At 50.2% G+C, this 144179-nt stretch overlaps 1 protein-coding gene across 1 annotated transcript; it reads left to right on the forward strand.

Annotated features, from left to right (window-relative positions):
- The first annotated feature begins 54203 nt into the window (after nt 1-54203).
- LOC139276982 (RNA-binding protein 38-like) lies at nt 54204-120413 on the forward strand. Its single transcript, XM_070894977.1, has 4 exons — nt 54204-54576; nt 65339-65462; nt 67248-67302; nt 118424-120413. The coding sequence occupies exons 1-4, from the start codon at nt 54349-54351 to the stop codon at nt 118701-118703; spliced, it is 687 nt and encodes a 228-aa protein (XP_070751078.1). The 5' UTR covers nt 54204-54348; the 3' UTR covers nt 118704-120413.
- Nucleotides 120414-144179: the final 23766 nt, after the last annotated feature.

Raw genomic sequence — 144179 nt, forward strand, 5'->3', positions numbered from 1 at the left:
CGCTGTGGAGTTCCCTGATGAATGCTTCCCTGCCCCTCTGGGGAATAACTACCCAGCTGCCCCATAGTAGGCAGTCAGCTTGGATGGAGAGCTCATCCATCTGTCTGTGAAATGGTCTGACCTCCTCAGGGCATGCTCCGTGTGCGGGCACCCAATCCCCAGTCAGGACATATTTCTTAATCAAGGATAGGAGGGGATCTCTGTTGGTCCATATTTTGATCTGGCGGGCTGTGATGGGGGAGCCTGCGCTGTCAAAGGCATCGACAGCCATGACCATCTCAGCGCTTTGCTCCGCTGCCCCCTCGGTGGTGGCCAGTGGAAGCCTGCTGAGCGCGTCAGCGCAATTTTCGGTGCCGGGCCGGTGTCGGATGGTGTAGTCATATGCAGCGAGCGTGAGAGCCCATCGCTGTATGCGAGCTGACGCATTGGCATTGACAGCCTTGCTGTCTGACAACAGGGATGGTAACGGCTTGTGGTCCATTTCTAATTCGAGCCTCCTGCCAAAAAGGTACTGATGCATCTTTTTCACCCCATAGACACATGCAAGCGCTTCCTTCTCAACCATCCCATATCCCGTTCAGCTTGAGAGAGCGACCTGGAGGCATAAGCCACAGGTTGTAGTTGGCCCTCAGCATTACCCTGCTGCAACACGCACCCAACCCCATAGGACGATGCATCACATGTCAGAACCAATTTCTTGCGGGGGTCGTACAGAGTCAACAACTTATTCGAACAAAGTAGGTTCCGCGCCCGATTGAAAGCCCGTTCCTGACAGTCCCCTCAAAACCAATCACAACCCTTACACAGGAGCACGTGTAGTGGCTCCAACAATGTGCTTAAGTTCGGCAGAAAGTTCCCGAAATAGTTCAAGAGTCCCAGAAATGAACACAACTCTGATGTGTTGCAGGGCCTGGGCGCTCGTCGAATCGCCTCCGTTTTGGATTCAGTGGGCCGAATCCCATCTGCAGCAACCCTCCTGCCCAGAAACTCGACCTCGGGAGCCAAAAACACACACTTAGAGCAGGCTTTCCATGTTTCTTTGAAAAATCGCGGCCGCTGATCGAATGCCGAACGGACACCTGTTGTAAACAAACAGTCCCTTGTTGATGGTGGCCAGTAGTTTAGATTCATCGGCCAATTTTTGGGTCATATAGGCTGAAGTGAGGTCCAACATGGTGAACAGCTTGCCACCTGCCAACGTGGCAAAAAGATCCTCCGCTCTCGGAAGCGGGTATTGGTCTTGTAGGGACACCCGGTTGATAGTGGCCTTGTAGTCGCCACAGATCCTGACCAAACCATCTGCTTTTAGGACAGGAACGATGGGGCTTGCCCAGTCGCTGAATTCAACGGGCGACATGATGCCCTCTCTCAGCAACTGGTCCAACTCGCTCTCAATTTTCTCCCTCATCACATACGGCACAGCTCTGGCTTTGTGGTGCACTGGTCTGGCGTCCGGGGTGATGGGTATCAATACTTTGGTACCTTTGAACGTCCCGACGCCAGGTTAAAATAGTGACTCAAATTGCTGTAGGACTTGTGAGCATGAACTTCGCTCCACAGATGACACTGCGTGAACATCCCCCCATTTCCAATTCATCTCAGCTAACTAGCTCCTCCCAACAGTGCTGGACCATTGCCCGGGACAATCCGGAGCGGCAGCCGGTTCACCGATCCATTGTGTGTGACCGCCAACATTGCACTGCCCAGCACTGGAATGATTTCTTTGGTGTACGTCCATAATTGCAGCTCAATGCGTTCTAGTTTGGGTCTGCTGGCTTTGAGTGGCCACAGCTTTTCGAATTGTTGAACACTCATGAGTGACTGGCTGGCCCCCGTGTCCAGCTCCATGTGTACAGGGTTGCTGTTTAATAGGACTTTCATCATCATAGGTGGCGTTTTGGTATATGAGCTGTGAATGTTTGACACATGAACCCGCTGAACTTCAGCGTCCATTGATTTGCCCCAAGCGTCATCCTGCCTTGCAGACCCCTCTTCTGGTTCATCCGCCTCATATATTAGACTGATTACAGGCTTTCTGCACATTCTGGCTAAATGGCCACTGAGGCTACAATTTCTGCAGACGAACTGTTGAACCCTACAAGTCCTGGCAGCATGTCTGCCCCCACATCTCCAGCATGAACTGAGATTCCCATTGTTGTGAACAAAAGAGCTGTTGCAAGGCATTCCTCACTGATTGTCCCTTTGACTGCTCTTGAGCACCCTGTTAGTGGGTGACAATGGCCCCATCCCAGGCCGCATTGTCCACTGGGGGGGGGGGGTGTAAATGTCCGTCCAGCCTGCCATTGTCTCTGTTGGAGACTTACTCTTGGGTCTATTGCTGCCTGGGGTGTGTCGAACTGCCCTTGCCTGCCTGCGGGGCTCTGTGTCACGTTTATGATATTGACTCCCTGATTGGAGGCAGAATTGCTCGCGTATATTATCTTGGTTTCCTCCTCCCCCGCCATAAAAGTCTGAGCCATCAACGCCACCGCTTCCAAGGTCAAGTCCTTGGTCTCAATTAGCTTTCTGAAAATCCCAGCATGACCGATGCCCTCAATAAAGAAATCCCTTGGCATCTCCCCCTGCAGGCATCTGTGAACTTACAGAGGCTGGCCAAGCGCCGGAGGTCCGCAACGAAGTCCGGTATGCTCTGTCCTTCCCGACGTCGGTGTGTATAGAATCTGTGTCGGGCCATGTGTACGCTGCTCGCCGGTTTGAGATGCTCACCGATTAGTTTGCTGAGCTCTTCGAAGGTTTTGTCCGCTGGCTTCTCGGCTGCTAGCAGGTCTTTCATGAGCGCATAAGTCTTAGGTCCACAGCTGGTCAGCAGATGAGCCCTTCGCTTGTCAGCCGCTGCATCTCCCAGCCAGTCCTTCATGACAAAACTCTGCTGGAGCCTCTCAATGAAATCATCCCAGTCCTCACCAACACAGTACTGTTCATCTGTGCTGCCGGTGGCCATTCTCGTGGATCGTTGATTCCTGTTTCTCATCGCCAATGTAAAGTCCTTACTCAATGGCACAAAACCCATACGAGGCACATTCTATGGACAAGGTCACTCTATGACCTGAACCTTTATTCACAGGACCAAGAAGTGATGACCCTGCGTGGGACTTCCCTTTATGTACCTGGGTGACCAGGTGAGGAGTGTCTCCCACAAGTTCAGCCCTGTGGTCAAGGTGTGCATTTCTTACGTATATACAGTATTGCAGTGTTGTTACATAAAGGTTTCATACATGACACACTTTATCAAATCCGTTCATGATCTTAACCTTTTCTGCTCTAAGGAGAACAGCCCCAACTTCAGATTCTCCACAGAAGTGAAGTTACTAATCTAGTAAATCTCTTCTGCACCCTCTCTAAGGTTTTGACTCCTTCCCAAAATGTGGTGCCTAGAATGAAGACAATGGTCCAAGGTTTGCGTTGAGAATAGCAGTGAGGATAACGGCGCTCCCTGTTATTGTGGATTAAATTGGACTGCAGCCTCCTGAGTCTGAGTTACCCTGATCCACCACAAGCTGCACTACACCGGCCCAAAGGTCTATCGATGTCAGCCTCCAATATACCCAATGACTCAGCAGCCCTCTGGGGTAGAGATTTGCAAAAATTCACAACCCTCTGAGTGAAGAAATGTCTCCTCATCTCAGTCCTAAATGGCCGACCCCCTTAACCGGAGACTGTGTCCCCTGGTTCTAGACTCCCCAGCCCAGGGAAACAACCTCTCAGAACCTAGTCTGCTGCTCCTACGAGATGCCAACCCAACATCAGGAGCGAATGTAGAGACTGTTCTCTGATGGACACAGCTCTCTACTTCTTTATCCTGCTTCATGAGACCCTTGCAACTGCCGGCAGCGAGCCTGATACTGTGATGACACAAGCACCCATCCACTAACTAACCCATCGTTAGTCCTTTGAGTGGGCCCGGTGCTCTTCCATGCTCTGGCCACTGAGCAGCTCCTTCTTGATCGATGTGTTTCCAGCCCAACGAGGAAGGCAGGAGTGCTGGATCTAGTTCTGGGGCATGAAATGGGGCAAGTGGAGTGTTATGTCCTTGGATGCCCTAATAATGACTTCACGAGGCAATGTGTTGTACTTGAACTGTAGTGACCTTAGCCCTTTATTTGTTAACTCCAGAGTGAGGATCACACCTGGTGGCCTGCCTTTTATACTAGGCCAAGCACACCTATACAGGTAACCTACAAGTCTCCCAGTGCTGTGCCCTCTGGTGGCACACCTTGTTATAGTACCAACAGTAGCCATGTAGGATACATGACATGGAGCATGTTTCAGTGGGGAGCATTTGGGGAATAGTGATCACAATATCATTCGGTTCAGAGTAGTTATGGAAAATGGACAAGGAAAAATCAAATGTGCAAATACTCAACTGGCGATGGGCGGGTAAAATAGTGGCCAGGAATAGTTTGCGAGTGATAAACCAGGATCTGGCCCAGGTGGATTGGAATCACAGATTGGCAGGTAAAGCAGTTAAAAAGCAATGGAAAGCTTTCAAAAAGGAGATAGTTCAGATTCAGACGAGGCACATTGCCATGAGGGGGAGAGAAAGGCCATCCAAAGATAGAGCTCCCTGAATGGTTAAAGATACAGGGCTGGATTTTCTGGCCCTTTGCGCTCAGGGTTGTGCCCTGGAGCGGTGTGAAAGGCGGCGGTGAGGCCTCCAGCGACTTGCCGTGATCCTCAGGTCGGGTTTAGTGGCGGCGCTGAGCGGGACCGTCGGGAAGAGCTGCGCCCGGTGTGCAACGCCTCTGGTTGCGACACCGGCGCGAGTTTGAGATCCTGCCCGACCCGTCTGCCCCAAAGTGCGTCCGCAATGGCAGCCTGGGAAATCAGAGCAGTCCCACAATCCCAGCGGCGGAGGGGAAGGTAATGTACTGAAAAAATAAGTGCCAGTGTTTTTTGTTTTAATTTTTTGTGAGATTTGTGTTGCAGTGCCGTGGGCAATGTTTTTGTGATTTGTTTTTTAGGTTTCCGCCCCCAGGCCTCTCTCTCTCTCACTCCCTGGCCGGTTCTGTAGCTCAGGAGTTTCCCATCCTAGCGCCACGAGGGGTGTACAACGCCTTCCTTAGCACTGTGCCCCCTGATGCACAGCCCAGAGGCCCAAAGATAATTACTGAGGCACAAACTATTCCCGGCCGCTAACTTTCCCGCCCCGCCGCCATTGTCGCCCCGAACACATAAAAGCCGAAAATCCAGCCTACAGAGATTAAAATGAAACAGGAAAAGGAGGCGTATGATAAACGTCAGGTTTATAATTAATCAGAGAACCAAGCTGAATACAGAAAGTACAGAGGGGAACTGAGAAAGGCAATAAGAGCGGCAAAGGGAGTGTATGAGTAGATTGGTGAATAACATAAAAGAGAACTCAAAAGTATTTTATAAACATATAAATAGTAAAAGTCCAGTGAAAGGAAGGGTGGGGCCGATTAGGGACCAAAAGGAGATCTTCCTGTGGAGGCAGAGGGCATGGCTGAGGTACTAAATGAGTACTTTGCATCTGTTTCCACTAGAGAGGATGCTACCAATGTCACAGTAAAAGGCGAGGTATTAGAGAAATTGGATATTTTAAAAATAAAGGTTGGCAACGCTCAAAGTAGACAAGGAAGATCTACCTCAATCCCACCCTCCACCTCACCACCAAGGCTCCTAATGCCTCATCAGTCCGTCTCCCCTCACAGCCTCCTGGCACTGTAAGTGAAATAGGGGTTGGGGCTGAAAGGGGGGAACAATAGCACGTGGCGAGGGGAGTACCTGTACAGCGCTCCTAAACTGTAGCAAGCTTTAACTCTCCTGTGACGCACTTTGTTAAAGACGCTATATAAATGCAAATTCCAGAAGATGGGTTCAAATCTCACCATCGCAGTTTGAGAATATGAGTTCAGTTAAAAAAATCTGGAAATTAAAAAGCTGGAATTTTCTCTCTTGCCTCGAGCCTCTCCCTCCCCTCCTCCCCCTCCCCATTCCCTCCCCCCTTCCCCCACCACCCCCTCACCCCCCCCACCTACAGCTCCCACCACCTTGATGGGCAAGAGCAGCAGGTGCAACTGGAACACCACCACCTCAGCAAAAGCACACTCAGTAAAAGTGACGATGAAGCTGTCGGATATATTGGAAAATTCCAACTGGTTCACTAATGTTCCTCTAGGGTAGGAAACTTGCTGTCCTTACCCGATGTGACCTATACGTGACTCTGTAATGTTTGCACCCACGAGCGTGCTCACAGCTGTTGAGTTGGGAGTGGCTTAGCCAGTCATGTGATGTTCACAAGATTCAATAAAACCCCAGCCAGTTGGGTTCGGGGGATCCACAGTCATCGGTGCAGGTGACTGTGAGCCTGGTGGATGAACTGGTATTGTGTGGTATGATTGTTAAACTTTACTAATAAACCAACTAGTTCTTAATAGCAATGTGTTGCTATGAATTCTTAAGCAAAGAACTCATGAAGCAAATACATTACAGACGCCAACTGGTTGACTCTTAACTTGCCTTCTGAAGTTGCACAGCTAGCCACTCTAGGACAGCTAGAGATGGGTAACTAATGCCAGCCTTGCCAGCGACACCCACACCCTGAGATTGTAATTTTAAAGAATCAGTGAGGTTGAAATGGGGAATGGGCGGAGAATGGAGCTGCTCCATTGTAACTGCTGGCCCCGCTCCTTACCTTGCGATCGGGGAGAGTTAAACCCCCCACACAAGGGTATTGGTGAAGCGTCCGCTCGTGGGATAATGGAGACTCACCAGGGTGATGCCAGGAGATGAGGAGAAACTTGGGATACAAGTTGTAGGAGCGTGGAATGCTTTGTGACGGGGAGTGGTTGAGGCAGTGATTATGCATCATTTAAGAGAAGATTACCGGCCTAGTAAACCGGAGGCCTGGACTAATAATCAAAAGAATGTGAGTTCAAATCCCACTGTGGCAGTTTGAGAATTTGAACTTAGTTAAAAATCTATAAGTAAAATGCTGGTATCAGTAAAAGCTGTCAGATTGTCGTAAAAACCCACCTGGCTCACTAATGTCCTTCAGGGAAGGAAATCTGCTGCCCTTACCCAGTCTGGCCGATATGTGACTCCAGTCCAACACCAACGTGGTTGGCTACTCCGGATCTTTTCTCCTCTCCATTCTCATAGATTGGGGAGGCCTAAGGAAGACCCCAACATTTTCCCCCAGTGCCCAAACTCCAAGATTAAAACATGGTAAACTTTAAAACCATTTAAAGAAACTTTAAAAAGGCTTGGGGGTGGGTGGGGGCGGCTGAAATGTCCCCTTTTTATAGGGGCCCATGACAGTTTTTGTCCGGGGGAGGAGGGCACTACTACCTCCTGGGGAATTTGGCATGAGGTTTTGGAGACGATAACTCGGCAGCACCGCGCCATACGGTTCGCACCCCGTACCGCCACGCTACCGCCGGTAACCTCATCGCCGTGCGCACCGACCCCCTTAAAGCCCCGCAGATATCCGCTCTCGAGGCACTGTTTAAAGGGGAAGCCTGCAGTGCCTCGGGCCGCCACCTTTGTTGGTCGGCCAACTCTCGGGTCGGCTCAACCGTGGCGGCCCGAGCGTGGTCCAGGCTGCCATGGAGCAGCCCGGCACTCCGCCTTGAGTGCTGGGCTTCTGGCTGCCAACAAAGGGCCATGGAGGGTGTGCAGCGGCCCCTCCCCTTTAATCAAAGGGGGTGGGGGGCATTGTAGTGTGCCAGTGCTACGCGGAGCATCCACTGTAGCGCAGGCCTCAGTGCCGCAGTCGTGCCCCGGGACCCGCCCCCAAAGGAAGCGGACACCGGAGATGCTGCGCCTCCTTTGAGTGGCGGTCGGCCCAATTCAGCGTCGGGAGCAGGGCTTCCACACCGGGCGCTAAAAGTCCCGGCCCCGGAAGGTTACCCCCTGGTAATCGGGGCATGGGGCAATTTCGGCCCCTTAGACAACTGTTTAAAACCATACCTGTGGGTCTTGAGCTCTATGCCTGAGATCTCCCGGCATGCTCTACTCCTTCCAGATAAGAGAGGTGGACTTAACCTTGATAAAGCGCACCATCCCCACCAACACTTGGGAGTCCCTGGCTAAAGACCGCCCTAAGTGGAGGAAGTGCATCCGGGAGGGTGATGAGCACGTTGCCGAGAGCATGTTGAAACCAAGTGCAGACAGTGGAAAGAGCGTGCGGCAAACCTGTCCCACCCACCCTTACCCTCAACCACTGTCTGTCCCATCTGTGACAGAGACTGTAATTCCCGTATTGGACTGTTCAGTCACCTGAGAACTCACTTTTAGAGTAGAAGCAAGTCTTCCTCGATTCCGAGGGACTGCCTATGATGATGATGAGGTGGTCTGGTTCAGTAACGTACATTAGGGAGGGAAGCCCGCCGTCCTTGTCTGCTCTCGTATAAATGTGACTCCAGGCCCACACCAACCTGGTTAACTCTTAACTGCCCTCTGAGTTGGTCTAACAAGCCACTGAGGTGTACCAAAAGCATTCATCATCATCATCATCATCATCATAGGCGGTCCCTCGAACAAGGATGACTTGCTTCCACATGAGTTCACAGATGTTTCAATGAAGGACCCGATGTTCCAGGTGCTGAACTACATGTTGAAGGGTGGAAGATGCCTGTGTGTGGATTTTTTTAACATGTGGTGACCGTTGCACATCAGCCACCACACAGGCTTGACAGAGCGAGGTCTTGGTCCAATGGCAAGGGTTAACCAGGACGACTGGAGACCTGCTCTGCTGCACGGACCTATTGCGCACCAAAAGCATTACAGTGGTTCCAGAAGAAACATAGAAAGGCTCACCACCTGCTTCTCAGGCCACTAGGGATGGTCAATAAATGCCAGCCTTGCCAGGATTTGAGTATGGGGGCAGGGAGGTCTTACTGCAGTTGTACAGGGCATTGGTGAGGCCTCACCTGGAATATTGTGTTCAGTTTTGGTCTCCTAATCTGAGGAAGGACATTCTTGCTATTGAGGGAATGCAGCGAAGGTTCACCAGACTGATTCCCGGGATGGCAGGACTGACATATGAAGAAAGACTGGATAGACTAGGCTTATATTCACTGGAATTTAGAAGAATGAGAGAGGATCTCATAGAAACATATAAAATTCTGTTGGGACTGGACAGGTTAGATGCAGGAAGAATGTTCCCAATGCTGGGGAAGTCCAGAACCAGGGGTCACACTCTAAGGGTAAGGGGTAAGCCATTTAGGACCGAGATGAGGAGAAACTTCTTCACTCAGAGAGTTGTGAACCTGTGGAATTCTCTACCACAGAAAGTTGTTGATGCCAGTTCTTTAGATATATTCAAAAGGGAATTAGATGTGGCCCTTACGGCTAAAGGGATCAAGGAGTATGGAGAGAAAGCAGGAATGGGGTACTGAAGTTGCATGATCAACCATGATCATATTGAATGGTGGTGCAGGCTCGAAGGGCTGAATGGCCTACTCCTGCATCTATTTTCTATGTTTCTATGTGACACCCACATCACAAGAATATTTGTTTTGAAATTAGCTGATGCTGTCTGTCGTTTCCATGTGGGGGGTGAGGGGTGAGCAGGCCAGCAGCAACTACAATAGCCCTCCCACAGTGGGCGGTGCAGAGGATTACAGTAAAGGTAAGTGTTTGGGGTGAGCATCCCATCAACCCCACCTGCTCCCCTGTTACCCCTCGGTACTCTGCGACCAGCTGTAAAGGTGTGGATTCCCAGAGGATAATCCAGTCCAGGAATTCACAACATACGTTGTTCATTAAAAAGCTGTTTCAAACACAAGGAACCAGAGCTGAGGTAAATCTGATTGAGAAGGCTATAAATCCTGCAGTTTGACAATTGCTAGTTGCTGCACGCTCTTTTAACAAGGTAATTATCTTGTTTTTCTTGGTAAACAGACACTTTAATTAGTACACAATGTACATGAGGCACTGCACTCAGTGACTGCTATTTAGTTCCAGTTGACCGAGCATTGAACAAGGGTCTTTAAGTGAACAGAGAATACCTGCCTCAGCTTTTGAGAGTACCTCTTAGCTGAATTGCCACACCCACCAAAGCTTGTGTGAAGCCAGCATTGTTTTTGCTGAGGTTACAAGGACAAGCTGGGCAGATTTTGGATTGGCCCAATAGCCTGTCACTCTACCTGCGGACATTGAGCGCATAGGTGCAGAGAGGCCAGGAAGAAAAAAAAGTCGCTTTTCATGACCTCAGGACATCGCAAAGCGCCTCACAGCCAATTAAGTACTTTTGGAGTGTAGTCACTGCTGTATTGTGGGAAACGCAGCAGCCAATTTGCACACTGCAAGCTCCCACAAACAGCACTGTGATAATGACCGGATCATCTGTTTTTTGTGATGTTGATTGAGGGATAACTATTGGCCCCAGGACACCGGGGATAACTGCCTGCTCTACTTTTAAGCAGCACCGTGGGATCTTTTACATCCACCTGTGAGGGCAGCCGGGGCCTCGACTTAAAGTTTGATCAAAAGTTTAAAATTAAATCCGCAACATCCTGCAAATTTCCTGGGAGGACAGATCCACCAGCATTAGCATCCTCGATCAGACCAACATCGAAGCACTGACCACACTTGATCAGCTCCGTTGGGTGGGCCACATTGTTCGTATACCTGACACAAGACTCCCAAAGCAAGTGCTCTACTCGGAACTCCTTCACGGCAAGCGAGCCCCAGGTGAGCAGAGGAAACGTTTCAAGGACACCCTCAAAGCCTCCCTGATAAAGTGCAACATCCCCACTGACACCTGGGAGTCCCTGGCCAAAGACCGCCTAAATGGAGGAAGTGTATCCGGGAGGGCGCTGAGCATCCTGAGTCTCATCACCGAGAGCATGCAGAAACCAAGCGCAGGCAGCGGAAGGAGTATGTGGCAAACCAGTCCCACCCTCCCTTACCCTCAACGACTATCTGTCCCACCTGTGACAGAAACTGTGTCTCTCGTATTGGACTGTTCAGCCACCTGAGAACTCACTTTTAAAGCGAAAGCAAGTCTTCCTCGATTTCGAGGGACTGCCTATGATGATGAAAATTAAATTAAATTTAGTTTTAAATTAAACTGAAATGAATGAGAAAATATAACTGAACTGCAGCACCACATCAAGCAGGGGTCTGGGAGACGGATTTGGCCAACCAGCAGTGCCACCTAGTGGTGGGAGGGTCGAAAGATAAGTGCACTGGTGAGTTACCTACCCAAAAATTAAAGGTGATGCCCGGGTGAAACATAATCATAACACGGGAAGTAACAATTTAGAATAAGGGGTCACCCATTTATAACGGAAATGAGGAGGAATTTCTTCTCTCAGAGGATCGTGAATTTTTGGAATTCTCTGCCCCAGAGAGCTGTGGAGGCTGGGTCATTGAATATATTTAAGGTGGAGACAGACAGATTTTTGAGCGATAAGGGAGTCAAGGGTTATGGGGAGTGGGCAGGGAAGTGGAGCTGAGACCATGATCAGATCAGCCATGATCTTATTGAATGGCGGAGCAGGCTCGAGGGGCCAAATGGCTGACTCCTGCTCCTATTTCTTATGTTCAAGGAGGTTTGAGGCAGATACAAGGCCTTGTCTGTAGTGCGGTCGAGTAAATTCAGAGTATGAGGCGGACGAGCACAACCTATGTCGTGTCACTGGGCACTGCTGAACTGCTGGTCTCCATCAGGCTGGAAGTATGGATTCAACAATTAGCCTCAGTATACCGAGTTGGAGAGATTTTGGCCCAGAAATCCCGGTTGGCTGCTTCCTGCGGGCGATTGGGTAAAAAACACTTTGAAAAATGCGCACTTACCTGTTCCTGCTGTGCCCACGCGAGTTCCCGGTCCTGAGGCCTTCACTGACTGCGCGTCGCAGCGCGTGCACGTCAGGACGTGCGCAGGGCGGGAGATGCAGTCACATGGCTTTGGGCAGCCAATCAGGTAAAGTATGTTCTCATTCATTATAATGGGGACTCCGTGAATTGGAATTCCCATTGCCCCCCCCAAACACACATAACCAATAATAAAAAATAGAAAAAATACATCTCATATTTTTATTAATTTAAATTCGTTATTTATGTATTTAAAAAATATATATTCTTCCGATTAAAAAAAAAGTTTTTAAAATTATGGTTTAAAATAAACTTACCGTATTGGGGAGGGTTTTTAACAATAAAATGTATTTTTATAATTTTATTTTACAATGTTTTTGTGTGTTTTTAAACTCTTACGCCTGGAATAGTGGGCTATGCGCCTGCTTTTATCAGGTGCAAGGATTTTGAGGACATTTGCCGGGCAAGATATGGGTAAATCCCGCAATCTTTCCCGTGCAAATGTCCTCGCTCCCGAGATGCGGAGGATCTGTCGAGCTCCAGCTTGACAGATCGGAAAGGCCGGTTTTCAGCACATGCACATTATACGCTGAAAACCAGCTTTTGCGATGCCTTCCCGGGTCCGTACACACCCCGTACACACTCCGTACACACCCCGTACACACCCCGTACACACTCCATACACACCCCCCGTACACACCCCGTACACACCCCGTACACACCCCGTACACACTCCGTACACACCCCGTACACACTCAGTACACACTCCGTACACACCCTGTACACACCCGTACACACCCCGTACACACTCCGTACACACCCCGTACACACCCCATACATGCTTCGTATGGACCCGGGGAGGCCGGGATTTCTGGGCTATTAAAAGTAGCTGAATTCTTGCTGCTATTATCTAACCCCATGGCCTTTGGACACACAAGGGCTGGAGTTTCTTCTGTCTCCGCCCTCCAAACACCGCCATGACTCCAGTCTGCTTTCCTGGGTTGGGAACTATTGTTCACGACAGGCTCTGGACAGGAGTCCCAATTGCCCCCAGCAAGATGCAGGTGGTGCTCGATGGACCACTGCAGCATCAGCAGAAGAGGGTCGAGAAAAAGGGACCACAAGGCTTCCAGAACAGCAGCGTGGAGGCCCCGACCTGTGTGAGAACACCAGCGGCAGGTCGGGGCCATAAAAGGAGTGGAGGTGCAGCGGCCCTGGAGCAGCATGGAGGCATACTACTCCAGGGAGCAGCACGAGCTGGTGCAGGAGGCCAACGGCAATGAAGAGTGACGTCATCAAGGTCCAGGTCGGTGATTGGAGCGTGGCAGGTACAGCAGTGTAAGGGGTTTTCACAGGGTTGTTGTTGTGCCTTGGGTGTCTCTCTCTGGGCTTCTGCCCTCACAGCTTATGCCTGGCCTGTGAGGTACCCTGAGTGCTGCAAGAGCACCCCTGGAGAGTCTGTGTCCACAGCTTATGAAGGGGTTTTGAGACTCGTGCGTCCCCACAGCTTATGCCTAGCCTGTGAGGCACCTGTGAGTGTCAAACACACCTAACCCCTTCTTCCCTAGCCTGTGACACACAGTTCAGTGTTTTCGAGGCGCTCCTAGCTTCCCTTACACGGTTCTGACATAAGACTCACGATCAGGAGATGTAATACAATAGAACTGAGACAAGGTGATTCCAAGAGGAACTTTAGGCTTCCAATTTATTTGGCAAGGTGTAACTCAACAAACAGCAATACACCAACAAAACAATCCCCCTAAATCCCACTAAAACGGACCCAACGAAAATCTTTACACCAGTTTAGCAGTACAATGCCCAACCTCCCACCTTTCCTGGCCTAACTGAGTTGGGAGTTCTGGGGACCAGAGGTTATACTCACTACTGTGCCTTCCGCAGTCTGGTGGTTTGTTTCTTCTATCTTTGGTGTCTTCGGACGCTGGTTTTCCTTCAGTGTCGAGAGGCCTGTGGTTGTGGTTGTTGAATCACCAGGGCAGGGAAAATCATCACTCCTCTATCTCACTACGTCAGAAACCTCTTTTTTATAGCCAGATTATCCAGTCCGCCTCTCCTGCTGAAGTCGATTCTTCTCATTGGTGGACTTTTGATTTTGAAAAATGCAACAGTTTGAGGTTTTTAGGTTTTTTTCCCCACTGATCTTAACCTACTCAAGGTTTGAGTGGGTGTTGATTGCATTGGCCTCCTGTAGCCATTGTGCTAGTCTGGCCTGAGCCAGATATTTCTATGCCTGATGAAAAAGGTGTTGGAATATGTATGTGGCATTGTTTAAATGCTTAATGTTTTCAAGGGGCAAGTTTCGAGGGTATACAGTTCCCAGACAATTTGATTAGTTCCAATGTCCAAACTTTTGATATTGACTCCACCCCTTTTCTTGCAGACCTTTAAAAAAATCCCAAATTCGATTAAAGTTCGTAGTTTCTTCCATGTGCACTTTAGGATTTCAAACTTTCTGGTAGATAGTTCCAAATTAAATTCCCTTTCCTATGAGTCCAAACACTGGGGGGGGGGGGGCGGGGTCTCCATTTGTGTCCCAAAGTTTTCCTTCCATCGGTTTCAATTCACAGCACAGACTGATCCCACAGCCCTTTTCCTTCTGGGTAAAATGAGGGGGTTTTCGTCCTCCCCTACATAATCCCCCATCTGACACAGTCAGACACCACTCGAGTGTGTCAAAGTTCAGGGTGGTGAGAAAACCCTAGGTCTCCCAAATTGCCCAACTTTCCCCAGTTTAACTCTAAACTGATCCCGTCGATATATATCGTAATTCCTTTTAACGCGGTACTAAACACAGAAATCCAACAGGTTACAATACACGACAGCAACATACATATATGTACTTAAGGTTACAGCAGTAATTGTACATTGAGTCTCATTTCGGTCTCAAACATAAAAAAAAAACCTGCCCTGCAAACTCCCCAGGAGCCATGTATGAAAACGCAGTCATCCCTGGAAATAACAAAACCGCCTAAGTGTCGCGGTCACTTTGTTTACACACCTTGAGTGTTTAGCAACGGCTCTCCTGGCTGTGTAGTAGCCTGAGGAACTGCGTTCTTTTTCTTTTTCTCCTGAGCTTACAGCTTGTAACTAGCAGATAAGCTACAATCAGGAGTTGGCCGATTACTAAGGCATGCGATCCCACCCGGATCCATGCAGGTATGTCTGCCCGTATTCCCAAATCCCACCATGCTGGGGGTTTAATCTGGGCAATCTCCCCTGCTAAAATTTCAGTTTTCTGCTCCATGGTGTAAAAATGTTTTTGAGACAAATCCACTGCCTGGAGGAGGGCTGTAAGTTTCTCAGGTAGTGGGGCAATGGGATAGCCAAACTGGGCGACATATTGTTGTAGATGGCTGAGGTTGTTTTGTACCGTGAGGTGAATCGTGGAAGGTTCAGGGATGGGTGTGATTCTGGTGTGTGCCACTTGAACCTCTGCCCTGGGTTTAAAGCAAAAGCTGCTGTACGGAATTGGACACCACCTTCCCGGTCCGTGTTCATACCGTTGGGCACTTGTGGTGACACAATATGTCCCACCGCCTACATACGCTACCTGTGGAGGCATGTGGTTAGGGGCCATTACCTCCATTGTGCAATTGATAGGCTCTGCCCCAGCAGTGCTGAACCCGCAGTGTGGCCTTACAAAAGCGTTCAAGTGCTGGGGGCACAGGATTACCTGTGCTCCCCTGCTCCGACAACCCGAGAGGTCTGTACCTGTCACAGTGTGCTCCCACATTGTGACATAAGGTGGGACCTCTTGGAATCGAACATGCACCCCTCCACGAATGACTCCCACATTCTCCACTCGGTACAGGGGTGCTGGTCGTGGGGACGCCCCCATCACGGGCATCCTGACCACCACACCCATGATGGTATGATTTGATTTTCCACAGTCCACCGGTACCGGGTAGGCTTCCGATGCTACACGAAGTTGGCAAGGACTCAAAACATTATTGTAAGGGTGCAGTGCTGCTAAGTGCTGGTTGCTGATCCAGGAGGGGACCTGTCCCTGTCTCAGATCCTCGAGGTTACTCCGTCCCTCTCCCAGCAACCAGGCCCCATAGAGCACGCACACCTCATTTTGGGCGGCTTGATCGGAGGCGTTTCTATCCTCCCGAATCAAGGCGTTTACAGCCCTGGCCTGCGCCTCCAATTGAGAGATAATCTCCTTTAAGTGAACTGTCATTGCCACCTCTTCGTGGAGCGCGGATCCCACTACGGTATTCTCGTCCCCCAGGACTTTGCGCAGCTGATTCTTTAACCCAGTTATCTGGAGGGCCAGCTGCATGTTATCCAAACTGTTTATGGCAGACGCCCCGGTGTTAAACCCCGTAAGAATGTCATTTAAAGTGCCACGCCTCTGCCTGCCCGGTTCGGCCCTATCCCACTGTTTATACAAGTCTGTCACTTTGACATCCCCGAAGTCCAGTTCATAGAACTTCTGGAACATCTCCCGCAGCAGAGCCTGCTATAACAGCTCGGTTTCCCGGGGACACCACGTAGGTAGGCGGACTTCTGTCAGATTTAGCACCACTGATGCCACTGCGTAGTGTACCCCCTGATAAAATAGTTTCTCGGTAGGGACCAACACTAAACCATTCCCCGGCCCCCTGGTTGTTGTCGGGCACTCGTGTGGGACGGTGGGCTTGGCCGTGGGTGGGGGCTTCCTTTCCCGAACTACAAGTTCAGTGGCATTTACTGGTACCCGGGGATTAGGGATCACACACGCCTCCCCGCTGAGATCCCATAGCACCCCATCCCCGACATCCTGCCACCACCTATAGAAAGCAATGGAGACCCCCTCTGAACACACGCGAGTGGATCCCCACATACACAAATAAATTCCTTGGTCGTACGCCCACCATTTCTCCCAGCACACCGTTACCCCGCCGGATGACCCCATGATGGTTCGGTAGGTATCATTATCCAGACGTTCCCAGTCCGAGTGTCGGTCTCTCATTTCCCTCTTGAGCTTTCTGAGCCACCACCACCGTCCCAGAGGTATGTCCCCTTGGCAAGTTAGGCATACCTTCCTGCCTTCTGTCACTCTCACTCTGGAAGTGGCCAGTGATCTCCGGGCAGGGGATGGAGGCCTCTCCGTAGGTAAAGTCCTTATGGTTGGAGTACTTGGTGGAGTTCAATCCCAACCACCCAGGCCATCTCCCCTCGTGGGAGTAGGTGACCCGGCCATCCGCCACCGGAGTCCCTTCTCCTGTGGTCACTGTCGGCGCTCTGCCCCTGGAGCATCCGAAAACTAGGGAGTCCTCGGTGTCTCCTCGGTGCCCGGTGCAGATCCTTAGCGATACCAGCATCACTAATGTCCAGTCGGAAGGTGTTGACATCTGAAAGGCAAGAAGAACATGGCCTTGCCTTGAGAGACCTCTCCAGGCTCGGCCCACTTAACATGTTCCAAACACAAAAATGCTGTACCCAACCGTCACTGACTTACCTAAACACATATACTCACAACACAAAGTAACAAAACAGGAAGGGAAAATATACACACCGCCACCCGTCCCTGGGTGGCCAGGCTATATCCTGTCACTGTACAGGCGTCGTCGACCACTTGGCTGACCGTACCCTGGGGACCAGGATGTCCTCCGCTGAGGGGCTCGTATGGTCCCCCTTAATGAGTCTCGATTGCACCAGACAGCCCGCACAGAAGTTGCGGACGTCTTCCCGGAGGTCTGGCCACCACCCTGCCTTTTCTACCCGTTGCCAGGTAGATTCTGGCCCAGGGTGTCCCGCACCTGGACCCTCATGGGCCAGCTGAAGGAATTCCCTCCGGTGTTGTGGCGGCACTACCCATTTGTCCCCTTTAAACAACATGCCTTCCCGCACAGCAATATCTACAGCACTGTATGGGCCCTCTGCCTTTTCCCCCCTTTTGATAGCAGCCAAGGCAGCCTTCAGGACCGGATCCTGCATCTGGACTACTTTAAGGTCCGGGGCCGCAGCCGCCCCTACGCTCCCTTGTGTCCCTGGCTTGCTTCTTGCTGCTGCTATCCTGCCTGCCTCATATGGGTCCCATGGGCGACCTGTGCGAGCACCTTCCCTTACCAGCAGGTCTGCCTGCTGGTTACCTTCCCCCCGTGGCTCAGTTTTGGAGTGGGCCTTTACCTTATGGATATATACATCCCCGGTTTCTCCCACTGCAGCCACGATCTTTTCTAGCAGGGGTTTGGTCACAAGGGGCTTCCCATCTGCAGAGGTGTACCCCCAGCGTGACCAAATCGCCAGATACTCTGTACATGAATTGCAAGTGAACATGCTGTCTGAGCAAATCGTGTATGGGGTAGGGAATTCCTCGGGGTGTGTGACCACATACATCACCGCCGAGAGTTCCGCCTGCTGGGCGCTCAGGGTGCATGGGAGTTTAAGAGCCAAGGCAATTCCTGCCTTGGGATCCCAAACTCCGCAGCCCGTGAGTCTTGTACCCGCGGACACTGAACTGGAGCCATCAACGTAGATCTCGCGGCCTGTGGGGTGTATCCCTGCCCGAAATCCAAAGTTAATGTCCCATACTCCCTCCACAGAGCATCTATGCGGCTGCCCTGGATAGATTAAATTTGCTGCGAGCCTGGGCTCGCAGAGGCCCTTGACCTTTAAAGTCATTTAGGAGAGGAGGAGGGTCCAGCGAGTGATTCTATCACTGCTCACCGTCCCGTCCTTAATCCTCCCGTCCAACAGCATCTGCGTCGGGGTATGATGGGTGAGGAGTGTAATGGGGGATATTCCGGTAAAGATCTGAGCTCTCTTTACTGCCCAGTGGGTGGCAAGCAAGTGCCTCTCACAATTGGAGTATCCCTTTTCTACCTCCGTGAGGACCCTGGAGGAGTACACCACTGGTCTCAGCTGACCGTTTCGCTCCTGGAGCAACACTGCACTTAAGCTGTCACCACTGGCTCCAGGAAGAATTCCTCCCCCCCATCAATTGCCCCGAGGGCTGGTGCTACCTGCAGGTCTCTCTTAAGACGGACAAATGCTGCCTCACAGCCCTCGTCCCATTCCCACTCGACCCCCTTATGTAGGAGTCTGAGCAGAGGGGCGGCAGTGGCTGCATAGTCCTCGATGAAGTCCCTACAGTAGCCGGTGATTCCCAGGAAAGACCTTACCCCCGACACATCCCTAGGGACAGGGAGTTCCTGCACTGCCTTTCTTCTAGCCTCATCAATGGCCCTTTCTCCTGCCCTTATCGTCAGGCCCAGGAATTTTACCTCTCCTAGACCTATCTGGGCTTTCTTGGGGTTAACTTTAAAACCCCCTTCCTTCAGTAAGACCAGCAGTTCGGCCAGCAGTGGACCGTGTTCCTCACTGCTGTCCGTGAACAACAACAGGTCGTCCACATACTGGACCAGCTGGTGTGATTGGCTGAAGCCTTTTAAGCAGTTCGCCATGCATTGGTGAAAGATGCTGGGACTATTATGAAAGCCCTGTGGGAGGCAACTCCATGTATACTGCTTTTCCCGGAAGGTGAAGGAAAACTTGTACTGGTCTTCCCTCCGTACAGGGATAGACCAGAACCCGTTGGATATGTCCAACACTGTGAACGTGGTTGCGGATGCAGGGATTTCCCCGATCAGATCCGCAACCGCCGCTACTGTGGGGGCACAAGCTGGGATGTTTTTATTGAGCACCCTATAATCCACCGTAGCCCTCCAAGAATTGTCCGGTTTCCTAACCGGCCAAAGTGGGGAGTTGACATGGGTGGCTATGGGTCTCAAAACACCCTGCTCGACAAGCGAGCTTAAAGCTGTCTCCAAGTCTGCTTCTGCCTCTCGGGGAAAGCCATATTGCTTTTGCGGGCGCGACATGGGATCCCCATCTATTCGAACCTCCACTCCTGTGACTCTCCCACAGTCGTGTTTATGGGTGGCAAATGCTGCAAGATTTGCTTGCACATAGGCCCGGTACTCGGCCAGGGTGTTACAGACCAGAACCTCCAGGTCGTAACCCCCTTTTGGCTTCATTGTACACAGAGTCCCTTTTCCCTGTTTCTTATCAATAACCATGACTTCTCCCTCTGCTCCTGTGCCCACTGTGCCCCATAGACAGTGATTCCTCAAGTCTACTAGGATCTGGCGAGCGATGATAAAATCAGCCCCCAAAATCCCTTTTCCCACCTGCTCCCAGTTCATCAGGACGCACTTCCATTGTGTTTGGAATGCTCCTAAACGAACAGCAAGCGGGACTGAGAAAAACCCAGCCTTCTCATTACCTGTGAACCCAACTAGTTGATACGGCACCCCGTTTGATAGAGGTGAGGTTGCGGGGTCCTCCGAATGGACTATCGTGCTGGAAGCACCAGTGTCCAAAAGGTAGGTACCCAATACACCCTCAACCTCCATCTTGACCCAGGGTCGTCCCCAGGGGTCATATTCTAGTGGGCACAGGTATGCAGGCTAGTCACGGCCTCTGTACTGGCAGGGTTGCTGGTGCTTCCCTGCCTGTTGCCGTGGCTACCTTCCCAGTCCCCTCCAGCGCTGTCCTCACTGCAGCTACTATCTGGTCAAGGGCTAGTGAGGAGCTCACTCCACTTCCCCCACTCTGGGCGGCTCCTGAAGGACTTCTCCCCCCATATCTCTTTACTGGGCTCCTGCAATCCCTTTTAAAATGCCCAGCTTTCCCGCACCCGTAGCACACACCCTCCTTATCAATCGAGCGGCCACCCTCCTGGTGCCATTCCCTTTTGGGAATCGAGTTGGGCTTTACTTCATTTACCCGACCTTTGGAGGTTTTCTCCTCCTCCCCTCCTCCATTCCGTTGGACCAGTGCCAGTTGCCTGACCACTGCTTCCTCGGTGAGGTTGGGGTCCCGGGAATCGAACCACAGTTCTGCCCTGGCCTTGAGCCGGGGCAAGCAGTTTGCCACCAGCATCCTCAGCCAGCGGCCAGTCTGTACCGCGGAAAGATTCGCCCGGTCGAGGAGCTCCCCACAGGCTGCGTGGTATACCACCCACAGCCTGTCCGCAAACGCCTGCAGGGTTTCCCCTGCGAGCTGCCTTGTCCTTTCGACCCGTTCGAAAGGACTGCCGTCATCGAAGCCCATAACCTCAAGGACGGCCCTCTGGACCTCAGTAAATGTGCGCTGCCCCCTCTGGCATTCTGCCGGTAGGGCCTGGTACAATTTGCTGTCCAGAGAGAAGAGCAGCAGCTTGGCTGTCTCTTCCTCGTCGCACCCATTAATTTCCCCTGCCTGCATCACCTCCATGAAGTGGATAGACGGGTCCCCGCTGCGAGTGAGTTTGGCCAAATGGGCCACCATGGCCCTGAGTGATTGAACTCCATGGGGAATAATAAAGTCGCTCTCCAGCGCTCCCCGACCTTGGCCATCTCCCTGTGGAGGACCGTACTTGCGCTGCCTGACCGGGCACATCCGCCCTGGTTCAGGATCTTTCTGCGCTGGTCCCTCTACCTCCGGCTGTCCCACCATACCCGGTGCAGCAGACAGTGCCTGGTCGCCTGATCCAGCCCTTAACTGACCCTCGGCTGGAGCCTCACATCCCTGCTGCCAAACGGGACACATTGGTCCTGCCCCCAGCCCTAGGAATGCTACTACCTGCATGCCCCGCCCCTCCTGGTACCCCACCGGACAAACCACCGGTGCCTCAGGAGGTGGTCGGGCGCCTCTTGCCTTTGGATTCTCCTCTACCCCCCAATACTCTCCTTTGTCCCCTGTGGACTCTCCAGGTCCTATCAGGGCGACCATCCCCTTTGCCTGGGATAGAGCGTGGGTGAGAGTTTTAATCCTCTCCTGGCAGGGACCGTGATCTGCGAACTCACTGCTACTGGCCACTTTATAGGCTGCCTGTACGTCTTTTAATTTATTCTCCAGTTCCCAAATTTTCTGGGTGTACCGAGAGTTCTGTTCCCGGAGGGACCCCTCACTACCCTTGGCCTCAGTGACCTGACACTGAAGATAGTCCCGGCTATTTCGGAAAGTCTCCTCCAACTGTCGGTTCCTTTGCTGCTCCCCAGCTAATTCGGCCAGCAGGTTGTCCCCAACCACAGCCCGGATAGCAGAGAGCTCCTCTGATTTCTGAAGACTCTGTTCCAAGTCCTTCACCCGCTGGTCGAGCTTTCGGACTCGGCGGGTGAAGCAGATAAGCCAGATGGCCTTTTCCACCCTGTGGTTGTGGTCCTTCCCTGCTGTCCACTGAGCAGCAGCATCCACTGGGCGCTCTGCCCGTGTGAGGGCTTGCACCCAAGGTTTGGTGAGGTTCACCTTGCCAAAAATGTATGAGGAAATTCTCTCCTCCATTTTAGTTTCCTCTCTTATCACCTCATCTGTTATATTAACATCTCCTGTTTGCTTATGTCCCTTTGTGGTCGCCATGTTCTGTAAGGGGTTTTCACAGGGTTGTTGTTGTGCCTTGGGTGTCTCTCTCTGGGCTTCTGCCCTCACAGCTTATGCCTGGCCTGTGAGGTACCCTGAGTGCTGCAAGAGCACCCCTGGAGAGACTGTGTCCACAGCTTATGAAGGGGGTTTTGAGACTCGTGCGTCCCCACAGCTTATGCCTAGCCTGTGAGGCACCTGTGAGTGTCAAACACTCCAAACCCCTTCTTCCCTAGCCTGTGACACACAGTTGAGCGTTTTCGAGGCGCTCCTAGCTTCCCTTACACGGTTCTGACATAAGACTCACGATCAGGAGATGTAATACAATAGAACTGAGACAAGGTGATTCCAAGAGGAACTTTAGGCTTCCAATTTATTTGGCAAGGTGTAACTCAACAAACAGCAATACACCAACAAAACAATCCCCCTAAATCCCATTAAACGGACACAACGAAAATCTTTACACCAGTTTAGCAGTACAATGCCCAACCTCCCACCTTTCCTGGCCTAACTGAGTTGGGAGTTCTGGGGACCAGAGGTTATACTCACTACTGTGCCTTCCGCAGTCTGGTGGTTTGTTTCTTCTATCTTTGGTGTCTTCGGACGCTGGTTTTCCTTCAGTGTCGAGAGGCCTGTGGTTGTGGTTGTTGAATCACCAGGGCAGGGAAAATCATCACTCCTCTATCTCACTACGTCAGAAACCCCTTTTTTATAGCCAGATTATCCAGTCCGCCTCTCCTGCTGAAGTCGATTCTTCTCATTGGTGGACTTTTGATTTTGAAAAATGCAACAGTTTGAGGTTTTTAGGTTTTTTTCCCCACTGATCTTAACCTACTCAAGGTTTGAGTGGGTGTTGATTGCATTGGCCTCCTGTAGCCATTGTGCTAGTCTGGCCTGAGCCAGATATTTCTATGCCTGATGAAAAAGGTGTTGGAATATGTATGTGGCATTGTTTAAATGCTTAATGTTTTCAAGGGGCAAGTTTCGAGGGTATACAGTTCCCAGACAATTTGATTAGTTCCAATGTCCAAACTGGCCCTTTTGATATTGACTCCACCCCTTTTCTTGCAGACCTTTAAAAAAATCCCAAATTCGATTAAAGTTCGTAGTTTCTTCCATGTGCACTTTAGGATTTCAAACTTTCTGGTAGATAGTTCCAAATTAAATTCCCTTTCCTATGAGTCCAAACACTGGGGGGCGGGGTCTCCATTTGTGTCCCAAAGTTTTCCTTCCATCGGTTTCAATTCACAGCACAGACTGATCCCACAGCCCTTTTCCTTCTGGATAAAATGAGGGGGTTTTCGTCCTCCCCTACAGCAGGAGCAGCGAGAGACTGTAGAAGGATGTGATGGGGCCCAGGAGAGGTGTGAGTTCAGGGCCAGGGGCCCAGGGGCAGCATGGGCCAGCCCACACTGCGATATGTGCAGCAGAGCTGGTCTCCAGTCGTCCTGGTTAACCCTTGCCACTGGATCAAGACCTAGCTCTGTCAAGCCCGTGTGGTGGCTGGTGTGCAACGGCCACCACATGTTAAAAAAATCGACGCACAGGCATCTTCCACCCTTCAGGATGTAGTTCGGGATCTTCTTGCGAAACACCTGTGAACTCATCCTTTTTTTGGTGTGGAAGCAAGTCATCCTCGCTTCGAGGGACTGCCTATGATGATAATGAAAACAGCAAGGTCATCCACTGAAGGCTTCAACCAAGACAGAAGGCTCGGGGTCAGGAGGGATTGAACGGCGAGGAGGCCTCTATTAGCCCCTCTCCCTCCATTTGGTACATGTGAGGCTATTCTCCGTGCTCTTCCTAGCCAACTAGGAGACTTCATCTTGTAGTCCCGGGGGGTGATGGGAACAGGGATAGTTGGGAGGGAAATAGGCTAGTATTTAAATTTAGGCAGGGAGGGAGGGAAATAGGCCAGTGACAGACCCTGGGGGATAAATATTGGCCAGGACACCGGGGATAACTCCCCTGCTCTTCGAATAGTGCCATTGGCCCTTTTATGTTCACCTGAGAGAGCAGATGGAGCCTTGGCTTCACATCTCATTCATCACCTTCGACAGTGCAGCGCTGAGTGGGACTTGAACCCACGACCTCTGATTCACGGTGGCTGCCTGTGTGAGTTAGCGGAGGTTTCTAGAGCTCCATTCCAGCAAAAGTCGGAGGGGCCGAAATTGCCCTCGGCCCCATTTTGGGCGGATAATTCCAATTATGTGATGAACTACCGCCCGAATCGATGGGGCGGAGAAAAGAGGGAAATTGCCCTCTAAAAAAAACAGACGGTTTTTGGGGCGACAGAGAGTGGAAGCGAGTCGGGAGTGGGCGGACTGCGGGCGGTGTTGTTAGTGTGACGCAGGTGTGCCACGCCACACTGACGCATGTCAACGTCCCTTAAAGAGGAGGGACGCAACGCGGCCTATGTTGATCCCACTGAGCCACCAGGGAGGGTTCTGGTCAGGCCAGCGGCCTGGTACCCAAGAGGGGATGCCAGGCTGCCTGTTGGCGGCTCGGCCGAACCCATGGCCATCACTGTCGGGCCGACCTCGGCCGACAATTAAAATAAAATGGAGGTGTCGGCAGCGCGCATTCCCCTTTGAGGGCGGATGTGCTGCCCAGCCATTGGCCGCTCCCTGCCGGGGAAAGCTGTCGGTGGCACTGACCGGCAGCAGCGGCACTCCCACGGGTCAATATCCTGCATGGGGCAGAAGGGGGGGGTCAGCCCGTGCCCGATGGGGCGGCAGCACGGGTGGTGCGGAAACCCGTTCCCGTCGCTCCCACCGTTCCCGCCGTTCCCGCCGCTCCCGGCCCGGGGGCAATTTAGGGGTCGGCCCGTCCCTCTGCTCCTGTCGGTGAGGCCTCTCCGCTTAGAGGCGGTAATGGAGCAAAAGGAGGGGAAATTTTGGCCCCACTGCCTCCAGGAGAGGGAGGAAGGGGAAGAGGCTGGTTTGAGAAGGGGCAGAGTATGGACACAGCAGCCTCCAATCACTGCTCCCTGAGCAAGTCCTGTTCAATAAGCTTCGTATCTCAGCACTGGTACTGTGTGAGGGCACAGATCAGAGGCTAGACTCTAATCCACAGCGAGGGGACAGTTGCCCAAGGCAGCAATCTTTAACTTGCAAGAATTAAAGCTTCAAGATTCACTTTGATTTGATAGCCTTAAAAATAACCCAACCAATATTAACAGGGATTTGTGATTTGTCTCATTCACTTTGGTCCTCAGGACCACTCCCAGCACTTGCCCAATTTTGACAACAACAATAACAACAACTTACATTTTTGCAGAGCTTTAGCTCAGGCAAATATCGGGAGGCGCTTCTCAGTGGTGTAATCAGAGAGTGTGGCAGCTCTACCAGCTGCCTGTTTCAGCAGAGTCCTGGGAGAGACTGGGAACAGCCAGGGATAGAGCAACACAGGAGAACAGGGAGAGAGGGGAAGGGGGGAAGACCCAGGGACAGAAACTGACCCCAGCCCTAACTTTAATCTCAACTCCAACAGCAACACTAACACTCTGACCTCAATAATACACCCAACACAAACACTAACATAAAAACCTCTTTTAACCCCAACACTAACAATAATCCTAAGCCTGAATACTAACAGTAACCTCAAGCTAAGACAACCCTTAACACTGATGGTAATGCTAAACCTGACACTAACCCTATTCCTAACACTAATACTAATACTAGCACTAATCCTAACATTAACACCAGTCTTAATACGAAGGGGCCAATGTTGTCCCTTTCTCTAAGGCCTCGGGCCGCCTGAAAGCAGTCTGGCCGCTGAGTTTCTGCGGAGCGGCTGCCATTTTATAAATGGCCCTTCCTCAGTTTTGGAGCAGTGCATGGGACAGCTTTCCCGTTTTCCCGCCGTGGCGTGCAGGCGCCGACCCCTGGCGGACCGGCAGCAATCCCTTCCCGAAATTGCCCCTGGGGAAACGTTCCCCCTGGGACCAGCCCCACCATTGGTCGGTGCCCCCGACGGCTTTAGCTGTCAGTACACTCTCTGTGGCTTGGCGGCACGGCCGTCCTTAAACGGGCGTTGCCGCTGCCGGCGACTCCATGGTTTTTTTTGTCGGCCGACTGCTACGCCCGTGGGTTCGGCACGGGCTATGCCCGTGGGTACCCTCGTCTTGGGTGCCAGGCCTCTGGCCTGGCCGAAACCCTCCCTGGTGACCCAGTGTTTGCCACTAAAGTGGCTGCAGAGTTCGCAGCGGCCCCTCCCCTTTAACTGATGGGGAGGGATGTTGTGACACGCCAGCGCGATGACGTCATCAGCGCGGCGCTGATGCCCTGCAGCATTGGTCACTACGCCCCGCCCCCACTTCCACCCCAATGATGAGGCCACTTCTGCCCCGTTCCAAAAAAAAGCCCAAAGTGCTGAATTTCCCCGGTTTGGCCGCCCGTTCATTGGGGCGGCCGGAACACTTCAAGAGCTGTAGGTGCAACTCATTTCGGGCGGTGGCCAATTTCGGCCCCATAGACCACCTTTACCAGTTACCCCATCACTAACATTAACATTAACTCTACTAATCTTAATACTAATACTACACCAAAACTAACCTTAAAATTAATACTAACATTAACATTAACAGTGACGTTAACCCCGGCACTATCACTGGCATTACCACTCACTCCAAAACTAAAACTAACATAACCAGCCTTAACTCATTAGTTAGCCATAGCACTAATGCTAACACTAACAAGAATACTAACATTAACAGGAGCATTAACATTAATACTAACATTAAAACTAGCTCGAACCATGGCACTAACACTAACACTAACTTTAACACTAACACAAATAGTAATGCCAACACTTGGCTTACCAATAATACTATCCCCAACAATAGCACCAACACTGACTTCAACACTACCATGAACAATTTGGCTAGTGCTAGCACTAACCCTAACCATAACATTCCAGCACGGTGGCCCCGACCTGCGAGAGACCGTCAGCGGCAGGTCGGGGCCATAAAAGGAGCGGCGGCCATGGGCAGCGTGGTGGCATACCACGGCAAGGTACAGCGCGAGCTGGTGTAGGACGGTGACGGCAGTGAAGAGTGACATCATCAAGGTCCAGATCGCTGATTGGAGCGTGGGCAGGTACAGCAGGAGCAGCGAGGTCAGGGTGAAGGAGCGGTGAGAGATTGTAGAGGTACGTGATCAGGGCCGAGGAGAGGCGAGAGTTTGGGGCCCAGGAGAGACGAGGGCCCAGGGGCAGCACGGACCAGCCCACACTGCGATATGTGTGAGCACTCGGTCCGTGCAGCAGAGCAGGTCTCCAGTTGTCCTGGTTAACTCTTGCCACTGGACCAAGACGTAGCTCTGTCAAGCCTGTGTGGTGGCTGGTGTGCAACGGTCACCCCACGTTAAACAATCCACGCACAGGCATCTTCCACACTTCAGGATGTAGTTCAGGATCTGGAATATTAGGTCCTTCATTGAAACACCCGTGAACTCATCCCTTTTTGGCCTGGAAGCAAGTCATCCTCGATACGAGGGACTGCCTATGATGATGATGGTGACTAGCCTTAGGGTAACCTGAACACGAATACTGACCTTTACCTAAGGAAAGATTGGTTAGGCTGGGTTTATTTTCTTTGGAAAGGGGAGACTTGATTGAGGTGTATAAAATTATGAGGGGCCTGGATAGAGTGGATAGGAAAGACTTATTTCCCTTAGCAGAGGGGGCCAATAACCAGGGGGCATAGATTGAAAGTAATTGGTGGAAGAATTAGAGGGGATTTGAGGGGAAATGTCTTCACCCAGAGAGTGGTGGGGGTCTGGAACTCACTGCCTGAAAGGGTGGTAGATGCAGAAACCCTCACCACATTTAAAAAGTACTTGGATGTGCACTTGAAGTGCCGTAACCTACAGGGCTACGGACCAAGAGCTGGAAAGTGGGATTAGGCTGGGTGGCTCTTTCAAAAAGCCTAAATAGCCACGATGAATGGCCTCCTTCTGTGCTGTAAACGTCTATGATTGTATGAACACTACCACTAACAGTCTGACAAGCACTCACATTAGAACCAGCTAGCACTCGCACAAACACAGACATTCCCAGTCGACGAAGGAAGCTGTATGGAGAATGGGGAGGCAGTTGGTGAGGATCAGTGGCTTGTGGCAGTAGGCCAGCCCTTTCTCGACCTGGCTGTGTTCCCAGGTGTGTACAGGTGTGTTCCCTTTGCCGCCAGTTGCTCAGCCTCATCTGTGAGTACTGGCGGGAACGGGTCCAGGCACTGAACAAAAAGATGCATATCTCGTAAGTGAGGTCAGTCTGGAAACTGAGGGACTGCATCATTTGAGAAACAAAGGAAATACTTGGATTTATATAGTGCCTTTCATGACCACCGGATGGCTCAAAGCGCTTTACAGCCAATTAAGTACTTTTGGAGTGCAGTCACTGTTGTAATGTGGGAAACGTGGCAGCCAGCATGCACACAGCAAGCTCCCACAAACAGCAATATGATAATAACCAGATAATCTGTTTTTGTTATGTTGATTGATGGATAAATATTGGCCAGAACACCAGGGATAATTTCCCCGCACTTCAAAATAGTGCCGTGGGATCTTTTACATTCACCTGAGAGGGCAGACAGGGTCTCGGTTTAACGTCCTATCCAAAAAACAGCACCTCCGACAGTGCAGCGCTCCATCAGCACTACACTGGAGTGTCGGCCAAATTTACATGCTTAAGTCCCTGGAGTGGGACTTGAACCCACAACCTTCTGACCCAGAGGCGAGGGTGCTACCCACTGAGGTACACAGACTGTAGATAACACAGCTCCTCTATAGAGCGCCATAAAGATCATGTTGTTCCCCGTAGTGGACGGAATCCGCACTGTGACTCTGGGAGGAGCTCCTCAGCCACAGGGAGAAGACGGTTGAGGAGAACTCTAGCAATGACTTTCCCAGTGGCTGATAACAGGAAGATTCCTCTGTAGCTGTCACAGTCAAACTTATTCCCTTTTTTAAAGATGGTCATGATTACTGCATCTCTGAGATCTTCCGGCATGTTCTCCTCCTTCCAGATGAGAGAGATGAGGCCATGCATTCGTGCCAATAGTGTCTCTCCACCATACTTTAGTGCCTTGGCAGGGATTCCATCTGCTCCCGATGCCTTGTTGTTCTTGAGCTGACGGATGGCCTTTTCTACCTCGTGCAGGGCTGGGGTTTTGCTGAGATGGTGGCGGGTAGCATGCTGCGGGATGGAGTCGAGGACACTCGTGTCAAAGGCAGAGTCTCGATTAAGGAGATTTTCAAAGAGCTCCTTCTAGCAGGCCCTGACTGCCTCGGTGTCCTTGATGAGTGTCTCCCCGTTCTTGGCCAGCAGTGGGGTGGGGCCTTGGGTGCTTGGGCCATAGGTGGACTTGACTGTGGTGAAGAATTCTTTTGTTGGACCTCAGCCTTAAGCCGCCTGTAAAGCTGCTTTGCTGCTCCTGAGTTGGGTTGTTGTTTAAGTTCAGAAATGCCCTGGGCTTGTGATTAATTAGTTCTTGGTTCTCCTGGCCATTCTCATCAAACCTCCTATATGGCTCAGAGACTTGGACCATATACAGTAGACACCTCAAATCGATGGGGAAATACCACCCACGATGTCTCCGTAAGATCCTGCAAATCCCTTGGGAGGATAGACGCACCAATGTCAGTGTTCTCGCTCAGGCCAACATCCCCAGCATCGAAGCACTGACCACACTCGACCAGCTCCCAAAGCAAGCGCGCTACTCCTACACCGCAAGCAAGTCCCAGGTGTGCAGAGGAAACATTTCAAGGACACCCTCAAAGCCTCCCTGATAAAATGCAACATCCCCACCACCACCTGGGAGTCCCTGGCCAAAGACCACCCAAAGTGGAGGAAGAGCATCCGGGAGGGCGCTGAGCACCTCGAGTCTCGTCACCGAGAGCATGCAGAAATCAAGCGCAGGCAGCGGAAGGAGCGTGCGGCAAACCAGTCCCACCCACCCTTTCCCTCAACCACTGTCTGTCCCACCTGTGACAGAGACTGTAATTCCCGTATTGGACTGTTCAGTCATCTGAGAACTCACTTTTAGATTGGAAGCAAGTCTTCCTCAATTTCGAGGGACTGCCTATGATGATGAAAGATTGGGTCTGGGATCTATCTCACTCTCATAATTGGCCAGTGTTGGGTCCGGTTAAATGCAGGACACAGCCCTCCAGTGCAGTCCCTTTATCCTCTCTCTCTCTCTCTGTCTGTCTCTCTGGCCCCTGCTCTGCTGGGCTTACCCTCTCCCGGCCTACCCTGGGATTGGTTTCCTGGCTGGGGTTCAATGGGCGGGGAGCAGCCGGGAGCGAGAGAGCGGCGTGAAATGGGACCCTCCCCTTCACTCGGCCCCTCGGATCCTGCAATAAACCCCGTGAAACTGAGCGGGCCCCTGGGCTGTGAGAACACTCACAATTCTCACCATGTTGCTAAGGAACATTTCAACTCTGCGCCCAGTGGCAATGCAAACCATTTATTGTTTTTTCCCCACAATGTGTTGGTTTTACAACAGGTTGCAATAAATGCCCCCGAGAGTGCGAAGTGGCAATGCTTGGGTCGTGTGTCTGAGGCCAGTAACCAGGCGTTGCTCTGTCTATCTCGGCCCTCCCTCCCTCCCCTGCCCATGTGTTGCAAACCCGCCGCTCTGTTACAGTGGTTGGCATGGCCACCGGATGGTGGGCGCTTGGACATTGCAGTGTGGAGTGAGCTCTGTGATACAGAACCGTGTGTGTCACAGCAAGGCTCTGTGCCCCCTCCCCAGGCTCCGTGCCCCCACCCCCTCAGACTCCATGCCGCCTCCCCGGGCTCTGTGCAACCCCCCCTCAGGCTCCAAGCCCCTCCCAGGCTCTGTGACCCCCACAAGCTCCATGCCTCCCCCCCCCCCACCGGGCTCTGTGACCCCCCCCAGGCTACATACCACCCCCCCACCCCAGGCTCCATGCCCCCCGCCCCACCCGAGCTCTGTGCCCCCACCCCAGGCTCCCTGGCCCCTCACCCCAGGCTTTGTGCCCTCTCCCCCAAGGCTCTGTGCCCCCCCCCAGACTCCGTGCAACCCCCCAAGGCTCTTTGCCTCCCCCACCTGGCTCCATGCCCTCCCCTCCAAGGCTCTGTGCCCCTGAGACAGCTAGGTGGGAAAGTGAGCTGTGAGGAAGATGCATATATACAGTGCCTTTTACAACCACCAGACGTCTCAAAGCACTTTACAGCCAATGAAGTACTTTTGGAGTGCAGTCACTGTTGTACTGTGGGAAACGCGGCAGCCAATTTGCGCACAGCAAGCTCCCACACACCACAATGTGATAACGACCGGATAATCTGTTTTTGTTACGTTGATTGAGGGATCAAGCCAGGAAATGGGGATAACTCCCCTGCTCTTCTTCAAAATAGTGCCGTGGGATCTTTTCAATCCACCTGAGAGGGCAGACGGGACCTCGGTTTAACGTCTCATCTGAAAGACGGCCCCTCTGACAGTGCAGCACTCCCTCAGTACTGCACTGGAGTGTCAGCCTAGATTTATGTGCTCAAGTCTCTGGAGTGGGACCTGAACCCACAACCTTCTGACTCAGAGTTACCCACTGAGCCACAGCTGATATAGTGGTATAAAGAGGCTGCAAAGGAACATTGACAGGTTAAGTGACTGGGAAAGAAAATGGCAGATGGAGTATAATGTGGAGCAGTGTGAAGTTATTCACTTTGATAGGGAAAATAAAAATTAATGTTTTGTAAATGGTGGGAGATTGGGAAATGTTGGTGTTCAGAGGGACCTGAGTGACCTTGTACACAGAAAGTTGACATGCAGGTACAGCAACATATTGGCTTTTATTACAAAAGGATTGGCTATGAGTAAAGATGTCTTCCTGCAATTATATCGGGCCCTGGTGAGACCACACCTGGAGTATTGTGTACAGTTTTGGTCTCCTTACCTAAGGAAGGATATACTTGCCATAGAGGGAGTGCAACGAAGGTTCACCAGACTGATTCCTGGGATGAGGGGATTGTCCTATAAGGAGAGATTGAGTAGACTAGGCCTATATTCTCTAGAGTTTAGAAGAATGAGAGGTGATATCATTGAAACATATAAAATTCTTACAGGGCTTGACAGGGTAGATGCAGGGAGGATGTTTCCCCCCGGGCTGGGGAGTCTAAAACCAGGGGCCACAGTCTCAGAATAAGGGGTCGGCCATTTGGGACTGAGATGAGGAGAAATTTCTTCACTCAGAGGGTGGTGAATGTTTGGAATTCTCTACCCCAGAGGGCTGTGGAGGCTCAGTCTTTGAGTATATTCAAGACAGAGATCGATAGATTTTGGGATATTTAAGCCAATCAGGGGATATGGAGATAGTGCAGGAAAGTGGAGTTGAAGTAGAAGATCAGCCATGATCTCATTGAATGGCGGAGCAGGCTCGAGGGGCCGAATGGCCGACTCCTGTTCTTATTTCTTGTTCTTATGTTCATGTATGAAGCTGCCCATGTCCGAACTCACACCAAGTCCCACTCCCCCACCACCCCTGTGCTCGCTGACCTACATTGGCTCCTTGAAGCAACGCCTCGATTTTAAAATTCTCATCCTTGTTTACAAATCCCTCCATGGCCTCGTCCCTCCCTATCTCTGAAATCTCCTCCAAGCCCGCAACCTTCCAAGATGTCTGCGTTCCTCTAATTCTGGCCTCTTGAGTATCCCTGATTTTAATTGTTCAACCATTGGTGGCCGTGCCTTCAGCTGCCTGGGCCACAAGCTCTGGAACTCCCTCCCTAAACCTCTCCGCCTCTCGCTCCTCCTTTAAGACACTTCTTAAAATCTACTTCTTTGACCAAGCTTTTGGTCATCTGCCCTAATATCTCCTTATGTAGCTCGCTGTCAGATTTTGTTTGATAAGGCTCCTGTGAAGCACCTTGGGACGTTTTACTATGTTAAAGGCGCTGTATAAAATTCAAGGTGTTATTGTTGTTGAAGCTGCTTTGAGTTCATGTGTCCTTTGAATGGAGGATGCTCCGTGATTCAGTGCCCGTGGAGCTGACGCCAGGCCTAACTGCTGGGACGAGCATTCGGCTCGGCATCTGTTATTTCCTCCTTTTATTCTTAGTCTTTTTAATAGTTTTGTGAGGTCTGAGTTTGTGAAAGTTGATCGCACAATGCCAGAGGCCCATTGTCATTCTGAATGCATTAATAGCAAATGATCTCAGAGTGTCAGAGGCAAACATAGTGTGCATGGGATGTTGGGAGTTGTAGTTCCAATACACACACCAGCTGTCAGTGAGCATGACAGCAACAGCTGCTCACATTGGGTAGCTTCCTGCATGTGAGATAAAAGCCACTAACTGCATCTGTCACATGCAGTTGGACTTGTCCCAGTGACATGAATGTTTTTCACCTCCCGCTCCGCCTCTTGGACTTTGACTTTAGTTCTCTCCTTCACTCTTCCAAGCCTGAAGCCTGGAGAGAAAGAGAGAGAAAGCGAGAGAGAGAGAGGAAGGGAGAGAGAGAGAGCGAGAGAGGAAGGGTAGAGAGAAGGAAAGTGAGGGAAGGAGATGGGGATGGACAGAGGAGGAGAGAGCGAGAGAGATCGAGCGAGAGATGGCGGGAGAGGGCTAGAAAGGGAGAGCGAGAGGGGGAGGGAGAGAGGAAGGGAGGGAGGGAGGGTGAGTGAGTGAGGGAGGGTAGAGAGAAGGAGGGAGATTGAGGGAAGGAGATGGGGAGAGACAGAGGAAGAGAGAGAGAGAGATCGAGGGAGAGATAGAAGGAGAGGGCGAGAAAGTGAGAGAGAAAGGGAGAGAGAAAGGGAGAGATAGAGGGTGAGAGAGAGGAGAGAGAGAGCAAAGGAACACTATGGAGGCAGGCATCTTATAACAATAATAGTTAATGAAAGCTCTTGATTATACCCACATTAATAGAGTACTTTCAGTCTTGCTATGAATGCTGGAATGGCTCACCTCCATAGTATTCCAATGGTTGCAGTGATACACACCAAGAGCACTGCTGGAAATTACCAGCACAGTTGTGACAGGCACCGGACTCAGGCCGGACAGCAACACACTAAAAGACCATGGATGCTGAAGAGGGTGTTTGCACGATTGGGGTATTCCAGTTATGAAGAGGGATTTACGAAGTTCGGGCCACTTTGCTGTGACTGGGAAGGTTAAGGATAACCCTTCAAGAGGGTTACGCTACTGTAAATAGCAGTTGATTGTTTCCACAGGTCGGCGAGATGGTAATGGTAGGGCTCAGATTTAAGGAGATGGTAGTTGCCGATGATGGAGAGGATTTGGAAGTTGGTGATCCATATGGGGTCAGAAGCCGAGCCTAGGGTCAAATAGGTGGCAAGGGTGTGAACCTGTTGGTTCAGTTTCAGACATGGAAGGTGGTTGGAATTTGGAATATTCTATCTTTCCGGCTGTTTGTGAAGTAAAGGGATTTGGCATTTGCTTGAAAAAGAGGGTGTGATTAGTGAGTAAGATGGGATTAGACTAGGTGTCTCATGTAGAGAAAACACAGCAGTACAGACTTGATGGGTCAAGTGTGTCTCACTCCCGGTATCTGTTATTCTGTATATAACCCACTCAAACCCCTTAATCAGATTCTAGCCTGTAACTCACTCCCGGTATCTGTTATTCTTATATAACCCACTCAAACCCCTTGATCAAATTCCAGTCTGTAACTCACTCCCGGTATTTGTAATTCTGTATATAACCCACCGAACCCCTTGATTAGATTTCAGTCTTTAATTCACTCCCGGTATCTGTTATTCTATATATAAACCCCCCAAACCCCTCGATTAGATTCCAGCCTGTGTCTCACTCCTGGGAATCTATAATTTTATATGTAAACCCCCTCGAACCCGTCCGATTAGATTCCAACCTATAACTCACTCCCGGATATCTGATATTCTATATATAAACCACTTGATTAGATTACAGCCTCAATCTCAGTTTGTTTTCCTGGATATAATTATCCAAGGCCCATGATTAGATTCCAGCTTTTAACTCACTCCCAGCAATACAATGGGTTAAATAATGGCGGTGGAGGAAGGGGGGGGGGGCAGTGCTGGGGGCGGGGGGGGGGGGTAATGGGAATTGTCAGTGTTAATTTTCTGAGCCAAAAACGATGTAAGGAAGCTGCTATGTGCCAATGCAATGACCTTGTGTGAAAGCAGTGAATTCGGGGTCTTATGTTATAACACCAATGTTATAAATAGAAGTTGCTTCAGATCCAGCTCTACAAGTGAGATAGCAGAACTGCATACATCCTGCCAACAGCAAGCTTCATGCACGCCTCCATCAGCTATTGACTTAAGTGCCACATCTTAAAATTAATATACATCTTCATTAATTTTGACAGAGGCCAACACTTCAGTAACGAAGACCTAATCAAGTTTAAACGGGAATGTTTTTCCCCTGAGAGGGGAAGAATTAGAAACACAAGACATCCCAAAGAAAGGCAAGACATTAATTACATTTATATAGCGTCTTTTATATCCTCACATCCCAAAGTGCTTCACAGCCAATGAAGTACATTTTAAAATGTAGTCACGGGAAACGCAGCAGTCAATGTGTGCACAGCAAGATCCTACAAACAACAATGGGATAAATGGCCAGATAAACTGGATTTGGAAATGTTGGTTGAGAATTAAACGTTGGCCAGAACACTGGGGAGAATGTTCCTGCTCTTCTTTGAATAGCGCCATGGCATCTTTTATGTTCCAAGAAGTAGGGCCTGCATTTAAAATTCTGGCCGAAAGACGACACCTCCAACACCCTTGGTGCTGCTTTGGTGTGAGCCTGGGTTTGCTGGAATGTCTGGCATGAGGCTTGAACCCACAACTTTATGACTCAGTATAAAAATGTAACCACTAGGTCAAGCTGGCTAGTTACAGCGGAAAACACCCTTTGCCCAACAAATCCACATCTTATATAAGAACATAAGAAATAGCAACAGGAGTAGGCCATACGGCCCCTCGAGCCTGTTCTGCCATTCAATAAGATCATGGCTGATCTGATCATGGACTCAGCTCCACTTCCCTGCCCGCTCCCCATAACCCCTTATCATTTAAGAAACTATCTATTTCTGTCTTAAATTTATTCAATTCCCAGCTTCCACAGCTCTTTGAGGCAGCGAATTCCACAGATTTACAACCCTCTGAAAGAAGAAATTTCTTCTCATCGCTGTTTTAAATGGGCGGTCCCTTATTCTAAGATCATGCCCTCTAGTTCTAGTCTCCCCCATCAGTGGAAACATCCTCTCTGCATCCACCTTGTCAAGCCCCCTCATAATCTTATACATTTCAATATCACCTCTCATTCTTCTGAATTCCAATGAGTAGAGGCCAAACCTACTCAACCTTTCCTCAGAAGTCAACCCCTTCATCCCTGGAATCAACCTCGTGAACCTTCTCTGAACTGCCTCCAATGCAAGTATATCCTTCGTTAAATATGGAAACCAAAACTGCACGCAGTATTCCAGGTGTGGCCTCACTAATACTCTGTAGTAAAACTTCCCTGCTTTTATACTCCATCCCCTTCACAACAAAGGCCAAGATTCCATTGGCCTTCCTGATTACTTGCTGTACCTGCATACTAACCTTTTGTGTTTCATACACAAGTACCCCCAGGTCCCGCTGTACTGCAGCACTTTGCAATCTTTCTCCATTTAAATAATAACTTGCTCTTTGATTTTTTTCTCAGGTGATTTCAGCCCCACCTCCCTTCTCACCATTTCCTTCTCTCCCCCAAAATACATCTAGTTGAATCTTGAACCCATTCTACTGGTTACTTATTCTATATCTCATTTTGTGAAAAAGTTCACCCTCCTAATATCATCTTCTTTGGTTTATCATCCATTTTCCACGATTACGCTTCTGTGAAGCATGTTGTGTCTTTTTCTTTGTTAAACCCGTTAGTTGTTCAATTTCCCATTTACTCCAAATTCTTAATTTTAAACGGATATCCTCTAGTTTCTTAACCCTCCTCAGTACAACAAAATGTCTGTGGTTCGACCCTCTCAGCTAAGATACTGCCATATGTTATTTGGTGGGGGAGGGGGAAACATTTCCTCAGTGGAGGAAGTCATCATCATTGAAACGAGGATGACTTGCTTCCACACTGAAAAGGGATGTGTTAACAGGTGTTTCAATGAAGGATCTAATATTCCAGATCCCGAACTACATCGGGAAGGTATTTCCTATGTGGGTGTGCATGGGGAGAAGGATTGTCTGTGATTAGGTGGAGGATGGATGATAATTAAAGGACACCAGGTTTCCAGGAATGAGCAGGGGTTGTGCTCCTGGGCCATGGGATCCTCTTCACTTTGCCAGATTTTCTATGCTTCCCTCCCTCTTTGATAGGGCCATTCACACATCCTCTGGGTCTTGGACAAACTATTTGTTTCTCATTTATTGGCTTCTCCTCTCTGACTCTTTTATCACTTCATTTAATCATCTCCTGTGCTCCACCTAACCACAGACCATTCCTTTCCTTCTCGCTCTCCCTGCCCCCTTTCCCTGTGTCTGTTCCTCCTTATAAGCCATTCAACAATGACAACCTGCATTTATATAGCACCTTTAATGTAGTTAAAACATACATGCACACATGCACAATCATACATGCACTCACACTCATATACGTACATGCATACACACAAAGACACAAATAAATAGACACATGCACTCATACACACATGAATACACACTTCAGGTCCGAGACTGCAAGGTCCAACTCATTCAAGCCTTCCATCAAACTATTCATAAGAACTACATTTCTCATCATCCTTTCAAAAATTCCCCAGTCTAGCTTAACTAAACTTAATGCTAAACGTCAACTACAAATGAATGCATTCTTGCTTTATACATTGTGGGTACCCATGCCTTCGATTTATCTTCCACAGTCTGTGTATTACCATCGTACATTAAATCAGCCATTGCAGGCACAGCCCAGTTCTAAAGCAACACTTTACTATCTACTCGACTATAACATCCAGGCCTTTCTCCTGGCACTCTGTAATAGTATCAATGTGCATTACCTTGCATTTCTCAATATTAAAAAATATATTGCACAATTACACAGTTTCTGTGAATCTCAAAATGTCATCTCTTTTCTCCACTTTCTACCTTCACACATAACTTGTTCTCATCCCCTAACTGAAATATTCTATTGTTAATCATTTCCTTCCACCCAGGCACTAAACAGGCCCAACCTACTTCGCTGCGGAGAGCAAGCAAAGTAAGCCTGACTTTCTCTAGCTTTCAGTTCCCTCATCAAGAAACCAGTGAGGCAATTGGACACTGCAGTGAGTTAAACACAGATCTTTCACCTATAGGTCTGGGTTCAACTCCAGCTCAGGCCAATGGGGACGAGATGTTCACTGCATGTACCGGAAGTGTATCCGGCTGCAGCTCCTGATAGACCACGTTGCGGCACTGGAGCTGCGGGTGGATTCACTCTGGAGCATCCACGATGCTGAGAATGCCGTGAATAGCACATTTAGTGAGTTCACCACACCGCAGGGAAAGGTTACACAGGCAGATAGCAAATGGGTGACCAACAGGAAGAGCAGTGGAAGGAAGGTAGTGCAGGGGTCTCCTGCGGTCATCCCCCTGCAAAACAGATACACTGCATTGGGTACTGTTGAGGGGGATGACTCATCAGGGGAGAGCAGCAACAGCCAAGTTCATGGCACCACGGGTGGCTCTGCTGCACAGGAGGGCAGAAAAAAGAGTGGGAGAGCTATAGTGGTAGGGGATTCTATTGCAAGGGGAATAGATAGGTGTTTCTGCGGCCGCAACCGAGACTCCAGGATGGTATGTTGCTTCCCTGGTGCAAGGGTCAAGGATGTCTCGGAGCGGCTGCAGGGCATTTTGAAGGGGGAGGGTGAACAGCCAGTTGTCATGGTGCATATAGGTACCAACGATACAGGTAAAAAATGGGATGAGGTCCTACAAGCAGAATTTAGGGAGAGAGGAGTTAAATTAAAAAGTAGGACTTCAAAGGTAGTAATCTCAGGATTGCTACCAGTGCCACGTGCTAGTCAGAGTAGGAATCGCAGGATAGCTCAGATGAATATGTGGCTTGAGGAGTGGTGCAGAAGGGACGGGACATTGGAACCAGTTCTGGGGGAGGTTGGACTAGTACAAACCGGATGGTCTGCAACTGGGCAGGACCGGAACCAATGTCCTCGGGGGAGTGTTTGCTAGCGCTGTTGGGAAGGGGTTAAACTAATATGGCAGGGGGATGGGAACTTTTGCAGGGAGACGAGGGAAGTAAAATGGGGGCAGAAACAAAAGATAGAAAGAAGAAAGGCAAAAGTGGAGGGCAGAGAAACCCAAAGAAAAAAGCAAAAAGGACCACATTACAGCAAAACTCTAAAAGGGCAAAGTGTGTTATAAAGACAAGCCTGAAGGCTCTCTGCCTCAATGCGAGAAGTATTCGTAAAAAGGTGTGGACAAATTAACTGCATAGGCAGCAATTAACGAATATGATATAATTGGCATCATGGAGACATGGCTGCAGGGTGACCAAGGCTGGGAACTCAACATTCAGGGGTATTCAGCATTCAGGAAGGATAGGCAGAAAGGAAAAGGAGGTGGGGTAGTGTTGCTGGTTAAAGAGAAAATTAATGTAATAGTAAGGAGGGACATTAGCCTGGATGATGTGGAAATGGTATGGGTGGAGCTGCGGAATACCAAAGGGCAGAAAACGCTAGTGGGAGTTGTGTACAGACCACCAAACAGTAGTAGTGAGGTTGGGGACAGCACTAAACAAGAAATTAGGGAGGCGTGAAATAAAGGTACAGCAGTTATCATAGGCGACTTTAACCGATATATACATTGGGCTAACCAAACTGGTAGCAATACGGTGGAGGAGGATTTCCTGGAGTGTATTAGGGATGGTTTTCTAGACCAATATGTCAAGGAACCAACCAGAAGGCTGGCCATCCTAGACTGGGTGATGTGTAATGAGAAAGGACTAATTAGCAATCTTGTTGTGCGAGGCCCCTTGGGGAAGAGTGACCATAATATGGTAGAATTCTTTATTAAGATGGAGAGTGACACAGTTAATTCAGGGACTAGGGTCCTGAACTTAAGGAAAGGTAACTTCGACGGTATGAGGTGTGAATTGGCTAGAATAGAATGGCAAATGATACTTAAAGGGTTAACGGTGGATAGGCAATGGTAATCATTTAAAGATCACATGGATGAACTTCAACAATTGTACATCCCTGTTTGGAGTAAAAATAAAACGGGGAAGGTGGCTCAACCGTGGCTAACAAGGGAAATTAAGGATCGTGTTAAATCCAAGGAAGAGACATATAAATTGGTCAGAAAAAGCAGCAAACCTGAGGGCTGGGAAGAATTTAGAATTTAGCAGAGGAGGACAAAGGGTTTAAATGGAGGGGGAAAAAAGAGTATGAGAGGAAGCTTGCCAGGAACATAAAAACTGACTATAGATATGTGAAGAGAAAAAGATTAGTGAAGACAAACATAGGTCCCTTGCAGTCAGATTCAGGTGAATTTATAATGGAGAACAAATATTTTGGTTCTGACTTCACGAAGGAAGACACAAATAACCTTCCGGAAGTACTAGGGGACCGAGGGTCTAGTGAGAAGGAGGAACTGAAAGATATCCTTATTAGGCGGGAAATTGTGTTAGGGGGGAAATTGATGGGATTGAAGGTCGATAAATCCCCAGGGCCTGATAGTCTGCATCCCAGAGTACTTAAGGAAGTGGCCCTAGAAATAGTGGATGCATTGGTGGTCATTTTCCAACAGTCTATCGACTCTGGATCAGTCTCTATGGACGGGAGGGTAGCTAATGTACCCTCTTTTTTTAAAAAGGAGGGAGAGAAAACGGGTAATTATAGACCGGTTAGCCTGACATCAGTAGCAGGGAAAATGTTGGAATCAATTATTAAAGATGAAATAGCAGCTAATTTGGAAAACAGTGACAGGATCGATCCAAGTCAACATGGATTTATGAAAGGGAAATCATGCTTGACAAATCTTCAGGAATTTTTTTGGGAATGTAACTAGTAGAGTGGACAAGGGAGAACCAGTGGGTGTGATGTATTTGGACTTTCAAAAGGCTTTTGACAAGGTCCCACACAAGAGATTAGTGTTCAAAATTAAAACACATGGTATTAGGGGTAATGTACTGACGTGGATAGAAAACTGGTTGGCAGACAGGAAGCAGAGAGTTGGGATAAACGGGTCCTTTTCAGAATGGCAGGCAGTGATTAGTGGGGTGCCGCAGGGCTCAGTGCTGGGACCCCAGCTATTTACAATATACATTCATGATTAGATGAAGGAATTGAGTTAATATCTCCACGTTTGCAGATGACACTAAACTGGGTGGTGGTGTGAGCTGTGAGGAGGATGCTAAGAGGCTGCAGGGTGACTTGGACAGGTTAGGTGAGTGGACAAATGCATGGCAGATGCAGTATAATGTGGATAAATGTGAGGTTATCCACTTTGGGGGCAAAAACACGAAGGCAGAATATTATCTGAATGGCGGCAGATTAGGAAAAGGGGAGGTGCAACAAGACCTGGGTGTCATGGTACATCAGTCATTGAAGGTTGGCATGCAGGTACAGCAGGTGGTGAAGAAGGCAAATGGTATGTTGGCCTTCATAGCTAGGGGATTTGAGTATAGGAGCATGGAGGTCTTACTGCAGTTGTACAGGGCCTTGGTGAGGCCCCACCTGGAATATTGTGTTCAGTTTTGGTCTCCTAATCTGAGGAAGGACGTTCTTGCTATTGAGGGAGTGCAGCCAAGGTTCACCAGACTGATTCCCGGGATGGCTGGACTGACATATGAGGAGAGACTGGATCGACTGGGCCTTTATTCATTGGAGTTTAGAAGGATGAGAGGGGATCTCATAGAAACATATAAAATTCTGACGGGACTGAACAGGTTAGATGCGGGAAGAATGTTCCCGATGTTGGGGAAGTCCAGAACCAGGGGACACAGTCTAAGGATAAGGGGTAAGCCAATAAGGACTGAGATAAGGAGAAACTTCTTCACTCAGAGAGTTGTTAACCTGTGGAATTTCATAATGCAGAGAGTTGTTGATGCCAGTTCATTGGATATATTGAAGAGGAAGTTAGATATGACCTTTACGGCTAAAGGGATCAAGGGGTATGGAGAGAAAGCAGGAATGGGGTACTGAGGTGAATGATCAGCCATGATCTTATTGAATGGCGGTGCAGGCTCGAAGGGTCGAATGGCCTACTCCTGCATCTATTTTCTATGTTTCTATGTTTCTATGTTTTAATCCTTCTGTTGGGGTGGTCTTTGAAGTATGTCGAATCCGTCTCAAACTACGTCCTGGTGACGAGAGGCCTAAGCACAAAACTGGCGCTAAATCTCACCCAGAGAGACCACAGGAGTGTGAGGAAATGGGGAAATCTCACTTTGGTGCAGGAAGGGGGCACTCCTCTGTGATTGGGGCTGATACACCATGGGGGCCAGAGAGAGGTGCATTGATGAGGTCACACACTACTTGGGGGATGGTGAGAGAAGAGGTCGGGCTAATTCTGGAGCACTTCACTGGTTACAGCTGTCCAGATAGAATTATCCATTAGTCTGCTGTTATCTAGAGAATCCTTTATCCAGTTCAGACCTTTCTCTTTTTCCCAGAGGGTCTCATGTTAGTCACAATCCACATGCCTGGGAACCTTATCAAATCTGTCCTCAAAGTCAAGATATACTAAGCACCATTTAACCATCATGCACTAATTCTGTTAAATCTCAAAGAATCGAGTCTACATTACAACATATAGACATGAACCCATGATGACTTGCAACAATTGCCTCAACTTAAATATGCTTATAATGCTTCTTTTTACAACATACTGGTGTTTAACAGGCCGATAATCACCAATCTTGTAGTGTTATGTGGTGTGGTGATTGTGGAATGATTCCTGCTTTAGTTCTGCTCAGCCCCAATCACAGAGGAGTGCCCCCTTCCTGCACCAGAGTAAGATTTCCCCATTTCCCCACACTCCTGTGGTCTCTCTGGGTGAGATTTAGCAGAACTGAGCTCAGTTTTCTCAGACCTTTCCTGTCGCTCAGACACCTAAAGGTACACCAACGTGTATCAGTGCAAACTGGTGGAAAGATCATTAAAATTTTTATGTATGTAAACATTATAACTGTGTAAGACTTGCCACCAGAGGGCGCACCTGTTGGAGGCCCAAGGGTCACCTGCACACCTCAAGCAAGCGAGTATAAAAGGTTGTCTGCCTTGCTGCTTTGGCACTCTGGAGTTTTATTAAAGAGACTAAGGTCACATCAGTTTAAGCTCACAGTACTCAGTCTTGTGGAGTTATTCCAAACATAACAAAAAAGATGGCCCTGCTCTTTGTCCCTCTCATTCTCTGTCTCACCTGTCTCAGTAGAAGGATCCCCGCTCAGTCTTTGCTGAGGTGTTGGGACCAGACTCACTGGTTGAAGTGCCAGCGAATGTTTCAGTGCTCCCATGGGTTGGATCATTTGGGCACTCGCAATGGTTCAGAGCGATTTTCTGGTGTGTAGCTGATCTGCAGGAAGGTCCCAGATACGATCCATAGCCTGTGCTGACGATGTGATCTCAGCCTGCTCCGTCTCTCCCCAATGGCTGACTGGCACTGCTTGATACACAGGCCAGAAATTCACTCCATGATCTGCGCTGATCTGAGGGATGCGAGGATGGGGATACAACTGGGCTCAGTGCCCTGGGTTAGGGAGGGGCCCCCTTACTGTGTGCTTATGTGGACCTCAAAGGCGAAGAGGACTATCTTTGCCCGTCATGCCCGCGGTTGTTGATCTCAAAGTCCGCCTACTTCCACCTCTGTGACATCGCCCACCTTTGCCCCCATCTGCTGCTTAGACCTCCACCCACGCCATTGTGACCTCAGTCCCTTGAGTCGAGGATGACTTGCTTCCACCCCAAAAATTTCACAGGTGTTTCAATGAAGGACCTAATACTCCAGATCCCGAACTAAATCCTGTGTGTGGATTTTTTTAAAGTGGGGTGACCGTTGCACACCAGCCATCACACGGGCTTGACAGAGCTAGGTCTTGCTCCAGTGGCAAGGGTTAACCAAGACGACTGGAGACCAGCTCTGCTACACGGACCTAGTGCGCCCACATATCGCAGTGTGGGCTGGCCCGTGCTGCCCCTGGGCCCTCGCCTCCTCTGGACCCTGAACTCACGCCTCTCCTGGGCCCCGATCATGTCCCTCTACAGTCTCTCGCTGCTCCTTCGCCCCGACCTCGCTGCTCCTGCTTTACCTGCCCACGCTCCAATCAGCACCCTGGATCTTGGTGACGCCCAATCCAGTCGCCCTCTTTGCTGCCGTTACTCTCCTGCGTACTTACTGAGGCGTACAAAAGCATGGGCCTTACGCTAAACATCCGTAAGACAAAGGTCCTCCACCAGCCTGTCCTCGCCGCACAGCACTGCCCCCCCAGTCATCAAGATCCACGGCGCGGCCCTGGACAACGTGGACCATTTCCCATACCGCGGGAGTCTCTTATCAACAAAAGCAGACATTGATGAGGAGATTCAACATCGCCTCCAGTGCGCCAGCGCAGCCTTCAGCCGCCTGAGGAAAAGAGTGTTCGAAGACCAGGCCCTCAAATCTGGCACCAAGCTCATGGTCTACAGAGCTGTAGTAATACCTGCCCTCCTGTATGGCTCAGAGACATGGACCATGTACAGTAGACACTTCAAGTCTCTGGAGCAATACCACCAACGATGCCTCCGCAAGATCCTACAAATCCTCTGGGAGGACAGACGCACCAACGTTAGCGTCCTCGTCCAGGCCAACATCCCCAGCATCAAAGCACTGACCACACTCGATCAGCTCCGCTGGGCAGGCCACATTGTTCTCATGCCAGACACAAGACTCCCAAAGCAAGCGCTCTACTCGGAACTCCTTCATGGCAAATGAGCCAAAGGTGGGCAGAGGAAACGTTACAAGGATACCCTCAAAGCCTCCCTGATAAAATGCGACATCCCCACTGACACCTGGGAGTCCCTGGCCAAAGACCGCCCTAAGTGGAGGAAGTGCATCCGGGAGGGCGCTGAGCACCTTGAGTCTCGTCGCCGAGAACAGGCAGAAACAAAACACAGGCAGTATAACAACGTGCGGCAAACCTGTCCCACCCTCCCTTTCCCTCAATGACTGCCTGTCCCACCTGTGACAGGGACTGTGGCTCTTGTATTGGACTATTCAGCCACCTAAGGACTCATTCTAAGAGTAGAAGCAAGTCTTCCTCGATCCTGAGGGACTGCCTATGATGATGTTGCTCTCTTGCTCCACCACGTACTGCTCCCTGGAGTGGTATGTCCCCACGCTGCTCCTTCCACTCCCCGGCCTGCTCCGATACTCCCCTGACCAGTCTCCCATCCTGCACTCTCCATAACCTCCAGCTCATCCAAAACTCTGCTGCCTGTGTCTAACCCCTTGCTAACTCTCGTTCACCCATCACCCCTGGGCCCTCTCATCTACAATGGGTCTTTTTTGCCAACGGCTTGAATTTGAAATGTTTAAATCCCTTTACGGCCTCATCCCTTCCTTACTCTTTAACCTCCTCCAGCCCTATAACCTCTCCACAAATTCTTCATTTTTCTGACTGGCCACTGAAGTATCCCTCCCTCCATCACTCCGCCATTGCTAGCCGTTCCTTCCCCTGCCCAGGCCGCCATGCTCTGGAACATCCTCGATAAGTCCCTCTGCCTCTGCACTTTCTGCTCCTCCTTTGTGATCCACTTTGACTTAACTCCCTCCTAATGTCTCCACTTTTGGTTCAGTGTCCACTTTTGTCTGATTACACTACTGTGAAGCGCCTTGGGACGTTTTTCCACGTTATCCGCAGCTGAAGCCCTCATCCATGCCTTTGTTACATCTAGACTTGAGTATTCCAATGCACTCCTGGCTGGCCTCCCACAGTCCACCTATTGTGTTCCTAACACAGATGAGACTGTACACTGGGAGGTTAAAGTAACAGTGACCTCAGTCTTTAATAAGACACTCCAGAGTGAGGAACAGGCCTTAGGGGCCGGCTTATATACAGTGCTCCCAAGGGATGTTGGGATCCCTTGGGATTTCAGGGGATGCGCTCCCTGGTGGTGGAACATGGGAGTGCATGTTTTACAGAGACACAACATCACTCCCCCGCAAAGTCAAATGAAAACTATTTACAAGGTGAGGCGGTCGGGAGCCTTTCTTTTCCTGGTGGACCGCCTCGGTACAAATGTCTGTTCTGGTGTGTTGGCTGTGCCCTCGCTGGGCTGGCGTGTTGTTGGCCCTGCAGGGCTGCTGGGTGAGCCTGGCCTTGCTGGGCTGTTGGGCATGATGGGTTCGATTTCCTTGGTCCGGGGTGGTGTCGTTGATTCTTTGGGTGTGTGTTGTGGGCTTGAAAAAGGTGGTGTCTGCTGTGGGTTGTTCAGAGCAGTCTGTGAACCGCAGCCTCGTTTGGTCCAGGTGCTTTCTGCAAATGTGTCCATTGTCTAGTTTGACTACAAACACCCAATTCCCTTCTTTACCTATCACCGTGCCCGCGATCCACTTGGGACCATGTCCATAGTTTAGCACATACACAGGGTCATTCAGATCAATTTCCCTTGACACAGTTTACATTTTGTTGCTGTCGCCTGCTCTCTACCTGATCATGCATTTTGGGGGGAACCAGCGAGAATCTGGTTTTAAGTGTCCTTTTCATGAGTAGCTCAGCCGGGGGCATTCCTGTGAGCGAGTGGGGTCTCGTGCGGTAGCTGAGCAGTACTCGGGACAGGCTGGTTTGGAGTGAGCCTTCTGTGACTCGTCTGATGCTCTGTTTGATTGTTTCTACTGCCCGCTCTGCCTGCCCATTGGAGGCTGGTTTAAACGGGGCCGAGATGACATGTTTGATCCCATTGCGGGTCATGAATTCTTTAAATTCGGCACTGGTGAAACATGGCCCGTTGTCACTGACCAGTATGTCAGGCAAGCCGTACGTGACAAACATGGCCCTCAGGCTTTCAATGGTGGCGGTGGCAGTGCTTCCCGACATTATTTCACATTCAATCCATTTTGAAAAAGCATCCACCACCACCGGGAACATTTTACTGAGAAACGGGCCCGTATAGTCGACATGGATCCTCGACCTTGGTCTGGAGGGCTAGGACCACAAACTTAGTGGTACCTCTCTGGGTGCGTTGCTCAACTGAGCACACACGCTGCATAGCCGTACACAGGACTCTAAGTCAGAGTCGATACCGGGCCACCACACGTGGGATCTGGCTATCGCTTTCATCATTACTATACTCGGGTGTGTGCTGTGGAGATCCGAGATGAATGTCTCCCTGCCCTTTTTGGGTAGCACTACGCGGTTACCCCATAACAGGCAATCTGCCTGAATGGACAGCTCATCCTTTCGCCGCTGGAACAGCTTGATTGGCTCTTGCATTTCAACGGGGATGCTGGCCCAGCTCCCATGCAGTACACAGTTTTTTACTAGGGACAGCAGAGGATCTTGGCTGGTCCAAGTCCTAATCTGGCGGGCCGTGACAGGTGATTTATCATTTTCAAACGCTTCCATGACCATCAACAAGTATGCGGGCTGCGCCACCATCAACAAGTTTGCAGGCTGCGCCATTTCCACCCCCGTGGTGGGCAATGGTAGCCGACTGACAGCATCCACACAGTTCTCGGTGCCTGGCCTGTATGGATGGTATACTTATACGCTGATAGCGTGAGTGCCCACTTTTGTATGCGGGCTGAGGCATTAGTATTTATCCCCTTGTTTTCAGCGAACAGGGATGTGAGGGGCTTGTGATCGGTTTCCAGCTCAAATTTGAGGCCAAACAGGTACTGATGCATTTTCTTTACCCCGAACACACACGCTAATGCCTCTTTCTCAATCATGCTGTAGGCCCTCTCGGCCTTAGACAAGCTCCTGGAAGCATAGGCGACAGGTTGCAACTTCCCCGCAACGTTAGCTTGTTGTAATACACACCCGACTCCATACGACGACACGTCACATGCTAGCACAAGTCTTTTACATGGGTTATACAATACAAGCAGCTTGTTGGAGCATAAAATGTTTCTGACTTTCTCAAAAGCAACTACTGTTTTTTTCCCCCCATACCCAATTCTTACCTTTGCGCAATAACACATGTAGGGGCTCTAAAAGGGTGCTTAACCCCAGTAGGAATTTACCAAAATAGTTGAGGAGGCCCAGGAACGACCGCAGATCTATGACGTTCTGTGGTCTGGGCGCGTTCCTGATAGCCTCTGTCTTGGCGTTTGTGGGCCGAATGCCGTCCGCCGCGATCTTTCTCCCCAAAAACTCCACTTCTGTTGCCATGAAGACGCATTTCGACCTCTTCAGCCGCAGCCCTACACGATCCAGTCGCTGGAAGAACTCCTCCAGGTTTTATAGATGCTCGCCGGTGTCCCGACCTGTAACCAATATGTCGTCCTGAAAGGCCACCGTGTGTGGTACCGACTTGAGTAGGCTCTCCATGTTTCTCTGGAAGATCGCTGTAGCCGACCGAATTTCAAACGGGCATCTGTTGTAGATGAACAGTCCCTTGTGCGTGTTGATGCAGGTGAGGCCCTTCGAAGACTCCTCCAGCTCCTGCATCAGGTCGAGTTTGGTGAATGTCTTGCCTCCTGCCAGCGTCGCAAATAGGTTGTCTGCCTTAGGTAGTGGGTATTGGTCGTGTAGCGAGAAACGATTAATAGTTACTTGTTGCACCACAGTCTCTCGAACATCTTTTTATTCATGATGGATTGGCTAGCGCCAGTGTCCAGTTCCATGGCTACAGGTAAGCCATTCAATTTTACGTTTAGCATTATAGGTGAACATTTCGTCGAAAATGTGTGCACCCCGTGTACTTCAGCATCTGCCTCCTTTCTCTGAGACTCGAAATTGCTTTGATCCACCATGGACCGATCTTCCTCTGCCACGTGGTGGTTAGCAGGTTTTGCAGAGCTTGCAGCTCATTTGCAAGCTTGTTGGAGTTGCCCCATTGTTCCACAGCTCTTGCAAACATATCCTTTGAAGCGGCATGAATAGGCTGAATGGAAGCCTCCACAACGCCAACAAGGTGTGAATTGCCTTGCATTCATCCTTTGTTGGGGACTCTGAGTCATCTGGGTTACCTGAGGCCTGCTGGCAGTTGCAGACTCGTGGGTGCTGCCCTGTACATTTCTGCTCGCAAACACAGTTCCAGTTAATTTATGAACATTGTTAGCAATTGTGTGCTGAGAGATTTGTTTGGTATTATCACTGGTGGGCATAAAGGCCTGTGCTATCGCAATGGCCTTACTGAGGGTCGGTGTCTCTACAGTCAAAAGTTTTCGTAGGATGGCCACAAAATCAAGCTGGACAGATTGCAACGCGAGGGCATCATCTCCCAGTGGAATTCAGCGAGATGGCCAGCCCGATTGTTCCAGTACTCAAAAGTGATGGCACCGTCAGGATTTGCGGCGATTATAAAGGAGGCAGATGCTGAAGTACACGGGGTGCACTCATTTTTGATGAAATGTCCACCTATAATGCTGAACATAAAATTGAATGGCTTACCCGTAGCCATGGAACTGGACACTGGCGCTAGCCAATCCATCATGAGTAAAAAGATGTTCGAGAGACTGTGGTGCAACAAGTAACTATTAATCGTTTCTCGCTACAGGACCAATACCCACTACCAAAAAAGTCTCTGCGCATTTGCTCCAGGAGCCATCAAACTCACATTGTCCTGCAAGTCGCCTTAGCTCGGCGACGTAGCTCACCACTTCCTGACCTTCAGATCGCTGGCACGTCTAGAACCGATACCTCGCCATCAGCACGCTCTCCCTCGGGTTAAGATGCTCCCGAACCAGTGTACACAGCTCCTCATATGACTTATCTGTAGGTTTCACCAGAGCCAGAAGATTCTTCATGAGGCTATAGGTCGGTGTCCCGCAGACTGTGAGGAGAATCGCTCTCCTTTTTGCAGCGCTTCCTTCTCCGTCTAGCTCGTTGGCTACAAAGTACTGGTCTAGCTGTTCGACACAGGCTTCCCAGTCCTCACCCTCTGAGAACTTCTCCAACAGTTTGCTGCATCTTTGCATTGGATTCATATTCTCGTCACCAGTTGTTGTGTTCCTAACACAGATGAGACTGCACACCGAGAGGTTAAAGTAACAGTGACCTCAGTCTTTATTAAGACACTCCAGAATGAGGAACAGGCCTTAGGGGCCGGCTAATATACAGTGCTCCCAAGGGATGCTGGGACCCCTTGGGACTTCAGGGGATGCGCTCCCTGGTGGTGGAACATGGGAGTACATGCTTTACAGATACACAACACTACCCTACGTAAACTAGAGATGATCCAAACCTCAGCAGGCCGTGTCCTGACTCGCACAAAGTCCCGTTCACCCATCAGCCCCTGTGCTCACTGCCTGTGTCCTAACTCGCACCAAGTCCCGCCCACCCATCACCCCCTATGCTCGCTGACCTACATTGGCTCCCGGTTAAGCAACGCCTCGTTTTCAAAATTCTCATGCTTATTTTCAAATCCCTCCATTGCCTCACCCCTCCGTATCTCTGTAATCTCCTCCAGCCCCACAACCCCAGAGATATCTGCGCTCCTCTAATTCTGCCCTCCTGAGCATCACTGATTATAATCGCTCAACCATTGGTGGCCGTGCCTTCTGTTGCCTGGGCCCCAAGCTCTGGAACTCCCTCCCTAAACCTCTCCACCTCTCTCCCACTCTTTCCTCCTTCAAGACGCTCCTTAAAACCTATCTCTTGTCACCTGCGCTAATTTCTACTTCTGCGGCTTGGTGTCAAATTCTTATCGTACAATACTCCTGTGAACCACCTTGGGACGTTTCACTATGTTAAAGGAGCTATATAAATACCAGCTGTTGTTGATGATGATGTTGTTGTCATCGAGCAGACTGCTGACATTCATGGTCGAGTGTGAATAATGGTCACGAGTGTGAGGTATGAGAGGATGTCCAGAGCAGGCAAACACCTTCAGGAGAGGATGGGACAAAACGAGACAAGGAATAAAAGGAATTTCTGTACTATAACTTTTTTATTTTACTGACTTTGAGCTGTTTGTGGTGGAGCTGCCCACACACTCTCACAGAGGCCAGGCACATCCCACTCCCATTCTATCGTCACTCATTCTCCTGGCATCAGGGAAAGTAGCCAGTGCACAATGCTCAACATGTGAGTAAAAGAAAGAAAGACTTACATTTATATAACGCCTTTCATGACCACCAGGTGTCCCAGCACAATTTACAGCGAATGACATACTTTTGAGATGTAGTCACTGTTGTAATGTGGGAAATGCAACAGCCAATTTGTGCACAGCAAGCTCCCACAAACAGCAATGTGATAAGACCAGATAATCTGTTTTTGTTATGTTGATTGAAGGATAAATATTAGCCAGGACACTGGGGATAACCCCCAATGCTCTTCGAAATAATGCCATAGGATCTTTTAAATCCACCTGGAAGAGCAAATGGGATCTCAGTGTAACATCTCATCTGAAAGACGGCACCTTCGGCAGTGCAGCACTCTCTCGGCACTGCACTGGAGTGTCAGCCAAGATTTTCCTGAAAGTGCAAAGACATACCAGGGTCATAGGCAGTCCCTTGGAATCGAGGAAGACTTACTTCCACTCTTAACATGAGTCCTTAGGTGGCTGTACTGTCCAATAGGAGAACCACAGTCCCTGTCACAGGTGGGACAGATAGTCGTTGAGGGAAAGGGTGAGTGGGACTGGTTTGCCGCATGCTCCTTCCGCTGCCTGTGCTTGGTTTCTGCATGCTCTCGGCGACGAGACTCGAGGTGCTCTGCGCCCTCCCGGATGCATGTCCTCCACTTAGGTCTTTGGCCAGGGACTCCCAGGTATCAGTGGGGATGTTTCACTTTATCAGGGAGGCTTTGAGGGTGTCCTTTTAATGTTTCCTCTGCCCACTTTTGGCTCGTTTGCCGTGAAGGAGTTCCGAGTAGAGCGCTTGCTTTGGGAGTCTTGTGTCTGGCATGCGAACAATGTGGCCTGCCCTGCGGAGCTGATCGAGTGTGGTCAGTGCTTCAATGCTGGGGATGTTGGCCTGGTCGAGGATACTAATGTTGGTGCGTCTGTCCTCCCAGGGGATTTGTAGGATTTTGTGGAGACATCGTTGGTGGTATTTCTCCAGCGACTTGAGGTGTCTACTGTACATGGTCCATGTCTCTGAGCCATACAGGAGGGCAGGTATTCCTACAGCCCTGTAGACCATGAGCTTGATGGCAGTTTTGAGGGACTGGTCTTCAAACATTCTTTTCCTCAGGCGGCTGAAGACTGCACTGGCACACTGGAAGCGGTGTTAGATCTCGTCGTCAATGCCTGTTCTTGTTGATAGGAGGCTCCCGAGATATGGGACCAGGGTACAATCCCAGGGACTCCATGCTCCCCCAGGGACAGAGTCATGTTGGGGTACAGTGCCCTGATGCCCAGCCTCCCCCATAGACAGTATTGTTGGGTTACCATTCCCTGGTCCCCAGCCTCCCCAGGAACAGAGACATGTTGAAGGCAGCAGGACAGGTGGATAAGGTGGTTAAGAAGGCCTACGGGATACTAGCCTTTATTGGCCGAGGCATATAATACAAGAGCAGGGAGGTTATGCTAGAACTGTATAAAACACTGGTTTGGCCACAGCTAGAGTACTGCGTGCAGTTCTGGACACCACATTACAGGAAAGATGTAATTGCACGAGAGAGGTTACAGAGGAGATTTACGAGGATATTGCCTGGGCTGGAGAATTTTAGCTACGAGGAAAGATTGGATAGACTGGGTTTGTTTTCTTTGGAACAGAGGAGGCTGAGAGGAGATGTTATTGAGATGTATAAAATTATGAGGGGCCTAGATAGAGTGGATAGGAATGACCTATTTCCCTTAGCAGAGGGGTCAACAACCAGGGGGCATATATTTAAAATAATTGGTAGAAGGTTTAGAGGGGATTTGAGGGGAAATTTCTTCACCCAGAGGGTGGTGGGAGTCTGGAACTCACTGCCTGAAAGGGTGGTAGAGGCAGAAACCCTCACATTTAAAAAGTACTTGGATGTGCACTTGAATATTGTGTACAGTTTTGGTCTCCTAATCTGAGGAAGGACATTTTTGCTATTGAGGGAGTGCAGCGAAGGTTCACCAGACTGATTCCCGGGATGGCAGGACTGACATGTGAAGAAAGACTGGATCGATTAGGCTTATATTCAGTGGAATTTAGAAGAATGAGAGAGGATCTCAAAGAAGCATATACAATTCTGATGGGATTGGATGCAGGAAGAATGTTCCCGATGTTGGTGAAGTCCAGAACCAGGGGTCACAGTCTAAGGATAAGGGGTAAGCCATTTAGGACCGAGATGAGGAGAAGCTTCTTCACTCAGAGAATTGTGAACCTGTGGAATTCTCTACCACAGAAAGTTGTTGATTCCAGTTTGTTAGACGTATTCAAAAGGGAGTTAGATGTGGCCCTTACGGCTAAAGGGATCAAGTGGTATGGAGAGAAAGCAGGAATGGGGTACTGAAGTTGCATGATCAGCCATGATCATATTGAATGGTGGTGCAGGCTCGAAAGGCCGAAGGGCCTACTCCTGCACCTATTTTCTATGTTTCTATGTTCCCATGTAAGGGCTACGGACCTAGAGCTGGAAAGTAACTGTTGGTCAGCCACGATGGGCCGAAATGGCCTCCTTCCGTGCTGTAAATTTCTACGATTCTATGATGCAGTCCTCTGGTCCCTCGCCTCCCCCAGGAACAGAGATATGTTGGGGTACATTATCCAGGGGGGGAACAAGATAATGTAAAAGGTTCCGGACCCAAAGTGTTAACTTGTCTGCTGTCTCTGGCTTGGAGCGATATTGGCAGTATTTTGTTGCCGGTTTCAGATTTCTGTTGCTGAACAATGTCAGTGCACTTGCTGCGAGCACCACACTCACACACACTATGCAAAAAAGGACTACAGTTCCCAGAGACCGCCAGCCAGATAAGGCAGGACCAATGGAGCGGCCGGGAGGTGGGGCCAAGACTTGAGGCTAAAAAGCCCCAGAGCTTCAGGCTCAGTGGAGTCGCGTCCTTTGGCTGTGTGCGAGCGATCTATCTCCAGATCTCCAGAACCCCAGCCCATGGACTGCGTGCATTGAGCGGCGGGGCACACAGCACACAGCACAACGCAGACAGCCCCCGGCTTACACTCAATGCTGTGGTTGCGTCCTGCCGCCGGCATCGAGCCCGAGCCCGACACCGACACCGACACCATGCACACCCTGCAAAAGGACACCACCTTCACCAAGATCTTCGTGGGCGGCTTGCCCTACCACACTACCGACTCGTCCTTAAGGAAGTACTTTGAGGTGTTCGGGGACATCGAGGAGGCGGTGGTGATTACCGACCGGCAGACGGGGAAGTCCCGGGGCTACGGCTTTGTAAGTACCTGGGAGCGCGAGTTACACCTGCTTTAAGCGGCAGTGAGCGGCGTCTTAAGGGGCAATATGGGGGGGGCCCTTTAAGGGGCAGTATGGGGGGCGCCTTTAAGGGGTACTGGGGAGGAGGGCCCTTTAAGGGGCAGTGAGCGGCGCCTTTAAGGGGCAGTGGGGAGGGGGGCCCTGTAAGGGGCAATGAGCAGCGCCTTTAAGGGGCTGTGGGAGGGGGCCCTTTAAGGGGCAGTGTGGGGGGTCCTTTAAGGGGCAGTGGGGTCTCTTGCCTTGTGCTGGTGGCGCTGCCCTTGCTGATTGGCTGTGCTGCTCCCCTCCCTCCTTTTACTGAGGTGGGCTCGGGATTTAAAGACGAGCAGCCTGTTTAAATGGGGATAATCTGGGGGTGGGCCCCACCAGCTGCTGAGCTGTGCCTCCTCCCTGCCCACTGACTCTCACTGTGCCCCCTCCCTGCCCACTGACTCTCACTGTGCCCCCTCCCTGCCCACTGACTCTCTCACTGTGCCCCCTCCCTGCCCACTGACTCTCTCACTGTGTCCTCTCCCTGCCCACTGACTCTCTCGCTGTGCCCCCTCCCTGCCCACTGACTCTCTTGCTGTGCCCCCTCCCTGCCCACTGACTCTCTCACTGTGCCCCCTCCCTGCCCACTGACTCTCTTGCTGTGCCCCCTCCCTGCCCACTGACTCTCTCACTGTGCCCCCTCCCTGCCCACTGACTCTCGCTGTGCCCCCTCCCTGCCCACTGACTCTCGCTCTGCCCACTGACTCTCACTGTGCCCCCTCCCTGCCCACTGACTCTCACTGTGCCCCCTCCCTGCCCACTGACTCTCGCTGTGCCCCCTCCCTGCCCACTGACTCTCACTGTGCCCCCTCCATGCCCACTGACTCTCGCTGTGCCCCCTCCCTGCCCACTGACTCTCGCTGTGCCCCCTCCCTGCCCACTGACTCTCACTGTGCCCCTCCCTGCCCACTGACTCTCTCGCTGTGCCCCTTCCCTGCCCATTGACTCTCACTGTGCCCCCTCCATGCCCACTGACTCTCGCTGTGCCCCCTCCCTGCCCACTGACTCTCGCTGTGCCCCCTCCCTGCCCACTGACTCTCACTGTGCCCCCTCCCTGCCCACTGACTCTCTCTCTGTGTCCCCTCCCTGCCCACTGACTCTTGCTGTGCCCCCTCCCTGCCCACTGACTCTCACTGTGCCCCCTCCCTGCCCACTGACTCTCGCTGTGCCCCCTCCCTGCCCACTGAGTCTCACTGTGCCCCCTCCCTGCCCACTGACTCTCACTGTGCCCCCTCCCTGCCCACTGACTCTCTCACCGTGTCCCCTCCCTGCCCACTGACTCTCACTGTGCCCCCTCCCTGCCCACTGACTCTCTCACTGAACGAAAACACACTTCCTCATTTGCCAAAATACAGAAGTAGCGGCTCAATTATCAGCCGATGTGATGTTTGTTTTGAGAAATTACTCGCTCTTGAAGCTAATGCTCACATGAGAAACTTAAAAAAAACGGTCCAACCAGTCAGTCAGGAAATGGGACTGAGTCCAGTGTAGGGTTGGTAACGCTCTTGTGTCTCTTAACAAATCCAGGGAGAATAGAACAGGTGTTTTGTACAGTGACGAGGTCTGGCAGTGAAGTATGTTAAAAAGGAGAGAGAGAGAGAGAGTGGGGGGCGGGAGAGAAAGAGAGTATGGGTGGGGGGGGGGTGGGGCGGAGGAGAGAGAGAGTGTGTGTGTGTGTGTGGGGGGAGAGAGAGATAGAGAGCGATTGTGTGTGGGGGAAGAGAGACACACTCACACTAACCAGTCTGACCAATCTAACTGGGTCTGAGCTGATTTAATTTTGCTCTCCCCCCGCGCCTTCCCTAAAATCCTATAATTATCTAATTTTGTTCCATGTAATGTGTAGGTTGATTTTTTTGGCAGAAAATCTCTGTCCTGCAGTAAACACCCAGTTGCTGCTAGCATGTGCTGAGTGTCTGTGCGTCTCTCTATTTCACAGCCGCTCTGTGGTGGGAGAGGGGCAGGAGGAGGAGCGGGCAGCCTCTGTGTGAGGGCGGGAGGGTGTCCTGAAATGCTGGGTCGATTGGTGCAAGATGGCCTGACACCCGTGTAGTGGGGGAGGCGAGGGTGACCATGTTGAAGTGTGGCCACAAACACTGGTGGCCTCGATCTCCCCATCGATGGCCAGTGATCTGCTTGTATGCCTCATTCCACCGTCACCAGGTGGAGGTCAGAGCCAGTGTGGGGACAGTGCCAAGAGTTGGGTCAGGACTTGAAATGTTGCACACTCCCTCACATTCTGAGGCCCTCCTCCTGGACTAACAACTGTAATGTTTGCACCTGTGAGTATGCTGGAGTGCATCATCACCCCCGGCAACCACATTTTAATTTGATTTTATATGTTTTAAAGTTTAATTTGCTTTAATTGCCGGATTTTTTAGTGTCCCCCTCCCCTTTTATAGGGGGCACTTGTAAAATATATGGTTTTAATGCCCCCCAAAAAAACACAAAAAACCCCAAAAAAACATTTATTAGAAAAAGGGGCAGTTAAGTGTTTGGAGTGTCCCCCAGATTGGGGGGCACTTGATCTAATGTTTATTTTGTTCCCCCCCCCCCCCCCAAAAGAGTTGTAGAAGCTGTTGGGCGCCGGAAGGACTGGAGTGCATCATCACCCCCGGCAACCAAATTTTAATTTGATTTTATGTTTTAAAGTTTAATTTGTTTTAATTGCCAGGTTTTAGTGTCCCCCTCCCCTTTTTATAGGGGGCACTTGTAAATTATATGATTTTAATGCCAAAAAAAAATCACTAAAGGAAAAAAACCACACAAAAAAAAGAGGGCAGTTATAAGTGTCTGGAGTGTTCCCCAGATCGGGGGGCACTCGATCTAATGTTTATTTTGTACCCAACCAAGAGTTGTAGAGCTGTTGAAACCAAATTTTAATTTGATTTACTATCTAAAGTTTAATTTGTTTAAGTTGTCGGTTTTAGTACCCCCCACCCCCTTTTAGCCAGGGGGCACTTGTATAATTTGTGTGTTGGTGCACCCCCCAAAAAATCAAGGGGGCACTTGAAAAGTTTTTGGAGTGTGCCCTCCACCCCCACCTTTAATCAGGGGGCACTTGATTATTAGTTTACAACAAATAGTTGTAGAGCTGTTGAAACCAAATTTTAATTTGATTTATGTTTCTGGTTAAAAGTTAATTGGTTTAATTGTCGGTTTTCGTGCCCCCTGTTAATAAGGGGGCACTCGATTGATGGTCTCAATTAAAATGGTTGTAGATCTGTTGATTGTGCCCTTAAAAAAAAAGGGACACTTGATATAAAAGTTTTACACAAAAAATAGTTGTAGAGCTGTTGAATTATGAGTGGCTTAGCCAGACACGTGATGTTCACAAGACTCAATAAAACCCCAGCCAATTGGGTTCGGGGGATCCACGATGAGGCAGGTGATTGTGAGCCTGGTGGATGAACTGGTAATGTGTAGTGTGATTGTTAAACCTTTGCTAATAAACCAACTAGTTCTTAATAGCAATGTGTTGCTCTGAATTCTTAAGCAAAGAACCCATGAAGCAAATACATTCCAAGAACAAAGGGATCCAGTCTCTCCTAATTCAGTAGAAAGGCTCTCTGAATATGGCCATGTTTGGTGACCCCTGACCCGGAAGCTATTGGGTCTCCACAAGCGACTCGCGAACAATTTCAAGCTTTCTCCGTTACTCTGTGCATAAGGAAGGTGGTAAATCCGAGAGTAGGAAGTACCTGGTCTGTGTTGAGTGCACTGAGCCTTGCCAGAGCAGCAGCAAGGCTGCTTTAATTGGCCTCAGCACCCGCAGGTTAGTGAGGGAGTGAGTCGAGGAAAAGTAGGCAGAGATTCTGCACTGGCTGGTTGTTCAGTGACCACCTGCTGGAAAGTGCACCTCTGGATGTGGTGTGAGTACGGGATCTGTCTGGGCTGTGATGCCCCACACAGTGGAATAGCCCACTGACTCTCTCCACGTGCGTGTGATGAATGACTGCCGAAGGGTGGTCGGCACTGGTTCCAGACGTTCATTCCCCTGCCTTCAGAGGGGTGGAGGTGTGGGGGCAGATGGAGAAAGCATTTTGAACCGAGTATTCCTTCTCCCCCTGTAATAATGGTCTTTAAGGTGATGGGCGGGAGAGGGGAGGGAGAGTTGGTTAAAGAGGGGGGAGTGTCTCACTGCTTTTGAAGTTTTGCCAAGCAGTATTTTCAAATGTGCTGTCTGAATGTAGTAAAACTGAGATTGAATCCGATAATCATTGTAGCACTGATGCCTCCGACCACGCTGAGCAAACGCATCCATGAGTAACTTCAAAATCAAATACATAACTAAATACAGATGGTCACTGCGACTGTACCCAGCAATCTCCTTTTAAGACATGTCTCCAGGGAAGGGACTGGGAGTTGCTGACATCGAGGGACAGTCAGTAGCAATAGCTGAGTCTCAGGGAACTGGATTCACATCCAGTGGAGATCCAGTCAGTCACACTGGGTATTCCGTAGCTAACTACACGCATTTATTCAGCTTCCGCAGGCTGGGCTCTGGTCATCTCACCTGACTTGTGTCGTTAGCTTTCACTGTTCAAACATAAAGACTGACTCACTCACTCACTCACATACATACACACATACGCACACTCAGATGTTGTTGGGTTTGTTTTTATGGGCTCTGTACCAGCAGCAGTCACAGTGATTCCACATTTCACTTGCCCTTTGTAGTCTTTTTAAAAATTTAGTATCAAAGACTCGCTGCAGTTATCCGAGAAAAGCTCCAGGGGCTGAAGATTAGAACTAGGCCCAAACCAGGCACGAGGCCCAAATTGGTTAATTCAGCTTCGAAGGCTGATTGGTCCATTATGCCAGCAAGAGAGTTGCAGAGTCTCTCGGACCATCTTTTCACACATTTCCTTCTTGGGAACCAGAGCTGCAGAGATTAAACACTCCAGCCGTACAACATGGGGTCCACCTTCTGAAAGGGGTGCTGTTTTAGAAAGAACTTGCATTTATATAGCACCTTTCACAACCTCTGAATATCCCAAAGCGGTTTACAGGCAATGAAATACTTTTTGATGTGAATTAATTGTTGTAATTAGGAAGCACAGCAGCCAATTTGTGCACAGCAAGCTCCTACAAACAGGATCTCACCGGTTTGAGAGTCAAGCAGACAACACTCAGCACCCAGACCCGTACTTTCAGATCCATTTGCCAGTGCAGAGCCATTTGTTGGAAGAAGCTAAATAAAAATGAGGAAAAATTCTAAAACATTTCACTGCTGCCTGAGGCCTTGCTCTGTGCAAATTGGCTGCCGCGTTTCCCACATTACAACAGTGACTACACTCCAAAAATCGCAGATTGTACAAGTTGTCGTGCTGAAACATAGAAACACAGAAAATAGGTGCAGGAGTAGGCCATTCGGCCCTTCGAACCTGCACCACCATTCAATAAGATCATGGCTGATCATTCCCTCAGTACCCCTTTCCCGCTTTCTCTCCATACCCCTTGATCCCCTTAGCCGTAAGGGCCATACCTAACTCCCTCTTGAATATATCCAGTGAACTGGCCTCAACAACTATCTGCGGCAGGGTTAACAACTCTCTGAGTGAACAAGTTTCTCCTCATCTCAGTCCTAAATGGTCTACCACTTATCCTAAGACTATGTCGCCTGGTTCTGGACTTCCCCAACATCGGGAACATTCTTCCCGCATCTAACCTGTCCAGTCCCAGCAGAAACTTATACGTTTCTATGAGATCCCCTCTCATCCTTCTAAACTCCAATGTATAAAGGCCCAGTTGATCCAGTCTCTCCTCATGACAGTCCTGCCATCCCTGGAATCAGTCTGGTGAACCTTCGCTGCACTCCCTCAATAGCAAGAACGTCCTTCCTCAGATTAGGAGACCAAAACTGAACACACTATTCCAGGTGAGGCCTCACTAAGGCCCTGTACAACTGCAGTAAGACTTCCCTGCTCCTATACTCAAATCCCCTAGCTATGAAGGCCAACATACCATTTGCCTTCTTCAACGCCTGCTGTACCTGCACGCCAACCTTCAATGACTGATGTACCATTACACTCAGGTCTCGTTGCACCTCCCCTTTTCCTAATCTCCTGCCTTCCTAATGGGAGGCACCTGAGGCTTCATCCTGCTTCCTTTGTACCGTGGTTGGCTGACTGTTGTACTGACTAGACGGGCTGCACTTAGGGTGTTGGCTGGTCTGAGCAGAAGGGGCCAGCTGTAACCTAGTACACCAGGCTGCACAGTTGCTGGGCTGTTGGTGAGCCTCAAACAGTTGGGCCAAGTGGTGGCAGAGAGGGTTGTGACTTGTGACGTACTCATTCAGAGATTCTGTGGGTCTCTTTTAATTGGACCAACTGGGGCGGCTCTGAGTTGCCCCAGTGTCACCTGACCGAAGTCGGCATCATTAACAGGGTCCGATCAAACTGAGAGATGCTTAAAGTCATCATCATCATAGGCAGTCCCTTGGAATCGAGGAAGACTTGCTTCCACTCTTAGAATGAGTTCTCAGGTGGCTGAACAGTCCAATATGGGAATTACAGTCTCTGTCAGAGGTGGGACAGACAGTGGTTGAGGGAAAGGTTGGGTGGGACTGGTTTGCCGCACGCTCCTTCCGCTGCCTGCGCTTGTTTTCTGCATGCTCTCAGCGATGAGACTCGAGGTGCTCAGCGCCCTCCCGGATGCACTTCCTCCACTTAGGGCGGTCTTTGGCCAGGGACTCCCAGGTGTCGGTGGGGGTGTTGCACTTTATCAGGGAGGCTTTGAGGGTGTCCTTGTAACGTTTCCTCTGCCCACCTTTGGCTCGTTTGCTGTGAAGGAGTTCCGAGTAGAGCGCTTGCTTTGGGAGTCTCGTGTCTGGCATGCGGACAATGTGGCCTGCACAGCGGAGCTGATCAACTGTGGTAAGTGCTTCAATGCTGGGGATGTTGGCCTGGTCGAGGACGCTAATGTTGGTGCGTCTGTCCTCTCAGGGGATTTGTAGGATTTTGTGGAGACATCGTTGGTGGTATTTCTCCAGAGACATGGACCATGTACAGTAGCTTAAAGTAAAGCAACAGAGTCCCATTCAAACAACACCAAAGGAAGCTTAGGAACGAAATCACAATGTCCCCGGCAGTGTCTATTTGGCACTCTCTAATCACTGCGGGTCCCACTGGTACTACTGGTGGACACTGCATGCTCCTTTCCCAGGGCTGGTCGACATGGACCAGGCCACAGGAGAGAGACAAGCGGCTAGAGCGGCCTCCCTCCCTCCCTCCCTCCCACGGACTGCACTCCGAGATTCTGTCGGGAAAACTAGAGCGCAGTGCGTATTGGTGGAAACGTAGAATATTGCAGCACAACAACAGGCTATTCGTGCCATCAGTTTGTGCTGCTTCCCTCCACATGAGTCACCTCGTTTAATCTCACTCTCTCTGCTTGTTCTTCATGAATCCGATAACACTCCTTTGAGCAACTATTTAATTCTCTTTCACAAGAATTGTTGGATGCTATTTCAGCCGTGGTTTGGGGAAGAGAATACCGCTTTGTAATCACTCTGTGTAAAATACTATTTGTTCATCTTCCCTTTGATTTTCTTTGTGATTATCTCCAGTTTGTGCCCTTGTTACAATCCGCACAACCGTAGAAATGATCCATCACCACTTACCCCACCGTACTCCTCGCAATATTGATGGTTGCTATCTCGGCTCAACTGAAAATGATTCTCAAATCCCTCTCCTTAACTGTGGTGCCTCCCATCCCTGATACCATCTCCATTATTTCACCTCTTCCATTGCTTTTATGTTCCCCCTATAATGGGGTGGTCAAAAGAATTTATAATGCTCCAACTGAGGCTTAACTAACGTATAGTGCAAGTTCAACATTACCTTCTTTTGTATTCTACGCATCTCAATACAAAAGCACAGATTTTTTTTTTAATCCTCGTGTATTTGCGATCATCATCATTATAGGCAGTCCCTCGAAACGAGGATGACTTGCTTCTGTTATGTATCTGTAAAGCATGCACCCCCATGTTCCGCCACCAGGGAGCGCATCCTCTGAAGTCCCAAGGGATCCCAGCATCCCTTGAGAGCACTGTATATAAGCCGGCCCCTAAGGCCTGTTCCTCACTCTGGAGTGTCTTAATAAAGACTGAGGTCACTGTTACTTTAACCTCCCTGTGTGCAGTCTCATCTGTGTTAGGAACACAATAACTTCCAGGCTAAAAAGGGATGTGTTCACGGGTGTTTCACTGAAGGACCTAATATTCCGGATCCTGAACTACATCCTGAAGGGTGGAAGATGCCTGTGCGTGGATTTTTTTAATGTGTGGTGACCGTTGCACACCAGCCACCACACGGGCTCGACAGAGCTCGGTCTTGGTCCAGTGACAAGGATTAACCAAGGTGACTGGAGACCAGCTCTGCTGCACGGACCCAGTGCGCACACATATCGCAGTGTGGGCTGACCCGTGCTGCCCCTGGGCCCTCGCCTCTCCTGAGCCCCGATCATATCCCTCTACAATCTCTCGCCGCTCCTTCACCCCGACCTCGCCGCTCCTGCTGTACCTGCCCACGCTCCAATCACTGACCTGGACCTTGATGACGTCACTCTTCGCTGCCGTCGCCCTCCTGCATCAGCTCACACTGTACCCTGAAGTGCTATGCCGCCACGCTGTCCAGCGTGCGATACGACCCCGATCGAGCCCTAGTGACCCCGGTCGATCCCTAGTGTACGCGGTCAACCCCTAGTGACCTTGATCGATGGCTGCCCTCCTCGATCGACCTCGATCTATCATCCCTTTGCTCCTCTACTCCATTTAAAGTCCATTTCTTTTACTATTGTTCAATTTTTTTGACATTGAGCAGCATCGACTACCTAAGACCTACCGTGATTGGTGAGCACTGCAGGACATAAACTAAATCATTGATCGCACCAATTGGACCCTTCCGTTCTACGCTTGCTTCCTTTAGTTTGGTTGGATGTGGTGTTGGATCGTTTTATTAGTCGTGCCCTCAGATTGAGGGGGCCCTTGTGGTGCCAAATTCTGTCCTGTGATATTGGCGGCCCAGTGCCACACTTATTAGGCCTGCCCATCCTGCCAGCCTGTGGGCGCCTTTGGTCTTTCGCAGTTTGTCCAACACTCCAATTTTCTGTTATCAGTAAACCTCAATATTGTTCCTTCAATTCCTCAAGTTCCGATCACGTCTGCATCGAGTAATTTGAGTGGCCTCCACACCGACCCTTGTGGAGCACGACGCTCCATACTTGATCATTCTGAGAATTCTCCCCAGCTCAATGGGTAGCGCTCTCTCTCATCTGAGTCAGAAGGTTGTGGGTTCAAATCCCACTCCAGAGACTTGAGCACAAAATCTAGGCTGACACTCCCAGTGAAGTACTGAGGGAGTGCTGAACTGTCAGAGGTGCTGTCTTTCAGATGAGACGTTAAACCAAGGTCCGGTTTGATCTCTCGGATGGAAGTACAAGATCCCATGGCACTATTTTGAAGAAGAGCAGGGGAGTTATCCTCGGTGTCCTGGCCAATATTTATCCCTCAATCAAGGGTCATTATCACATTGCTGTTTGTGGGAGCTTGCTGTGTGCAAATTGGCTGCTGCGTTTCTCACATTACAACAGTGACTGCACTCCAAAAGTACTTAATTGGCTGTAAAGTGTCTTGGGATGTCCTGAGGTCATGAAAGGCGCTATATAAATGCAAGGTCATCCTTTATATCTCAACTTTCTGTGCATCAACCACCTCTTATCAAGTGGCCACGTTCGCCACACGTCTCGTATGTGGAACCTTGTCAAATGCTTTTCAAAACGTCCTATATCTTGAGTGTTTGGCTCAGTAGTAGCAATCTCACCCTTTTTAAGTCAGAAGTTCATGGGGTCAAGCCCCCACCCCAGGGGTTAACCATATAATCTAGGCTGACCCTGCACTGCAGTACTGAGGGACGCTGCACTGGGATGCATCTTTTCAGGTGAGGCGTTAAACCGAGGCCCGGTCTGCTCTCTCAGGTGGATGTGAAAGGTCCCATCGCACTATTGGAAGAAGAGCAGGGGAATTCTCCCAGGTGTACTGGCCAATATTTATCCCTCAACCAGTATCGCTATAACAGATTATCTGCTCATGTATCTCCGTGTTGTTTGTGGGATCTTGCTGTACGCAAATGGGCCGCTGCGTTCCCTGCAACATACCTGGCTGTTGATGTGCTTTGGGACTTTGGGATATCCTGGGAATGTGTGAAAACTCTATATAAAGTACTTGGGGCCTGGTTTTGAACCACTGGTGTGCTGTTGATGTTAAAGGTTCTCTCTTTAAAAGCTGGCTTATTGCTGGCCAACAACAACCTCCCCGTCCCCGCCCACCCCCCCCACCCCACCCGTCCCATCCCATCCCTGAGTGGTGGGGTACATTTCAATGGGTGCTGGGCGAGCCTCCTATACCCAGCCCAAATAACCATTATTTCTGTGTGAGCTTGTACCGAGAGCCTTGGCAGACACGTGAGGCTGACTTCCATCCTCTCGCCCAAGACCTGTACGGCTAGTTATAGCACTGTGGCACCGGGGGGCTGGGATCGTACACCGTGGCTCAGGAAGCCAATCCAGCCTGGGCCTTGCTGGTCTGTGTGGCGCAGTTTCACAACACCGTTATCAGCTGCTCCACCGAGGGAGCTGTGCGCAATGGTTCGGCTTAACGACTAACAGGTTTTTATTTCTTTATTTATCGCAGGTCACCATGGCAGATAGAGTTTCAGCGGACAGAGCATGTAAAGATCCCAATCCCATCATCGACGGCAGAAAAGCCAATGTCAATCTAGCCTATCTGGGAGCGAAACCAAGAGCCATCCAAACCGGTGAGTGACCCGTCTCTGTACACAAGAACTCCCCTCGCTGTGTGGTCCCATATGTTGTACACCCCGAGGCTAATTCCTTATTTTCTCATCCTTGTTTACAAATCCCTCCATGGCCTCACCCCTCCCTATCTCTGTAATCTCCTCCGGGCCTACCACCCCCCGAGATGTCTGCGCTCCTCTAATTCTGCCCTCCTGAGCATCCCTGATTATAATCTCTCCACCATCGGTGGCCGTGCCTTCTGTTGCCTGGGCCCCAAGCTCTGGAACGCCCTCCCTAAACCTCCCCGCCTCTCTACCTCTCTCTCCTCCTTCAAGATGCTCATATAACTATCTCTTTGACCACCTACTTGTGAGGCTCGGTGTCAAATTTTTATCGCATAACACTCCTGTGAAGCGCCTTGGGACGTTTCACTACGTTAAAGGCGCTATATAAATACAAGTTGTTGTTGTGTACCCCCTCCCTTGTGAGATTCTGTCCAGCCCCTCGTTCCTCGCTGTGTATCCCCCAGTGTGATGTATTGTACACCCTGTGACCCCTTGCTGGGATGACCAACTGGGCCTCTTTTTTTCCCACCATGCCTTCCCCAGTGACATTTCTTGTACGGCTGCCAAAGACTGACTCTCTCTCTACAGAGGGGCTTTCTCTTGGTTAAAGGAATCTAGAGCCCTCCCGCAGCCCCAAGGACTAACTCTTTATTGGGGCCGGCCACCGGTGGAGTGAATTCTGGCGGGTACCCGGGTCACTGGAATGTGAGTTTTGTGTGGAGCCCATCACTGGGATGTTGGCCTTCAGCGCGAGTGTAAAACCGGGGACCTCATGTCTGCCACTTGTTACACTCCAACCAAAGTTGAATGTTCCTCCCCCCCCCCCTCCCACAGCTGCAGTCAGTTAGAGCCTTTACCTTTCACCCATCCTCGACCAGGATCCCCAGCATTGAAGCACTGACCACACTCGATCAGCTCCGCAGGGCAGGCCACATCGTTCTCATGCCAGAAACGAGACTCCCAAAGCAAATGCTCTACTCGGAACTCCTTCACGGCAAACGAGCCAAAGGTGGGCAGAGGAAATGTTACAAGGACATTCTCAAAGCCTCCCTGATAAAGTGTGACATCCCCACTGACCCCTGGGAGTCCCTGGCCAAAGACGCCCTAAGTGGAGGAAGTGCATCCGGGAGGGCGCTGAGCACCTCGAGTCTCATCGCCGAGAACATGCAGAAATCAAGCGCAGGCAGCGGAAAGAGCGTGCGGCAAACCAGTCCCACCCTCCCTTTCCCTCAACGACTATCTGTCCCACCTGTGACAGACTGTGGTTCTTGATTTGGACTGTTCAGCCACCTGAGAACTCATGTTAAGAGTGGAAGCAAGTCTTCCTCGATTCCAAGGGACTGCCTATGATGATGATCATCTTTCACCTCTCGGGTCCATGGTGGGGATGGTGCCCTCCCCTGCCCGGCTGGCTGTTGGGGTTGGCTGTGCCATGTGCCTGGGGTAGTCCTGCCACAGTGACCTGTGGCTGCAGATCGTGGACAGCAGACGAGAGAGAGAGAGAGAGAGAGAGAGAGAGAGAGAGAGAGGAGCTGGTGTGGGAGAAGGTGCTGGGAGGGGTAATGATGCTGTGGGATTGAGAATGAAGAGAGCTGATTGGGGGCTGAGTAGAAAGAGCTTTATCCCACATTTCAGCCATGTTTGGTTTAACCCCCCTGTCAATAAGTGAGGGGCTCGGGAGTTTGGGGTTGCGTTCCCTTGCAGCTGATTTATTTATATTCAATCTATTTTTGTTTTCAGGATTTGCATTGGGCGTGCAGCAGATTTACCCAGCTCTGATCCAACGTCCCCTGGGGTAAGGGAGAAAACCATTTGTTTAAAAATGACTCTCCGCTAAGAAGATCTTGCTTTGATATATAATGTCTCGGGATGTTCCAAAGTGCTGTATAGCCAACCCTTTTGTGATGTAGGAAACTCGGCAGCCATTTTGCACACAAACAGCAATGTGATAATGACCAGGTACTCTGTTTTAGTGCTGCTGGTTGAGGTATATATATATATATATATGTTGGTCAGGAATAGTGCCGTGGGATCTTAAACCGAGATCCTCTCTGTCCACCTGAGAGGGCAGACAGGGCCTCGGTTTAACGTCTCATCCAAAAGACAGCACCTCCGACAGTGCAGCACTTGCTCAGCACTGCACTGAGCATCAGCCTGGGTTCTGTGCTCAAATCGCAGGAGTGGGACTTGAACCCACAAACTTCTGACTCGGAGGCGAGAGAGTGCTACACACTGAGCCACGGCTGACACCTTTACCAAAGCTAACGAACATGAAACGTGGCTCTGCTGGATAGAGGTTGGGTTGTGTCTGGATCAGCAGACCAGCTCCAGCCCTGGGAACATAGGAACAGGAATAGGCCATTCAGCCTCTTCCACCTTTCAATCAGATCTGTATCCTAACTCCACCTACCAGTCTTAGTTCCTTGAACCTTAATACCCTTGCCTAACAAAAGTCTGTCAATCTCAGTTTTGAAATTTTCTACTGGACCCAGCCTCAACAGCGTTTGAGGAGAGAGTTCCAGATTGCCACTGCCCTTTGTGTGAAGAAGTGCTTCCTGATACCACCCTGAATGGCCTGGCTCGAAGTTTAAGGTGACGCCCCCTTGTTCTGGACTCCCCGATCAGAGGAAACAGTTTCTATCCAGCCTATCAAATCCTTTATCTCAGCAATGCCACTCACAGATATATCTGCTTATTTTTTCCCACCCAGCTCTCTCTCTCTTTTCTTAAATTCGATGAGAAATAGTTGCTGCGTTTTATTAGCACTGAGTACACAGCGCTGCTTTCCAATTCCCGAAGGAGACGGATAATCCCTTGTTTTTGAGTCTAGCTTGGATGAATTCACACTAAACTGAACCTTTCACATTGCATTAGATCCCCGGCCAGAAGGAATGTACCGACTGAATTATGTGTAGCTTTACTCGAGAATCTCTTGTGTGTTTGTCTAATCAGTCTCCCTTTCCTGTATATATTGTGTTGTTTCTCAGAGGCTGAGAATCCATTCAGAGTTGCTCCCGATCGCTCCGACTATTAAATTGCAGAGCTGATCAGGGAGATTCTGGCCATTGATGAGCTGGTCTGTGGGGCACTGAGCCAGACTGATCAGGAAGATCCCAGTTCCCATTGCTGGTCTGGATTGAGTGAGCCGATCTCGGCTGGGGCCACGGTTTGGCCTTTGGAAGGTGGTGGGCCAAGTGGGGAGAACACCCAACGTTCCTACTTCCGATGACTAGCCACTGACCCTCGCTGGAATGTGTGTATGTGTCTGAGGATGGGTTTGGGTTCCACTGTAACGCTGTTATGGCCAAATACCCTGCTGTCGACTCACTGACTCTGCTTACACATGAGGAATGGTGCCGGAGGCTAGTTCACAAGTTGTTGGTACCCAGAGCACAGTGACGCGTTGGTGCCTAAGTGAGAGTAGAAAATTGGGGGAAAAAATACCAACGGGTGCAGCAAATGCCCCTCCCTCCAATCAATGTGCTTCACCATTGGACTTTGGAGTGAGTTGCCATGGAAACTGTAATCGTACTCCGTAGATGTACTATAAGAACCTGTGCAGCTCATTGGCTTGATCGAGGTGATTATTCAGCTCACTCTTGTAATATCGGCAAAAGCAGCAGCCAATTTGCTGTTTGTGGGACCTTGCTGTGCACAATGAGAGAAATGATCAGTTGATCTGTTTTTGGTGGGGTTGGGAGAGTGATAAATGCTAGCCAGGACCCGGCGAACTGTCCTGCTCTTCCAATAGTGCCGCGGGATCTTTTACATCCACCTGAGAGGGCATACGGGGCTTTGGTTTAACGTCCCAATTCACAGACTGCACCTCTAACAGTCAGTGCAATGCTCCTTCTGTACTGCACTGGAGTGTCAGCCTAGAGTATAGGCTCAAGCCTCTGGAGGTCACGGGTTCAAACTGGAAGCCAAGACTGATACTAAAATGGTCTTGTTATTGTATTGATCATATAGGCAGTCTTTCCTTCTCCCTGATATCTGTAGCCTTTTAAAACACTAGCTTGGTGTCACCTATTTGATCTTCTCACCATCTTTCCTGCTCCCTTCAAGCTTGGTGATATCCTACACGATGGGTGTCGGCCTGTCAGCTAGTGTCTTCAACAAACACAATCCAAACCTCGGGCGCAGGTCCTCCAGTCTCGTTGTGTGCAAGCTGGAGGTCCCCATGATTTACGCTGCCTGCCAGTCTGAGTGAGGTCTCTCATGGAACTGGTTCCAAAGATGGGGTTATGCTGTTCAGTGCTATGCCAGCCATTGTTTTATGGCCAGGATATTGCTACTGATTTGCTGGAGGTGAAGTTTGGCAGCTCTGTAAATACAAAATCTCTCGAGTCCAGCCTTTAGAACCACTCCAACCCTGTCCGGACCGAGTCTGGCCTTTAGAACCACTCCAACCCTGTCCGACCGAGTCTGGCCTTTAGAACCACTCCAGCCCTGTCCGGACTGAGTCCGGCCTTTAGAACCACTCTAGCCCTGTCTGGACCGAGTCTGGCCTTTAGAACCACTCTAGCCCTGTCCGGTCCGAGTCCGGCCTTTAGAACCACTTTAGCCCTGTCCGGACCAGAGTCTGGCCTTTAGAACCACTTTAGCCCTGTCCGGACCAGAGTCTGGCCTTTAGAACCACTTTAGCCCTGTCCGGATCGGTGTGTGAACCCGGCACCTTCTGGCTCTGAGGCGGGAATGCTACCACTGGGCCAAAGGCTTGTTCCTAATGGAGGTCGTGAGGATGGTCTATCATCATATTTTCATCTGACTGGTCTACCCAAGATTTGTAAACTCTCTTGGCATTAGGATAAACTAATTCTTTGCTGTATTTTTACTGCATGATAATTCACTGAGAATCTTAACTCTCGATTTTATTTAAAAAAAAATGCTCTTGAGCTGTAGGCAAGGTGTAGAGTTGGTGTGGGACTGGAGTCCTATGTAGATCGGGTCCTATGTAGATGGGGTCCTATGTAGATCTCCATCTCACTCTCAACAAGTTCCCCGTTGGAGTGGAACTAAACGATAGAACCAATGGGAACCTGTTCAACCTTCACCGCCTCCAATCCAGGTCCAAGGTCGTTCCATCCTCTGTCTACAGTACGCGGACGATGCTTGCGTCTGCGCGCATTCAGAGGCTGAACTCCAAGTCTTCGTCAACACCTTCACCGTGGCGTACGAAAGCCGTAAGACAAAGGTCTTCCACCAACCTGACCCCGCCACACAGCACTGCCCTCCCCACCCCCCCTCCCGGTCATCAAATTCTATGGCGCGGCCTTGGACAACATGGATTATTTTCCATACCTCGGGAGCCTACGACCAGCAAGGGCAGACATCGACGACGAGGTCCAACATCGCCTCCAGTGTGCCAGCACAGCCTTCGGTCGCCTGAGGAAGAGAGTGTTTGAAGACCAGGACCTCCACTCTGGCATCAAGCTTATGGTCTACAAGGCAGTTGTGATACCTGCCCTCCTGTATGGCTCAGAGACATGGACTATATACGGCAGACACCTCAAAACGCTGGAGAAGTACCACAGCGCTGCCTCTGCAAGATCCTGCAAATCCACTGGGAGGACAGACGCACCAACGTCAGTGTTCTCGATCAGGCCAACATTCCCAGCATCGAAGCACTGACCACACTCGACCAGCTCCATTGGGCAGGCCACATCGTCCGCATGTCTGACACAAGACTCCCAAAGCCAGTGATATACTCGGAACTCCTACATGGCAAGCGGGCCCCAGTTGGGCAGAGGAAACGTTTCAAGGACACCCTCAAAGCCTCCCTGATAAAGTGCAACATCCCCACTGACACCTGGGAGTCCCTGGCCAAAGACCGCCCAAAGTGGAGGAGGAACATCTGGGAGGGCGCTGAGCACCTCGAGTCTCGTCGCCAAGAACATGCAGAAATCAAGCGCAGGCAGCGGAAGGAGCGTGCGGCAAACCAGTCCCACCCACCCTTTCCTTCAACCACTGTCTGTCCCACCTGTGACCGAGACTGTAATTCCCATATTGGACAGTTCAGCCACCCGAGAACTCACTTTTAGAGTGGAAGCAAGTCTTCCTGGATTTCGAGGGTCTGCCTATGATGATGTAGATCAGGCTGGGTGGGGCAGCTAATTCTCTCCGTCTGAAGGGGGTCATGAACCAGGTGTGTTTGTTGGGTTTGTGTTTGGTGACAATCTACAAATTGCCCAATGTGCCTTGGTGGGATTTGAACTCCTGACCTTGGGGTTGCTATGCAGCAGGATAACCATAAGGTCTGATACCTGTTGACGATGCACACCATGCCAGAAAACCAATTGGATAGTTTAAAAAAGAAAAAGAAAAACTAGTATCCTTGTGGGTAGCCAAAAATACGATAGACTAGCGGGCCCACCAACACCTCAGGGTATCGAGAGATGAGCAATAAATGCCAGACTTGCCACTTTTTTTCCCGCCAATTGTCCTGGGTTTTTATCTGTTTTTTGCCTCTCCCAGGAGATCACATGGCTTCGGTTGGGGTGGAGTGTAGAATGTTTCAGTATAAGGGGTGTCGCAGTTGTGTGGGGTGGACTGCTTGGGCCGGGTACTCTTTGCCTTTCCGTCATTATTCATAGGTTTACATGTAACCTTCAGGGCTGCTGACCGAGGGCCGTGCGGCTCTTTGTCGGCCGGCGTGGACACGATGGGCCGAAATGGTCTCCTACTGCGCTGTAAATTTCTATGTTTTTTTTCTATGTTTCTAAGAAACGTCTCGCTGTGCCCTGGAGATGTCCCTAATCGTATCCTGGCTGTGTCACTATCAATCACAGTGTGGTGTATTGGCAGCACATGTTTCTGATCACCGAGGGGAGCAGAAACTAGGTGTGCATCTTCAGAAAGAGCATGGGTTGGGTGAGGGAGCTCTCAACTAACATTTACTTCACTGATTCTGTGTCTGGTTGGCTATTGGTGTTGGAGAATTTTCAGCTGGTTTTGGAAATTTCAACCACTTCCAGCATTGGACCGTGTAGGTTGAATGGTGCTGTGAAGATCTGTATGGTTTGAAAGATCACAGGGGTACAGTTGTGTAATTGTTATGTTACTGAACCAGTGTTTCAGAGGCCTGGACTAATAATGCAGAGAATTAGATTGAACAAAAACACAACAAATTTGAATTCAGTTTAAAAATAATACACAAAAAGCCGGTCTCAGTAAAAGTGACCAGATTGTTGTAAAATTCCAACCGGTTCACTAATGTCCTATATATGACTCCAGTGTCACACCAATGTGTAGATTCTTAACTGCCCTCAGCCGTCAGGGCAACTAGGGATGGACAATAAACACCAACACTGCCCACACCCTGAGAATGAATATTTATTTTAAAAACAAGCCCGGAGGTATTATTTAAAACATCCAGTACTGAGCGAGGCTGGTCCCAGTGTGGAGCCCTTGGCCTGTAGGGTAGTGTGGAATTGCCAGGGCCAGCCCTTTGGCATGGACTCAAACTCGCTGAGGAAGATTAGCTTATTGTGTACACTCTGCTGTAAATAAATAACTTGCCTTGTCGCTAGGAGACATGCTGAAGGAGGCCTGGGCCTGGGCTGAGGATTGCACACCTGATCTGGCAGATCCAGTACCTCGCTTCGATAATTGGTTGGTGTTTCAGTTGTGTTTCTGTTCAATCTGTTTGCATCAAACGACACTGCTGTACACTCTCGATTGAAGTGTGGCCATCTCTGGTTAAAGGCCCCAATTTTACATGTGTTGCCTTGAATAAAATATGCAGACTCTCCTAGCCTCTGCATTGACCCAGTACTGAATTTCCTGCTGTACGGAGCGACAGCGCTGGGTGGGGCCACTAATAATCGTGGCCCCTTCCACTGGCTCGCGTTTAAAATGCTTTGGATCCCAGTTTCAGTTTTAGCTTGGCTCATTGATTGCAAACTTGCTTCTTGAGTCAGTGGGCCGTGGGTTCGAGCCCCACTCTGAGACTTGAGCACATAATCCAGCACACTCGAGTGCTGCATTTTTGGAGGTGCCGTCTTGCGTGTGATGCGTGCAAGCTGAGGTCTCGCTCACCTCATTGCGGTTTATGGGAGCTTGCTGTGCACAAATTGGTTGCTGTGTTTGCCAAAGCGACTTCTGAAGTAATTTGTTGACTCTGAAATGCTTTGGGACATCAAAAGGACATGAAAGGTTCGACTGTGATTACAAGTTTGTTGGTTCTAATAGCGGCTGGATTTTGCCACTGGACTATGTCACTGCTGGGATTCCGATTTCTAAAATACCACTTTCTTTTCCACAATTTCACAGCAATTCTCCTAAATTGATCTTGTGCCCTGTCTATTTTGTAGCCTGCCCTTGTAGTGTCACCTATGGCTCAGTGGGTAGCACTCTCGCCTCTGAGTCAAAACTTTGTGGGTTCAAGTCCCACTTCAGAGACTGGAACATGTAATCTAGGCTGACGGCGCAGTGAAGTACTGAGGGAGTGCAGCGCTGTCTGACTGAGGAGACTTTAAACTGAGGGAGGTCCTGTCTGTCCTCTCGGGTGAGTGTAAAAGATTCCACGGCACTATATAGGGGATAGACTATAAGAAGAGGAGCTCTCTCCAGTGTCCTGGACAATATTTATTCCTTAACCAACATCACTAAGGCACTCATTATCATATCGCTGTTTGTGGGATCTTGCAATGCAGGTTCCACATTACAACAGTGACTTCACTTCAAAAGTACTTAATTGGCTGTAAAGTGTTTCGGGATGTTCCTGAGGTTGTGAAAGACGATGCAGAAATACAAGTCTGTTTGTCTATCTGTCCTTTCTTGCAGTTTGTGATCGGGGCTAACCATTCTCCTAATCCCAGGAAGCTCTGCACAGAGCTGTGATTCTCAGTCACCTCCTCACAATGGATATCGCTGCACAGCTCTGAACTCCTGAACGGCTGAAATTAGCCACAATGTTTATTCATATGTTTGAGTAATCAATATTCACATACAGTATTTATTACTCATGGTCATACTTTCACTGGGAGTGGAAGTGGTGGACGAAGAGATTGTGTATTGGCCATTTGGTGTCAATGTAGAGCAGAGCTCGCTCTGTAGTGAGCACCGTCTGCAAGATTAGAGGTACAGTAGATCTCTCTCCTTGTGAGACATTGAGGGGCCTGGACATTGGTGTGGGAAAAATGAGTGGATGTTGCCTTGTGTGGTTGCATAAGGTCGGAGTAAGTTGGGGTGAGGGTGGACGAGTGTGAAGGTGGGCATGACTAAGGGAACTGCTCCTCCAGGAGAAGGGAGAATGTACTTGTTGGTCGGATCATGCTGTAGTTGTCAGAAGATCTGGTGAGCATGAAGGCTGGTGGGGTGGGAGGTGAGGGCATGGGAATTCTGTCATTGTTGAGAGGAAAGAAAGAGCCGGTGAGACTAAACGGGAAATGGAGCAAAATTGGTCATTGGGTCCTGTCAACCATTGTTGAGGGGAATCCTAGGTTGAGGTGGGGTGAGGTTTGTGGGGGGAGGGGCCATGTCAGAAGCTCTGGAGTGGAAAGTGAAGTCGATCCACGCAGATGTGACGAAGACTGAGAAGCTAGGAGAAAGCCATTGGGGTCTTTGGAAGAAGCATAATCCCAGGTTGAACATAAGCACATAAGAAATAGGAGCAGGAGTAGGCCATACGGCCCCTCGAGCCAGCTCCGCCATTCAATACGATCATGGCTGATCCGATCATGGACTCAGCTCCACTTCCCCGCCCGCTCCCCATAACCCCTTATCCCCTTATCATTTAAGAAACTCTCTATTTCTGTCTTAAATTTATTCTCTGAGGCAGCAAATTCCACAGATTTACAACCCTCAGAGAGAAGAAATTCCTCCTCATCTCAGTTTTAAATGGGCAGCTCCTTATTCTAAGATCATGCCCTCTAGTTCTAGTCTCCCCCATCAGTGGAAACATCCTCTCTGCATCCACCTTGTCAAGCCCCCTCATGATCTTACATGTTTCGATAAGATCACCTCTCATTCTTCTGAATTCCAATGAGTAGAGGACCAACCTACTCAATCTTTCCTCATAAGTCAACCCCAGAATCAACCTAGTGAACCTTCTTTGAACTGCCTCCAAAGCAAGTATATCCTTTTGTAAATATGGAAACCAAAACTGCACACAGTATTCCAGGTGTGGCCTCACCAATACTCTGTACAGCTGTAGCAAGTAACTGTGGGAGTCAGTAATGGATCTTTGTGGAAGGCCCATTGCTAGAGGGGTGTGGGGGGGTGGGGAGAGAGACAAAATAAAGTCCAAGGCAGGAGGAGTCAGCGATAGACAATATCACCCATTAAACACCATTGGCCTTTGTCTGTGTTCTCGGTAGAGTGTCGCTGTTCCTTCCCATTATGTAAGGCACCCAAAGGTACTTGGTACAGGCTAAAAAAGCCCAGTCACTATGGAAACGGGCCGGCCTGTACTGGGATTATGAGACTACGGGATTTTTGTAGGGTTTGACGGACACTACGAATTTTTTGATTTGCGTCCTTTGAACGTGTTTGTCTTGCCTCAGCTCCAGCTCTAGGTTTACTGTAGAGTCTGGAGCCTCAGTCTTGCTGCTTGGGCAACTTTAACTCCAGCATCTCTCTTTCTCTGGGGCTTTTTTTTGTGGGTGACAAAGATTTGGTTCACTCAGTCCTTCAGTCCTGCCCCATCAACATGTGATATTGTTTGCAGTTTCCATGGCAACAGGACGCTGCTGTCAATACCTGTTTTATTTTTCTAAACATTCCACGCTAGGTCTCTAGGTAACTCCTGAAGGTGGAGTTTCTCACAATTACATCGAAGGGCCATACAATGTTATGTACAGGAGGCCATTTGCTTGTACTAGAGCAATCCAAAACTGCCCCATTTTCTCCTAACTGTGTCTCCCTTTGCGTCAAATGTTTATCCAATTTTCCCTTTTTAAAAGATGCAGTGGTCGCTGTCTCAAACACTCCCTGTGACAAAACATCCCATACTCCTACACCTGGTAACCTCTCGCCTCACCCTGTCATCATACTCCCTCGCCACTGACTCCCCCAACCAGACACGATCTTTCTGTGTTCACTCTAACAAAACTCTGCGTAATTTTTTAAAAAAGCACTATTAAATATCCTTTTGGCCATCTCTTCTCCAGTGGCCGTGCCTCCGGCCTCTCCTCCTGATTCTAGTTTGCATCGTGGCGCGCGCTCTGTGGCTTTAATGTCCTTTCTGTAACTGTGCACACAGAATGGCACACAGTCCTGTAACCGAGGGGTTTGTACAGCTCCACCATTGCTGCTTTAGTCTTGGACTCCAGGCCTCGGTTTTTAAAACCCAAAATGCTGCTGGTCTTTATTATAATGGCTTTATCTATCAGTGTCACACTTTCAGGGGATTGTGTTTGAAGCTCTAGGTCTCTCCGCCATCCTTTACATTTCAATTCTTCTCCCTTTTACCCACCCCGCCCCCGGCCAATCCCCCAGTTTGGATCAGCCATTGCTCTGAGATCAACCAATAAGACCTATTTCAAGTAGCGCTGGGTCCCCAGCATGGAGTATCCCCCTAGCATGGAGGGCTCCCCCTCCCCCCCCCCCCCCCCCCCCCCGGCGAGGAGTGTCTCCCGCCCCCCCCCGGCATGGAGGTCCCCCCACCCCCCACCCCCCCCCGGCATGGAGGTCGGAGCCAAGTACCAATGCCATTTAGTTGTGCATTTTATTTTAAGCTACACACACCTCGAGTCCACTGAGTTGGGATGGAGAGAACAGAAGCTATACTGCAGGGTGTGGGAAAAGGCAGTGCTGTCTGAGGGGGGCAACTGGCGAGGGGAGAATAGGGAGGATGTGGAGTTGGATGTTTGTTCTGGAGTTTTGCTTGGTCATTTTAGCAGGTTAGAGTGTAGTTGATGCAGGATTTTCCCACAGGAGATTGTAAATGATTAGCAGACTTCACAACCCAAAGTGTCCGTGCTCATTCCATGTCGTCTTTGGTCCCTGAAGTACAGATTGAAACGTGTGTTTCAGGAACCTCCACTCAACCAAGTGAGGAGCACACCCAGGAACCCTCATCGTCTCCTGCATTCTGAAAATTCCCAACTCTCTTGTCCCCTTTTCTTTTCATTTTTTCCTTTGTCTTTTCTCTCTCTCTCTAGTTTCCCTTCTCCCCTGTCTCGCTCCCCATTCTGTCCTGCAGGAAAGGCCAAGTACGAGAGAAACAGTCGGCCGACCGACTGTGTGGTGGGTGGGTGGGTATTTTCTAACTAGGAATTTATTGTGTTGAGTGAGTAGGGCTCTTTGTTTCAGCTCATAGAGGACCGTCCCTTTCAGACAGGATTGTGTATTTGCTTTTAGTTCACTCTGGGGATGTAGGCGTCCCAGGCATTTATTGCCAGTCCCCAGTCAGTGGAGTCCTGGAATGATACTGCACACAATGAGGTCATTTGAGCGGCCATGCCTGTACCGGCTCTTTGAACGAGCGATGCAATCAATCCCACTCCTCGCTCTTCCCACATCGCCTTGCAAACTTTCCTTTTCAAGTATTTTTCCAGGACAAAAATCATTGTCTTGACTTTGACACAACTGAGGGGCTCACTAGGCCAGTTAAGAGTCAACTGCATTGGTGTGGGATTGAAGTCACATGTAGGCCAGACCAGGGCAGGGCGGCAGGTTTGTGTCCTAATTTGTGTGTGCTGATCTCTCTGATTCTTTGATCTGTGCTGCTGCTAAGTTTGACTCCCAATGATTTAGGGGCTAATGGTGCTTTTGGTTAGAATCTCTCGCTTTGGCTAATCCCTATGGCTGGTACCTCCTACACCAAAAACCTGGGATACTGACTTGTGCAGACTGGGAAGGCCCCAGGCTCAGTACCTGGCCTATGTTGCCTGGCCCCTCACACATCGTCCTCCACCAATTACATGGTTTTACCTTGTGCGCCAGGGCCGCATTGCACCCTGGGAGGGTTGCCACCCTACTGACTGAGTGTCCAATACAAGCAGAAACACAAGAAAATGTCACTTGGATTTTTCTCCCGGTCTACCCTGTTTGGTTGGTAGCACTGTTGCCTCCTTGAGTCAGAAGATTGTGGGTCCAAGCCCCCCTTCAAGGTTTGAGCGAGGGTTGCCAATCCTCGGGGAAATTAAAGGTTAATCTCCCAGATACTCCTGCGCGCAGTCCGGGAGAAAACCATACGGACATTTCCTGGGACGAGACACTCGACAGTAGGACCACAGCGCTCCCAGCATGCAACGTGGCCCTGGCGCGTAAGGTGAAACCATGTGATGACGAGAGGGGGGTGTGGGGCGCAGAGGATCCTGGGTATTGTCGCTGCCATGATTTGAGGTAATGGGTTCTAATAGTGAGAGGGGGGGAACGTGTAATGAGACCTCCCAGTATACAGTTCAACCCTAGCTTGAGCACTCCTGTGCAGTAGCGAGCGCTGTCCTGGGCCAAGGTGGATGCCAATAATCCCGTGGCACTGTCCGATTGAAGAGCAGCGAATCCTTCCTCGACCAACACCTCCACACGCTGTGAGGAAGAGAAAGATTCGGCTAGCCTTCCTGATCACTCGCTCCAGTGACCCCTCACCCATGTGGGCAGTGTGAGTATGGATGGATCGGGAGTGGCTGTGCCGCACCCCATGCTGGAATAGCCCGAGGATACCCCTGGTTTTAAGCTCGGATGTGAAGAACACTCGCTTGGTTGCAGACTGGAGGTGGAGGAAAAAGTTCCATCTTGGCGAGAGGACATGATGCGTCTCCCATATTGGGGTCAGTCAGTCGGTGTGAGTGGCTCTCGGACTGGATACCTCGAATACAGGGTCTTCAAAACAACAAGATCCTTGCCTCCCCTTCTGTATCAAATGTAACTCTGAAACAGGTTAGTCGTTACTTTGCAATGAATTACCTTGTAGATAACGGCTTCCATATTTACCAGATGATACCAGAACTGAGAAGTTACAACTACCGGGATAGATGTATTAAATGGCGGAGCAGGCTCGAGGGGCCTTGTGGCCTACTCCTGCTCCTATTTCTTCTGTTCTTACTAAACGGGCTGAGGTTCCTATCTCTGAGTCAGAGTGGCAGTTTATGCTGACTCGTGTGCAATTTGAGCTGGGAACATGGTCACTAGAGAGAGCGAGAAAGCTTAACGTTATGCAGTAGTGTAAAATGGCCTGTTTAAATTTCTTCTAATTTTCCATTGAAATCAACGGAAATAAAATTGGAGGGAGATCGCACTGTTGGCTGATTCCCCAGTGTCGGTTTGGCACTATTGCACACGGTTAGCATTAGCCCAGAGAGGGCCCGTTTATTCCACACAGGGGTCCAGTCGAGACTTTGATCGCATTAGCCTGGGCTGGTACAGGCACTGGTCCCCAAGGTGTGTAACCATTTCTACTTACGGTTTGCTCTTGCACCAAGTAACTTTCATCTCTTTGTATATGGTGGGGCTGCTGAGGGAACTTTCAGTGACTCGGTATCTGTGGCGCTCATTCCTCCAGCATGGTCTGATCAGTGAACGAGGAGGCTGTTCCAGCACCTGCTGAGGTGAGGTGTCAAATGTTTGGGGTCGATTTGAAGCAGTTTTATTGTCACCAGTCCGAGAGCAGCAGTTTGTCACGCTGTGTATCCGTTCTATTTATAACATTCCCGATACACATTCTGAGATTTCCCTTCCGACGAGGTGCAATAACCAGTCTGCCCCTGTGTTGTGGCATTTTTGACTTAAGAATGTTTGTTTGACTTATCAATCTGGGATCCGCGATATCGACCTGGAATTGCGCCTGATGGGAGTCGCTGCTCTCCCAGAGATTGGACCAGTCCGGCTTCTTCTTAAGCTGTGGGTCGAGCGACTGACCAAGTTTAGTGTCCGCTGTTGCTCACTTGGCAACATTCTTGCCTCTGAGCCACAAGCTGTGGATTTAAGTTCAAAGCAGCTGAAGATCAGACCACAGGAACCACCTGAGCATAAAATCCAGGCTGACACTCCAGTGCAGTGCTGAGGGAGTGCCGCACTGTCGGAGGTGCCGTCTTTCGGACGGGACATTAAACCGAGGTCCCGTCTGCTCTCTCAGGTGGACATAAAAGATCCCACGGTACTATCCCGAAGAAGAGCAGCGGAGTTATCCCAGTATCCTGGCCAATATTTATCCCTCAATCAACATCACTAAAGCAGGTTACCTGGGCATTTATTTAATGGCTGTTTGTGGGATCTTGCTGTACACAGGTTGGCTGCCACCTTTGCCACATTACAACAGTACCCACCTTGCAAAGGTATCTCATCGGCTGTAGAGTGCTTTGGGATGTCCTGATGTAGTGAAAGGCACGATTGTGATTCACAGTGAGGAAACGCTGCAACATTGGGTACAGTGTTTCCAGTAAGGGGCAGCGTTAGCGGCTCGGGGTTGTTGACTCCTGTGCTGGGCGAGTGGGCATGGCCCCTTTAACGCCAGCTCACTGGCCTGCTTTTGTCCCCTGCTCCTAAACCAACAGCTTGTGCCGCCTGGCTCTCTGTCACAGGCAGTTATGCAAATCTCCTGCACAAGTCTTTGAAATTCAGGGGGAGTTTTCATAAGGCACAATGCTGAACATAGTTGTGTTTGTAGTGTAGGCCCTGGACGGTTCAATTCTGTGCCGTTTACCTTCTCTAAAGGTCATCGCAGGTACTTTTCCTTCCTCCTCCCCTGTTACAATAGCAGTCCTGTGTGTGTGTGTGTGTGTGTGTAGCTGTGTCTCTCACTCCACCCACTCTCTCTCTCTCTCTCTCTCTCTCCGTTCTACCCCCCCCCCCCCCAATGAGTGTTTCTCTATCTCTATCTCTTTCATTTCTGTGTGTCTGTCTCTCTCTCTCTCTCTCTCGTCTGTGTCTGTCTTTCTCTCTCTCTGTGACTCTGTCTTTGTCTGTCTCTCTCTTGTGTCTGTCTGTCTGTGTCTCTGTCTTTCTCTCTCTCTCTCTCTCTCTCTTCTCTCTCTCTTTCTCTGTGTCTCTCGCTCTCGCTCTCTGTCTCTCTCTCTCTGCGTCTGTCTCTCACTCTCTCTCTTGTCTCTCTCTCTCTCTCCCTTTCTCTCTCTCACTCTCTCTCTTGTCTCTCTCTCTCGACTCCAGTTGACTGCCCACACCTGCCGCCCAACACCTTCACTTTGTGTGATCCTGTGCCAGGAAACGCTGGGTTTGGAGCTGGCTCAGTCAGTCAGTGAGGAGCCAGGTCGGGCACCTGTTGTTTATTCGCTGTCAGCACCATCAGGCTCTTCTCCAGGGATTTACACTATTCCAGATTGTTCTTTTAAAGGTCTATCTGACCTTTATTAAATACGCTGCATTACCACACGGAGCCTGAGTAAATATTGTCCGTGCATTCTTATTATCCAAGCATTTAATCGTGGAAACTGGGGCACTTCGGCCTGAATTTAAAGAGGAAGTGTATTGTTCCATATTAATCCTAAAGTCTCAAAGCCAATGGCCTAGTCACCCCCTATGAGGTAGCCCTAGATCAGCCACTGTGTATTGGACTGATCCTCCTGATGTAACCAAGCTGTGCCCCGTGACATCATCCAATGCACAGCGCTGCCCTCCGACCCCAGAGTGGGCCCCACAATTAAAATAAAATGGCGGCCGTGGCAGAGCGGCCTCCCCTTTAAGGGCGGACACGCCGCCCAGTCACACACCGCTCCCCGCCGGGAAAAGCTGTCAAGGGCACCGAGTGTCGGCCGATCCACTCCCACGGGGCGATTCCCAGCGTGGCGGGGGGGGGGGGGGTCGGTGTGGGTTGTGGGGGGTCGGTGTGGGTTGTGGGGGGGGGGGTCGGTGTGGGTTGTGGGGGGAGGGGTCGTTGTGGGTTGTGGGGTGGGGGGGTTGGTGTGTGTTGTGGGGGGACAGGGGTCGGTGTGGGTTGTGGGTCGGTGTGGGGGGTCGGGGTCGGTGTGGGTTGTGGGGGGGGAGGGGTCGGTGTGGGTTGTGGGGGGTCGGGGTCGGTGTGGGTTGTGGGGGGGGAGGGGTCGGTGTGGGTTGTGGGGGGGGAGGGGTCGGTGTGGGTTGTGGGGGGGGAGGGGTCGGTGTGGGTTGTGGGGGGGAGGGGTCGGTGTGGGTTGTGGGGGGGGAGGGGTCGGTGTGGGTTGTGGGGGGGAGGGGTCGGTGTGGGTTGTGGGGGGGGAGGGGTCGGTGTGGGTTGTGGGGGGGGGGGTCGGTGTGGGTTGTGGGGGGAGGGGTCGTTGTGGGTTGTGGGGTGGGGGGGTTGGTGTGTGTTGTGGGGGGACAGGGGTCGGTGTGGGTTGTGGGTCGGTGTGGGTTGTGGGTCGGTGTGGGGGGTCGGGGTCGGTGTGGGTTGTGGGGGGGGAGGGGTCGGTGTGGGTTGTGGGGGGTCGGGGTCGGTGTGGGTTGTGGGGGGGGAGGGGTCGGTGTGGGTTGTGGGGGGGGAGGGGTCGGTGTGGGTTGTGGGGGGAGGGGTCGTTGTGGGTTGTGGGGGGGTTGGTGTGGGTTGTGGGGGGGGAGGGGTCGGTGTGGGTTGTGGGGGGGAGGGGTCGGTGTGGGTTGTGGGGGGGAGGGGTCGGTGTGGGTTGTGGGGGGGTCGGTGTGGGTTGTGGGGGGGAGGGGTCGGTGTGGGTTGTGGGGGGAGGGGTCATTGTGGGTTGTGGGGGGGTTGGTGTGGGTTGTGGGGGGGAGGGGTCGGTGTGGGTTGTGGGGGGGTCGGTGTGGGTTGTGGGGGGGAGGGGTCGGTGTGGGTTGTGGGGGGGGGAGGGGTTGGTGTGTGGGTTGTGGGGGGGGAGGGTTGGTGTGGGTTGTGGGGGGGGAGGGTTGGTGTGTGTTGTGGGGGGGGGAGGGTTGGTGTGTGTTGTGGGGGGGGGAGGGTTGGTGTGTGTTGTGGGGGGGGAGGGTTGGTGTGTGTTGTGGGGGGACAGGGGTCGGTGTGGGTTGTGGGGGGGAGGGGTCGGTGTGGGTTGTGGGGGGGGTCGGTGTGGGTTGTGGGGGGGAGGGGTCGGTGAGGGTTATGGGGGGGGTCGTTGTGGGTTGTGGGGTGGGGGGGTTGGTGTGGGCTGGAGGGGTCGGTGAGGGTTGTTGGGGGGAGGGGTCGGTGTGGGTTGTGGGGGGGAGGGGTCGGTGGGGGTTATGGGGGGGGTCGGTGTGGGTTGTGGGGGGGAGGGGTCGGTGTGGGTTGTGGGGGGGAGGGGTCGGTGTGGGTTGTGGGGGGGAGGGGTCGGTGTGGGTTGTGGGGGGGAGGGGTCGGTGTGGGTTGTGGGGGGGAGGGGTCGGTGTGGGTTGTGGGGGGGAGGGGTCGGTGTGGGTTGTGGGGGGGAGGGGTCGGTGGGGGTTATGGGGGGGGTCGGTGTGGGTTGTGGGGGGGGTCGGTGTGGGTTGTGGGGGGGAGGGGTCGGTGTGGGTTGTGGGGGGGAGGGGTCGGTGTGGGTTGTGGGGGGGAGGGGTCGGTGTGGGTTGTGGGGGGGAGGGGTCGGTGTGGGTTGTGGGGGGGGTCGGTGTGGGTTGTGGGGGGGAGGGGTCGGTGTGGGTTGTGGGGGGGAGGGGTCGGTGTGGGTTGTGGGGTGGGGGGGTTGGTGTGGGCTGGAGGGGTCGGTGAGGGTTGTTGGGGGGGGGGGTCGGTGTCGGTTGTTGGGGGGGAGTCGGTGTGGGATGTTGGGGGGGGGGTTAGTGCAGGTCGTTGGGGGTGGGGAGGTCGGTGCGGGTGTGGTGGGGGGGTCGGTGGGGGGTTCGGTGCGTGCCCGAGGGCGCAGTAACAGGGGTAGCGAGGCAACAATCACTGCTGGGAAACAAATGGAAGGCAATTTATGGAATGTCGATGACTCCATACCGACTAGGCAGTGAGTCCTTACCAACCCGTGGCCACCTCTTTGATGCTCCTCAAGATTAGGATATTGATCAGGTTGTCTCGGGGCGAACTAGATTGTTTGTTTGTTACTTTGGTTCCCAGGGTGACTTGCTTTAGGGGCCTATTCTTTTCCTTCTTCTGATTTACTTAACAGAGCGGTGGTGGGTCTGTGCGCGTGTGGTGGGTCTGTGTGTATGTGTTCACTCTGACGTTTCCCTAGTATGTTCCCAGGGACTGAGGGGGAGGGTGCTTGGTATAATAGCTGTCTCCCTCCGTTTGCTGTGATGTCCACTTGACCACGATGATGTGTCGGTCTTCATTGCCTGGGCAGCAATGTGTAATATTGATATTCGTTTTGGTTATTATTTGGGTTGTGTAAAGTATTTGTGCCCATCCAGTTCAGGGTGGAAGTGGGGTACGCTCTGCTTTGGGCACCTGCTGTGGGCATCAATTGCCGGTATTGCCGGGTAAAGCCTCTCCACCCTAACTCCTGCATGGTGTCCATGTCCTCACCACCTGTACAGTGCCTTTGGCCTTTCCATTGCCCCCACACCCTCTCTCTGCATTGCACATGTGGCAGACTCATCTCTGCTCTCGCCTGTGTCTCGACCTTGTCCAGCCATTCTCTTGCTGTCATCATCATCATAGACAGTCCCTCGAAACGAGGATGATTTGCTTCCACGTCAAAAAAGGATGAGTTCACAGGTGTTTCAATGAAGGACCTAATATTCCAGATCCTGAACTACATCCTGAAGGGTGGAAGATGCCTGTGCGTGGATTTTTTTAACGTGGGGTGGCTGTTGCACACCAGCCACCACACGGGCTTGACAGAGCTAGGTCTTGGTCCAGTGGCAAGGGTTAACCAGGACGACTGGAGACCAGCTCTGCTGCACGGACCTAGTGCGCCCACATATCGCAGTGTGGGCTGGGCCGTGCTGCCTCTGGGCCCTCGCCGCTCCTGGGCCCCGAACTCACGCCTCTCCTGGGCCCCGGTCACTTCTCTCTACAATCTCTCGCCGCTCCTTCACTCTTGCTGTACCCTAGGCATGACACACTGGGCCATCTGATTCTGCATCAACCAAGCCACGTTGCTTCTCAGGCCTAGAGTGTGGGGAAAGGAGCTCGATGGTGCTGTGGGGAGAGAGCGGGGGGTGGGGGCGTGGAACCTTTGTGTAGTTACAGCAGGAGATTCCCCCTGAGGAACATTGAGTTCCCGAGTGCAATAAAGAGGGATTGTGGTTGGGGTAGGGGAGGGGCAGAGACCCCATTGCACCAGGCCAACACTGCCCACACCCTGCTCTGCTAAATCCCGTTACTGGGTCTGATCCTAGATTAGGGTCACTCACTCCGATTGGACGTATTCCTGGAGATTTCATCACATGACCTCCTGCCTCCAGCCGCTCCACAGCCTTTTGTCCCCATATTTAATAGTATTCATAACTAATGAGCAAAAAGTGTTCAAAGAAAAAGGGGATTGCTCACAGCAGTGTCCTGGAGATGAATCTTCAATTCCTGGAGACTCCAGGGTGATCCTGGATTGTTGGCAACCCAAAACCTCGATTGTCAGATTATAGAAATATTACAACACGGGACAGGAGGCCATTCAGCCCATCGTGTCCGTGCCGGTCGAAAAAGAGCTACCCAGCCTAATCCCACCTTCCAGCTCTTGGTCCATAGCCCTGTAGGATACGGCTCTTCAGGTGCACATCCAAGTACTTTTTAAATGTGGTGAGGGTTTCTGCCTCTACCACCCTTTCAGGCAGCGAGTTCCAGACCCCCACACCCCTCTGGGTGAAGAATTGTTTCCTCATCGCCCCTCTAAACCTTCTACCAATTACTTTAAATCTCTGGTTATTGATCCCTCTGCTGAGGGAAATATGTCCTTACTATCCACTCTATCCAAGCCCCTCATAATTTTATGCACCTCAATTAAATCTCCCCTCAGCCTCCTCTGTTCCAAGGAAAACAGACCCAGCCGATCCAATCTTTCCTCATAGCTAAAATTTTTCTGTCTAGGCAACATCCTTGCAAATCTCCTGTATCCTCCCTAGTGCATTCACATCCTTCCTGTAATGTGGTGACCAGAACTGTATGCAGTACTCCAGCTGTGGCCTAACTAGTGTTTTATACAGTTCTAGCATAACCTCCCTGCTCTTATATTCTATGCCTTGGCTAATAAAGGAAAGTATTCCGTATGCCTTTTTAACTACCTTATAGATCTGTCCTGCTACCTTTAAGGATCTGTGGACATACACTCCAAGGTTCCTCTGTTCCTCCACACCTCTCCGTATCATAGAAACATAGAAACATAGAAAATAGGTGCAGGAGTAGGCCATTCGGCCCTTCTAGCCTGCACCGCCATTCAATGAGTTCATGGCTGAACATGCAACTTCAGTACCCCAGTATCCTCCCATTTATTGTGTATTCCCTTGCCTTGTTGCCCCTCCCCAAATGCATTACCTCACACTTTTCCCGATTGAATTCCATTTGCCACTTTTCTGCTCAACTGACCAGTCCATCGATATCTTCCTGTAGTCGAGAGCGTTCCTCCTCACCATCAACCACACGGCCAATTTTTGTATCATCTGCAAACTTCTTTATCATGCCCCCTACATTTCAGTCTAAATCATTAATATATGCTACAAACAGTAAGGGTCCGAGTACTGAGCCCTGTGGAACCCCACTGGAAACAGCCTTTCAGTCACAAAAACTCTCCTCAACCATTTCCCTTTGCTTCCTGCCACTGAGACAATTTTGGATCCAACTTGCCGCTCTCCCTTGGATCCCATGGGCTTTTTTACTTCTTTGATCAGCCTGCCAAAAGCTCGCTTGTCAAAAGATGAGGCCCCGCAGAAGCCTGCAGGTGAGGCGGGAGCAAGCGTTCCCACCTGTAGATTTTTATTTGGCTGTGCGTCCACCCAGCTTAAAGGAAGCATTGCTTCCCACGCCTCCCGTTTCCGGTTCCTCTCGGCCCAAAGAATCCAGGATGCAGGGCGCTCCCATCCGATCCCTCCCTGCGGGACCACGAGAGGAGAATGGGGAATGCATAGCTTGTAAAAAAAAATAAAAATACAAAATAAAGGCAAAGCTCAGACAGCAACGGCCCCTCCCCACCATTCTGCAAGCTGACTGCACTGCACACAGCTCGCTATTATGCCAGTGTAAAACATTTTCTAACTGGTGATAAAGTTGCTATGGAAACCAACTGATTTGAGGTTTTCCATTCTGGGTGTGTCTCCACTCAATAAAAGCGTTTTGAGGTCAGGACGTTGCACCTCTGCTAGGCCCGAGCAGGTCCCTTGTGCAAACAGGCCTGCCCTGAGCGTGCTTGCACTGTTAGCTGGCTCTGCTGTTGCTGCAGACTTTCCGAAAAGAGGAACTATGTATATTTTTTTCACATCTACTGGTAACACTCCGTTACATGGCACTTCAGTGTGGAGAGGCTGGCGAAACTGGGCTTGTTCTCCTTGTAGTCAGTCAGTGTCAGCTGTGGCTCAGTGGGCAGCACACTTGCCTTTGGGTCAGAAGGTTGTGGGTTCGAGTCCCACATGTGCACATAAATCTAGGCTGACACGCTGAGGGAGTGCTGCACTGTCGCAGGAGTCGTCATTCAGATGAGACGTTAAATGGAGGCCCCGTCTGAACTCTCAGGTGGATGTAAAAGAGCAGGGGAGTTATCCCCAGTGTCCTGGCCAATATTTATCCCTTACTCAACATAACAAAAAAAAACAGATTATCTGGTCATTATCACATTGCTGTTTGTGGGAGTTTGCTTGTGTGCAGATTGGCTGCCGTGTTTCCTACATCACAACTGTGACTGCACTCCAAAAGTACTTCATTGGCTGTGAAGTGCTTTGAGACGCCTGGTGGTCGTGAAAGGCGCCATAGAAATGCAAGTCTTTCTTTGCAGCAGGGAAGGTTGTGGTGGGATTTAATAGAGGTGTTCAGAATCATGAAGGGATTGGATAGAGTAAATAAGGAGAAATTGCTTGCAGTGACAGAAGGGTCGGCAACCAGAGGACACAGGTCAAAGGGAATTGGCAAATGAACCAACGGGGAGATGAGAGCGAAATGTTGATGTAGTGAGTTGCTGTGACCGAGACTGCACTGCCTGCAAGATTCATCAATAACTTTCAAAAAGGGTGTTGGATAAAGACTTGAAGTGGACAGATTTGCAGAGCTGTGGGGAAAGAGCAGGAGAGTGGGAACGTGAATAGCTCTTGCAAAGGGCTGGCACAGGCACGACGGGCTGAATAGCCTCTCTCTCTCACACTCTCTCTGTTGTATCAGTTTCACTAAACTTAGTAACCACTAAAGAAGTAGCTAAGATTGCTGCAAGTTGGCAACAGGTGTCTGTTTAATTGAAGCTTGTACCGGACCCTGACTGACTGCTGGGTCTGTCTGCTATATCTCCTGTTTTGGTTTTATTTCAAGTTTCTGGCAGACATGGTGCTGATAAGCAGGTGTTTTTTAAAACAGTTTCACTTCTCCAACATTAAGTCACTTGTTTGCGTGCGGTCTGTGAGAGTATGAGCAAGATGAAGCATACAGCATTTTAACCTCCTTTCCCATAAATTTGCTTATCTAAATTATTTGAGAATTCAAATTTCTGACTGCTAAATTTGCTGCAGTTTATGTTACATAAGTAAAATGATTCAGTTCGCTGTTTAAAAAAATAAAACATGGCTTTGAATTATCCGTGGAATACTTAATTTTATTATTAGATAGAAAAGAAAGTGTTGCACTTGTATAGCACCGTTAGCCACCTCTGGACACTTTACAGCCACTGAAGCACACTTACTCTCTTAAAGTGTAGTCACTGTTGTAATGTAGGAAACGCCTCAGCCTCACCATGCTGGGTGTGATTTGCGAAGGTTTAGAGTTTATTTCTGCTTTATAACTCTGAGTGTAACTAGAGGGATGACAGGACAGCTCAGTCCCATGGATTGCACATCCTGTGGCATGAGGGAAATCCTGGCTGCTTCTCGTGGCTTGGATGACGATGTGTGCAAGAGGTGTCTCCAGCTGCACCAACTCGAGCTCTGCACCGCACCGCAGTGACTCCAGCCGCCGCTCAAACTCCGAGACTGAGAGCTACGTGGATAGCACGTTTCTCGAGGTGGTCACCTCGCAGCTTAAGAGGGTGCAAGCAGATAGGGATTGGGTGACAGAAGAGGAGGACCAGGCAGGTAGTGCAGGAAACCCCTGAGTCTATCTCGCTCTCCAACCGGTATTCTCTCCTGAGTGCCGGTGGGGGCTATGGTGGCTCTGGGGAGTGCAGCCAGAGCCAAGTCCACGGCACCACGGGTGGCTCAGCCGCACAGGGGGCGGGGGGGAGGGAGGAAAAAGAATGGAAGAGCAATAGTGGTAGGGGATTTGATAGTCGGGAGCAGACAGGCGTTTCTGCGGCCGTAGACATGATTCCAGGATGGTATGTTGCCTCCCTGGTGCCAGGGTCAAGGATGTCACTGAGCGGCTGCAGGGCATTCTGGGGGGAGAGGGTGAACAGCCAGAGATCGTGGTCCATATCGGGACCAATGACATAGATAGGAAGAGGGATGAGGTCCTGCAGGCAGAGTTTGGGGAGCTAGGAGAGAGATTTAAAAAGAAGGATCTCAAAGGTAGTAATCTCTGATTACTCCCGGTGCCACGAGCTGGTGAGTACAGAAATAGGAGGATAGAGCAGATGAATACGTGGTTGGAGAGATGGTGCAGGCGGGAAGGCTTTAGATTCCTGAGGCATTGGGACCGCTTCTGGGGCAGGTGGGACCTGTACAAACTGGACGGGTTGCACCTCAACAAAGCCGGAACCAATATCCTCACTGGGGGGGGTTGCTAGTGCTGTTGGGGAGGGTTTAAAGTAGCTTGGCAGGGGAATGGGAACCTGAAAATGATTCAGCAGCGAGGGGAGTAAAGCTGGAATTAGAAAGCAAAAATGTAGAAAGTGAGTTTGAAGGACAGCAGAAACATGCAGGAAAAAAGGGTAAAAAAAACAAATTTAAAAGATCTTTATCTGAATGCATGTAGCATTCGTAACAAAATAGATGAGTTGACGGCACAAATAGATACAAAAGGTTATGATCTGATCGCCATTACAGAGACGTGGTCGCAAGGTGACCAGGACTGGGAATTAAATATTCAAGGGTATTTGACAATTCGGAAGGACAGACATAAATGAAAAGGAGGTGGGGTAGCTCTGTTAATAAAGGATGGGATCAGTGCGTTAGTGAGAAACGATATTGACTCAGAGGATCAACGGGTTGAATCAGGTTAGATGGAGATAAGGAATAATAAGTGGAACAAGTCCCTGGTGGTTGTAGTCTATAGGACCTCTAACAGTAGCTACACTATTGGACGGAGTATAAATCAAGAAATAATGGAGGTTTGTAATAAAGGAACGGCAATAATCATGGGCGATTTTAACCTTCATATTGATTGGACAAAGCAAATTGGCCAGGGCAGCCTTGAGGAATGTATCCGGAATAGTTTCCTTGAACAGTACGTTGCGGAACCAACCAGGGAACAGGCTATCTTAGATCTGGTACTGTGTAATGAGACAGGATTAATAAATGATCTCGTAGTAAAGGATCCTCTAGGAATGAGTGACCATAATATGGTTGAATTTCAAATTCAGTTGGAGGGTGAGAAAGTTGGTTCTCAACCCAGGGTCCAAAGCTTAAATAAAGGAGACTACAAAGGTATGAAGGCAGAGTTGGCTAAAGTAGCCTGGGAAAATAAATTAAAGTATGGGACGGTTGACAAGCAGTGGCAGACATTTAAGGAGATATTTCATAAGTCTCAACAAAAATGTATCCCAATGAGAAGGAAAGACTGTAAGAGAAGGGATAACCATCCGTGGCTAACTAATGAAATAAGAGATGGTATCAAATTGAAAACAAGGGCATACAATGTGGCCAAGACTAGTGGGAGGACAGAGGATTGGGAAACTTTTAAAAGCCAGCAGGAACGACCAAAAAAATGATTGAGAGGAAGATAGATTATGAAACTAGCACAAAATATAAAAAGATAGTGAGAGTTTCTACAGGTACATAAAAAGGAAAAGAGTGGTTAAAGTAAATGTTGGGTCCCCTGGAGGATGAGACTGGGGAATTAACAATGGAGAACAGGGAAATGACAGAGACGTTGAACAAATTTTGTATCGGTCTTCACGGTAGAAGACACTAAAAACATCCCAATAGTGGATAATCAAGGGGCTATAGGGAGGGAGGAACTTAATACAATCATTATCACTAATGAAGTAATACTCGGTAAAATAATGGGACTCAAGGCAGACAAGTGCCCTGGATCTGATGGTTTACATACTAGGGTCTTGAGAGAGGCTGCAGAGATAGTGGATGCATTGGTTGTAATCTACCAAAATTCCCTGGATTCTGGGGTGGTCCCAGCAGATTGGAAAACCTCAAATGTAACTCCCTATTTAAAAAAGGAGGCAGACAAAATGCAGGAAACTATAGACCAGTTAGCTTAACATATGTTGTTGGGAAAATGCTGGAGTGCATTATCAAGGAAGCAGTAGCGTGACATTTGGAAAAACATGATTCAATCAAGCAGAGTCAGCATGGTTTTATGAAAGGGAAATCATGTTTGACAAATTTGCTGGAGTTCTTTGAGAATGTAATGAGCAGGGTGGATAAAGGGGAACCAGTGAATGTGCTATATTTGGATTTCCAGAAGGCATTCGATAAGGTGCCACATAAGAGATTAGTGCACAAGATAAAAGTTCACGGGGTTAGGTAATATATTAATATAGATAGAGGATTGGTTAACTAACAGAAAACAGAGAGTCGGGATAAATGGGTCATTTTCCGGTTGGCAGACAGTGACTAGTGGGGTGCCACAAGGATCGGTGCTGTGACCTCAACTATTTACAATCTATATTAATGACTTGGATGAAGGGAACGAGTGTAATGTAGCCAAGTTTGCTGATGATACAAAAATGGGTGGGAAAGCAAATTGTGAGGAGGACACAAAAAATCTGCAAAGGGATATAGACAGGCTAAGTGAGTGGGCAAAAATTTAGCAGATGGAATATAATGTGGGAAAATGTGAGGTTATCCACTTTGGCAGAAAAAATAGAAAAGAAAATTCTAATTTAAATGGAGAAAAATTGCAAAGTGCTGCAGTACAGAGGGACCTGGGGGTCCTTGTGCATGAAACACAAAAAGTTAGTACAGGTTCGACCTCCCGAATCCGGCAACCTCGGGACCGAGGCCGAGCCAGTTTTCATGTTTTTCCGAACTTTGGAACATCTTCCTGATGTCATGAATCCGGAAACACCCAAGCCCAGGATCGGGTATTTACGGATTTCAGAACATCAGAAAGGGGGGTGAGGGGTACTCGCCGAGGACCTGATCGGGTGTGGGCCCTACTGCCGAGGACCTGATCGGGTGTGGGCCCTACTCGCCGAGGACCTGATCGGGTTGGCCTACTGCCGAGGACCTGATCGGGTGTGGGCCCTACTGCCGAGGACCTGATCGGGTGGGCCTACTGCCGAGGACCTGATCGGGTGTGGGCCCTACTGCCGAGGACCTGATCGGGTGTGGGCCCTACTCGCCGAGGACCTGATCGGGTGGGCCTACTGCCGAGGACCTGATCGGGTGTGGGCCCTACTGCCGAGGACCTGATCGGGTGTGGGCCCTACTCGCCGAGGACCTGATCGGGTGGGCCTACTGCCGAGGACCTGATCGGGTGTGGGCCTACTGCCGAGGACCTGATCGGGTGTGGGCCCTACTCGCCGAGGACCTGATCGGGTTGGCCTACTGCCGAGGACCTGATCGGGTGTGGGCCCTACTGCCGAGGACCTGATCGGGTGGGCCTACTGCCGAGGACCTGATCGGGTGTGGGCCCTACTGCCGAGGACCTGATCGGGTGTGGGCCCCTCTGCCGAGGACCTGATCGGGTGGCCCTACTGCCGAGGACCTGATCGGGTGGCCCTACTGCCGAGGACCTGATCGGGTGGCCCTACTGCCGAGGACCTGATCGGGTGTGGCCCTACTGCCGAGGACCTGATCGGGTGGGCCTACTGCCGAGGACCTGATCGGGTGTGGGCCCTACTGCCGAGGACCTGATCGGGTGTGGCCCTACTGCCGAGGACCTGATCGGGCGGGCCCCTCTGCCGAGGACCTGATCGGGTGGGCCCTACTGCCGAGGACCTGATCGGGTGTGGGCCCTACTGCCGAGGACCTGATCGGGGGTGGGCCCTACTGCCGAGGACCTGATCGGGTGGGCCCTACTGCCGAGAACCTGATCGGGTGTGGGCCTACTGCCGAGGACCTGATCGGGTGTGGCGCTACTGCCGAGGACCTGATCGGGTGTGGGCCCTACTGCCGAGGACCTGATCGGGTGTGGGCCCTGCTGCCGAGGACCTTATCGGGTGTGGGCCCTACTGCCGAGGACCTGATCGGGTGTGGGCCCTACTGCCGAGGACCTGATCGGGTGTGGCCCTACTGCCGAGGACCTGATCGGGTGTGGGCCCTGCTGCCGAGGACCTGATCGGGTGTGGGCCCTACTGCCGAGGACCTGATCGGGTGGGCCCCTCTGCCGAGGACCTGATCGGGTGTGGGCCCCTCTGCCGAGGACCTGATCGGGTGTGGCCCTACTGCCGAGGACCTGATCGGGTGTGGGCCCTGCTGCCGAGGACCTGATCGGGTGTGGGCCCTACGGCCGAGGACCTGATCGGTTGTGGGCCCTACTGCCGAGGACCTGATCGGGTGGGCCCTACTGCCGAGGACCTGATCGGGTGTGGGCCCTACTGCCGAGGACCTGATCGGGTGGGCCCTACTGCCGAGGACCTGATCGGGTGTGGGCCCTACTGCCGAGGACCTGATCGGGTGTGGGCCCTACTGCCGAGGACCTGATCGGGTGTGGGCCCCTCTGCCGAGGACCTGATCGGGTGTGGCCCTACTGCCGAGGACCTGATCGGGTGGGCCCCTCTGCCGAGGACCTGATCGGGTGTGGGCCCCTCTGCCGAGGACCTGATCGGGTGTGGGCCCTACTGCCGAGGACCTGATCGGGTGTGGCCCTACAGCCGATGACCTGATCGGGTGTGGGCCCTAGTGCCGAGGACCTGATCGGGTGTGGGCCTACTTCCGAGGACCTGATCGGGTGGGCCCTACTGCCGAGGACCTGATCGGGTGGGCCCTACTGCCGAGGACCTGATCGGGTGTGGGCCCTACTGCCGAGGACCTGATCGGGTGTGGGCCCTACTGCCGAGGACCTGATCGGGTGTGGGCCCTACTGCCGAGGACCTGATCGGGTGTGGGCCCTACTGCCGAGGACCTGATCGGGTGTGGCCCTACTGCCGAGGACCTGATCGGGTGTGGGCCTACTGCCGAGGACCTGATCGGGTGTGGGCCCTACTGCCGAGGACCTGATCGGGTGTGGCCCTACTGCCGAGGACCTGATCGGGTGTGGGCCCCTCTGCCGAGAACCTGATCGGGTGTGGGCCCTACTGCCGAGGACCTGATCGGGTGTGGGCCCCTCTGCCGAGGACCTGATCGGGTGGGCCTACTGCCGAGGACCTGATCGTGTGTGGGCCCTACTGCCGAGGACCTGATTGGGTGGGCCTACTGCCGAGGACCTGATCGGGTGTGGGCCTACTGCCGAGGACCTGATCGGGTGGGCCTACTGCCGAGGACCTGATCGGGTGTGGGCCTACTGCCGAGGACCTGATCGGGTGGGCCTACTGCCGAGGACCTGATCGGGTGGGCCTACTGCCGAGGACCTGATCGGGTGGGCCTACTGCCGAGGACCTGATCGGGTGTGGGCCCTACTGCCGAGGACCTGATCGGGTGTGGGCCCTACTGCCGAGGACCTGATCGGGTGTGGGCCCTACTGCCGAGGACCTGATCGGGTGTGGGCCCTACTGCCGAGGACCTGATCGGGTGTGGGCCCTACTGCCGAGGACCTGATCGGGTGTGGGCCCTACTGCCGAGGACCTGATCGGGTGTGGGCCCTACTGCCGAGGACCTGATCGGGTGTGGGCCCTACTGCCGAGGACCTGATCGGGTGTGGCCCTACTGCCGAGGACCTGATCGGGTGGGCCCCTCTGCCGAGGACCTGATCGGGTGTGGGCCCCTCTGCCGAGGACCTGATCGGGTGTGGCCCTACTGCCGAGGACCTGATCGGGTGTGGGCCCTGCTGCCGAGGACCTGATCGGGTGTGGGCCCTACTGCCGAGGACCTGATCGGGTGTGGCCCTACTGCCGATGACCTGATCGGGTGTGGGCCCTAGTGCCGAGGACCTGATCGGGTGTGGGCCCTACGGCCGAGGACCTGATCGGTTGTGGGCCCTACTGCCGAGGACCTGATCGGGTGTGGGCCCTACTGCCGAGGACCTGATCGGGTGGGCCCTACTGCCGAGGACCTGATCGGGTGTGGGCCCTACTGCCGAGGACCTGATCGGGTGTGGGCCCTACTGCCGAGGACCTGATCGGGTGGGCCCCTCTGCCGAGGACCTGATCGGGTGTGGGCCCCTCTGCCGAGGACCTGATCGGGTGTGGCCCTACTGCCGAGGAACTGATCGGGTGTGGGCCCTGCTGCCGAGGACCTGATCGGGTGTGGCCCTACAGCCGATGACCTGATCGGGTGTGGGCCCTACTGCCGAGGACCTGATCGGGTGTGGCCCTACAGCCGATGACCTGATCGGGTGTGGGCCCTAGTGCCGAGGACCTGATCGGGTGTGGGCCCTACTGCCGAGGACCTGATCGGGTGTGGGCCCTACTGCCGAGGACCTGATCGGGTGTGGCCCTACTGCCGAGGACCTGATCGGGTGTGGGCCCTACTGCCGAGGACCTGATCGGGTGTGGCCCTACTGCCGAGGACCTGATCGGGTGGGCCTACTGCCGAGGACCTGATCGGGTGTGGGCCCTACTCGCCGAGGACCTGATCGGGTGGGCCTACTGCCGAGGACCTGATCGGGTGTGGGCCTACTGCCGAGGACCTGATCGGGTGTGGGCCTACTGCCGAGGACCTGATCGGGTGGGCCTACTGCCGAGGACCTGATCGGGTGTGGCCCTACTGCCGAGGACCTGATCGTGTGGGCCCCGCCGCCGTGGAGGAGTTCCTTGCCTGGCCTAAGGTAGATGGGGTCGGGAGGGAGGGGGGCTGCGGCGAGGTCGGGCTGCGCGAGGTCGGGGCGGGGGAAGTCCGGATATCGGAATATTCTGGATTTTGGAGGTCGAATCTGTATGCAGGTACTGCAAGTAATCATGAAGGCAAATGGAATGTTGACCTTTATTGCAAGGGGGAGAGAGTATAAAAGCAGAGAAGTCCTGCTACAACTGTACAGGGTATTGGTGAGGCCACACCTGGAGTACTGCGTGCAGTTTTGGTCTCTGTATTTAAGGAGGGATATACTTGCATTGGAGGCTGTTCAGAGAAGGTTCACTAGGTTGATTTCGGAGATGAGGGGGTTGACTTATGAGGAAAGGTTGAGTAGATTGGGCCTATACACATTGGAGTTCAGAAGAATGAGAGGTGATCTTATTGAAACTTATAAGATAATGAGAGGGCTTGATAAGGTGGATGCAGAAAGGATATTTCCACTCATAGGGGAAACTAAAACTAGGGGACATAGTCTTAGAATAAGGGGCCGCCCATTTAAAACTGAAATGAGGAGAAATTGCTTCTCTGAGGGTTGTAAATCTTTGGAATTCTCTGCCCCAGAGAGCTGTGGAGGCTGGGTCATTGAATATATTTAACGTGGAGATAGACAGATTTTTGAATGATAAGGGAATAAAGGGTTATGGGGAGCGGGCAGGGAAGTGGAGCTGAGTCCATGATCAGATCAGCCATGATCTTATTGAATCGTAGAGCAGGCTCGAGGGGCCAAATGGCCTACTCCTGCTCTTATTTCTAATGTTCTTATTTGTGCACAGCAAGCTCTCACAAACAGCAATGTGATAATCCCCAGCTAATCTGTTTTTACTGACCTAGGTTGAGGGAAAAATACTGGCCAGAGCGCCTCCTACTCTACATAGTGCCATGGGATCTTTTATGTCCACCTGGGAAGGCAGATTCAACACCACCTCTGAAAGACAGCACCTCTGACAGTGTGCTTCCTTCAGTACTGCCCCTCTGACAGTGCGGCGCTCCCTCAGTAATGCCCCCGCGACAGTGCAGCACACCCTCAGTACTGTACTGGAGTGTCGGTCTAGATTTTATGGTCAAGTTCCTGGAGTGGGACTTGAACCCACAACCATCTGACTCGGAGGCGAGTGTGCGACCCACTGAGTCACAGCTGACTGATTCGATGCTTTGTGCCTGTAGCCAGTGATCTGAATGGTTCGATTCCTCCCCTGTTGGAGGCGGGACTGGTAGTGCTACAGCTTGACAACAGCTACTTGCGTTACTATGGCCGAAGACTATGATATGGATGGGCTGAATGGCCTTTTCATCTCCTTCATGTGTTCTTGGAGCTCCCAATGTGCCTGTGTCAATACTGCTTAATCTGTGCCAGCTCCTGATCACTGAAGATGCAGACCAATCTCCTGATCAATGCTCCTGCACGCTCTTTCCAATAACCCCAAGAAACTCCCCCCCTATTTTTCTGCTGTTCTTCTGGTTCTGACAGGAAGTGCACATTGTTGAATGACTATTCGAGAATACAACTCCTCTTCTGATCCATCAACAGACATTTAAAGTTTCTTTCATGTGAGCTGTCACTACATTGTGAAAAGAAAGACAGACTCTTGGATTTATACAGAGTTTTATCAGTGCACTTGGACGCAACCCAAAATGCTTCTCTTACAATGAATTATTTTGCAAAGCAGTCACTGTTATGTAGGCATACATGGCCACCATTCTGCACACAGCAAATTCCTGCAATAGCAATGGGATGCCTCATCAGTTGCTCTGTGTTTGAGGGAGGAATGTTGGCTCGGACACTGGGAGAACTATCTTCTGTGGGCAGGCAAGGCCTCAGTTTATCATCCCATCCCTCTAATTCTACCTATAAAATAGCTACACGGGGCAACTTTCACACTGTATTGTGCCAAGCCGCACAGCTGTGTCTGAGGGACATTTTGGCGCAGTAATGGTCCACGTTGGCCTCCAACTTGAGTCAAGGCTTCCAACTTGTGCGCTTGTTTTGTTTTCATTTGTAACTATGAGGATGTTGAGTGGCTGAGGAAGAACGTTGGCCTGCCTACTGTAGGCTAGCTCTTCCTCTTTTTATGTTGGATCAAAGCCAGTCTTCCCTTCCTTTTATCTGCGTTGTCTGAGCTGGTGTGCTATTGAGTACGTGTGTGATCATCACCTTCATCAACTCGTTCTCTACTGCCTCAGCCTCCTTCCAAACATGCTGTAGATTGCGGCCCTGTGTATAGCAATGGTGGGACAACGGGTCTCCAGGCTGGGGCAGTGTCCCAGTGGGTTCTTTACCCCATTTCCTGCCCAATCTAGATGAACTGTCTTCATTTTTTACACAGAAGCTGCTCTGCTGTCTGTCAATAAGGAAGTCCCCTCGAAGGGGAATCTAGAACTAGGGGGCATAGTCTTAGATTTAAAACTGAGACGAGGAGGAATTTCTTCCCTCAGAGGGTTGTAAATCTATGGAAATCTCTGCCCCAGAGAGCTGTGGAGGCTGTGTCACTGAAGGCGGAGATAGACGGATTTTTGAGCGATACGAGAATGAAGGATTATGGGGAGCGGGAAAGGAAAGTGAAGTTGAGGCCAAGATCAGATCAGCCATGATCTTATTGAACGGCTGAGTAGGCTCGAAGGGCCAAATTACCTACTCCTGCTCCTATTTCGTATGTAGCCGCGGGAAGTGATGTAAGATTTTGGGAGTCGAGAGCCATTTTGGAGTGAAGACCTGAGCCATGTCACCAGTTTGGGTGGTTGGGTCAGTTGATGAACATCCGTCTCTCGGATCGATCGGACACCATGCTGGCTCGGCAAGGACCTGGTGCTGTCGACCGTGGTTCTGATGTTTAATCTTTTTTTTCAAAACAAGAGTCATCTGTCAGTTGTGTTGTTCCTGACATTAACTCTTTGCTTTTGTGTGGGAGTGTGTTGCTCTTCTCTCCTTCTGATTTGAGCAATTATGAATTATTATTCTGAGTCATGCCCCGAGTTTGGAGGAGGACAGGCCATGCTGCCATGCGGGTATTTTCCAACTCTCTGTTGCTCTGCACCTTCTCACTTGTTCTCTTCTGGAACCAGCACTGCACACCAGGCTCCCACTCACTCTTGCAGTGTGGATGGAGCATGGTGCTCTGGGGCCTGACTTTGCTGTTGCTATAGTAACCAGTTCCCGCCTCGATAGCTCCAAAACCAAAACACTCCACCAAAGTAAGCTGCTGCTCATTACCGATGACCTTTCTGGTGAGCGAAGTTTGTGTGGCACCAAAGTGAAGGTTAACTTTAACCGTTGGGCCTGTGGAGGATGATGTAATGGGCCTTTAGTTGTCTGGCGCATGCATGGGTCCTTGCTTATGTGGCTGTTGAGATGCCTGAAATATTTCTCTGTCAACACAGCCTTGTTTTCCAAGGCTAGTGGGGTTTTTTTGCACCTAAATGAACTGAAAGTGGACCCTGGCCAGTTTGGTTGTCTTTGATACTGTGATGATGTCACGGGCACAAAGGTTGCAACAGATTTTTTTTTCTTCTTCAAAGGGTGTATTGTGTTGTTTGGGAAGGATAATGGCGTGTTTTGTAGGTCAGTGTGTGTGTGTGCAGACCCACAATGTGTAACGGCATGCGGTGCAGTAACAATGTGCTCATTGAGGATGGTACTGTGACTGCAGCAGTCGCGCTGTGTATAAATATGTATCCAAGCTGCACTGCAGCACTTTGCCCGTCTCTCTCTCAGCTCGCAGTCCCCACGGAATATCGTCCCATCGGCTCCACTACCCTGTGCAAGTGGCCAGTCTTACTGTCAGATTAAACGGTCAGAGTTCACCAGCTATTCAACTGCAGCTGGCATTACTTCCTCCTTCTCTTCTCCCTCGACTTCCTCGTCTCTTCCCCTCTTCATCTACTTTTTTCCTCCTTCCCTTTCTCCCTGTTCACCTTCCCTTTCTCTCTCTCTCTCTCTCTCTCCACCTTCCCTTTCTCTCTCTCTCTCTCTCCACCTTCCCTTTCTCTCTCTCTCCAACTTCCCTTTCTCTCTCTGCCCTCCTTTTCTCCCCTTTATTTCTGCCGCCTCTGGTCTAATTGGGTTTACTAATTATTGAGCTGAGCTTCCTCACTGGGTTGTTTCCAAACTCCACCTTGTATCCGCTCCCAGGTAAATGACTCCAAGGGGCTGTGTCCCCAGGGAACAGTCTGATCGCCCTCTCCTGTTTACCCCCACTGTTTGTGTGTGGATGCCCTAGATGATGTAAATCCTGTTGATCTTACTCCCTCCATCCTTTCGTCCCCCCCTTACCCCCCCGAAAAATGTTTGGCAAGCGATTCTTGGAGGTTCCTTCTTTACACAGCAGTGTTTGTGGCTGCAGTTTTGTTCTTGATTTATTTCGTTTGGGTTTTGCTATGTTCAGAATAACTCCACAAGATTGTTGTGACCTTGGTCTCTTTAATGTAACTCCAGAGTGAGGGGGCAGCATGGTAGACTGCCTTTTATACCTGCTTGCCCAGGGTGTGCAGGTGACCCTTGGATCTCCCACAGGTGCGCCCCCTGGTAGCAAGTCTTACACATTGGTAATGTTTACATACATACCGGTAACAGGTTTTATTTTGACACCCATTTAAAATGACGCCAATTAGGAAATGTAGGTTTGGGTGCTGGGGTGTTCCTGAGTGCTGGGCCTTTGACCTCAATGGGTTGTGTGGATATTCTGTGAGGACTGGGGTGGGAATGTCTCCACTGATGGTCTTGGTCCCACAACATGTTAAACGGCTGGCCATTGCACTTCGCACTCCACCTGCATTGGCCAACCTCACCCACGCAGCAGTACACTGGGTGGTCTGTAGGGGCCTTCACTTTCGGTTTAACTCATTATTTTCACTTTCTGGGCAAAATTAATTGTTTTTCTTTTTGGCTGGAGAATTGTACTCCCAAGTACACGTGCAGGGAACTAAATGAGGAGTCGAATGAACAGCAGCAGGAACGCTCCCGATAGATTGCAGAATTCTGGTGGCTTTATTTCATTGGTTTGTTCTTATCAATCATGGCAAAGTAACTGGCAACGTTGAACTAAATCGATCAAATCTAACATCCGTTCTTCTATCAACTTTTCTTTCTTTTTTGTATTATGGGACGGTTTTGCAGACACTTGGAAGCGAGTGCTCGTAGCTCTGAGTGCGAAGCACTGTAAGCAGGACCAGGCCTAGGACACCACCGTCTGCTGGTGACTGACTGCAGCTTCTCTCCAGCTCTGGCCTCTCACACAACACCTCACTGGTCTGATACAGCAAATCCGTGGGCATTGTACGAGGCAAAACCCTTGGAATTGTGTGTGTGTGTGTGTGTCTCTGCGTGTGTCTGTCTCTCTCTCTCTCTGTCTCCCTCTCTCTCTGTCTCCCTCCCTCTCTCTCTGTGTCTCTGTCTCTCTTTCGTTCCCTCTCGCGCTCTGTCCCTCTCTGTGTCTCCCTCTCTGTGTCTGCCGCTCTGTGTGTCTCTCTCTCTCTCTCTCACATTCTGACTCTCTCTCTCGCTCTCTCTCTCTCATTCTGTCTCTCTCTCTCTCTCTCTCTCTCTCTCATCCTGTCTCTCTCTCTCTCCCTGTCTCTCTCTCTGCCTTTGAGTGTCTGTGTCTCGCTCTCTGTCTCGCTCTCTCTCTGTCTCTCTGTGTCTCTCTCTGTCTCTGTCCCGAGTCCAAGATGGAACATAAACAGCTGCTCTCTTAAATCTGGTTTAATCCCCTTGTCATGTTTAATGGAAAGATACCTTTTTTCCTTGGAAAATCTCCCTGGCGGAGCCAGGTTGCTGTGGGTGCTGTTGGATTTACAGAGCCTTGTATAGCCATGCTGGCCGGCACACGTCACTGCTCACAAAGCTGGCTGTGATACAGAGCAGGGTGGCTGCTCTGGAAAAGCTTCAAATGCTGCTGTAACTAGAAGCTGTTGTGGTTTGGGGCAGGTCTAACATTGACTCTGGCTTACCAAGGTCAGGCTGTTTCTCCGAGAGAGTGACGTGCATTTCAGCTCAGCCGCTTGCTGGGAAAGTGGGAGGGCTGGGGCTGGGAGGGAGGGAGCTGAGGAATGGGCAAGGTGCCTCCGACAGGCTCAGCGACACACACAGAGATAAGGAAACACGGCCAGGTACACAGGAGCCTTCAAACTCTCCCAAACACACTCATTTCAAACTATCACAGACCCGCGACACGTTTGTGGTCATATTAATATCTATTGTACCAGACCATCATCCTCGTCTGTCCTCCCTCCCCCCTTCCTTCCCCCCCCCCCCTATCTTTCCCCCCCCTCCCTCTTTTCCCTCCCTGCTCTACCCAAAGTTCTGACAAAGAAGTATAAAACTCTCAAAATGTTGGACATGTTCGTGAAATTAAATGGTCAACCATTCAATGCATGGATGTTGTTTGGCATACCCCCCCTGTAGGTGCTGAACCCGGGGGTACAGTTCCATGGCCCCTCCTGTAGGTGCTGAACCCGGGGGTACAGTTCCATGGCCCCTCCTGTAGGTGCTGAACCCGGGGGTCCAGTTCCCTAGGCCCCCCTCCTGTAGATGCTGATCCCGGGGGTACAGTTCCATGGCCCCGCCCCCCTGTAGGTGCTGACCCCGGGGATGCAGTTCCCTGCCCCCCCTGTAGGTGCTGACCCCGGGGGTACAGTTCCATGCCCCCCCCCCTGTAGGTGCTGACCCCGGGGATGCAGTTTCCTGCCCCCCCTGTAGGTGCTGACCCCGGGGATGCAGTTCCCTGCCCCCCCTGTAGGTGCTGACCCCGGGGGTACAGTTCCATGGCCCCCCCCCCCTGTAGGTGCTGACCCCGGGGGTACAGTTCCCTGCCCCCCCTGTAGGTGCTGACCCCGGGGGTACAGTTCCCTGCCCCCCCTGTAGGTGCTGACCCCGGGGGTACAGTTCCCTGGCCCCCCCCCCCCTGTAGGTGCTGACCCCGGGGGTACAGTTCCCTGGGCCCCCCCTGTAGGTGCTGACCCCGGGGGTACAGTTCCATGGCCCCCCCACTGTAGGTGCTGACCCCGGGGGTACAGTTCCCTGGGCCCCCCTGTAGATGCTGACCCCGGGGGTACAGTTCCCTGGCCCCCCCCCTATAGGTGCTGACCCGGGGGGTACAGTTCCCTGGGCCCCCCCCCTGTAGGTGCTGACCCGGGGGGTACAGTTCCCTGGGCCCCCCCCTGTAGGTGCTGACCCTAGGGGTACAGTTCCATGGCCCCCCCCCTGTAGGTGCTGACCCCGGGGCTACAGTTCCCTGGGCCCCCCCTGTAGGTGCTGACCCCGGGGGTACAGTTCCATGGCCCCGCCTCCTGTAGGTGCTGACCCCGGGGGTACAGTTCCCTGGGCCCCCCCTGTAGGTGCTGACCCCGGGGGTACAGTTCCATGGCCCCCCCCTGTAGGTGCTGACCCCGGGGGTACAGTTCCATGGCCCCACCACCCTCTCCTGTAGAACCTATATCCCACTGTATTATGGTGCTCAGTTTTGTTCAGCTCTGTGATGGGCTGTACTATTCAACTGCATGGGGCGGGCATGGGAGGTACAGAGAGGGAGGGCATTCTCCCATCGGCGGGGGTCCCCAGGCACCCTGGGTAATATACCACTTCCAGTTGTAGTGCACCCATCACATCTCCTTCCCCCCACCCTTCAACTGTATGGGTTCAAGTCCCACTCCAGAGACTTGGGCACATAATCCAGGCTGACACTCCAGTGCAGGGCTGAGGGAGTGCTGCACTGTCGGAGGTGCCGTTTTTCGGATGAGACGTTAAACCGAGGCCCCGTCTGCCCTCTCTATGTAAGAGATCCCATGGCACTATTTCGAAGAAGAGCAGGTGAGTTATCCCCAGTGTCCTGGCCAATATTTATCACTCAACCAACATAACAAAAACAGATTATGCGATCTTTATCACATTGCTGTTTGTGGGAACTTGCTGTGCACAAATTAGTTGCTCTATTTCCCTAAATTCCAACAATGTCCACACTCCAAATGTACTTCATTGGCTGTAAAGCGCTTTGGGACATCCTGAGTGTTGCAATGAGCTGATTCATTGCAAGTCTTATTTTCTTTCTTTGTCTCCCGTTTGGAAGAAGGCATTTGTTTCTCTTATTACTGTCCAAGCTCACTGTCCGCATTCTTAACATGGCTGTATGGAAGAAGTCATACAATGTCAACTCGATCATCATAGGCAGTCCCGTGAAACGAGAAAGACTTGCTTCCACACCAAAAAGGGATGAGTTCACAGGTGTTTCAATGAAAGACCTAATATTCCAGATCCCGAACTACATCCTGAAGGGTGGAAGATGCCTGTGCGTAGATTTTTTTAACGTGGGGTGGCTGTTGCACACCAGCCACCACACGGGCTTGACAGAGCGAGGTCTTGGTCCAGTGGCAAGGGTTAACCAGGATGACTGGAGACCAGCTCTGCTGCACGGGCCTAGTGCGCACACACATATTGCAGTGTGGGCTGGCCCGTGCTGCCCCTGGGCCCGTACTGCCCCTGGGCCCTCTGCTCTCCTGGGCCCCGATCACATCCCTCTACAGTCTCTCACCGCTCCTGTGTTATAGTAACAGACCTGTACCCACCAGTACTGTAACCCAGTGTTATACACTGACACACCTGTACCCACCAGTACTGTACCCCAGTGTTACAATGACGTCACTCTTTGCTGCCGTCGCCCTCCTGCACTAGCTCACGCTGTACCTTGCCGTGGTACGCCACCACGCTCTCCAGGAGCCGCTCCCGAGGCCGCTCACTGCTCCTTTTATGGCCCTGACCTGCTGCTGAATATAACTAACAGAACAACTGTTGATCGTGACCTCGAGTACACGTTGGGGCCAAGATTCAGTCCTGCCACAAATCTGGTGCTCTGAGCTTTTTTGAAGAGTTTTTACCGCTGTTTTGGAAGAGGTCGCGAAATTCCCCTTTTTTTTTCAAGCGGCAGGAAGTGGGTCACAGCGGGGATGGAAGTGTGGCGGTAAGTGCTGGTGAGCGGTGGTAGTGGAGGCAGGACTGATTCTCCGCCACTGTCACTCGGCATCAGAGCGGTGATTATGTCATTGTGTGTCTGCGTCAGCGCGTATCTTGCCTCCGTTAAAGGGGAGAGAAATGGCCATCAGTCGCAATCGGCCCATTGGGCCACCAGGGAGGGTTACTGCCGGTGAGAGACTGTGGAGGGATGTGATCAGGGCCCAGGAGAGGCGTGAGTTCGGAGCCAGGGGCCCAGGGGCAGCACAGGCCAGCACACAGTGCGATATATGTGCGCACTGGGTCCGTGCAGCAGAGCTGGTCTCCAGTTGTCCTGGTTAACCCTTGCCACTGGACCAAGACCTAGCTCTGTCAAGCCCGTGTGGTGGCTGGTGTGCAACGGTCACCACACGTTAAAAAAATCTACACACAGGCATCTTCCACCCTTCAGGATGTAGTTCGGGAACTGGAATATTAGGCCCTTCATTGAAACACCTGCGAACTCATCCCTTTTTGGTGTGGAAGCAAGTCATCCTCGATACGAGGGACTGCCTATGATGAAGATAGATCTGTCACTGTATAACACTGGGGTACAGTACTGGTGGGTACATGTCTGTCACTGTATAACACGGGTACAGTACTGGTGGGTACATGTCTGTCACTGTATAACACTGGGGTACAGTACTGGTGGGTACAGGTCTGTCACTGTATAACACTTGAGTACAGTACTGGTGGGTACATGTCTGTCACTGTATAACACTGGTGTACAGTACTGGTGGGTACAGGTCTGTCACTGTATAACACTGGGGTACAGGACTGGTGCGTTCAGGTCTGTCAGTGTGTAACACTGGGGTACAGTACTCGTGGGTACAGGTCTGTCACCGTATAACACTGGGGTACAGTACTGGTGGGTACAGGTCTGTCACTGTATAACACTGGGTTACAATACTGGTGGGTACAGGTCTGTCACTGTATAACACTGGGATACAGTACTGGTGGGTACAGGTCTGTCACTATAACAATGGGGTACAGTCCTGGTGGGTACAGGTGTGTCACTAACACTGGGGTACAGTACTGGTGTGTACAGGTCTGTCACTAACACTGGGGTACAGTGCTGATGGGTACAAGGTCTTTCACTGTATAACACTGGAGTACAGTACTGGTGGGTACAGGTGTGTCAGTGTATAACACTGGGGTACAGTATTGGTGGGTACAGGTCTGTCATTGTAACACTGGGTTACAGTACTGGTGGGTACAGGTCTGTCACTATAACACTGGGGTACAGTATTGATGGGTACAGGTCTGTCACTGTATAACACTGGGGTACAGTACTGGTGGGTACAGGTCTTTCACTGTATAGTATTGGTCGGTACAGGTGTGTCACTGTATAACACTGGGGTACAGTACTGGTGGGTACAGATCTGTCACTGTATGACACTGGGGTACAGTACTGGTGAGTACAGGTCTGTCACTGTCTAACACTGGGGTGCAGTACTGGTGGTTACAGGTCAGTCACTGTATAACACTGGGGTACAGTACTGGTGGGTACAGGTCTGTCACTATAACAATGGGGTACAGTCCTGGTGGGTACTGGGGTACAGTATTGGTGGGTTCAGGTCTGTCACTATAACACTGGGGTACAGTACTGGTGGGTACAGGTCTGTCACTGTATAACACTGGGGTACAGTACTGGTGGGTACAGGTCTGTCACTGTATAACACTGGGGTACAGTACTGGTGGGTCCATGTCTGTCACTGTATAACACTGGGGTACAGTACTGGTGGGTACAGGTCTGTCACTGTATCACACTGGGGTACAGTACTGGTGGGTACAGGTCTGTCACTGTATAACACTGGGGTACAGGACTGGTGGGTACAGGTCTGTCACTGTATAACACTGGGGTACAGTACTGGTGGGTACAGGTCTTTCACTGTATAGTATTGGTCGGTACAGGTGTGTCACTGTATAACACTGGGGTACAGTACTGGTGGGTACAGATCTGTCACTGTATGACACTGGGGTACAGTACTGGTGAGTACAGGTCTGTCACTGTCTAACACTGGGGTGCAGTACTGGTGGTTACAGGTCAGTCACTGTATAACACTGGGGTACAGTACTGGTGGGTACAGGTCTGTCACTATAACAATGGGGTACAGTCCTGGTGGGTACTGGGGTACAGTATTGGTGGGTTCAGGTCTGTCACTATAACACTGGGGTACAGTACTGGTGGGTACAGGTCTGTCACTGTATAACACTGGGGTACAGTACTGGTGGGTACAGGTCTGTCACTGTATAACACTGGGGTACAGTACTGGTGGGTCCATGTCTGTCACTGTATAACACTGGGGTACAGTACTGGTGGGTACAGGTCTGTCACTGTATCACACTGGGGTACAGTACTGGTGGGTACAGGTCTGTCACTGTATAACACTGGGGTACAGGACTGGTGGGTACAGGTCTGTCAGTGTGTAACACTGGGGTACAGTACTGGTGGGTACAGGTCTTTCACTGTATAGTATTGGTCGGTACAGGTGTGTCACTGTATAACACTGGGGTACAGTACTGGTGGGTACAGGTCTGTCACTGTATAACATGGGTATAGTACTGCTGGGTACAGGTCTGTCACTGTATAACACTGGGTTACAGTACTGGTGGGTACAGGTCTGTCACTGTATAACACTGGGGTACAGTACTGGTGGGTACAGGTCTGTCACTATAACAATGGGGTACAGTCTTGGTGGGTACAGGTGTGTCACTAACACTGGGGTACAGTACTGGTGTGTACAGGTCTGTCACTAACACTGGGGTACAGTGCTGATGGGTACAAGGTCTTTCACTGTATAACACTGGAGTACAGTACTGGTGGGTACAGGTGTGTCGGTGTATAACACTGGGGTACAGTACTGGTGGGTACAGGTCTGTCATTGTAACACTGGATTACAGTACTGGTGGGTACAGGTCTGTCACTGTATAACACTGGGGTACGTACTCGTGGGTACAGGTCTGTACTGTCTAACACTGGGCTGCAGTACTGGTGGTTACAGGTCAGTCACTGTATAACACTGGGGTACAGTACTGGTGGGTACAGATCTGTCACTGTATTACACTGGGGTACAGTACTGGTGGGTACAGGTCTGTCACTGTATAACACTGGGGTACGTACTCGTGGGTACAGGTCTGTCACTGTCTAACACTGGGGTGCAGTACTGGTGGTTACAGGTCAGTCACTGTATAACACTGGGGTACAGTACTGGTGGGTACAGATCTGTCACTATAACAATGGGGTACAGTCCTGGTGGGTACAGGTGTGTCACTAACACTGGGGTACAGTATTGGTGGGTTCAGGTCTGTCACTATAACACTGGGATACAGTACTGGTGGGTACAGGTCTGACACTGTATAACGCTGGGGTACAGTACTGGTGGGTACAGGTCTGACACTGTATAACACTGGGGTACAGTACTGGAGGGTACAGGTCTGTCACTGTATAACACTGGGTACAGTACTGGTGGGTACAGGTCTTTCACTGCATAGTATTGGTCGGTACAGGTGTGTCACTGTATTACACTGGGGTACAGTACTGGTGGGTATAGATCTGTCACTGTATTACACTGGGGTACAGTACTGGTGGGTACAGGTCTGTCACTGTATAATACTGGGGTGCAGTACTGGTGGGTACAGGTCTGTCACTGTATAACGCTGGGGTACAGTACTGGTGGGTACAGGTCTGACACTGTATAACACTGGGGTACAGTACTGGAGGGTACAGGTCTGTCACTGTGTAACACTGGGGTACAGGTCTGACACTGTATAACACTGGGGTACAGTACTGGTGGGTACAGGTCTGTCACTGTATAACACTGGGGTACAGTACTGGTGGGTACAGGTCTGTCACTGTATAACACTGGGTACAGTACTGGTGGGTACAGGTCTTTCACTGCATAGTATTGGTCGGTACAGGTGTGTCACTGTATTACACTGGGGTACAGTACTGGTGGGTATAGATCTGTCACTGTATTACACTGGGGTACAGTACTGGTGGGTACAGGTCTGTCACTGTATAACACTGGGGTACAGTACTGGTGGGTACAGGTCTGTCACTGTATAACACGGGTATAGTACTGCTGGGTACAGGTCTGTCACTGTATATCACTGGGGTACAGTACTGGTGGGTACAGGTCTGTCACTGTATCACACTGGGGTACAGTACTGGTGGGTACAGGTCTGTCACTGTATAACACTGGGGTACAGGACTGGTGGGTACAGGTCTGTCAGTGTGTAACACTGGGGTACAGTACTGGTGGGTACAGGTCTTTCACTGTATAGTATTGGTCGGTACAGGTGTGTCACTGTATAACACTGGGGTACAGTACTGGTGGGTACAGGTCTGTCACTGTATAACATGGGTATAGTACTGCTGGGTACAGGTCTGTCACTGTATAACACTGGGTTACAGTACTGGTGGGTACAGGTCTGTCACTGTATAACACTGGGGTACAGTACTGGTGGGTACAGGTCTGTCACTATAACAATGGGGTACAGTCCTGGTGGGTACAGGTGTGTCACTAACACTGGGGTACAGTACTGGTGTGTACAGGTCTGTCACTAACACTGGGGTGCAGTGCTGATGGGTACAAGGTCTTTCACTGTATAACACTGGAGTACAGTACTGGTGGGTACAGGTGTGTCGGTGTATAACACTGGGGTACAGTACTGGTGGGTACAGGTCTGTCATTGTAACACTGGATTACAGTACTGGTGGGTACAGGTCTGTCACTGTATAACACTGGGGTACAGTACTGGTGGGTACAGGTCTGTCACTATAACACTGGGGTACAGTACTGGTGGGTACATGTCTGTCACTGTATAACACTGGTGTGCAGTACTGGTGGGTACAGGTCATTCACTGTATAGTATTGGTCGGTACAGGTGTGTCACTGTATAACACTGGGGTACAGTACTGGTGGGTACAGATCTGTCACTGTATTACACTGGGGTACAGTACTGGTGGGTACAGGTCTGTCACTGTATAACACTGGGGTACGTACTCGTGGGTACAGGTCTGTCACTGTCTAACACTGGGCTGCAGTACTGGTGGTTACAGGTCAGTCACTGTATAACTCTGGGGTACAGTACTGGTGGGTACAGATCTGTCACTGTATTACACTGGGGTACAGTACTGGTGGGTACAGGTCTGTCACTGTATAACACTGGGGTACGTACTCGTGGGTACAGGTCTGTCACTGTCTAACACTGGGGTGCAGTACTGGTGGTTACAGGTCAGTCACTGTATAACACTGGGGTACAGTACTGGTGGGTACAGATCTGTCACTATAACAATGGGGTACAGTCCTGGTGGGTACAGGTGTGTCACTAACACTGGGGTACAGTATTGGTGGGTTCAGGTCTGTCACTATAACACTGGGATACAGTACTGGTGGGTACAGGTCTGACACTGTATAACGCTGGGGTACAGTACTGGTGGGTACAGGTCTGACACTGTATAACACTGGGGTACAGTACTGGAGGGTACAGGTCTGTCACTGTATAACACTGGGTACAGTACTGGTGGGTACAGGTCTTTCACTGCATAGTATTGGTCGGTACAGGTGTGTCACTGTATTACAATGGGGTACAGTACTGGTGGGTATAGATCTGTCACTGTATTACACTGGGGTACAGTACTGGTGGGTACAGGTCTGTCACTGTATAATACTGGGGTGCAGTACTGGTGGGTACAGGTCTGTCACTGTATAACGCTGGGGTACAGTACTGGTGGGTACAGGTCTGACACTCTATAACACTGGGGTACAGTACTGGAGGGTACAGGTCTGTCACTGTGTAACACTGGGGTACAGGTCTGACACTGTATAACACTGGGGTACAGTACTGGTGGGTACAGGTCTGTCACTGTATAACACTGGGGTACAGTACTGGTGGGTACAGGTCTGTCACTGTATAACACTGGGTACAGTACTGGTGGGTACAGGTCTTTCACTGCATAGTATTGGTCGGTACAGGTGTGTCACTGTATTACACTGGGGTACAGTACTGGTGGGTATAGATCTGTCACTGTATTACACTGGGGTACAGTACTGGTGGGTACAGGTCTGTCACTGTATAACACTGGGGTGCAGTACTGGTGGATACAGGTCTGTCACTGTATAACACTGGGGTACAGTACTGGTGGGTACAGGTCTGTCACTGTATAACACTGGAGTACAGTACTGGTGGGTACAGGTCTGTCACTGTATAACACGGGTATAGTACTGCTGGGTACAGGTCTGTCACTGTATATCACTGGGACACCATACTGGTGGGTACAGGTCTGTCACTAACACTGGGGCACAGTACTGGTGGGCACAGGTCTGTCACTGTATAACACTGGGTACAGTACTGGTGGGTACAGGTCTTTCACTGCATAGTATTGGTCGGTACAGGTGTGTCACTGTATTACACTGGGGTACAGTACTGGTGGGTATAGATCTGTCACTGTATTACACTGGGGTGCAGTACTGGTGTGTACAGGTCTGTCACTGTATAACACTGGGGTACAGTACTGGTGGGTACAGGTCTGTCACTGTATAACACTGGAGTACAGTACTGGTGGGTACAGGTCTGTCACTGTATAACACGGGTATAGTACTGCTGGGTACAGGTCTGTCACTGTATATCACTGGGACACAGTACTGGTGGGCACAGGTCTGTCACTGTATAACACGGTTACAGTACTGGTGGGTACAGGTCTGTAACTAACACAGATACAGTACTGGAGGGTACAGGTCTGACACTGTATAACACTGGGGGACAGGTCTGTCACTGTATAACACTGGGGCACAGTACTGGTGGGCACAGATCTGTCACTAACACAGGGTTAAGGCACTGGTGGGTACAGGTACCTGACACTAACACTAGGGTACAGGACTGGTGGGCACAGGTCTGTCACTGTATAACACGGTTACAGTACTGGTGCGTTCAGGTCTGTCAGTGTGTAACACTTGGGTACAGGACTGGTGGGTACAGGCCTGAATAATTGTTATGGTATGGAATGTGCTCCCTGAGGTGGTGGACACAGATTCAGTAGTAACTTTCAGGGGTGACAGTTGCAGGGCTGTGGGGGAAGAGTTGGGTAGCTTTCATCGAGCCAGCCTTCTATGCTGTTAAACGGGGAATAGGCCTTGGCTCCGTAGTAGAACATTGGCCCCCTCCTATTTCTCATCTACCTGTTGCCCCTTGGTGACATCATCCGAAAACACAGCATCAGTTTCCACTGTTGGGGAGACTAGAACTAGGGGGCACAGCCTCAAAATATGGGGGAGCCAATTTAAAACCGAGCTGAAAAGGAATTTCTTCTCCCAGAGGGTTGTGAATCTGTGGAATTCTCTGCCCAAGGAAGCAGTTGAGGCTAGCTCATTGAATGTATTCAAGTCACAGATAGATAGATTTTTAAGCAATAAGGGAATTAAGGGTTACGGGGAGCGGGCGGGTAAGTGGAATTGAGTCCACGACCAGATCAGCCATGATCTTATTGAATGGCGGAGCAGGCTCGAGGGGCTAGATGGCCTACTCCTGTTCCTAATTCTTATGTTCTTATATTCTTATGTATGTACGCTGATGACACCCAGCTCTGCCTCACCACCACTTCTCTCGACCTCTCCATGGTCTCTAAATTGTCAGACTGCTTGTCCAACAACCAGTACTGGATGAGCAGAAATTTTCTCCAATTTAAATATTGTCTTTGGTCCCCGCCACAAACTGCGTTCCCTAGCCACCGACTCCATCCCTCTCCCTCGCATCTATCCGAGGCATATAAGTGTCTTATTTAACCGTGAAATAACTAAGACGGCCTATTTCCACCTCTGAAACATTGTCCGTCTCCGCCCCTGCCTCAGCTCATCCGCTGCTGAAACCCTCATCCATGCCTTTGTTACCTCTAGACTTGACTGTTCCAACGCACTCCTGGCTGGCCTCCCACATTCTACCCAACGTAAACTTGAGGTCATCCAAAACTCGGCTTCCCGTGTCCTAACTCGCACCAAGTCCTGATCACCCATCACCCCCTGTGCTCGCTGACCTACATTGGCTCCCGGTTAAGCAATACCTCGATTTTCGATTTCAAAATTCTCATCCATGTTTACAAATCTCTCCATGGCCTCGCTCCTCTCTATCTCTGTAATCTCCTCCAGCCTCACAACCCCCCTCCCCCGCCCCCCCCCCCCCCCCCCCGAGATGTCTGCACTCCTCAAATTCTGCCCTCTTGACCATCCCTGATTATAATCGCTCAACTATTGGTGGCCGTGCCTTCAGCTGCCCGGGCCCCAAGCTCTGGAACTCCCTCCCTAAACCTCTCCGCCTCTCTACCTCTCTTTCCTCCTTTAAATCACTCCTTAAAACCTACCTCTTTGACCAAGCTTTTGGTTGTGTGTCATAATGTCGTCTTGTGTGGCTCGATGTCAAATTAATTTGTTTTGTCTTGAAACAGTCCTGTGAAGCGCCTTGGGACGATTTTACTACGTTAAAGGCGCTATATAAATATAAGTTGTTGTTGTTGTAGAATTCCCACGCCTCGAGTCGGTAGGTTATAGGTTCGAGTCGCCCTCCCAGAGAGACCTGTGCAGCAGAGAAGGGAGTTTCCATCTCTGAATACCGCCTTGGCATCCAGTGGGATACTTAGTGTGATGGGAGTGGCGTGATGATTTGTCAACCCAATGGCATCGAGCTGGTGGTCCTGAGAGGGCACGTAGTCAGGCTAACGTCCTATACGTGTAACAATGGGATTTGTTACGGAGACCACCCTGAGCGTGATCTGGATGTAAAGCAGTGGAAGGATGGGTTGTTTTTTTGGCTGTTAACACACGTGATGATAAAGAAAAAGCGAGAATGGTTTGCAGGATCAGTTCTTTGGGGTTAGACACAGCCAGAAAGAACATTCTCTAAACCAGGCGGAAGGCTTGACCATTGAGCAGTATGGAATTCCTGAACATCACTCCTCAGCAAAATGACTGTTGCATCATTTAACTCTCTCAATGCTGCTTTTAGCCCCTCTCGTCTATTTGGAGAAGGGCAAGATTTCTGCTGGATTTGTTTTGGGAGGTGTACAATGTGGTGTTTGAGGAGAAGCTGGTCAGAGGGTGTGGGAGGGTTGCAAGACTGGATGCAGAAAGTAGGCAGAGACGAGAAAGAAATTTTATATGCCGCCTTTTACAACCATCGGACTCTCAAAGCGCTTTGCAGCCAATGAAGTACTTTTGGAGTGCAGTCACTGTTGTAATATGGGAAACACGGCAGCCAATTTGTGCACAGCAAGCTCCTACAAACAGCAATGTGATAATGGCCAGATAATCTGTTTTTGTTGTGTTGATTGAGGGATAAATACTGGCCATGAAACTGGGGATAACTCTCTCGCTCTTCTTCGAAATAGAGCCATGGAATCTTTTACGTCCACCTGAAGGGTCTTGGTTTAACGTTTCATCCAAAAGATGGCACCTCTGACAGTGCAGCACTCCGTCAGCACTGCACTGGGAGTGTCAGCCTGGATTTATGTGCTCAAGTCCCTGGAGTGGGACTTGAACCCACAACCTCTGACTCAGGCGAGAGTGCTGCCAACTGAGCCACAGCTGAAGAATGGTGATGGATTAGCAGTTCGGGGCCCAACTCCGAGTCGTTAGTGATTTTGGTATTTCTGACCGTCTCCAAATGGGAAAGCGATTTCCCCCGCCCCTCCCCCTCCAAACCAGCTAATCTGTGTACAATTTCGATGGGAAACCAGCAGGATTTGATAGAACAGCTCACTTTAGATGGGGCTGGTTTGGTAATGGGGGAGGAGAGTCCTTGTATGAGGTGAGGATGATTATCACAACGCTTCTATCTACCAACATGATCACCCTCATAATCATTGGTGCAACGATTTTCTGCCTGTTTCTCATTTCAACAAGTGCGTTACCCTCCGTTTGTCCCCATTGACTGTTTCTGCATTTTAACTCTGCACTGCTCAAGTTTGATCTTGTGAGGCAGAGGAGACTGACTGGCATCTTCAGCCCGACTTTTCTAAAGCCTGATGTTGGTGAGCCTGGCACACTGTGTACAGCGCCATGCAATGCTCACGGGCATTGGGACCCAGCTCTGCTGGTTCTAACTCGGGATCTGTGCCATCGCACAGTACAGCCCGATGGCCACCGCCCGATGTTGTTTTGTATGACCAGGAAAGCTTATAATGGATGAGGGGGGTTAGGGGGGAGAGAGCCTGGGGGTTGATTGGGGGGGGGGGGGGGAGGAGGAGAGGTTGGCCTGGGGGGTGGGGGAGAGGTTGGCCTGGAGGGTGGGGGGGAGAGAGGTTGGCCTGGGGGGTGGGGGAGAGGTTGGCCTGGAGGGGGGGGGGAGAGAGGTTGGCCTGGGTGGGGTGAGAGGGGAGATGGCCAGAGGGTGGGAGGGGAGAGGATGTTTCCACTGATGGGGGAAGACTAGAACTAGGGGCACAATCTTAGAATAAGGGGCCGCCCATTTTAAACTATGAGGAGAAATTTCTTCTCAGAGGGTTGTAAATCTGTGGAATTCGCTGCCTCAGAGAGCTGTGGGAGCTGGGACATTGAATAAATTTAAGACGGAGATAGACAGTTTCTTAACCGATAAGGGATTGAGGGGTTATGGAGAGCGGGCAGGGAAGTGGAGCTGAGTCCATGATCAGATCAGCCAAGATCGTATTAAATGGCGGAGCAGGTTCGAGGAGCCATATGGCCTACTCCTGCTCCTATTTCTTATGTTCTATTGTCTAGTTTGGCTCTCCATTCAATGGCCTCCTGAGATGCCAAGTGGAGAAACGAGGTGCCTCCCGCGACAGATCTCAGTGGGCAGGTTGATGTGACATGTTCCATAGTCTGGGACTCACGGCCACAGTCGCACTTCGGGTGGGCCTTCATCTTCCACTGTTAGAGGGGGTGGCCGCTTCGTCCATGCCCTGTGCGGATTGGGTCGGGTGCTGCCCACTGTCTTCGAGGGAGGTCGAAGCTGGTGACCTCTGCTGCTGGGTCAGTGATGAGGTGTTGGTTCTTTATGTTGTCAGCGTCCCATGTTTCCATCCATCCGGATAGTGGGGCGATACCGGCTGCGTGAATAATCTCCAGATTTAGTGATCGGTTTTGGTGTATAGAACTGTGATGGGGGTGGGGGGGAGGGGAATCTACTCACCTGACCGACTTGACCATTACTGTGTTGCCATCATCATCATAGACAGTCCCTTGAAGCGAGGATGACTTGCTTCCATGCCAAAAAGGGATAAGTTCACAGGTGTTTCATTGAAAGACCTAATATTCCCAATCCCGAACTACATCCTGAAGGGCGGAAGATGCCTGTGTGTGGATTGTTTAACGTGGGGTGACCGTTGCACACCAGCCACCACACAGGCTTGACAGAGCTAGGTCTTGGTCCAGTGGCAAGGGTTAACCAGAACAATTGAAGACCTGCTCTGCTGCAAGGACCTAGTGTGCACACATATCGCAGTGTGGGCTGGGCCGTGCTGCCCCTGGGCCCTCGGCTCTTCTGGGCCCCGAACTCTCGCCTCTCCTGGGCCCCGATCACGTCGCTCTATAGTCCCTCTCCGCTCCTTCGCCCTGACCTCGCCGCTCCTGCTGTACCTGCCCACGCTCCAATCACCGACCTGGACCTTGGTGACGTCCCTCTTCACTGCCGTCGCCCGCCTGCACCAGCTCACGCTGTACCTTGCCGTGGTACGCTGCCCATGGCCGCCGCTCCTTTTATGGCCCCGATCTGCCGCTGACGGTCTGATGAGCTGTGTTGCCACAGGCCTGCCCACACACTGGGAGCCCACACCTGTTATTTAATCACAGAAAGAAATATTTCACTCTGTGCGAGTTGAATTAAGGTCACCTCGGGAGTACAACGACCAGGGAGGAGAGTGGTAGAAACCAGGAAGTTGAGGAGTGTGCAAGAGGAAGTTGTGGGGAGAGGGAGTTTGTTCACCAAAGCACAATGGAATTGTGGAAAAAATGACAAAGGGCATTGAACAGTGGGTGCAAGAGACAGTTGGCAGAGATAGAATGAAACCAGAGTGGGAGTGTTTCATGAGACTGGCTCGTTGGGCCTAATGAGGTTTTTCCAAAAATGAAAATCCTGATGCTCTTGTAAGCAGATTTACGGATAACCTCTGCCCAGCTTTAAGGTCATAATTTTTGCAAAAATGTGCCGACTTTACGTCTCCTCTTACCTATACCTGTCAGCCCTGGCTCTTGTATCACTCTCCTCTGAGTCAGAAGACCGTGGGTTTGAGGCCCACTGCCAGGGACTTGAGCACAACATCTCAGCTGACACTCCAGTGCAGCACTGGGGAGCGCCGCCCTGTCAGAGGTGCCATCTTTCCACTGAGACGTTAAGCGAGGCCCCGCCTGCCCCTTCGGGTGGATGCAAAAGATCCCATGGCACTATTTCGAAGAAGAGCAAAGGAGTTCTGTGTCCTGGCTGAAATTTATCCCTCCATCACTATCACGTGAATAAAACAGATTATCCGGACATTATCACATCGCTGTTTCTTTGTGTGGGAGTTTGATGTGCAAAAATTGGCTGCTGCGTTTCCTACATGACAACAGTGACTGCACTCCAAAAGTACTTCATTGGCTGTAAAGCGCTTTGTGACATCATAAGGTTGTGCAAGGCACCATAGAAATGCAAGTCTTTCTATTATTTCTGTATGTCTGTTCTCAGAATAAGGGACTGCCCATTTAAAACACGAGGAGGAATTTCTTCTCTCAGAGGGTTGTAAATCTGTGGAATTCGCTGGCTCAGAGAGCTGTGGAAGCTGGGTCATTGAATATATTTGAGACTGAAACAGACAGTCTCTTGAGCGATAAGAGGATAAAGGGTTATGGGGAGCGGGCGGGGAAGTGGAGCTGAGTCCATGATCGGATCAGCCATGATCTTACTGAATGGCGGAACAGGCTCGAGGGGCTACACCTGCTCCTATTTTCTATGTTTCTATGTCCTGAGGTTGTGCAAGGCGCTATAGAAATGCAGGTCTTTTTATTTTTTCTGTATTCTTCCATTGCCTTGTGTTCTAACTCTGTACCCCTCTGTTTTGCAGGCTCACTGCCCAGTACCTTTACCCACAGGCCATCGTACAGCCTGGAGTTGTCCTCCCATCCCAGCTACAGTCGATGAACTCTCCTTTCATTGACTATTCCACCTCTGCTGCCTATGCGCAATACGCCACCTACGACCAGTACCCGTACGCCGCCTCGCCCGCCGCCAGCTACCTTGGCTTCGGATACTCCGCTCTCCAGCAGGCCACCAGTCCTGCCGCCACCACCACCGCCTACGTTCAGTATCCCCCACAACCGCTGCAACCGGACCGCATGCAGTGAAGCTGCTGGAGGAAGAGAAGGAGGATATACAGCCAAGGACCTCGCACTCTCCACTCGGGACTCGTCCTCAGGTGGGAAGACACACCAGCGATTCATTGGACGTTGCTGTCAGATCTCTCTGAGCAGGTGAACACGGAGAGCTGTTTGAAGTATTAACCGGGGCCCTGGGCTCCTCGAAGACGGGTCATCCCTCTGAGCTCATCCATGGACAGAAGTGCCTCCGAACTGAAACCGGACATTAATCATGAGCCAGCAAAGCAGATGTCTGTCTCTGTCTCTGTCTCTCTTTGTCTTTCTTTCTCTCTCTGTCTTTCTCTTTCTCTCTGTCTCTCTCTTTTCTGTCTCTGTGGCCCTGTGACTCTCTCTGTCTCTCTCTCTCTCTCTGTCTGTGTCCCATGTGACTCTCGCTCTCTCTGTCTCACTGTCTGTGTTCCTGTGTGTGTGTGTGTGTCTCACTCTCTCTCTCTCTGTCTGTGTGTGTCTCTGTCTTTGTCTCTCTCTCTCTCTCACTATCTGTGTGTGTGTGTGCCTCCCTCTCTCTATTGCTCTCTCTGTCTGTGTCCCTGTGTGACTCTGTCTCTCTCTGTCTGTGTCCCTGTGTGTGACACTGTGTGTGTGTGTGTGTGTGTGTCTCACTTTCTCTCTCTGTCTGTGTGTGCCTCTCTCTCTCTCTCTCTCTGTCTGTGTCCCTGTGTGACTCTCTGTCTCTCTCTCTCTCTGTCTGTGTGTGTGTGTGTCTCTCCCTCTCCCTCTCTGTCTCTCTCTCTCTCTCTCTCACTGTTTGTGTCTGTGTGTGTGTGTGTCTCTCTCTCTCTCTCTCCGTCTCTCTCACTGTGTCTCTCTCTCTCTCTCTCTCTGTCTCCGTCTCTCTCTCTGTGTCCCTGTGCAACTCTCTCTCAATGCCCGTCCCGTCCCTCCCCCCAATTACACAATGTATTCTCCCCCCTCATCCCCACCTCTTAGACTGAAGAGTAGCAGGTGGTTTATTGTAAGGTAGGAGCTGCAGCAGACACGATGCAGGGAGATAAAAGAACACACAACGCTATTTTTGTTGTAAAAAACTTATTATTTATCAATGCCTTACAGAGAAAAAAATGGTGACTGCTTGTTAATATTTATTGCGATGAGTTGTGAATCGCAACTGGGGAATGAGAAAAGAAAAGGTTAGTTGTTGAGCTACCAGTGTATAAATTATTGTAAGTAGATTATAAATTAATAGGTTGCTAATTAATTTCAATATGCAAAAAAACTTTGGAAGGGAAGCAATATTTCTGTAGTCGGAACACTGCTCTATTTTCTTAATTTTGTAATTAATCTTAAGATCATCTCAACTTGGGTATATATTTTTTAAAAAGAAGCTTTTTTTTTTAGAAAGCTAGTTGTATATGAACAGGACAGTAATTTTTACCGATATAGTGAGACAGTATTCATCTCGTGATCTATTTGATTCCCTGTAATGTACTGGAACCTATTTGTAACAAGACCTCCTATGTTGCGACAAACTGACTACTCGTCTGATAGATTTGGACACCAAACATTTTATACCCAGCTGAAATGAATGAGAAACTTTAAGTTATAAATGCAACTTTTTTTAAAAGCAAGAGTTTTAGGCTCAAAGCTACAATTTATATATGACGGCATTCCTATCGGACTGTAGCTGACACTGGGAAAAATGTTTTCAATATTATATTAAAGGAGCATAAATGTCAACTGGAAGCTGGTCGTTCTCTTGCTCACACTGAGGCGGGTTGTCTCTGTAACTGGGAGTACACGGAGGTACTGCAGCCTGGGCTGCTGGAGGGAGTGCCGCAGGTTTAGACATATTCTGTCTCCTCTCAACGGTGCCAAGGTGCCAATCTAGACGTCACTGGGGGCCTGGGGGAAGGGTTGCTGGGTGAGGGGGGCATGTTGTGGGGGGGGGGGGGGGGGGGGAAGGGTTGCTGGGGGGGGGGAGGGGAGGGGGGCGTGGGGAGAGAGAGCGGGGAACAGTTGCTGGGGGAGGGGGGCTTGGGGAGAGTGGGAAAAGGTTGCTAGGGGGGAGGGGAGGGGGAAAGGTTGCTGGGTAGAAACATAGAAAATAAGTGCAGGTGTAGGCCATTCGGCCATTCGGCCCTTCGAGCCTGCACCACCATTCAATAAGATCATGGCTGATAATCCCTCAGTACCCCTTTCCTGCTGTCTCTCCATACCCCTTGATCCCTTTTAGCCATAAGGGCCACATCTAACTCCCTCTTGAATATATCCAATGAACTGGCATCAACAACTCTCTGCAGTGGGGAATTCCACAGGTTAACAATTTTCTGAGTGAAGAAGTTTCTCCTCATCTCAGTCCTAAATGGCTTACCCCTTATCCTTAGACTGTGTCCCCTGGTTCTGGACTTCCCCAACATCGGGAACACTCTTCCCGCATCTAACCTGTCCAATCCCATCAGAATGTTATATGTTTCTATGAGATCCCCTCTCATCCTTCTAAACTCCAGTGAATAAAGGCCCAGTCGATCCAGTCTCTCCTCATATGTCAGACCAGCCATCCCGGGAATCAGTCTGGTGAACCTTCGCTGCACTCCCTCAATAGCAAGAATGTCATTCCTCAGATTAGGAGATCAAAACTGAACACAATATTCCAGGTGAGGCCTCACTAAGGCCCTGCACAACTGCAGTAAGACCTCCCTGCTCCTATACTCAAATCCCCTAGCTATGAAGGCCAACACACCATTTGCCTTCTTCACCACCTGCTGTACCTGCATGCCAACTTTCAGTGACTGATGTACCATGACACCCAGTTCTCGTTGCACCTCCCCTTTTCCTAATCTGCCGCCATTCAGATAATATTCTGCCTTCGTGTTTTTGCCCTCACATTTATCCACATTATACTGCATCTGCCTAACCTGTCCAAGTCACCCTGCAGCCTCTTAGCGTCCTCCTCGCAGCTCACAACGCCAACCAGTTTAATGTCATCTGCAAACGTGGAGATATTACACTCAATTCCTTTATCTAAATCATTAATGTATATTGTAAAGAGCTGGGGTCCCAGCACTGGGCCCTGCGGCACCCCACTAGTCATTGCCTGCCATTCTGAAAAGGACCCATTTATCCCGACTCTCTGCTTTCTGTCTGCCAACCAGTTCTCTATCCACGTCAGTACATTACCTCCGATACCATGCGCTTTAATTTTGCACACCAATCTTTTGTGTGGGACCTTGTCAAAAGCCTTTTCAAAGTCCAAATACACCACATCCACTGGTTCTCCCTTGTCCACTCTACGAGTTACATCTTCAAAAAATTCCAGAAGATTTGTCAAGCATGATTTCCCCTTTCATAAATCCATGCTGACTTGGACCGATCCTGTCACTGCTTTCCAAATGCGCTGTTATTTCATCTTTAATAATTGATTCCAACATTTTCCCCAATACTGATGTCAGGCTAACCGGTCTATAATTACCTGTTTTCTCTCTCCCTCATTTTTTAAAAAGTGGTGCTACATTAGCTACCCTCCAGTCCATAGGAACTGATCCAGAGTCGATAGACTGTTGGAAAATGATCACCAATGCATCCATTATTTCTAGGGCCACTTCCTTAAGTACTCTGGGATGCAGACTATCAGGCCCCGGGGATTTATCGGCCTTCAATCCCATCAATTTCCCTAACACAATTTCCCGCCTAATAAGGATATCCTTCAGTTCCTCCTTCTCACTAGACCATCGGTCGCCTAGTACTTCCGGAAGGTTATTTGTGTCTTCCTTCGTGAAGACAGAACCAAAGTATTTGTTCAACTAGTCTGCCATTTCTTTGTTCCCCATTATAAATTCACCTGAATCTGACTGCAAGGGACCTACGTTTGTCTTCACTAATCTTTTTCTCTTCACATATCTATAGAAGCTTTTGCAGTCAGTTTTTATGTTCCCAGCAAGTTTCCTCTCCTACTCTATTTTCCCCTCCTAATTAAACCCTTTGTCCTCCTCTGCTGAATTCTAAATTTCACCCAGTCCTCAGGTTTGCTGCTTTTTCTGGCCAATTTATATGTCTCTTCCTTGGATTTAACACTATCCCTAATTTCCTTTGTTAGCCACGGTTGAGCCACCTTCCCCGTTTTGTTTTTACGCCAGACAGGGATGTACAATTGTTGAAGTTCATCCATGTGATCTTTAAATGTTTGCTATGCCTATCCACCATCAACCCTCTAAGTATCATTTGTCAGTCTATTCTAGCCAATTCATATCTCATACCATCGAGAGGGAGGAGAGGGGGCTTGGGTGGAGGAGGTGAAGGGTTTTCGGGGGGGGTGTGGGGGGAGGAGTGGAAGGGTTGCTGGGGGAGGGGGGCATGGGAGGGGGGGAAGGGTTGCTGGGGGAGGGGGGCATGGGAGGGGGGGAAGGGTTGCTGGGGGGGAAAAGGGTTGCTGGGGGAGGGGAGTGGGGAGAGGAATGGAAGGGTTGCTGGGGGAATGGAGGGGAAGGGTTGCTGGGGGGGTGGAGGGGAAGGGTTGCTGGGGGAGGGGGGTGTGGGGGGAGGAGGGGAAGGGTTGCTGGGGGGGGGTATTGGGGGAAGAGGGTAAGGGTTGCTGGGGCTGAGGGGAGGGGGGGAAGAATAGGTGGGGGAAGGGTTGTGGGAGGAGGGGGGAAAGGGTTGGTGGGGGGGTTGGTTGGTTGAATCGGGGGGGAAAGGGAGGGGGAGGGGGAGGATTGCTGGGTGAGCGGGGAGAAAGGGTAAATGAAAAGCTACCTTGTGCGGGGAGAGTGGATGGAATTTCAGAATATCAATGGACTGCAACATTTAGTTTTGGCATAATCCAGAACCCTCGACAAGCGTGACATCCCACAGCTTCTGTACCTGAAGAAGTGGCCACAGGAAGGTGTGCTTCCATAGTGTATTCTAAAGCTCAACCTACTAATGAAGACGAGTTTTCTAAGAAGAGAAAGAGACAGTTTATATCCAATGTCAGCCGTAGCTGTGAGTCAGAAGGCTGTGGGTTCAGTTCCCCACTCCAGGGACGAGCATACAATTTACTCTGACACTCCTGTGGAGTGCCGGACTGTCGGAGGAACCATCTTATGGATGCTCTCTCGGGTGGATGGGAAAGATCCCACGGCACTATATTTCGAAGACTCGAAAGAAAGTTCTCACCAATATTCTGGTCAATTTTTATACTTCAACCAACATCACTAAAACAGATTATCTGGTAATTATTACATTGCTGTTTGTGAAAGCTTGCTGTGCGCAAATCGACTGTTGCGTTTCCCACTTCAAAAATATTTAATTGGCTATAAAATTTTAGGAAGGTGGCCTTTTTCCTCCTGCTCAAAAGAACATGTTAAAGTGGAAGATGGTGGGATCCGGGGGGACAACTGTACAGGGTCTTGGTGAGGCCACACCTGGAATACTGCGTACAGTTTTGGTCTCCGTATTTAAGGAAGCATATACTTACATTGGAGGCTGTTCAGAGAAGGTTCACTCGGTTGATTCAGGAGATGAGGGCTTTGACTTATGAAGATAGGTTGAGTAGGTTAGGCCTATACACATTGGAGTTCAGAAGGATGAGAGGTGATCTCATTGAAACATAGAAGATAATGAGGGGGCTTGACAAGGTGAATGCAGAGAGGATATTTCCAATCAAAGGGGAAAATAAAACTCGGGGACATAGTCTCAGAATAAGGGGCCGCCCATTTAAAACTGAGATGAGGAATTTCTTCTCTGGGGGTTGTAAATCTGGAATTCTCTGCCCCAGAGAGCTGTAGAGGCTGGGACATTGAATTTATTTAAGGCAGAGATAGACAGATTTTTGAGCGATAAGGGAATAAGGGGGTTATGGGGAGCGGGCGCGTAAGTGGAGCTGGGTCCATGATCAGATCAGCCATGATCTTATTAAATGGCGGAGCAGGCTTGAGGGACCAGGTGGCCGACTCCTGCTCCTATTTCTTATGTTCTTATGACATCGGCTTGTTAGTCAGCCGCCCGTTTTCTGCTTAGCAAGTGGAGTTAAAATCGCCCCGAGTGTTTGTGATGTTGCGAGGAGCAGGCGGTATGGTCAAACTTCCTATTACCCCTCACCCACCAGATTCTCGAAATCGCCTCTGCACTGAAATATCGAAAGCCATCGCACTTCATTTGTTTTGTTACTGACATTTTGATTTTCCATGAGGGATTGTCCTGATCAGGCGCTGATCGAAGATCACGTGAACGGGATTTCCACCAGAGTTATGCCAACCGATCAGGAGAACCTCCCCCACACAAGGAACTTCCCAGCTTGTGCTGGGGGGGGGGAAGGTATATTCAAAGTTCTCGTCGATGTTTTTGTCTGGAAATGGAGAGTGCTGGGCTCTGTCCAGTCATTGTGGGCTGTTTCAGACGCTGCTTGGCTTCAGTATTGAGAGAGTCGTTGGGTTTTCAGCAGACGAGCCAGGGACCCACTTTCTCCTCCGGACCCAGTTTCTTTACTTTAAAAGTCATCGTCGAGTGATATCGATGCTGGAAAATGGACGCCTTCCCGGTGTCAGTGCACCGAGTAAACTGCAGGATTCTGATCATTGGCTGATGCTGAAGAGGAGCAGACATTGACACTGGAACTAAAGGTCTCTGTGTCTGCTGCTTGAGTATCATCACAGGCACTCCTTGGAATCGAGGAAGACTTGCTTTCACTCTTAAACTGAGTCCTTGGGTGGCTGAACAGTCCAATACGAGAACCAACATGACCACTTGTGTCTTATTTTGTGAATTGAATTATCTGAACTTTCTGGACTCTTTTTATCTATAGATATTTTTTTATTGAAAACACACTCTTACAACTTTATACTTTTTAATAGCCTTTTCCATATTTAGCCTGCTAAAACATGTCCAAAAGTAGACAGCACTCCTGGGACAGGTATGGCATAGCCAGAGGCAATGTAAATCTGCCTCTACTCTGCCCAACAAGAAAGAAAGACTTGCATTTATATAGCGCCTTTTGCGACCACCCGATGTCTCAAAGCACTTTACAGCCAATGAAGTACTTTTGGAGTGTAGTCACTGTTGTAATGTGGGAAATGCAGCAGCCAATTTGTGCACAGCAAGCTCCCACACACAGCAATGTGATAATGACCAGATAATCTGTTTTGTTATGTTGGTTGAGGGATAAATATTAGCCAGGACACCAGGGATACCTCCTCTGCTCTTCCTCGAAATGGGATCTTTTACATCCACCTGAGGGGGCAGACAGGGCCTTGGTTTAACATCTCATCCAAAAGATGGCAACAATGCAGCACTCCCTCAGAGTGTCAGCCCAGATTTTGTTGTTCTCAAGTCCCTGGAGTGGGACTTGAACCCACAACCTTCTGACTCAGAGGTGAGTGTGCTCCCCTCTGAGCCACAGCTGACATGGTGTTAACTGTACACTCTGCCTGATTTTCCTTCCCACAGTGGAAAAGCCAGTGGGGGAGTGGTGTCCGAATGCGTGGCCAATCCGACACTACCATTACAGTGGAAGGTTCTGCCCAGTGTGCCTCAACCCCGCTTTCAGAAAAGCCCCTCCTTTTGCACCAGTCTGACACTTTTTTTGGCCATTTTCAAACTTGTGGCCTGTCCTTCATTCACGCTAATTATAAACTCACGCAATTTTGTGCTGCAGCCCACTCCCTCGAGGAACGGGCTCGAAACAGAACAGACTCATTTCGCAAAGGTCTCTTCTCGTCAGCACAAGGAGGAGACTTTGACACCATCTTTCTGGGCTGCATTTGAACCCAGACTCCAGAGTTGAAACCCACTGTGCCACCTAGTTTCTAGACTTGTTTGTTTGGAGCTGAAGATCGTTCCTCCTTGATTTTAGATCCAACTCCCCAGTGTGGGATTAGGATTGGATTTCCCGTTATCCTGCCCTGCTGATGATGGATGACATGTACTCCCTCAATGTCGCCAACCTTGCCTAAGTGTCCGCCTTCACGTGTGAGCTTTGAGGGAGAGGGACAGCAGGCTGTTTATGTTCCTCTCTGCTCAATCATGGGAACAGGCGGAGAACGTTCAACCCCTCAAGCCTGTCCAACATTCAGTTAGATCAGTGCTGATCTGTAACTCAGCCCCATTTACTCACTTTTGCTCCATATCGCTTGATATCCTCGCCTCAATTTCAAAACTCTCATCCTTGTTTTCAAATCCCTCCATGGCCTCGCCCCTCCCTATCTTTGTAATCTCCTCCAGCCTCACAACCCCCCCGAGATGTCTACACTCCTCTAATTATGCCCTCCTGAGCATCCCTGATTATAATCGCTCAACCATTGGTGGCCGTGCCTTCTGTTGCCTGGGCCCCAAGCTCTGGAACTCCCTCCCTAAACCTCTCCACCTCTCTCTTCTCCTTCAAGCCGCTCCTTAAAACCGACCTCTTTGACCAAGCTTTTGGCCACCTGCCCTAATTTCTCCTTATGTGGCTTGGTGTCAGTTTTTTTTGTCTCAAAGCACTTTACAGCCAATGAAGTACTTTTGGAGTGTAGTCACTGTTGTAATGTGGGAAACCCGGCAGCCAATTTGTGCACAGCAAGCTCCCACAAACAGCAATGTGATAATGACCAGATAATCTGTTTTAATAATGTTGGTTGGAGGATAAATATTGGCCAGGACGAAGTCTCCTGCTCTTCTTCAAAATAGTGCCACGGGATCGTTTGCATCCACCTGTGAGGGCAGGCTTCGTTCAATGTCTCATCTAAAAGAGGGCTCAAGTCTCTCGGCTGACACTCCCAGTGCAGTGCTGAGAGTGCTGCACTGTCAGAGATGCCAGCTTTCAGATGAGACGTTAAACTGAGGCCCCGTCTGCCCTCTCGTGGATGTAAAAGATCCCATGGCACTATTTCGAAGAAGAGCAAGGGCCAATATTGATCCCTCAATCAACATAACGAAAACAGATTATTTGGTCATTTTCACATTGCTGTTTGTGGGAGCTTGCTGTACGCAAATTGGCTACAAGTGATGACACTCCAAAAATACTTAATTGGCTGTAAAGCGCTTTGAGACGTCCGCTGGTCATGAGCTGCGCTATATAAATGTAAGTCTTTCTTTTCTCAGAGGTAAGAATGCTACTCACTGAGCCACGGTTGACACCCCAGTGACTAGGCAAACACGGCAGCCATTTTGCACTAGCAACCTCCCATAAACAGCAACGCGATGAAATGATTGTGTTGTTGGCAATGGGCTGAATGTTGGCCAGGATATCAGGAGTATTGCTGCTCTTTGAATAATGGAGTTGTGAATATCTGCCTTAGTCACAGGAACAGGCAGACACGGACTCGGTTTTAATATCCCATCTGAAGGACTTCACCTCCAACAATGCATCGTTCACAGTGCTGTGCCATAGTGTCAGGTTAGATTAAATGCTGAGGTCCTGCAGTGGGCCTTACCTCAATGACCTTCTGACCCGGAATATTGAGTGCAGGCACTGTCACCAGCTTAGCATAAAGTTTACACAGATGCTTGGCATCCAGTATGTCTCTGGACTGTGACTTGGCCCACTAGAACATTAACAGAAACTAACACTAACTCCAATCTTCACCCCAGCACGACCAAGGGTATTAAGGGTTACAGAACCAAGGCGGGTAGCTGGGGTTAAAATAAAGATCAGCCATGATCTCATTGAATGGTGGAACAGGCTCGAGGGGCTGAATGGCCTCCTCCAGTTCCTATGCTCCAATAGACCAATGTGTTCTCTCCCCTGGAGCACCAAGATTTGGCAATAAATTGACTCTAGAGTGAACAAAAGGGCCTTCAGCCCCGAGTATGAACCTTGGTATTAGATGCCAGCCTTGATCCCACTTACCAAGATATGTAGTCGAACCCATCACTGGGCCAACCTTCTCTGGGACCACCAGGCACCAAATACAATTGTCTCTCTCTTCATTACAAATGCTCCTTGCAGTTTGTTATAACTTTCCAATAATCATGTCGGTATATCCAAACATAAAGATCCGGATTTGTTTAATTGATGTTTAGCTCTTAATTGTTACAAATTCAGGGCAGTATTTACCCGCTCAGATTCTGAGATGTTGGTCACTTCCGTACACACGTCACGTGTCTGTTCCAGAGCCGACTGCCACAGCCCAATGTCCGCTTGTACAACACCTTGCATTTACACAGCGTTTTAACGTAGTAAAAAGTCCCAAGACACTTCACAGGAGCGTAATCAGACAGAAAACTGACACTAAGCCACACGATGAGATATTGGCCCAGAAATCCCGGCCTCCACAGGTCCGTACAGAGTGCGTACGGAGTGTGTACGGGATGTGTACGGACCCGGGAAGGCATCGGAAAAGCCGCTTTTCAGCGCACAATGCACTTGCGCTGAAAACCGGCTTTTCCGATCAGTCAAGCTGGAGCTTGTCAGATCCTCCGCATCTCGGGAGCGAGGACATTTGCACGGGCGAGATTGCGGGATTTACCCATATCTTGCCCAGTAAATGTCCTCAAAACACTTGTGCCTGATAAAAGCAGGGGCACAGACTACTGTTACAGGCATAAGAGTTTTAAAACACACAAAAACATTGTAAAATAACATTTTAAAAACACGTTATTGTTAAAAACCCTCCCCACTATGGTAAGTTTATTTTAAACCATAATTAAAAAAACTTTTTTAAAAATTGGAAAAATATATATTTTTTAAATACATAAATAACTTTAATTTAAATTAATAAAAATATGTTGTGCATTTTTTCTATCTTTTATTATTGGTTATTAGTGTTTGGGGGAGGTTTCTCATTCATAATAATAGGAACTCCAACTTACGGAGTTCCCATTATTATGAATGAGAATATACTACACCTGATTGGCTGCCCAGAGCCATGTGACTCCAGCTCCAGACGCGCAGTCAAGAGAAGCCTCAGGACTGGGATCTCAGTTGGGCGCAGCAGCTTCAGGTAGGTGCGCTTCTTTTTCTAAAATTCATTCGAACAGAAGAAACCAGGATTTCTGGGCCATTAGCACTGGTGACCAAAAGCATCTTAAAGGAGGAGAGAGAGGTGGAGAGGGTTAGGGAGCGAACCATAGTTTAGGACCCAGGTAGCTTAAGGCATGGCTGTCAATGTTGGGGTGAAAGAGATCAGGGATGCACAAGAGGCCAGAGTTGGAGGAGTGCAGAGATCTCAGAGGTTTGTAGGGCTCGAGGAGGTTAGAGATAGGGAGAGATTTGTACATAGGATGAGAATTTTAAAATCGATGCATTGCTGGACCGGAAGCCAATGTAGGTCAGCGAGCACAGGGGTGATGGGTGAGCGGGACTTGGTCTGAGTTAGGATATAGGCAGCAGAGTTTTGGACGAGCTCAGATTTACAGAGTGTGGAAGATGAGAGACCAGCCAGGGGAGCATCGGAATAGTCAAGCCTAGAGGTAACTAAAGACATGGATGAGAGCAGCAGATGATCTGAGATGAAGGTGTAAGTAGGCGGCCTCGGTGATGTGATCAGACCTCAGCTCAGGATCAAATAGGATGCCGAGGTAGCGGACAGCCTGGTTCAGCCTCAGACAGGAGCCAGGGAAAGGGATGGAGTTGGTGGCTAGGGAACGCAGTTTGTGGCGGGGACTGAAGACAATGGCTTCGGTCTTCCCAATATTTAATTGGAGGAAATTTCAGCTCATCTGGTACTGGGTGTCAGACAAGCAGTTTGAGAAATTAGACAGTGGAGGAGTGGAGATGTAGGGCTAGGTATACGATAGCGATACTGAAGAACAATCTGGTGAGGTAAGGTTGATGACCAAGCACGAAGTTGATTTACTTTGAATATTATGAATGGCTGAACGATATTATTGATTCCAGACATTTTCTCCTGCAATACTGGCCTGATATAATTGATATAATTGGCTGATTTGTGAAACATGGCATTAATGGGCAGTTCACTGCGAGGTCCCGCAAATGTCTGCTGCAGATCCCTGGAAGGAGCCTGAGGCGAAGAAGTTGAGGGCGGTGGTGACTTTGACAACCCCTGGTAAGGAGTGTCCACCAGGACCTCTGAGCAGCAGCTCTTGGTCCAACAAGCTACAAATGTCTGTGACGACCTGGTGTGACAGCCTGGGCCTCCGTTGGCACTGCTGCTCAGTCATGTTGAGGAAGCCCATCCTCCTCCTGTATACCCTGTGTTGGGGGTATCGCGTCCGGCATGCTGCATCCCTGTGGTGCCCCCTCTCTCCTGTGGAGCATCAGGTCGTTGAGGAGAAGGCTGGTGTAGTGGCTGGTGGTGTTGGTGGTAGGGCTCCCCTTGGTCCGATTCTGAGGACGAAGGTGAGACAGTATAAGCGGCACCCATTCTGATGTAGTAGATGGCAGGTTGATCAGTGGGCCAATCCCTCAATGTGATACTGAGTAGCAATGTGGTGGGAGTGGCTTCCGAGGTTCAAAAATGAGCTACAAGCTGCAGACCCCCAAATCTGTGGACAGAATGGAGTGAGCAGGAGCCTTTCCATGGGGCAAGTAATGAGGTGTAACGTTACAGTATTTATGTGCTTCTCCCAGCTCTCAGTGAATGAACTCACCAATAGGCCACTGAGCCTCTGCCTCCACTTCACAGGCGAGACTCCCGACCTCCGTGCTCACCGTGCTCCTGAAATAAACCTCAGAAACTGCTGTTAAAATCATTCTTAAGGGTCTCTCAACGAGAGGTTATGATTTGAATGAGGTCACTCGCCTCCGCAATTGGGTCCATGCGCGAGTTAAATGCACGAGGCAGCAGGATGATGGCGGGTTCCCAACGCACACATTATTTCCGGGATTTTTACTGTCGATCCAACCCCAAACCCACACGTGCGGCAACGGGAAATATTCCGCTCTATGTGTCTGATTCTTAATCCATAACGCCAGCCCTCCTGTGCAGTGAGTTTAACACCATTGATAGCTCAGGTTAACTCAATAGTAACATTTTTATCATATAGCATTGAGGTCTCCTTGTGACGGCATAGTCAGAAATCCTATAACGTGACATCGTTCCCTCGCCTATGAGCACTACGCTCGTCAGGAAGATCATAAGAACATAAGAAATAGGACAGGAGTAGGCCATACGCCCCCTCGAGCCTGCTCCACCATTTAATAGGATCATGGCTGATCTGATCATGGACTCAGCTTCACTTCCCTGCCCGTTCCCCATAACCCCTTATTCCCTTATCAGTTAAGAAACTGTCTATTTCTGTCTTAAATTTATTCAATGTCCCAGTTTCCACAGCTCTCGAGGCAGCGAATTCCACAGATTTACAACCCTCTGAGAGATATTTCTCCTTATCTCTGTTTTAAATGGGTGACCCTTTATTCTAAGATCATGCCCTCTAGTTCTAGTCTCCCCCATCAGTGGAACCATTCTCTCTGCACCCACCTTGTCAAGCCCCCTTATAATCTTATACATTTCGATAAGATCACCTCTCATTCTTCTGAATGCCAATGAGTAGAGGCCCAACCTACTCAACATTTCCTCATAAGTCACCCCCTCATCCCCAAACTAGCTATGCCACTGTGTCTGCCAATCCTCCCGGATTCCACGAGCTGCACTAAGTCCTGCCTGGGAGATGTGCAAGTCTCCGCCTGGTTCGTCTGACTTGGTCCACGCTATTTGTGCAGCCTTCCCTGATTAGCAAATTTCCTCTCGGCTCCTTCCAGTGGGTAGAGGAAAATGGGAGAGGATTACACTCTTCTAATTTTAGAATTCTTTTAATTCAATTGAAACTTCTATTTATACAGTGACTTTCACAACCACTGGACAGCTCAAAGTGCTTCACAGCCAGTTTCATATTTCAAATAAAAACAGAAAATGCTGGAAATCTCGGCGGGTCAGGCAGCATCTGTGGAGAGAAACCAAGTTAATGTTTCAGGTCAGTGACCCTTGAAATATTCACTGTTGCAATGTGGAGAAATGCAGCAGGAATGACACAGGAGTGTGAGGTGATGCACTTGGGGAGGCTTAATAAGGAAAGGGTATACATATTAAGCGGTAGGTCACTTAATAGTGTAGATGAACAAAGGGACCTTGGAGTGCTTGTCCACAGATCCCTGAAAGTAGCAGGCCAGGTGGATAAGGTGGTTAAGAAGGGATACAGAATGCTTGCCTTTATTGGCCGAGGCATAGAATATAAGAGCAGGGAGGTTATGCTTAAATTGTACTTTGGTTAGGCCACAGCTGGAGTACTGCGTACAGTTCTGATCGCCGTATTATAGGAAGGACGTGATTGCACTAGAGAGGAGATTTACTAGGATGCTGCCTGGAATGGAGAATCTTAGTTATGAGGACAGATTGGATAGGCTGGGTTTGTTCTCATTGGAACAAAGGAGGTTGAGAGGATCTCATTGAGGTGTACAAAATATTGAGGGGTCTGGGCATAGTGGAGAGTAAGGGTCTATTTCCATTGGTGGAGGGGTCTGTTACGAGGGGGCATAGTTTTAAGGTGGTTGGTGGAAGGTTTAGAGGGTATTGGAGGTGGGGGGGGGCTTCTTTACGCAGAGGGTTGTGGGGATCTGGAACTCGTTGCTTGGAAGAGTGGTGGATGCAGAAACCCTCACCACTTTTAAGAGATGGTTGGATGGGCACTTGAAGTGCAGTAACCTGCAGGGTTACGGACCTAGAGCTGGTAATTGGGATTAGACTGGATGACCTTTTGATGGCCAGCGCAGATACGATGGTAAGTACTGCAGGGAATAGAATATGGCCAGGGTGATCTCCTGGACTAGTTTTGATTGCCTGGATGGGTCGGAGAAGAATTTTCCCAGATTTTTTCTCCCTAAATTGGCCTGGGTTTTTATCTGGTTTTTGCCTCTCCCAGGAGATCACATGGCTCCGGTTGGGGTGGAGTGTAGAATGTTTCAGTATAAGGGGTGTCACAGTTGTATGGGGCGGACTGGTTGGGCTGGGTGCTCTTTGCCTTTCCGTCATTGTTCATAGGTTTATATGTAACCTTTAGGGCTGCTGACCGAGGGCAGTGTGGCTCTTTGTCGACTAGAGCGGACACGATGGGCCAGAATGGCCTCCTTCTGCGCTGTAAATTTCTATGTTTCTATGTTTCTATGTTTCAATCTGATTGGCCAACATTTATTGCTCAACCAACACCACCAGAAACTCAGTCCCTGCTCCTTTATCTCATTGCTATTTGTGGGATCTTGCTTTGTGTCAAGTGGCTGCTACTTTTCCCTGCCCATGGCCGCTGCTTGCCACTCCTTTTATGGCCCCGACCTGCGAGAGACCATCAGCAGCGGGTTGGGGCCATAAAAGGAGCGGCGAGGGGCGGGCCATGGGCAGCGTGGCAGCGTACCACAGCAAGTTACAGCGCGAGCTGGTGCAGGAGGGCGACGGCAGTGAAGAGTGACGTCATCGAGGTCCTGATCGGTGATTGGAGCGTGGGCAGGTACAGCAGGAGCAGCGAGATCGGGGCGAAGGAGCGACCAGAGACTGTAGAGGGATGTGATCGGGTCCCAGGAGAGGCCAGGGCTCAGGGGCAGCATGGGTCAGCCCACACTGCGATATATGTGCGCACTAGGTCCGTGCAGCAGAGCTGGTCTCCAGTTGTCCTGGTTAACCCTTGCCACTGGACCAAGACCTAGCTCTGACAAGCCCGTGTGGTGGCTGGTGTGCAACAGCCACCCCACGTTAAAAAAATCCATGCACAGGCAACTTCCACCCTTCAGGATGTAGTTCGGGATCTGGAATATTAGGTCCTTCATCCCTTTTTTGTCGTGGAAGCAAGTCGTCACTTTGAGAGACTGCCTATGATGATGATGATGACATTTCCCTACACTACAGTGACTGTACTTCAAAGAGAATAAAGAGAATGCCTTGGCTGTGAAGCAATTTGGGATGTTTGTGCAAGCTCTTTCTACTGAACCGCATGGACCCGGAATATTCCGGGGTTGTCTATCCGGTCTGTGCTGACTAAGGTAGCACTAAATTTGGCCTCGATGCTCTGGGATGGAGAAATCAGCTGGAATTGCCATTCCTGATGGCTCTCCGGGGCCTCGTGCTGCAGACACGTGTTGGTGTGTGACTATGGGCCAGGGACAGAATCGGCCTTGGCTGCCAAACCTCAGCTCAATGGCGATCCTATTGAAAGGTATAGGATTCTGAGGGGGCTGGACAGGGTAGATGCAGAGAGGATGTTTCCCCTCGTGGGGGAATCTAGAACTAGAGGGCATAGCCTCAGAATAAAACTATGAGGGTTGTGAATCTTTGGAATTCTCTGCCCCAGAGAGCTGTGGAGGCTGGGGCATTGAATATATTGAAGGTGGAGATAGACAGATTTTTGAGCGATAAGGGAGTCAAGGGTTATGGGGAGTGGGCAGGGAAGTGGAGTTGAGGCCAGGATCAGATCAGCCATGATCTTATTGAATGGCGGAGCAGGCTCCAGGGGCCAAATGGCCTACTCCTGTTCCTATTTCTTATGTTTTTGTAAGTTGGGAGAGATGTCGAGGAGCTAAGGAGTTGTAGCCAGGGCGGGTTGGCATTTTCAGGAGCTATGGGGAGAAAGGGGCTGTGGGTGGGGAGGTGGTGGGATGGTGATAAAACCACTGTCCACGGTTTGCTAGCGCTACACTGCAAGTTAGCGCTACATTGGGTAGTAACAGTGCCAGGAGAGGCCGATGAAAGCACGGGCTTTCGATGGTTAGCAGCACATTCTCCTGTCAGTGAGCTGGGCACCAATAACCAGGAGAGGATTATTTAATGAGTAATCCCGGAACCTATCTGGTACAATGACAGATCACAGCACCCTGAATGTGTTCGTATTCGTTTAAAAATGTATGGCCTAAAGGAGGAAGAATCTTATTGGGTTTCATTCAAACTACATGTAAAATAAGACCAATCCAGTTTAAGAAATATCTTATTAACCTACGCCCTCATCGCTGTTAATTATTGACTCCACCTTGGCCAACTGACACCCATAGTGTGACTTCCATAATGGCCCTGGAGCGATTGGTAAAGTTGTGTACAAGCAGGTTGCCAATGTTGGTGGCACGTAGTCCAGGAGGTTTGATCGTGTGACCACATTTGACAGTTGATTTGAAAGATACTACACCAGTAAACAAATGTCACGTGTGCTGTTACTAACACGAGCAATCTAACTTTCAACCAAACTCATTTGAGGGTCAAATAAATTTGTTTACGTGCATTCTGCTGTACTGTAGCGTTACAATCGATTTCACACTGACTGATTAAAACACAACTAACCACTCATGAAGGGAAAGAAATAACTTGCATTTAAATAGCGCCTTTTACTTCCTTAGGTCGTCCTAAAGCGCTTTACAGCCAATGAAGTACTTTTGAAGTGGTCACTGTTGTAATGTTGGAAACGCAGCACCCAATATGCGCACAGCAAGCTCCCACACACAGCAACAAGATAATGATCAGATTATTCGTTTTTATTTGGTTAAGAGGTAAATGTTGGCCAGGACTCCGGGATAACTCCCCAGCATTTCTTGAAATAGTGACATGGGATCTTTTAAGTGCCCTTGAGAGAGCAGACGAAGCCTCGGTTTAATGTCTCATTAGAAATATGGCACCTCCGACAGTGCAGCGCCCTCTCAGCACTGCGCTGGGAGTTAGTGAAGAGCCAGCCATCTGGAGGTTTCACCAACATAACCTCATCCCTCTGTTTGAATCTGAAGTCCTCCTGTTTCAACCTGGGACACATCCTGGACCTGCAGCAGGTAACGGGGAGGTCCCTCTTGCCCCACACGCAGTGTCCTTGGCTTAGGAGTCTGTCGACCTCGGTTCCAGCGCAAGGCCACAGCGGATGTCGGGAGAGATGCGGAAAGGAGTGTGAAATGTGAGTTAATTCGCCAGGGGCAGGTGTGGCAGCGGCGGATGGGCGGGCCTGCACAGAGTGAGGGGCGGAGCTGCACGCAACCCCATTGTTGCTATAGCAACCGGGGCCCAGAGCTCATGTTGGAGAAGCCAAAACTCTGGTAGGCCTTTTCCTGATGATTTTTCTCCCAGGTTGCACAGGCCGGGATCAATCTGGCATTCGTGGAGACTCTGACACAGTCCGGGAATGTTAGCAACCCTGTGTGCAATGGGCAGTGAGAGAGAGCTGGCAGGTGGGCCTGGTACATCCACGCAGGCGGAAACGTACCCCAGAACTCCCTACCACCGAGACCCGTGATACATTCTTCACCACATCACAAGCACACATATACACAAGGTGGCTCCACAGGAACTTGCCACATGATCCTTTATTTTATTTACATCAGTAGTTGCATTACCACAGCAGTGCACTAGGTGGAGCTCTATTACAGGACCCAAAGGCCAAGTACAGTAACAACCCTGTGAATGGACCTGCTACTACACGTGGGTGGAAAGGGAGAGCTGTGTTGTCAGTTACACACTCGGCGCAGTGTGTCAGTTATACACTCGGGCAATGTGTCCATTACACACTCGGGGCAAGTGAGTTTCAATGTAGATCAGTGTGAGGAGGTGCATTTTGGAGGGAGGAATAAGGAGACAACATACTGCTTGGATAATACGTGTCTAAGTGGGCTAGAGGAGCAGAGGGTTCTGTGGGTACAGATACACAGATCACTAAACGTAGCAATACAGGTTAATAAGCCCATAGAAAGCAAACCAAACACGGGCTCATTTCTAGAGAGATAGAATTAAAAAGCAGAGTGGTTATGTTAACATTTTGTATAGAACCTTGGTTAGACCTGGGCAGGACCGGAACCAATGTCCTAGGGGGAGTGTTTGCTAGTGCTGTTGGGAAGGAGTTAAACTAATATGGCAGGGGGATGGGAACCAATGCAGGGAGACAGAGGGAAACAAAAAGGAGGTAAAAGCAAAAGACAGAAAGGAGATGAGGAAAAGTGGAGGGCAGAGAAACCCAAGGCAAAGAACAAAAAGGGCCACTGTACAGCAAAATTCTAAAAGGACAAAGGGTGTTAAAAAAACAAGTCTGAAGGCTTTGTGTCTTAATGCAAGGAGTATCCGCAATAAGGTGGATGAATTAATTGTGCAAATAGATGTTAACAAATATGATGTGATTGGGATTACGGAGATGTGGCTCCAGGATGATCAGGGCTGGGAACTCAACATTCAGGGGTATTCAACATTCAGGAAGGATAGAATAAAAGGAAAAGGAGGTGGGGTAGCATTGCTGGTTAAAGAGGAGATTAATGCAATAGTTAGGAAAGACATTAGCTTGGATGATGTGGAATCTATATGGGTAGAGCTGCAGAACACCAAAGGGCAAAAAACGTTAGTAGGAGTTGTGTACAGACCTCCAAACAGTAATAGGGATGTTGGGGAGGGCATCAAACAGGAAATTAGGGGTGCATGCAATAAAGGTGTAGCAGTTATAATGGGTGACTTTAATATGCACATAGATTGGGCTAGCCAAACTGGAAGCAATATGGTGGAGGAGGATTTCCTGGAGTGCATGAGGGATGGTTTTCTAGACCAATATGTTGAGGAACCAACTAGGGGGGAAGCCATCTTAGACTGGGTGTTATGTAATGAGAGAGGATTAATTAGCAATCTCATTGTGCGAGGCCCCTTGGGGAAGAGTGACCATAATATGGTGAAATTCTGCATTAGGATGGAGAATGAAACAGTAAATTCAGAGACCATGGTCCAGAACTTAAAGAAGGGTAACTTTGAAGGTATGAGGCGTGAATTGGCTAGGATAGATTGGCGAATGATACTTAGGGGGTTGACTGTGGATGGGCAATGGCAGACATCTAGAGACCGCATGGATGAATTACAACAATTGTACATTCCTGTCTGGCGTAAAAATAAAAAAGGGAAGGTGGCTAACTAGGGAAATCAGGGATAGTATTAAAGCCAAGGAAGTGGCATACAAATTGGCCAGAAATAGCAGCGAACCTGGGGACTGGGAGAAATTTAGAACTCAGCAGAGGAGGACAAAGGGTTTGATTAGGGCAGGGAAAATGGAGTACGAGAAGAAGCTTGCAGGGAACATTAAGGCGGATTGCAAAAGTTTCGATAGGTATGTAAAGAGAAAAAGGTTAGTAAAGACAAACGTAGGTCCCCTGCAGTCAGAATCAGGGGAAGTCATAACGGGGAACAAAGAAATGGCAGACCAATTGAACAAATACTTTGGTTCGGTATTCACTAAGGAGGATACAAACAACCTTCCGGATATAAAAGGGGTCAGAGGGTCTAGTAAGGAGGGGGAACTGAGGGAAATCTTTATTAGTCAGGAAATTGTGTTGGGGAAATTGATGGGATTGAAGGCCGATAAATCCCAGGTCTGCATCCCAGAGTACTTAAGGAGGTGGCCTTGGAAATAGCGGATGCATTGACAGTTATTTTCCAACATTCCATTGACTCTGGATCAGTTCCTATGGAGTGGAGGGTAGCCAATGTAACCCCACTTTTTAAAAAAGGAGGGAGAGAGAAAACAGGGAATTATAGACCGGTCAGCCTGACCTCAGTAGTGGGTAAAATGATGGAATCAATTATTAAGGATGTCATAGCAGTGCATCTGGAAAATGGTGACATGATAGGTCCAAGTCAGCATGGATTTGTGAAAGGGAAATCATGCTTGACAAATCTTCTGGAATTTTTTGAGGATGTTTCCAGTAAAGTGGACAAAGGAGAACCAGTTGATGTGGTATATTTGGACTTTCAGAAGGCTTTCGACAAGGTCCCACACAAGAGATTAATGTGCAAAGTTAAAGCACATGGGATTGGGGGTAGTGTGCTGACGTGGATTGAGAACTGGTTGTCAGACAGGAAGCAAAGAGTAGGAGTAAACGGGTACTTTTCAGAATGGCAGGCAGTGACTAGTGGGGTGCCGCAAGGTTCTGTGCTGGGGCCCCAGCTGTTTACATTGTACATTAATGATTTAGACGAGGGGATTAAATGCAGTATCTCCAAATTTGCGGATGACACTAAGTTGGGTGGCAGTGTGAGCTGCGAGGAGGATGCTATTAGGCTGCAGAGTGACTTGGATAGGTTAGGTGAGTGGGCAAATGCATGGCAGATGAAGTATAATGTGGATAAATGTGAGGTTATCCACTTTGGTGGTAAAAACAGAGAGACAGACTATTATCTGAATGGTGACAGATTAGGAAAAGGGAAGGTGCAACGAGGTTGGCATGCAGGTACAGCAGGCGGTTAAGAAAGCAAATGGCATGTTGGCCTTCATAGCGAGGGGATTTGAATACAGTTGTACACGGCCTTGGTGAGGCCACACCTGGAGTATTATGTACAGTTTTGGTCTCCTAACTTGAGGAAGGACATTCTTGCTATTGAGGGAGTGCAGCGAAGATTCACCAGACTGATTCCCGGGATGGCGGGACTGACCTATCAAGAAAGACTGGATCAACTGGGCTTGTATTCACTGGAGTTCAGAAGAATGAGAGGGGACCTCATGGAAACGTTTAAAATTCTGACGGGTTTAGACAGGTTAGATGCAGGAAGAATGTTCCGAATGTTGAGGAAGTCCAGAACCAGGGGTCACAGTCTGAGGATAAGGGGTAAGCCATTTAGGACCGAGATGAGGAGAAACTTCTTCACCCAGAGAGTGGTGAACCTGTGGAATTCTCTACCACAGAAAGTAGTTGAGGCCAATTCACTAAATATATTCAAAAGGGAGTTAGATGAAGTCCTTACTACTCGGGGGATCAAGGGTTATGGCGAGAAAGCAGGAAGGGGGTACTGAAGTTTCATGTTCAGCCATGAACTCATTGAATGGCGGTGCAGGCTAGAAGGGTTGAATGGCCTGCTCCTGCACCTATTTTCTATGTTTCTATGTTTCTACTACACTGAGAGTACTGTGCACATAAAATGCAAAAGATATTGAGGCACTGGTGAAGTCACAAGGATGATACCAGAACTGAGAAATACACTTATCAGGGTCGGATGAACAGGCTGGTTCTCTTTTCTCTAGAAAATTCAAGCTGATAGAGGTCTTTAAAATTATGAAAGGGTTTGATAGAGTAGATGTTGAGAAGATATTTCCACTTGGGGCCATAAATACAAGATAGTCAGTATAAATCCAGTAGGAAATTCAGGAGAAATTTTGTAACCCAAAGTGTGGTAAGAATGTGTAGGTCACTACCACAGGGAGTAGCTGAGGGGGATAACATAGATGCCACCAAAGGGAAGCACATGAGGAAAGGGTTGGAAGATTATGGTCAGTACCTCTGCAATTTCCACCTTTGCTTCCCACAACATCCTAGGATGCAGTCCATCCAGTCCTGGTGACTTACCTACTTTAAATACAGCCATCTTTTCTAGTACCTCCTCCTTATCAATTTTATCCCATCCAGTATCTCAACTACTTCCTCTTTAATTATGGGCTAGACTGTTGGCACATCATCACCCATTTATCGCCCATAGATGCGCTGAAATTCAGACTATTGCCCATATTTGATGAAAAATGGAAACTAGCGCCCGATTATCGTCCATTTATCACCGGCCCCAGTTTCGGCTTACAGGAATGAGCTGCATCGCCCGGCCTATTTAAAAAAAATATATATGACATCATCTTTGTGCAAGGCTGAGAATACTGGTTATAATGGAAACTAGCGCCTGATTATTGCCCAGGTTATCACCGAGCGCTACTTTTGACATTTCATTCATAATTCGGCCAAATAATCGCTGGCCCAAAATGACGCTGAAGAAAAGCTGCAATCACCTGACCTTAACTCGGCACTACGGACTCCATTTTGTAATTTGGAGAATCTTTAATAAAAGGCTGCTTGAAGAACTCGTCAGGAAAAGCAATTTGTGAGTGACTATAAGGGCCTTTTTGACTTGCCAATCATCTAATCACATTTGTATTTGTTGAGGACAAATTAAGGGCATTTATAGCGATTTATAGTGTTGGGGCCTGTAATTTCTCAGCCAGTACTGGTGACTAATCACATGCCCCAGAATAGAGATGGGAGAAGGTTTATTGAAGAGCATTATGTGCCTAATCAAAGAGGTGGCAGACTGCTGAGGAGGAGGAGACCTTTCACCCAACGCATTTACAAGGATCACACGTGCGTTAGAAGGCTGCAATTCCGAAAGGAGGTCATCGGTGAGATATGCCAGCTAATTAAGGGAGATCTGCAGCCTACCAGCACCATCAGGAGCGCACTGCCCATTGAGGTTAAGGTTACTGCGGCACTTTCCTTCTATGCATCGGGCTCCTTTCAGGCCTCAGCTGATGATGCTTGTGGTATCTCTCAGCATGCCACACATTGCTCCATTCGATAGGTGACTGAAGCCCTTTACACATGCAGGATGGACTTTATAAACTTCCTTATGACCAGGGAGGCACAGACTGAGAGGGCTTTGGGTTTCTCGAGAATAGCAAACTTCCCTAAGATGCAGGGAGCAATAGACTGTATGCACATCGACCTGCGAGCACCTTTACAGGATGTGGAGATGTTTCGGAACCGAAAGGGATTCCACTCCCTGAATGTGCAGCTCGTTGTCAATCACAAGCAAATAATCATGGCAGTAAATGCAAATTTTCCAGGGAGCATTCATGATGTGCACACCTTGCGTGAGAGCACTGTCTCTGACCTGTTTAAGTGTCAGCCACAAGGTCACGGTTGAATGCTGGGGGATAAAGGATATGACCTTGCCAGCTGGCTCATGACCTCTCTGCGTAATCCCCAAACGGAAGTCGAGAAGCGTTACAACGAAAACCATATAGCTACATGCAATATCATCGAAAAGACAATTGGAGTTCTGAAGCAGCCGATGCCTGGACCACTCAGGAGGCAACCTACAATACCACCCCGAGCAGTTCGCTGAGTTCATTGTAGTGTGCTGCATGTTGCATAACCTAGCTATCAGGAGAGGGCAGGAATTGCTGGATGGGACTGCTGGTCCACCTCAGGATAGAGGGGAGGCCGAAGAGGAGGATGACGAGGATGAAGAGGACCTCAGGGAGGACAATCAGCCTGGCGATGAACCCATGCCCCTACCCCCCCCCCCACACCACTGGAAAAACCCAGTGGTAGTTACACAGCTGCAAAACTCTTGCGTGAGCAGCTCATAAATGAACGCATTGCGTGAAGTTACGTTGGTGATAGTTACAGTTGCGTTATGTTTCATCCTGGCCTAGTCATGGCCATTGTTTGCAGCCCTTGTATTGATGTTTTACCTTACGTTATTAGAAGACACTTCACAAAAATTGTAAACTTAAATAAAAAATGTTAATAATTTAACAGCTGCTTTAAAAATGTTTTTAACAAACATATATAATACCCCCCCCCACCAACGCCCAACAGTGAACAACATTTTTAGCACAACAATGTAACAACAACACCCTCTCACCATCCCCAACAGTCAACATTGAACAATTTTTGTTTAATAACAACAATGCCCTCCGTTATTCGCGCGGACAGTGTGATAATGTTGCCGGTCAACCTACCAAGTGCCTGGAGGAGCTCTCGACCTATGTCGATGCTCACCCTCGACAGTGACACTATGTCTTCATTGACATCTGCCCGTTGCAGCACGTGCCTACCTCGCCGACCCAACCTCCACGGGGCTGGCGTGGGCACTGGACGACTCGGAGTGGCCTGCTGCAAGCTGCGTGGCCCCGCTACTTCATCCTTTGAGGATGACGTGGCCGCAGATACCACAGGCTCGGTTACGTCCGCCTCCTCACTTTGCTGTTCATCATCCGTGGTGAGCACGACCTCCAGGGGCCTCCCATTGCACCGGGGGAGCCTGTGGAACTGGAAAACATAATTAAGGTTATTAGAAGAGAAGGGGAGACATGAGAATGCTTGCACTGCCCAGGCAAATGTACGAGGAACAACACTACGGCAATAAATGTGAACGAGAGACGTTACATATGATTAACCTGAGAGTACAGAAGCTGCATGCATAACATTCCATCATTCATATATTATAATGAAATGCCATTAAATTACTTTAAATTACCATGGGTTTACAACTGCTTTACACATTACTCACGTGGCGCTACAACGGGATCTGCACCACCTCAGGTGGCAGAGCGACTGTGGGTGCCCACTAATGCTGCATCACGTATCTCTAGATCGGTGAGAGGGTGCAGCTCAGCAGGCCCTCCTCTGGTCCGCCTCCGCTCCGCCTGATTCTTAGATACCTTCCTCTGCAAACGTGACAAGAGCATGGCATAAGCTAATTGACTAGATACTATTATGGAAAAACAACAGATATTGTAATCCATAATTAGTCACCCCACATTAACATTATATGCTAATACAGTTTGTATCCACAATGGATGCATGGTTATAATATCTACGATCAGAGAAAATATTTAATAAGATCGAGCTTAGGAACTAATGCTTGACACCAAACATCTCGTGTACAATCCCCAGGAAAGACCCCATCCACGGGCCATGCCATTCGGAGCCTGAGGGGAGGGAGCCGGTTTATTGGAATTAATGGAGGTCCCCCAGGGGAGTAGGAATCAGGACCGCTGGTGAGCTCGACAATGACAGGACCATGAGGGGAGGGGGCACCGTTTCCCTGGGCTGTGCTCGGAGACCTCCGTATGGCTGGAGCTAATGTCCCAAAGTGTCCCAGGGCAGAGAGTGAGCCAGGGCAGCTCTCCCCC

The sequence above is a fragment of the Pristiophorus japonicus genome, chromosome 12 (assembly GCF_044704955.1).
Source record: "Pristiophorus japonicus isolate sPriJap1 chromosome 12, sPriJap1.hap1, whole genome shotgun sequence".
Classification (NCBI taxonomy): Eukaryota; Metazoa; Chordata; class Chondrichthyes; family Pristiophoridae; genus Pristiophorus; species Pristiophorus japonicus.

Excerpts from the sequence above, each read along its gene's own strand:
- LOC139276982 (XM_070894977.1), top strand. The coding sequence starts at position 54,349 with ATGCTGTGGTTGCGTCCTGCCGCCGGCATCGAGCCCGAGCCCGACACC. Across the intron at positions 54,577-65,338 it reads AGTCCCGGGGCTACGGCTTT|GTCACCATGGCAGATAGAGT; the intron begins GTAAGTACCTGG and ends TATTTATCGCAG. Across the intron at positions 65,463-67,247 it reads ACCAAGAGCCATCCAAACCG|GATTTGCATTGGGCGTGCAG; the intron begins GTGAGTGACCCG and ends TTTTGTTTTCAG.